Raw genomic sequence first — 110,004 nt, 5'->3', positions numbered from 1 at the left:
GCGAGGCGGAGCCTCGTCACCCACAGCAGTGGCCACTCGTCAAAGCCCCTTCAGTGGCTTTTCTTCTTCCAGGCCCCCAATCCCCATGTCCTCGCTCAGGCTTCTTGGGGTCATCTCCAAAACAAACGACTTTTCCCCAAGTCCTTGTCTGCTTGCAGGGAACCCAAACTCTGCTGAGGTTCTGTCTGGCCCTTCTGGACTTGAGTTTCCACATCTTTAAAATGGGCAAAACTTACCTCATCGAGTCGTTGAGAGATAAAGCATGTGGAAACGCAAACTGAGGCCACGTCAACATGCAAACTGTGCAGAAGCAGCAGCAGCTCAGGAAGTGGAGGAAGGAGCGGGAGCCTCTGTCCAAAGGGCACAAAGAGCCACTGACAAGTGAGGCCTGGCACGGCGAGGCTGTGTTCAATCCAAGAGAAAGGTGAAGAGGAAGACGGTGGAATGCAGGTATTGCCAAAAAGAATGATCTTAGTCTTGTGGGACTAAAGAGGTCCTTAGGAAAGTTAAGGAAGCCTAGACGATTTCTGCCAAAATGTTATAATTGGCCAAATGGCCAGACACCCAGTCAACACAGGATGAAGTCTTGGCTGGTTCTAGGAATCAGTGCATAGTTGCAATTATAACCACAGTTTGTTAAATGTGAAATAGATTCTTTCTCATAAGTTTTAATTATTTCATTTTTCAAGATGAAGTGCTCAGTATGCCTTTTGGGAGTTATTTCCTCTGAAGTATTGGTGATTTTAAGTTACCCACCCCTGTGATCTGCCATCCTAGCTGACCGTGTGGAACTCCCCCTGTCACTTCTGTCTTCCTCATTGGAAGTGACCTCCATGTGGGCTGGGTCCTAGTCACCATGAAGCTACAGCGCTCAGCATAGAGCACAGGTGGATGGATAGATGGATGGATGGACGGACGCAGAAGGAGTCCACACAAAATAAGCCTTTATTTGGGGAGGGTTGAGGGTGTCACAAGTACAGGCCATGGACGGTGCGCACGGAGCGCTTCCAGCTGTCCTTCCAACACTGAGCCTCCCTCACCTGCAATGTGTTGTCATCTTCGATCTTCTTCAGCTCCTCTTCAAATAATGCTAAATATTTCTGGGAGCAAGCAGCAGCAGGAGGCCACATGAGGAAGGGCTTCTGGACTCTGTGCCCTAGAGGAACACTGTAACCTGCTGGGAGGTAGCTTTGACCCCGCTGCAAGCACTGGCAAGAGCTCCACAAGTCATTTCTCACGTACTTTGCCCAATAGGCAGGCGTGGGTGTCTTCCTCATTTTATAGATGGGAAACTGAGGCTCACAGCCTTGCCTGGGGTCATCCAGCTAGAAGGAGGCTGAGCAGTGACTAGGACACAGGACTACCTGATTCTGGACTCTTCCCTCCTTCCTAACCACTGTCCTGGGGCCCTGGCTTCCCCGAGAGGCTGAACCCTCCAGGCCTTTAATGCCCATGGAACTCAGCAGGCAGAGGTGTTCCCTGCCTAGAGCTTGGCATGGTGGCTGGGGAAGGGCTTGCCCGGGCACTTGAGGGCTCTCCTAATACAGGGGTCAGCATATCTCTAGGCAGGACGAGGTTTCTCTCTGGGACACTCAGACCAAAGGTCCACACATCCTTAGAGTCGAGAGGTCCTGCAGGTGGCCTCTGGGTGCCACCTCCTCTTCAGGTAGGACCCCTGGGGTCTAACAGGCACTGGGTTCAAATTCTGACTCAGCCACTCTGCAGGGGCACAGACGGGACACATTTCTTTAAGGCTTAGTGTCCTCAGCAGTAACATGGGGACAATTCTGTCTTCCTCACGGGGTTGTTACAAGGAGCCAATGGGAAGCCTCCTGTCAAGTACAGAAGCTGCAGCAGGTGCAGTAACTGTCCCTTATTCTGCCCATTGCCACCGCTGCTCCCATGGCCCCTGTGCCTCTGGCTATTCTGTCTCAACTGTTCCTTGGAAAGCCTTCCTTTACCGCCGTGCCCCCCGGTCTGGGTGTGGAGTACGGGGGCTCACGTCATCAGACCCACGCTGTTACTGGAACTGGACATGACCTGCAGCTCATGTCCTGGTGCCTGAGACCATTGGCTGTCCTGAGCACTGACACTGTGCCCTGGGGCATCCTGACATGTGTCATGTGCTCCATGGGCCAAATGTCAGGATACCTGGTGACGGGAAGCCCCCTCCTGCCCAAGGCAGCCACACTGAGCTGCCCTGTGCTCCCTGGGATACACACCCCCTACCCCACCCGCATCTCTCCGCTCACCAGGTAGACAGCATCTCGGGCTTCCACGGACGCCAGGTGGCCCAGCGTGGTTTTGGTGGTCGTGATCGATGATGTTTTCTTGAGGAGAATCTTGTTTTGGATAGTGACTTCAGTGGGTTTGATTCCCGGCCATTTCCTACAAACAAATATGAGTGAAAACTCCTGCAGGCTTGTCTTCATCATTTGCAGTACCCTCTTCAACCTTGGTGGAAAATGTTAGCATTTCTTTAAATAAAATTATCATGCTTTAAACATCTTAATTAAAAGAAAAACCCTACTGAGTATTTCACGTTAAGTGTGTTCATGTTCATTATTTTTTGTATTTTCTCACTGTTTAAATCCATGTGTACAGACAGGCTTGGGTTCTGCATGGGGGTGGGAATCCCACACCTCCATGTGCTCCCCTTCTCTGGGCCTCAGCTTCCCCATCAGCCCACCGGCCTGGGGCAGTCCTGGTTCCTGGCCCACGTTTCCTATTGCGCTATAAAATCCACTGCTGACAACTGAGCTGGGCAAATTGCTGCCTTACTTCTTCTTCCAGAGTCACATTCTCACATTCTTGGGGCACAGGGGACAAGCACTTTGGTAGCCCTCATCATACATGACAGACCGCAGCATTGGTTCACAGTGCCACCAGCAATCTGAGAATGTGCCCCACGCTGGGACAGGCCTCCCTGTCTTGGGGGTCCCTTGTGGGTCCTTATCACGTGGACAAATAGCTGCTGAGCTCTCAGCATGTGCCAAGGCACTCCCAGTACAATCTCACTGAATGTTCTCCTCATGATTCCAGGTAAGGTTGGGTGCCATGCCCATTTCACAGATGAGGAGACTGAGGCTCTGGGTGTAACGGCTTTCTGAGGTTACCGGATCTGTCTGACTTCAGAGCTCCTGCCCCTGACCGTCCCACTGCACCGCCCCCAGCATGCACAGCCAAGCGTGGTATTCCTCCCAGGTCTCGGCTCTCACCTGCTCCCCCGTTCAATCAGGGGCTTCTCACTCTTTTCCTCCAGGGAGAGCCCAGCGAGCTTCCTCCGTATTAGGATCGATGTTTTCTGTTTGGGGGGCTCCATCTCTGGCAGGCAAGAGACAGGTTACTGACGGTGGCCTCACCCACAGCCTGAGATCAAGGGGTCTTCCCCCTGACCTTACATTTAGCGAAATAAGGGCTCACTCCCCTCTTCCCGACTTGGAGCCTCAGGCAGGAGACAGAGCCCTCTCCCACAGAGGGGCCGAATGCAGCTGGAGGAGGCGAGGTGTGGTCTGGGTGCCGTCCCCAACTCCACAGCCTGGGGCGTGATGCTCTGACCACACAGGCCCCCGAATATGCTTTGTAGAGCCTCCTTTGGCTTATACTGGCTCAAATAGGTCCTGAACTATGAATTTCTTCTGGAATGAACACATTTAAGGTTGTCCCTCTCATGCCTGGCTCACTGACCTGTCCTTTGATGTGGAGAGAAAGGGGCTCCGTCCATGGAATGAGAGTCAGCGGGCAGGAGTGGCCCTCTGCACCCTGGTCTGTAGGGGTGGCAGGGCCAGGCTGCTTGGCCCATAGGCTACTAGAGATACGTTCCAGTTTGTGGTTTCTTTCCATCCTTTGACATTTTTCTTTGTTTTTGTTTTGGCCACAGAGAGGTGCCGGCTCTTTCCTTTATGGCTTCTGACTTGCATCTCACACTTAGGAAAGCTGTCCCTACCCCAATATTATGAAAATATTTACTATTAGGGTTTCATTTTTTACATACAATCCTTGACCTATTTGGGATTTGCTTTTTTCATTAAAAAGGAGTTACTTTTAATAAAAACAAACAGAAATTCAACAGTCCCCTCAATGGAGAATTTGTTTGCATCCTGGTGGTGCTGGGTGAAAGCAGAGTCCCCCAGCCCCAGCCCATCACCCTGTGCCTCACCCACCCGCTGAGGCCTGGGCACAAGGCTGGTGATGCACCTACTTGCAACCTTGACATCGTCAATGGTGACCACCTCATCCAGCTGCAGCAGGAACTTCTCGGTGAAGGTGGCCAAGCTGGCTATGAAAAGTCGGCCGTACCTCCTGGTGAATTCCTGGAGGAAACAGAGGAAGCACGGTGCTGCAGGGAGGGGACCTTGCCTCCAAAGGCAGGCTGAGGCGGGGTCTGGGGATCAGCGTGTGAGACAAGACCAGGGCCACGTGTCAACTGTGTCCAAGTTAACTGGCATCTGGTCCTTGGCCAGGAAGCTTCTCCCAAGAGGTGACTTGTTTTGAAGATAGAAAAATGATTCTAAAATAGCCAGACAATTTACCCAAGAGGAAATAAAACTAGACATGGATCTTGGGACAAAAAAGTTCTCATTAGTAATTCTGTAATTAATTAATTTAGAAATTAAAAATCCAAGTTAAAACTACCAATAGTGACCATAAAACCTGCCTGCTTTCATGCTCTGCTTTGGCCAGGCTTCCAGCTGAGGGCTGTGCTCTGTGCCGTTGGTGGGCTGTCAGTTGGGGTGACCGCTGGAGGGCAGTGCACAGCAGCACCTAGACGTGGGGGTTGATGGCACTACTGACCTCCAGCTTCTCCTTGGTTGCCGCAGTCAAAGCATCCAACTCTTTCTGCCTTTTCTCTTCCACTTGACATAGAGACTTCATTTCTTGGAAATGTGCGGGGTGTCCAAGATTTGGATGGAGCTTCTGGGCATTTTCATCCTTCAAACAATCCAGAAATCAGCAAGAGTTCTGACCTGGTCTTAAGGTTGAGACCAAAAAGCCACTGGCCTATGCCCTCTGCCAATTATGGCCACGGCCAGACTGATGTGTGCTCTGGCTGGGGTGTGCAAAGGGCCGTGGATGGGCAGAGGAGTGGCAGAGAAGGCAAGACAGGAGCGTGGCTGGAGCTGACTCTGAGGGTTAGGGAGTGAGAGGGCTGAGCATCCGCCCTAGAACAATCAAGGCTTTAGCCCAATGAAATCAACAGCACTCACGTCCCATGGCTCTAAGGACCATGTGGACAATCACTGTTGATCTCAATGACCGCAGACCCAGAGAACCCAGTGGACCCACCCATTAAATCCAACAAGGAGTTTGCCGATTGCCTTCTATGAAGGAGCTGCTGGCTCAGCTCTCATTTCTCTAGTGTCTCATGTCCAGGAATCCCAAGCCCGGCCCATCTCCTTCCCTGGGACTCAGTTCTGCCAACACTCTGCCTCCATTTCTGAATCCCAGGGCCCCTGGTCCTGGAGAGGAAGGGCTGGTCCCAGGATCCCCACCTTCCTTTTCTCCAGCTGTTCCTGATACTTGCGGAACTGTCCCCGGATCTCTTCGGTGGAGGCACAACATTTTTTCCAGTGGTGCTCCTTGAAATTCTCCATCACCTGCCAACACACCTGGGGCAGCAGCTCCTCAAATCTTCTCATCTGGGCCCGTAATTCTGCAGGAATCGGGGGTGGGAGGCCGGGGAGAGAACAGAGCAGAGCCAAGCTGCCAAGGTAATCTCTCCAACAACAGCTCAAAGCAGCTTCCCAGAGAGAAAGCTTGGTCTACAATGTGGTAATAGCTATTCTCTCGAAAGGGTTCCTGTGGTCAAACCAGTACAGAAATACTGAATTAATCAAGTTCAAAGAACTTTTCTTCTATATTCTGCAGGACTTTCCAGCACTTTTAAAATGCACAGTGTCTTTCAGCAGTTCTGTCTCATCTGTTATCTCTTCAAATACTGCCTTGACCCTAGACTCCCACTCTCCCTCCGGACCTGTCAGGCTCACTCTTTCATCCATACCTCTTCACCTCTCTCCCTTGGTTCCACCTCTTTGTTTTTCTAAGTTGCATTTTGGTTATTTTCTTAGGTAGTAAAGGCACGCATAATTTTTTAATTTCAATGATTTATTTTTCCAATATAGAAGTTTGATTTGGTCCTCTTTCATATTTACTTGGTCATTTTAATAGCCTCTTGCTCCTTACTCATGTTTCCAGTTTCTTCTTTTACTTAGCTCTAATAAATACACTATTTTATATTCTGTGTCTGATACACTCAGTATCTGAAGTCTTTGCTGGCCTCATTCTGCTGCCCCATGCTCAAGGTGCCTTTTTTCTGTGTGTGTGTGTGTGTGTGTGTGTGTGTTTATGGTGAGCTCTTACTCTGGGCATTTTATTTGTGGGAATTCTTGGAGACCTGAAATGAAGGTGGGTTTCTCTGGAAAGGATCTGTAGCATCTCTACTAAACAAGCATCTGGGCATGACTAACTCAAGATCATTTTAAGCTAATGTATCAGCTGGAGGTCTTGTGAGTGATCCACAAAGACAATGTTGAGTTCAGGTTTATCTAAGTGTGACTTCAGGTTTCAAAGCCACAGAGGGCTGGCCTGTTGTTATGGATTCTCGTTGGAGTTTTTCTTCTTCTTTACCCAGAACCATGGCTTGTAATGAGACAAATTTCCTTCTAGTCACTGGCGGAGGGGGTTCATGTCTGTCTCATTCCCTTACTCTGCAGATGGGGCCCCGTGGAGTCTGTTTCAGGTGGCTGCGCCCTTTCAGACTGCCCATCTTGGGTGGTCTGGGGCTCGGTCTCTGTTCCCAGTGCCCTGAGACCATGAAAACAGAGGCTCAAGTGCTCCAGGGAGTCAGCAAAGCCCTTAGGGCGAGAGCCAGAGCTACTGCTCAGTTCACCCCTCTGAGTCCCTATTTCACTTCACCTTTGCAGCTGGCTCATCCACGCGTTTAAGAGAGCTCATCACAGAAAAGCTATATGCAGCAATTTTACACGTTTTCAGTGGGAATACTGGGCTCCCAATCTGAGGGAAACAGAAGTCTCCATTTAATGTGAACTGCCAGCCTTCCAGAGAGGGACAAAATCCTCAGTATTTCCCGAGCCCATCTGACCGTGGAGCCCTTCTTTTGAGGAAGATCACGCGGGATGGGGTCCCACAGAGTTCATCTGGGGAGATTCTGAGCTAGAGAAATGAAACGCGGTCTACAGTTTCAGTTCCAGTCGTTCTCCGACAACAGTATTGAGAGCCACTGCCGCTGATGCTCCCTGGACATGGCAGGTCCGGGAGGGGCTGACCCCCCAAAAAAGCCTTGCATGGCGGCTGTTGTCATTGTCTCCAGTTTACAGACAGGGAGGTTAAGGCTCACAGAGATGACGTGACGGTCAAGGCTACACGGCTGGGAGATGGCTGTGCCAGGTCTTGACACCAGGTCTGGGTCCCCTAATCCTCTCCCTCTCTACCCCTGCTGCGCCTCAGCCAGCACAGAGGCCCGTGATGGGCCCTCAGATTCCCTGCCTTACAAGCAGGAATAATTAGGGCTTACGACTGCATAAAACGCACGTGGACACAGAGAAATGGGGGCCTGTGCATGTGTCTCCACAGCTCCTTTTCTGTCCTGATAATAAACATATATGGTAAGATGTGTTCTACCTGCCTGCTTTCGTGTCCCTCTTCTCCAGGAGGCTGTGTCTACCAAGCTCATCACAGCCCAGCAAGGCCAGCATACAGTAGGCACTGTGGAAGGAGCCTTCAGTGATGGAACACAGAGGCACCCCATGACCCAGCAATTCCACTCCCAGTTATTCACCCAAGAGAGATGAAAACATACATCCACACGCAACACGTAATGAATGCTTGCAGCAGCAGCATTCATATCAGCCCACATGTCCGTCACTGAGTGAATAAACAGACTACTGTATATGTATACTATGGAATATGATTCAGCCACAAAAAGGGGTGAAGTCCTGACACCTGCTACAAAGTGACTGAACTTTGAACACATGCAAAGTGAAAGAAGCCAGCCTCAAAAGACCACATACTGCATGATTCCATTCATATGAAAGCCCTGATAGGAAAATCTATAGAGACAGAAAGTAGATTAGTGGTTGCTTCAGGTTGGGGAAGTGATGGAGGGACAGGGGGTTCCAAAATTCACAGTGGTGATGGCTGTACAACTCTGTGTACAACTCTGTTAAAATCTCCCAAATTGTACATTTTACATGAGCAAATTACATGGTAAGTGAATCTCTCAATAAAGCAGTAAAAAATATCTATGCAATGAGTGAAATATTTTTGATAATGCAAATTACCACATTTCTCAAGAAAAGGGAACTTTTGGGGGGGCATTGCTGTTTCTCCCCAGTTAAATCTGATTGAGATTTTTACCTAGTTCTAAGATGTCAGCTTTTCCCAGGGAGGCTCCTGTGCCTCCCCGGTGACCTCCAGGTGGCTCTGTGCCACATCCTTGGTCTGCGGGCTGCACCCACCTATGAGACAGGAGTTGTGGTACTCCTCTGCCTGGCTGTGGTACTCCAGGATCTTCCTGCCAATGTTCTCTGCGCACTGGTCGAAAGTATCGAACATGAAGTCAGGCCTGGCAACTGGGCGCTTCTCTTTGCGGTAAAAGTCCTGCAGGAGAGAGGTGACAGCTTGGGACATCCTCCACTCACTCTCCTCGCCTCCCCGCCTTCTCTACTGCTGTCCCGTGTGCCAGGATGCTCCTCCTCCCTGTCTTTCTGTCCTTGTCACCACTGCCAGTCTCCCAGGGCTATAGGAGCCAGGAGCGAGGAATGGCAACATTCTATGGATCCTTCAAGACCCAAATGGAATCTCACTTTAACAACCAGGCTGAGAGCTTTCTGTGAAGCGCCAAGCAGAGCAGGAAGCTGTGGGCCACAACTACAGATGACCCAGAGCTCTGTTCTGTAGACTCCCAGCCTGGTGGGAGGTAGAGCAGAAAGCACACAGACAGCCCTGTCGGGGTATGCTGGGCCAGGGCACTGGGCAGCTCCCACTGCAGGTCTCCTGGCCCCACCCAGCACTCTGTGGTGCCACAGGGTCTACGGCCCTCCGCTGGGAGCTGGCCTCTCAGGGACAGGGAACGGGGCCTGTTCCTCTCGGCACACCACTATCTGCCACACGGTTAGCACCCGAGAAATATTTGGTGGCTGCATAAATGGATAGATGAATGAAAGAGCTTTAATTCCTAGGATGAAAAACACCACACTGTGAGAGAGGCTGGGAAGTTGTGGGCATGGGGACTGGAATACCCTTTGCTCAGTTTCACCCACAGGGCCACTCTCAGCAGAAGACAAGAGGCAGAGGCAACTGGGCACGTGTGGCCTGCAGTTGGCAGAGGGCAGGGAGAGCCCTCACCTCCACGACGTTCAGCAGGTGCTCGTTGCTCTCCCAGAGGAGGCTCAGGATGATGCCTTTAAAATCCCTGCAACACACGCAAGACAGATCCCTGGGAGTCCTTTCTAATCACACCCAATGGTGTGGACAAAACAAATGGACAGAACATTCTGAGAACTCAGCAGCCCAGCCTGAGCTGGAGCAGGACAGCTCGTGAGGCCAAAGCATGGTCCCACCTAATATTTCTACCTGTCTAGTTTAATGCCACTTGTATGTGACAAGCTGAGTTTGGCCCCTTCCAAGCATCGTTATCCTTATTACCCCCTTGTAATTACTCACTTCTGCCCCATTGCTTACACTGATTCCTCTCCAAGAATGCTAGAAACTTTCTGTTTGGTCACATTTGTTCCTGCTCTTCCTCTTGGCTCAGTGGCAATTCCTACTGACTCGTTCCAATACTCTGAGTGGCTCTCAGCTTTGCCGCTCTCCCCACAGCTGTGGGGACTTGGGATGGATTTGTGTGACTGCCCGATTAACTTCCACCTCTCCCAGCAGACGGTAAAGTCCACCAGGACAAAAACTCTGTGTGTCTGTTTTGTTTAGTGCAAAAAGTCACTCTGAAAAGGTCATATACTGTATGAGAACATTTATAGGATATGCCTAAAGTGACGAAAGTGTAGGGATGGAAAAGAGATTAGCGGTTGCTCAGGGTTAGGGATGGTGAGGGAGTGGGGGTGGGTGGGGCTATAAAGGAGTAAAAGGGGGAGATACTGGTGATGGACCAGTTCTGCTTGTTGATTTGGTGATGGCTGCATGGATATAAACAGGTGATAACATGACAGAACTATACAAAATTGTGAGAGTCAAGGTTTTAATGCAATGTCTTTCTGTGCATAGGAAAAGGAGGTGTCTAGCTGCTGACTTGGATGAGGCTTCTGGGTCACTGGATGTAGAAGCCGCCCTTCTTTGTATAGTTCACAAAATCCCAGAGATAAGACTGTGGGGTAAAATGACTGACGAGTCGATGCTGTGAGGCTGGGCTCCCTGAGGAAGGGGTGAGGGGACTCTGTTATAAACACTGACTTTCTCTGAGTGCTTTCAATTTTCTGAAGTGGAAATTTTGCTTGTTTGCTTGAAATGTAGCCATGTTAAGTGCAACAGATTTTGTTTTAATCAATGAAATTCAAATAAAGGAAGAGAGAAATGGGGAAGGGGGAAGCATTAAAAAAATTGCAAAAACCACAAAAAACCCAGCTCCCACCCAAGGTATGCTGCCCTGTGACCACAAAATACTTGGCTTAGAAAATGTGAATTTGGGGTAAAAATATCAATCAAAACATGTATGTGAAATAGGCTCAAACTGACCTTGACCCTTATCCATCCCCTCGCCAGCCTCTCCTGCTCTGCCCCCCACTTCTTATTTTGCCCTCAGGTGAGTTAGGAGAACCCTGCCAAAGCTGCCCCCTGACAAAGATGACAGGTTAAAGTGGAGTTCAAGGAAATGGCATTGTCACTTACTCAGCCGGAGGAGGTGGCTTGTCCCCGAGCACCTGGTACTTTCTGTCCAGTCGGTTGGGCTTGGAGTACCGTGAGACGCTGTGGGACAAAGGTGGGTCAGTGCTCTGGAGGCTACAAACAAACACAGGCAGACCTGAGCCTGCGGGAGCCCCGTCCAACTCAACAGCTCTTGAGACAACCTTATCGTGGGGATGAAGCCCTAACCACTAAAATCTACACAAGGCCATCAGAGGGGCCAAGGGACAGAGGTGCTCGGGCCCAGAAATGTGTATCCTTGCTCCCCTCTGGTGAGGACTCAAAGAAAAACAGGTTGAGCCACATGGAGGGCTGTCAACTTTTCAAATAAAAATACAAGTTAAACTTAAATTTCATGTAAGCAATGGGTAATTTTTAGCATTATGGCCCATGCAGTATTTGGGACATACTTATGTTTAAAAATATGTGTTGTTCATCTGAAATTCAAATCTAACTAGGCATCCTGAATTCTTTATCTGGCAGCCCTAGCAACGTGGACTTCATAGATAACCACTGAGAGACTGAATATACAAACGGGCAATGGCTGGGCCGTATATGAATAGAGAACTCAGGCCCATAACCTGCAACAACCTGCCCAGGAAACCAACTACTTAGCTACAATGAACAACTCAGGAAACCAACCCACTGGAAGTCAGACTTGCAGGAGGACAGACTGTCATCTCTAGTGACCATCAGGAAGATAAACAAAACCTCCTGTAACAATCAACCCCAAATGGCTAGGACTTAATTAGTAACTGACCACTGCCCTAAATTTTGTCCCTGTTTCCAACAGAGAAAGCCAAATTGCACCCCTAACCAATCACATAGGACGCCGGCTGCTGGCTGGCCTGACTCCAGCTTCCTCAGGCCAGCAGCCTCCAATCAGGCACATCTGAAGCCTTCTCTTTGCTCCACTATATACCGCTCCCATTCCTTGGCTGCCTTTGAGTCTCTGTTAAAATGCAAGTGGGAGTGAGTGGTGGATTCCCTGGCGGAAGCAAGTTCTAAATAAATAGCCTTTGCTTCTCTCACTTGGTTGGTCTTTGTTTATTTCCACATTGCAGATGGCATGCCTGTTCAAAAAGGCTTTCTGGATGTATGCAAAGAAGGAATTTCTTCACTGCCACTTCCTCAAAACCAAGAATTCAACCAGGTTAACGAGGGCTCACAGCAGATCCAAAAAGTCAGCTCAGCCACGTGGCTTCTGTTATCCACCTTCTATAAAATTGGTGCCAGGGGCCAGCCAGGGCTCATACTCACTGAGGCATGAGTCTAATGACTCCCATGGGGCATAATAGGTGGAGCATATGACCAGGATGCAGAGGCCCAGGACTCCTGATGCTCCATCATCCAAGGGAAGCCATCTCCAACGTCACTCTCTCTGACCAGGACAATGTGTGGGGAGCGAGGTAGCAGGGCTCGGACCCACCAGCTGGCACCATGGAAAACCACTGAGCTCCCAGAAAGGTTCTCAGGGTGGAACACACTTATGTCCATGTGAGCCGAGTCACTCAGCAAGAATGAGCACAGGCCTGTCTAAAGCTGGTGTCAGAGCCGGCCCCTCACGGGGTCCCCTGGAGTCTCAGAGCTGTGAGCACAGGAGGTGTGCTCTGAGGACCCAGTCTGGTAAAGGGTGGCCTCTGGCCTCTGTTAGGGGAACAGGTCTGGCCTGTGCATGCAGCCCAGCATCTCTACCTCGCTGCTGACACAGCACTGGCGATGGACACGTCCTTCTTCACGGAGCATTCTCCCCAGTTCCGGTGTCTCCTCAAGGCTTTGGTGATGAGCACCCAGAACAAGAACAGAGGATCCAAGGTAAGGACAGGCCCAGTGGCACCACCAGCTTCCCCACCGCCACTGCCCTGCCTGCCCCTACCTGTCTGGGACCGATCTTTGTCACAATGCTGGGTTAAACATCTTGAGTCAGGAAATCTGAAACCAAAGGAAAGGATGTAAGCTTTTCCCCAGTGACCATGAGGACAGCTCAGGCCAGGCACTGGGCACCATCCCTGTTGGCCCAGAATGCCACGTGCCTCTGCCCTTCAGGAGCCCAGTTTCAGAGAAGGAAGCTGAGGCTCTGGAGGAAAAGCCTCTGCATGAGGTCACAGCTGTCAGGGTGGCCCACGTGGGAGCTGGCCCCGAAGGCCCAGGGCCCCCCTGTGCACCCCAGGGCCACTCACTGTAGGAGCCTCTTGACCACCTCCACAGCTGGGTCCTCAATCATGGACTTCCCCATGCGGCTTGGCTGGGTGAAGGACTCAGGGTTGACCGCATCAACCTTGGCCTCTTCTTCATGGGCTTCTGAAGACACCAGGATGTCACTCTCTACCTCTAGGTTGGTCAAGATGTCCTGTAGGCCAACGAGAAAGGCCCAATTGCATGGACCCAGTCTAGGTGCCAAGGAGGCAGGCGGGCTGGGTTCACGTTCCAGCTCCACCTTGCCCAGGGGCTGGGGCTGGAGGACAGCTGCCTGGCCTCTCTGAGCCTCTCCTTCCTCTTCAGTGAAGCAGCAGTGATCATATCTGCCTTAGAGGGCTTCCTTTCTTTCATGCATGCATGCATTCATTCATTCATTTATGCATGTGCCAGCCTTCAGAAATGTTTCCTGAGTGACTGCTTTCTGCAAGGCTCTGCCTGGATCTGCGACACAGGGTGAAGAGGCCACCTGTGACCCTTACCTGCATGGAGCTTACAGTCTAGTAAGAGAGACAGACATTTAATATGGACTTCTGCAAATAGTCAACACTGGGACCAGTGCTGTGAAGGAGAAGTTCCAGTGTCTTCTATGAGGCTGAGGGACATGGACCTGTAAGGCTGCCTGCAGATGTGCACAGGCAAGGTTTCTGACCGGTGGACAGGGGAACGAGTGAGTGTATGGACAAGTGCATGGCCACCTCCACCTCGAGCTGGACCTTAGAGAAAGGGTCTGAGGGGTGGCCCACAGCTCAGTTGAACTGTTCCCTATTTTATTCTGAGTCTTGGCTTAGTGGGGGACTGTAAGCCCCACAGGGGAAGGACTCCAGCTGGACTCCTGAGTTCCGTCCTGTCAGGTGCAGTACTGAAGGCGTGAATGAAAGCTTCGAGTCAGTGGCATGGCGGGAAGCGCCTCCCGATAGAAGGAAGGGCTGGTTCAAACCGTGGAAGTAAGAGGCAGGGCCTGAGGGCGGCCAAAGCAGAACTCGAGGGGTGCACACTTCTGCTGCCATTGGCTCAATGACACGTCCTCCTGGAAGTGGGCTGAGCACCTCTGATAGTGAGAGAGGCTGGGTGTGTGGTGACAGGCTCTGCCCTCTGGGGCACACAGTCTAGGGAGGCAGCTCTCAAAATGGAAACCTTACAGCACAGCCTGTGGGCTCATGGGGAAGTGGGATGTGCTACGGGGTCCCAGAGACCCTGGCCCAGACCAGGAGTTGAGAGAAGATCTGGGGGAAGTGACCTCTTAGGGGGGCCAGAGAAATGAAGAGGCTACAGAGGGCAGACCAAGGAGGAGGCTGTGTAGGTCCAGTTAAAGGGGCTGGATTTATCCTGAGGGCAGCCGAGTGATATGGGCAGACTGGCTGCAGCTCAGGGATGGGGTCATGGGGAGAAGTGAGAGGATGAGCACAGCCACATGGGCAAGAGACAGGGGACTTGGACAAGGCCAGGGGCAGGGTAGGGGGAAGCATTGGCTGCTCACAGATGTGGGTGGGAAGGAAGAGGCTGAGAAGTGAGGCCACTCTGAGAGCTACTGGACAAGGTGAGCCGAGGGTCCTAATGGGATGAGGAGGCGCTGCCGGGAGATGAGGGGTCTTCCCGTGCAGGGAAGTGGTCCATCTGGGATGCGAACCCAGATCTGACTTCACAGGCATCCCAGTGGGCCTGATGTCCAGCAGGGGCCTGGGAGGCCTTTCCTTAGGCTCTGCTGGTCTTTCCTGTGGGTCTCTGGGAGCCTGGACCTAACAGCCCACCCACCCTCCCCCTCATAGCCCCACCCCATTCCTTACAGTAAAGACCATCTGAGTCACGGACACCAGGTCCAGCTTGCAGTTGAGGTACTGAATCCGCTGGCTCAATTTTTCCTTCCAAGTTCCAACAAGGCCAAGGAGGTCTTCTGTGGTTACCATCTAGTGAGAACACAGAGGGGAAAAGCCAAAGGAAGCAGGCTGCGGGATGGCAGGCTGACTCCGTCTGAACCGCAGGAACAGGCTGGCTGGTGAGGACACCTCTTGGTTCCATGGTGGCCCTTCACTTGGAGGGAGGGCCCTGGGGGAGTAGGGAGCCCTGGGCCAGCTCTCTTGGGCAGCTGCACTGGGGCAGCGGCTCCTGCACTGATGGGGCAACGGGAGTTCTATTCCTTGTCCTATGGGTTAGTTCTGGGAAAATGATTTAAATTTGCTTAACTTAGTCTGCACATCTGTGTGACGGGGCACAGAATGTTCTTGGGGATCTCTTCCAGCTCTAATACTCTGCCACCTCCATAACAACAACATGTATCAAATACATGACCCCTCAGAGCAGCGATCCCCCAGACCATACCCCACGGGGGTCAGGGAAGCTCCATGAGGGCATTCACCTTCACCACACAGCTTGCATATCACTCAGCGGTCCTCGCACATTGTTCCCTGAATGGCTCGCTGACCTAGTGGGTGACCTAGGCCACGTGGCGCCTTGGCCTCTTCCCATTTCCTTCATTTCCAATGCACTCTGAGTCCCACCCAGCCCTGGGATTGGAACATGTCCCTGCTGGCACCTTGAATAGTGTCACTATTCAGTCTTGGCACCCTGCCTCATTCCTACCCGTCTCCCTGCTTTTTTGCACCCAGGAGCCAGAAAGATCTTCCTTAACGTGGCACTGAGCACACGGCCCTGGTCGTACCTTTCCCTGGTCCCTACCACCTTCACTGTGCATCTGAGGCATCGCTTCCGTCTCCTGGTCACCACTCTGCAGAAGTGCCCAACCAGCGTCCTCCATCAACACAGGATGGCCCAGCTGTTCAAGTTCATGCTCCCCACCTTGTGCCTGGAATCTGTGCAAGCCCCTAGGACCATGCCTAACACCCTGACACATCAGGAGGGGGAGGGGGCGGGGGCGGGTAGGAAGCAAGGAAATGTCGGAGAGCAAATGCTTCTGCTCTGAACAGACAGAGCTGTCCCTAAAGGGCCTGCTAAAGGGGTCACAACAGGTCAAGCCGGTTTCCCCCTGCTCCCCAGGGGATGTGTAGAAACATCTGCATGAAAACACAGAGGTCACATGGGCTCTGCCCCATGTGGGGAAGAGTATTCTCTACTCTGTGCTTTGTGGATGTTTGAACCTTTTTCAACAAGTACATGTAACTATGCAAGAAAAAGCAATAAAGATAGAAAAAGAAATGTTAGCTCTCAGTGCTAACAACACAACCTCAACTTAGTCACTGAAGTAGAAAAGACAGAAACTCTGGCTGGAACGTGCGGTTCTCGAGTGCCTGGCTGAGCTGTGGAGAAAAGATTACTGGGGTGACCAGCAGGCAAGTGGCACAGGGGACAGAGACGCGCACCAGAGGCAGAAAGATAAGCAAGTCAACAACGTGAACACCCACAGACCTGCTATGCCGATCAGGGCCTGGCAGGCACTTAGAACTTTGCTTCTCCCAGACTTTCCACCAATTTGGACATTTCATAGTTTATACATAGAAAACAGAAGTAACCAATTTATGTGCAAAGGTCAAAACAGAGGAAAAAATCAAACAAAATGTAGTTGTTCAGAGGGTAGAGTCCTACTACTGTTATTCAAACAGGGCTGTGTTCCAATAACACAGAGGGATGCCTGGTGACATCAGTGTGGAGTGAGGGCAGACTCAAGCCTCTCACTCACTGGCCTCCACACATCTGCCTGGGAGGCCCTGGGGATTGGGGGCAATGGCTGGTTTCCCTTCTCTTCCTGAATTTCATTGAATAAAACAGGCGTTAAGTAGGAAGGCTCAGAGGACCCTCTGGTGCTGGAGAAATCTTGATCACTGATATAAGTTTATTTCCAGTTTATGATTCTAGCATGATGTATCTTTACTGTTAATCACTTGGTATCTACTGAGTACTCACTGTTTTATCTCCCTTTGAGATTCGGCACATTTGAATCTTGCTTTGAAGCTGTTCCAGAGAAGAATTTAATCCATCTGTTTGCAAGTTAGATTTTGCCACCTAGGAAAACCAGAGGTTCCGAGATTAGTTTCTAGAAAACTTACTTTGATCAAGAAAATGTTCAGCAAAACATTATCCGGGAGACGGATTAAGCACTGAAAAAAATGAAATCAGGGGGAAAACGTATAACCTTATTAGAAACCAGATCAACGCAAATTTAAAGGACTTCTGTATAAGTCACCAGGAAAGCACAAAAAGCCTTAAAACGTTCATGCTCTAACCCAATAATTTTAGCTTTGGGAGATGCCCCATGGATATAACCAGAGATTCCACTGCAAGCATCTCTATCACACCATTGTGTGAAACCCACCAAATGTTCCTCCAAAATGGAATGGTTAAGTAAAAAAGGTAACACACCGAGGAGAGGGGAGCCATCAAAATGATGTTTTTGAAGAAACTTTTAATGATTATACAGTTTAAATAAAAACTGTAATAAATAGCACCCTTCCCCAATCCCCACTGCTCAGGCCCTCCCTTCAGCACCGGGAGCCCAGCTCACTTGGCTCTGCTGACCCAGTCACCTCTCCAGCCTCCCTTCTCCCCACTTTTTCTTGCTCAAGCTCTCTCTCCTTTGGGCTGCAGCCCCCGGGATTTTTTTCGTGATCTCTCTAGGACACTGCTCCCCACTTCCCTGCCTGGCTGGCTCCTACTCCTCCCTCAAGCCTTGGGAAGCACCCTTTTCCCAGCCCAGGTGAAATCCTCCCCTCTCCATCCCCACGCCCCTCACAGGGCCCTCTTCCCTTCTGGAGCCCTGATGGCCTGGCAAGGTTAAGGCCCTCATTCTGGTGTCAGGCAGACCTGGTTCACATTTTGGCTCCATCATTTAGGAACTCTGTGTTCTTGCCTCAGTCACTGAATGACTCTCTGCCTCAGTTTTTTCTGAGTCTCTAAAACGGGGATAAGAACAGTACTTGCCTCACACAGCTCTTGTGAGGACTCGTACAGCTAATCAAAATAATTCAGTTAGCAGGATGCACGGTGCATAATAACTCAGTGGATGTTAGAAGTTATTACGATCAGTCTCTGACTGCCCGGCTGGAGTGCAAGTCCCACAGGGCAGAGACCACACCAGTATTGCCAGCATCTGGGACAGTGCCTGGCATGCAAGTGTGTGTGGTAAACATTCACCAGATGAAGGATAAAGCTGTCCTACCTCACACTTGATGTTCACTTGCAGATTGGTCAGCAACCGCTGGATTTTCTCTATGAAAATAAGGTCCACAGTCAGGTTGTGGAATTTACTTTCAAACTTGTTGATGACCTCATTAGCCTGTAAAGAAAGAGAAAAAATTAAAAAGGGGGGCCATAATTTGGAACTTTTGGACTTTAGAAGCAGATGGGACAGGCTCAATTAATGTTGGAAAGGGTATGACTGGCCCATCAGGCAGTGAGCAAGGTGACCACCTTGTAACCAGGCGTCCTGGGAGCCCGGCTGGAGGTCGGGGCAGGGTCCACACACCTGGTCCAGGTATTCGCTCTCCATCTTTTCCATGTTGATCATGATTAAACTTTCAACAAACTCTATCCGGGCAGCTTCCTTCTCCAGTCGATGACACAGTGACTTGATTTCCTCAGAAGAAAAGTTGCCTCCCTCTGAAAACAACCTGAAAATAATTTGGGAGAAACAAAAGCCACTGATCAGACCTGAAACTTTCGACCCAGTCCAAACACTGTGATTGACAAGGCTTTAGATTAGAAGTACAAGATCGTGGAAAAATAAATGCAGGGAGTCGAAGGAAAGCAGCAGGGAAACCACCCAAATGTCCTTCAAGGGATGAATGGATAAATAAAATGTGCTATATCTACATAATGGAATATAATTCAGCTCTAAGAAGAAAGGAAATTCTGACACATGCTACGAGACAAATGAGAATCGAAGACATTATGCTAAGTGAAAAGGCCAGACAGTCAAAAAAACGAATATTGTGTGATTTCACCTATAGGCGGTCCCTAGAGGAGTCAGATTCGTAGAGACCAAAAACAGAATGGTGGTTCCCAGGGGCTGGAGGAGGGCGAAAGGGGCTGGAGGAGGGCGAAACAGGCAGTTAGTGTTTAAGTTAATGTTCATATAATTTCAGTTTGTGAAGATGAAAAAGTTTTGGAGATGGATGGCAGTGATGGTAGCACAATAATGCGAATGGACTTAATGCAACTGAACTTAACCCCTAAAATGGTTAAAATGAACCATTTTATGTTATGAATATTTTATCACAATTAAAGAATGAAGGGGCAAACAGGACCATGGCCACCTCTCAACAGAGGAAGCCCAGTGGCCCACAGAGGCTCCAGATGCTGACTCCCACCTGCAGTGCTTGATAAACTCAATGTTGCTGTAGCGAAGCTTGCCCAGGCTCTCCTCCAGATACTGGCGGAAGCTGCGCAGGGACAACTGGATGACGTCAACGTAGCTGAGCAGCTCCTGGTGCAGGGTGCTGCTGAGTGCGACGAGCCTGCGGGACATGGGAGCGCAGGGGGGTGACCTGGGTGCGGACAGCAGGCAACCTGGGAGGCCCGGCTGTGGGGCCACCAGAGCCACTGCCTGTCTCCTCCGGGTAGAAAAAGAGGCATCAGGAGGAAGCTTCCAATGCCAGCATGTGCAGGACACCGTGTGGAACTCTCAGGGTGCTGATCAGGGGGTACCCCTCTCCTCTGGCTGGCCCCTCACACCAAATTGGTAAAAGAACCCCCAGGTCCCACTGGATCTGCGTCCTCCTTCCAGCACACTCTCTCTTTCTAACTCCTGGCAACGTGACTCCTGTGCCCCATTCCTGGAAGAGCGCCTGCAAGTTTCCTTACACCCAAGTCCCTCCTAACGGGCTGCTTCTTGTATACCTGAGCACTGTACAGACACCCGGAAAGCTCCTCACATGAAAGGAGGCCTCCCTGGGCACACGAGAGCCTCCACCTCAAATCCCTGAAAGGCTTCCCTGGAGCCCCTTGCTCTGCCCTGAGCACATCCCCACCTAAGGCTGGGCCAGTGCTTCTCCTCTGATGGGAGAATTCTGCCCCCTCCCCATCTCCCCTCATCCCTTGTCCCAGGGCCTCTTTCTGGAAGCTCTTGCTGATTTCCCCTGATAGAAGTGATCTCTCCCACCATGAACACTTCAGGGCACATCGTTTGCACCCCTGCATTCTGATCGCATGCACCCTTTTCTCTCTCTGGCTGCTCCCCCGTCCCCAGCACCCAGGCCCTGGCCAGATGCTTTGTACAGTTGGACCTTTACTCTTGTGAAGGGGTGAAATGAAAGGAGAACGTTGCTGGGGGCCTGGAACACCTGACTCTCCTTTTATCCCCAGGAGTGGGTGGGGATGGGTAGGGGGTCACTCCTTTGAGAACGGCTACCTGGCTGGGATTCTAGGGCCACGAGGCTAGGGTGGAGACTCCCAGGGCCCTTACTTCTGGCTCTTTGTGGCGTTCAAGAAGATATGCTCCATGTCACGAATCTTGTGGCGGAAGTTTTTCCTCCTCGTGTTCTGCTCTTCTTGGAACTGGCAGAACATCACCCTCTCCTTCCTCAGCATCTCCATCACCCCCGCACAGTGGGTGTCCAGTCGCTCTTTATGAAGCAAGAGCTCAGCTGAAAAAGGATGAGGGGAGCTAAGGCCCTCCGGGACAGAGCTTTCCCGGACAGTGATGTGCCTCTCCCGGGACAGCTGCAGAGCAGGGATCATTTGGGCCAAGGTCTCTTATCCTGTCCCCGCTGCCCTCACCAGGGCTTGGCCTGGGAATGCACGCAGATCTCAGGGAGGCCATTCTGAGATGGCCCAGAGGTCTTTAACTGGAGAGGAGGCTCTGGCCAGCTGTGAACAGGGAGGTCCCTGCTGGTGGAGATGCCCTGCCTGCAGCAGAAGGGAACAAAGCCTAGGAGACAGAGAGCATCTCTCATCCCCAGAGCAGGTGGGATGGGTGGAGGGTGTTGGCAGGGCAGGGATCCAGTGAGAGGGTCTGGGAGGAAACAATCAGCACAAAGCTGGGCAGTCAGGGTTTATCCCTTTAAATCTGTGGCTACTCATTTCCAACGAACCTGAATTAAAATGGACTTTGAAGGTGGAGTAAAAAGGATTTGGCTTCAAGAGGTCCATCATAGGCCTTTAGAGCTAGCAGAGAGCCCCAGATCATCTTACCTGACTCCCCTGCTGCCTGGGTCTCAGTTCTGCCAAAAATAAATTCTGAGGTTTTGCTTCTCTGGCCTCAGTTTTCACATCAGGAGCAAGGAAAGGGGAAGAAAACCGGCCTTCAGGAACATCTTTGTTTGTATTTCTATTTAATGCACACATTTTTCAGATGAGGACAATGAGGTTCTATAAGTCAAGCAGGTCTCCCAAAGCCACAAGCATTGGGCCTCTGGACCGGTTATCTGAGTCCACCCTCTCTCACTGCTCCAGGCAATAGGAGGTTGGCCGGCATCATGTAGGGGCTGTGAACTCTCAGGGTCTATAATGAAGCTTGAAGTGTGACTTGAGCCAAAACCTGACAAAGGGTCATTGAAGGCACCAACTAAAAGTGTGTTCTCCCAAACTGTTGGAGGCTACTGCCTTAAAGAGAAATGGCAGAAATGTCTTTCAGTGTTAAAAATTATAAGCTGAAAATAATGGCTACCACTTTTGGAGACTCTGGTTTGTACCAGAGGCGTGTGATTCCTCACTGTACAACATGCCCTACAGGTTAAGAAGGGATCAGAGAGGTCAGGTAACCTGCCCAGAGTCACACAGCTAGAGAGGTTGAATCTGCTAGCTCTAATTCCTGAACAACAGGCTTGCCGCTAGAGTATAAGCCATGCAGGTGTATGTCTGACAAATATGTGAGCAGATCTGGGATCCACAAAGTTAAAACAGGACAATTTCTCCTCATTTCCTCATCTAACACATTCTTTAATAAAAAAAGAAATCGTAAGTGAGGATTCTGAATACCATCTTCCAACGTGTGATGACAACATGCTAAGTGTCATGCGGGTGCAAACCGGGACAGCTAATGAACACAGAGCCGCAGTGGCACAGACACCAGGGGCCTGGGGTACCTGCTCTGACGTTGTGGATGTCCTTTTCAATCTGCTGGGCTCTTGGCTGGTGCAGGTGCAAACGCAGCTCCAGTTCTGAATCCAGCTCATCAATCTTGGTGGCCACGATGACCCGGGTGTTGACAGCACATTGGTCAAACCACTTTTCTAAGTGTTCAAAGAAGCCAGTTCGAAGCCTGAGGAAGAGAAGTGTGAGGGTCAGCAACGGCGATCATGGAGAGACCTTTCCATACTGATACATAAAGTGCTTCCCTTTTCCACTCCTTCTTTCTTATTTTATTCCCCACTACATTGGACTATCATTCATTTAACCAGACACCCTGCTGGGGGATACTGGGTGGTTTCCAATGGTTTATTCTTACAAAAAAGGCTGCAATGAATAACCCTGTACATACGTCAAGTGTAGCATAATTTCTATGGATAAATTCCCTAAGAGGGAATTGTTGAATCAAAGCCTAAAATACATTTGTGGATCTGGTAGATACGGCCAAACTGCTTCTGTCACAAGGCAACTTGAACTCCCATCAACGATAAATAACAGTTCCTTTTTCTCTGTAGCATCAGAATGTACTGTCAAACTCTTGAATTTCATAATTTTGTCATATTATGACTGAGACTGAGCATATTTTCATGTGCTTAAGGCAATTTCTTTTTCTGTGTACTACCCATTAATATCTTTTGCCCATTAATCTAGTGTGTAGCTCTTTCTTTCCTTATTACTTTCTAGGCACTCCTTATACATATTTACATATTGAGAACATGAAGTCCTTTGACTGAGATGTGAGTTGCAAATATTCTTCCCAGTTTATTATTTTGTCCTGTTAAAAATGTACAGTGATTTTCCTGGCTATGTATTGTTAAGACGTCAGTTCTCCCCAAATGTGTCTATAGATTCAATACAATAACCATTAAAAGTTCAGCAGATGTTTATCTTCTTATGGGAACTGATGAGCTGATTTCAAACTTATATAGAAATACAAAGGGCCAAGGATAGTCAGGACAATCTTGGAGAACATCAAGGTTGGAGGGCTTTACACAACTAGACAATAAGACTTAGTGTAAAGCTATGGTAATCAATCAGGGGACATGGTGACACAAGGATAGCCACTTACAGAAATAGAAGAGGCTCAGCAAAGCCGTGGAGAGAGGAGAGTCTTCCCAAATGGCCTGGAGTTAACTGGTTATCCATACGGGAAAGAAATGAATCTGACTCCTACCTCACACATAAACAAAACCAATTCCACTTGAATTATACACCCAACTATGAAAGTTTATAACATTTGTAGTAGATAACACAGAATATTTTAATGACCTTGGGGCAAGCAAAGATTTCTTAGATAAGACAGAAAGTACACTAAACCTAATGAAAAAATTGACAACTAGGACCTTATTAAAACTAAGGATTTCTGTTCATCAAAAGTTAACTTTAAGAAAGTAAAAAAGGCAAGCACAAAGAGAGGATGAACAGTTGCCATGTATTTAACTGACAAAAAAATCATATCTAAGATAGATAACTAACTTGCATAAACTAAAAGAAAAAAGATAGGTAATCCACCAGAAAAAAATGCGCAAAAGATTGACTAGGCATTTCCGTAAAAAAATTCCTAAATGGTTAACAAATATATGACAAGATGCCCAACATCTTACTCATCAGGAAAATGCAAATTAAAACCACAATGAAACACCACTATACACATACCAGAATGGCTAAAATCAAAACCAAAAACCACTGACAATACCAAGTGTTGGTGAGGATGTGGAGCAACTGGAACTCTCATACGCTGCTGTAAATTGTTAAAAACAAAACCACTTAAAAAAGCTCTTTGGTAGTATCTCTTAGTTGTATCTCCTCAAGATGGATGCACATATAAGTCAATGTCTCAACAATTCCACTCTTAGTTATATATCTAACATATATGCACATGTTCACCAAAAGACTTGTACAAGAATGTTCAGAGCGGCATTACTGGTATGGCCCCAAATGGGAAACAACCCAAATGTGTATCAGTTGTAAAATGGATATGTAAAATGGGTCATCTTTTTTTACAATAGAATATTATACAGAAATAAAAATGAGCTATAGGCACACTCAAAAATATACATGAATCTTACAAACACAATGAAAGAAGCCTGACATAAAATAATATATCCAATATGATTCCATTTAAATAAAGTTCAAAAACAAGCATGATTATAAATCAATAAAAAATGTTAAAAAAAAAAACCCAAAACAAATAAAACAAGCAAAACTAATTCAGAAGTTAGAATATTTGTCACCCTTGGGGAAGAGAGGGCAGTGACTTGTGACAGGTATGTTACGAGGGTTCCTGGAGGGTTGGTCGTGCTCTCTTTCTTGTGGGTACTGATTACTGCGTGTGTTTCCTTTGGACAATTCTTTGAGCTATATGTACTCATGATTTCCATACCTTTTTGGTATGTATGCAATTCCTCAATATGCAAATGCAACTGGCTGAACATAGAACCATTTTTGGGGGTTAGTCCCAAGGCTAGATGGCTTTTGGTTCAAGACTCTGACATTACAGGCTCTAAATTCATATCCTGAATTTAATCACTTCCTATCTCAGAGATCTTGTCCAACTTATTAACTCTGAGCTTCAGTTTCTTCATCTGTAAAATGGGCTAATTATAGCACCCCTCTCATAGTTATTGAGAGTATTAAACCCTTTCAACAAATATTAGCTCTGGTGTTGGTCCTTGCTTTTCTTCATCCCATGGTCAATGGTGAGGGCCGGTGATAGAGGAAGGAGAAGGATGAGGTTCAAAGCAGGAGACATTTCCAAGGTGAGATGACACTGAACTGAAGGAGAACAGAGTCCCAAGGCCTGACCTTACTGATTCTGCTCCCTGACTCTGGTTACCTGTCCATGTGTAAACATGGGAGGTAGACTAACCAGGTGATCTCTAGCTAGTCAATCCTAGCTATGATACTGTAGTGTCAGGATGGCAATGCAAATGCTATCATCCGAAAGCCAAATGCAGATTTCCACATTTGTTCCAAATTCAAACATGAAGGCCCAGAAACTTGCGCGTTAGGGTAGCGTAGCTAAATGCTCAGTGGTAAAATTATTCTATATTCTTCACTGCCCTTTTTTTAAATTTTCTAATTTTCTGCACTAAATGTGTTACATAATCAGAGCAAAATACCATACTGATATATTCATATCTATGGTCTATATCTATATACTTAAAAAAAAAAAAGAAAAAGAACTCTAATACTATAGACATGCCAGAAGGGAGAACCCAGAAACACCTTGTAGGGAAAACATTATTTCTTATGTAAAAGGCCCAGGCCTGCAAAGCGCCCTGGGACAGGCAGAAGGCTCGCTCTCACAGAGGATGTCTGTGACTGCAAAAAATTCCTGGGCATTTGCTACTTTTTATTGTGTGTCTCATCTCTAGCCTCAGTTACCTACGTTTCCTTTTCCAGCTGAAACCAGTCCAATCTTTTGTTATAGTATTTCACCTTGTTAATAAAACCCAAAGAGAATGAGAATAAAAGGGGTTTTTACTTACTGTTTCTTAATTTCTAAAACTAGTCTGGACGGAATGACCACTTGTTCTAGGGCTTCGGCACTGGAAGCGTCACTGAAGAGAATGGCAGAAAGGCTGGAATGGGGTCTCTTGCTACTGTCTTCTTGTTCCAGGGGTAGGAAGACAAAGTAAGTATTCCCACTGGAGGTTGTGAAGGACTCCATGTCCTGTAGACTCTCTTCCTGGGCTTTGACCTAGGCAGAAAATAGGACTTTACACTTGACATGATCAAACAGGCTTGGTGATCCCCATCACAGGTTTCTTGACATCAGAGGTTGTAAAACTGTGGGCCAAATCTTGCCTATATTTTTTTTTTCCCAGACAGTGCTTTTAAAATTGGGAAATTCTACCTAGTGATCTGGGTTTCTGATTTCTCTTAAAAATCAGAAAATCTGACAATTCTGAGCCTACATTCCCACATGGCATCATTAGCTGGAACTGAACAATGGCTACAACGTTGTCATAGACTGAATATTGGTGTCCCTCCAAAATTCATATCCCCAATGTGTTGGTATTTGGAGGTGGGCTCTGGAAGGTCATTAGATCATGTGGGCAGAGCCCTTCCTCATAAATGGGGTTAGTGCCCTTATAAAAAAGACTGCAAAGAGCTCTTGCCCCTTCCACCATGTAAAGGACACAGCAAAAAGGCAGTTGTTTATGGACCAAGAAGCACACTGAAGCTGCCAGTGCCTGGATCTTGAGTTCCCAGCCTCCAGAACTGTGATAAAGAATGTTGTTTATAAGCCACCTGGTCTATGGCATTCTGTTACAGCAGCCTGACCGGACTAAGACAATAATCTCCACCACTTGTCACTATTTTATACTTGGTGTCCAGCCCTCTTTTCTATTACATGCCTGTGGGCGTTTGAGTTTGGGGTCCCTGTTCAAAAAGAGGTCTATATGCCAATTCTTTCACAGAAATAAAGAGAAAGTCTTTTGCAATGCCATAATTACTGTACTGTGAGTTTGAATGTGTTCTGAGGACAAGATTTACAAATTTACAAATTTACAAGATTTCCCTGCACTCTAAGGAGAGCTGCCTGCTACCCTGGATACGGATCTTTTTTGTTACACAACCAGAGAACAGGAAGAGAGAGAGAACGGAGAGGCTAAGTTGATCTACACAATAAAGAGGAGCTGGGAAACAGAGAGGACCAGGGAAGGATGAGGAAAGTTGAGGGGTGGCTTCAGAGTAGGCTGCAAGACGGGTTGTGAGGAGGGTGAGTTTTAAAAGCAATACTGTAAGATCAGAATTGGATCCCTGTGGACAAAAATAACAGGTGTGCATACATTTGGAATTCCTCATATGAACCTCAATGGAGCCTGGGCCACTGGGGACCCAGCTTGTGTTAGGGATGCACAGAGTGAGCAGAGCACAATTTCCATACGCGAGAGTGAATCCATGGCTGGCCTACCTCATCCACAGGTGAACTCTCGTAGTCTTCCTTTTCCTCCTCTTCTTCCTCCTCCTCCTCCTCCTTCTCTTGCTCCTCTTCCTGTTCATTCACCTCCTCCTCCTCTCTCTCCTCCACCTTTTCCTTCTTCTTCTCTTGCTCCTCTTGCTCCTCTTCCTCCTCTTTCCCTTCTTCTTGAACCATCACATTTTCCTGGCTCAGGGCTGGTTTTAAGGAGCTGTCTTTTTCAACCTGCATTTCTTCTAATCCTGGAATAGAGTCCTCCCTGGATTCCTCCAACTCTTCACTCAGGACAGACTTTTCCTGTGGGCTCACTACCACATCTTGAGTTGTGGAGGACTCAGTTTCTTGATCTTCTTCTGTCTCTTCTGCTGGCCTCAGGGAACTCGTCCCCCTACTTACGCTTTCCTCACCTTTGCTCCCGTCTGCTTTAGCTCTCTGTTTCCCCCTCAGTTTTCTCATTCTCTCCTGGAAGTCCTTTGCATGTGGTTCTGTTGATGACCAACCCCAAAGCACAAGAAAAGACGGGTTACCAGTGCAGGCTGATTGGGTCTCCCCAGGCCCCAGATACACAAGAACGAAGTCAGGGAGACTCAGACTTGACTTGTAAAAATGTTACCTGGTTCCCTCAATTGGAAAAAGACTTCCCCATCCAAGTTCTACAAGGAAAAAACACAGGACACTGAATGAGCAGTGCTGCCTTCCTCCAGGGTGCCACTTCTGAAGGCCTCTCTTTCCTTTTAAGGAAAAGGACCGGCCCCTTCCTCTTGACATCTGTTGCAGGCCTTGACCTCTTATTTCATGGGGGTAATCAGGGTGTTCCCAATCAGTTTTCCTTAACCCCAAGCAGGCTAGCAAAACTTTCATCACACAGAATAAAATCTTGTTCTGACACATTTTGATAGTGATCTGGGGCAAAGAATAACAAAGTATAAACTGAAGGATGCAAACAGAAGAGCGAGAATCTGCTGCACCCAGTGCTGGATGCGCACACACAGAATGAACAGGATTTACATGACCTGGGAGCTCCCTGAGAGCCCTGAGGCCTGGATTCTGAGCCCTGCAACCTCTTTAAATCTGAGAAAGAGATGATCTCTATAGGACACACTTTCAGCACTCCTTGATATCCTGACAAAGATTCTAATTCCCCACGGGTTAGAGATGCTTTCAAAATTGAGTCAAATAAGAACTAGAAGTCATCTTCCCCCCTTTGCTTCTTGGTGAGTGGCTGGGTTTTTCTGTATCCTTTCCATACCTGTTCAAAGATCTCACGGACGCAGAAGTGTCGGCTGAGGGCGGAGCTGTAGGAGTTGAGTTCCTTCAGTATGACCGCTGGGTACTCCATCACTTCCTTCATCAGGAGGCCATGGAAACTCTCATACCTGGGAGGTTGGCAGGTGAGACCACCGTCTAAGTGGGGCTGGCTGGGCATGAGAGACCTCAGCTAAGAGCCATGCCCTGGACCACATGGAGTGGGCTAGTACCTGGCGTTTAGTTCTACACAGAGCTGCCACCTCACTTCAATAATAGTCTTTGGTTTGTTTTGCTATTTTTCTGATCTCACAAAGAACATATATTCTTTGTAGAACGTTTAGAAAACACACATGAGTTCTCTGCGTGTTGTAACATGGATTCCTGTTTCCTATCCACTGTCCTAACCCAGTCCTTGAACTTTACCTACATTATTCCATCAAACCCTCCAAAACCCCAAGGCCCAGACTTTTACCTGTTTCCTAGGTAAGAAGACCAAGGTTCAGGGGGTTACTTATTTGCCTTAAAATATTCTTCTGAATCTAAGTACTGAAATCAATTTGCAGTGCAGTTTCATCTCTGTGAACTGTCCTTACGGAATTAGTTGTACAAAAGCACAAGGTTCAAGGTAGATCACAGGGACTTGTCTTTAATATTGAGAAGCTGGAACCAATCTTAAAAAGTCCATCAATGTGAGCATGGTTAAATCAGTATGAAGCATCATATCAATGAATGCTACACGTTCATTTAAAGTGAAATGTATCTGCAGTTATAGAACAATTAGCAACCTTTATTTTAAAAAGCATTATATATACATATATATGTATGTATCTCCACATACACAACATATACAAATGTCTATGTCCATTAAAAAGGAAGAGTTGGGTAGGAATGAGGGGAATTATCTATATGTTTATATAGGTTAACTTTTTTTCTTTAACAAAAAGCATGTATGCTTTGAAATTTAAGAAGGTGGGGGAGGACCCATGCTCTTGACCTTTAAACTACATGGCCTTGTAACCTCCCTCCATAGACTTTTCCAATCAAATTCCCCCTGAAAGCTTTTGGGTTGGCTGAGAGCAGAGCTGCAAATGTTCTCCAAAGTTGGAGGCAACATTTTAATCTTGAGCTTGCTAGGCACACCCCTGGGCTCCTAAGCAGGCAGCCTCTGACTTTGAATATGAATTCCAAGCCATCCCCTTCTGCGTTTTAGGGTCCGGTCTGCCCACCTGTATTTCATATTCTTCAGAAGATCTTTGGCCTTTTCCAGGTGAAACTTCAGGGTATCCTCATTGCTTTGCTGCCTCAGTTGGTCCAAGAGCTTGTCGAGGTGAGCCTCCTGGGCCTGGCAGCCGCACCCCAAACAGGAGGAAGCAGATGTGAGTTACCAGAGCTCAAAGACTGTATACGACCTGCAGAGACTCTGTCCCTGGAGCTGTGGTCCAGGTGCCCCAGGCAGGCTCAGGACTCTCTTTTCTATAAAACGGGCACCAAATGTGCCAACACCCTTACTGTCACTGCTCTGAGCGTTTGAGTTCTTCTCTCTGCCTAGAATATTCTTCTCTGTCTACTTCACATCCCTGGAGACCTCGCTTAGATGGGACTCCTCAAGGACAGGTTCCTCCACCCACCCCGCCAGGGCAGGCCCCCGCTCCACCTTCCGGAGGCTCCTAGTCCTCACTCTCCTCATCTGTTGTACTTGATGTCAGATGCTGAGTACCCCTCCACCCCAGACGGTGTGAAGGCAGGTAGGTGGGGACCAGCTCATGTCCCGTGGGGACAGGAGGACTGCCAGAGGTAGATGCTCCATGCCCCCAAGTCTGTCTGTCTCACAGACACATCTGGATCTGGGACCCATTGCACGGCCTGGACCTGACTCAGGCAGAATTCCCCTCCTCCCATCCGGTCCCATGACCAAGGTGAGCCTCAGTCTCCCATCTGCTCAAGTTTTATAGCTTGAGGTTTTACACTTGAGTCAAAGATATGCTTGGGGTTAATTTTTATATAAAAGTTAAAATATAGTATGTATAATATGGTGGGAAGTATGGATCGAAGTCCTTTTGCTCTTACATCTGAGTGCTGGCTGAGTTCACAGGCCACTGAGCAGCGCCACTGGGCACTGACAAGCTGAGTGTGGCCCTTCACTCGTCCCCTGTGGGGGCTGCCCTGGATGCTGGGGCCCCACCTGGTTCTCCTGGCTGTGCTTCTGCCTCTGCTGCTCCATCTTCTTCTCGAGCTCCAGCTCCTGCATCAACAGCATGCCCTGATGTGCCTCCCACAGCTGCACAGCCTCCTGGAAGTAGCTGAAGAGGTTTGAGCTCTGCCACTCTGCCTGCTTTGCCACGGCCTCAAAGGATTTCTGCAGTGGCAGAACGTAGAGAAGGGGCTGTAAGTGCCCACCTGCCCGGGGTGAGCAGGAGGGGCCCGCTGGTGGGGCTCCCTCGCTGGCCTGTGGAGGCCCTGAGTCTCATGGGACTGGCCATCACTGCGTGGGCACTACCCACAAGGTTGTCTTCCAGGCCCCATCTTGGCTCATGCCCCACCCCACCCCAGGACAGCATTTCTGTTTTGTCCAAGGCCATGCGCTTGTCTTGACTGACCTGAAGACCCATTTCTACACCTGTTCCATGTCCACTGAAGTCGCTGACAGGAAGAAGAGTTTGGGGCCAAGAAGGAAGAAGGAGCCACCCCAGACGTGAGCCTGGTCCCTCAGGTGGGCCACACCCACCATGGCCTGGGGTACGTTTCCTTCTCTGGAATTCCCTGACTCAGCATCTGAGCCAAACGCCACACCCTGCTGTTAAATCCTCACCTCTCCCCCTTTCATATGGGTTTTACACTCTCATGGGGTCTGGGGTTGGCAAACTATGGCTTTTGGGCTAATTGTAGCCTTGTGCCTTTTTTATTCAACCTTGGGAGCTAAGCACAGATTTTACATTTTTTTTAATGGCTGAAAAAAATCAAAATAAAATATGTAATGATGTAAAAATTATATGAAATTCAAATTTCAGTGTCAACAAAGTTTTCTTGAAATGCAGCCATCCCCATTCATTTCTGCATTGCCTAGGACCGCTTTTCTGTGACAACAGCAGAGCAAGAATTTGTGCCAGAAACCTGACAATACGCAGAGCCTAAAATATTGACTATCTGGCCCTTGACAGAAAATGTCTGCTGACCCTCTGCTCAAGACTCTGAGTATCTTGGGATGGGGGCTTATTGTTCCTCATGACCTTCGGCACCCAAACTCAGCAAGGGCTTGGGAAGCCCTCACTGCCTGGGACTGTTCGCTTGGAGTCCTGGTGGCAACAGCGGGGTGGCTGGGGAGCCAGGCTGAGCCTGAGTGCTGCTCCAGAGGGGCCGGCCGTGACCGGCGGTGGACTCACGAATGACAGGGAAGTTGTAAGCCTGAGGACTCCCACTCCTCCCACAGCCCAGCACCCCGGGCGACCCTCCCACCCCAATCCTGCTCTCCAGCTACGCACGTCCAAGACCTCCAGCTCCTCCTCCACCTTGCTCTGGAGACTTCCCACCAACTGGAAGAAGGACGGGCTCACCAGGCCCTCGGCCTCCTCCTCTGTGAAGGCTTTCCAGTCCAGCAGCTGCTGCTAGAGAGGGACAAGGCAGAGCCTGGCTCAGGGCTGGTCCTGTCCCCTGAGACTGCCTCCCACCCATCCCTGAGAACCCCGGAGGAAACCCCCAAAGCAGTGAAGATGGTCCAGCTTTCCATCCACTATGTGCAGGTGCTGGGTGCTGCCCCTGTTCACTGACTCCCCCAGAGGTGTTCTCAGTAGCCCTGTTTGGCAGGCAAGGAAACTAAGGCTCAGAGAAGTGAAGGAACTTGTTGGAGCCCACACATCTGACAAGTGGTGAGCCCAGATCTGAACTCAGAATTGTCCTACTGCAGACCCTACAAGCATAAACCACCACCCTAGACAGCCTCAGCGTTGCTCCAAACCAGACAGGGCTTCCATCTCCTGTTGGAAACTATGCCAAATGAAAAGTGAGCTCTCTATATTAATAAAGCCTTGGCTTTTGCACAGAATCTAATATAAATCAACCTCCCCCAAATTAAGAATTTCTCTCCAGTTGTATACTTCCAATGCTGCTGAACAGGAAACCAGGTGCCCTCTGTCAAGCTCAAAGTGCTCTTGGGGTACATGATGACTTCAGCACTCATCCCTTGCTTGCACCCAAAAAGTGCAGTGAGCATGGGCACAGGTGTCAGCACTCAGGGGCAAAGGGGAGGGGTGAATGAGGAGGGGGTGAGTGCCAGGGGTGTGGTCTTGGGAAGGCTCTCCAGGGCACAAGGCTCCCCTCCCAGCTCACCCTCCAGGCTTCACTCCCAAGATCTGACACCCTCTAAAGGGCTAACTGAGAGGCCTGTGACTGGCCCTAAGGCCATAGAGCAAATGGGCAGAACCCTGTGGGCTCCGGCGGCCCCCAGAGTTCTGCAAACTTGGTCTTCTCATCTCCAGATGGGGCCAGCGACACTCGCTCTGCAGGACCTTGTAGGATTCAATGAAAGTGGGTGGAGCGCAGCACCTGCACCATGCATTGTACCGGAAAGTGCTCTGTTCCCCATGAACGCTCATCTCAGAGTCCTGGAGGCAGAGCAAAAGCTCAACAGACTGAAATGTGAGGGGTGGAGCAGCAGGAGCTTCTTGGCGGCAGCAGGTGGACCCTCATGGCTTGGGGACTCCTACTGCCACAGCTGGCAGGTTAGACCATCTTCAAAATGATTAGCCTCTTCTGGGTTTTTCATCTAAACAGTTTCACCAAGGAGGCAGGGAGGGGGCATTTTGACAAAGTATGTTCTTGTGCCTCAGAAAACCAGGCACTGTAATTGAACGGGTTTGTGAGTGAACTTACTGTCTCACCCTCTAACAGGCAGGCAGGTGGAGGGTAAAGTTGGGGCTGATGGCAGTGGCAACACTATTTATAAAAGGCAAGCATGGAGATAACTCCCATGATATGACCTCCACCGAATAAATAATGTCAACTGCCACAAATGAACTCATTTACCAAACAGAAACAGACTCACAGACATAGAAAACAAACTTATGGTTACCAGTGGGGAAGTGAGAGGGGAGGGATAAATTAGGAGTTTGGGATTAACAGATACTAAATACTATATATAAAATAGACAAACAACAAGGTCCCACTGTATAGCACAGGGAACTAGATTCAATATCTTGTAATGGCCTACAATGAAAAAGAATATATATATATATAAAACCAAATCACTAGGCTATACACCAGAAACTACCATAACACTGTAAATCAACTATATGTCACTTTAAAAAACAATAATAATAATGTCAAGTGCCAAAAGTGATAGAGGGTCAAGAGTGAAGGCTGAGGTGATCTGACAGTGTAAACTTTATCTGTGGAGTCAGGGAAGGCTTCCTGGAGGAGGTCATGTTGGGGCTACTGAGGGGTGGGTGGGAAGAGCTGGGGAGGAGGGGGTCCAGGCTGCAGGAGCAGCTTCAGAATGCCCAGAGGCCAGTGAGGAAGGAAAGCAGGAGATGCAGGCTGGAGAGGGGCAGGGGTGTGCGGGGGGACACCAGGCCCCGTGTCCTTTGCTCCTCTCCTCAGACGGGCTGGGAAGGGCACCCACCTTACACTTCTGCACTTGGGCCAGGCACTCCTGCCAGGTCTTCTCGTACTGCAAGCGGATCTGCATCATGCAGTCCACATGGTAGGCATCTCCACGGGTGGAAAAAAACACGTCAGCAGCTTTTCCAGCAGGAAGTGGGGGGGAGGATAGGAGAGGAGTTTCCCATCGTTAAGGGACGTGACTTCTCCCCAGCCAAGTGCCTCGATAGTGGAGATAATTTAGACCAGGGGCTAAGGTATCTTCCTCCTCACAAAGTTCTCAATACCTACCCAAGATACGGACCTCAAATAAGGAGCCACCTTCTTCCGCTCTTGACTCAGTTTCAATGCTGGTGAAACTCTTTTTGGGGAGTTGTACCAAGTCATAAAACAGTAACCGGGTTGCAAATTAATGAGAGTTTACAGATCATGTCTGTGGTGAATTCCTTAAGAAGGGAATGGACTAGCAGAATGGTCAGAAGCTGACTGATTGATTGACTGACTGACTGACTGACTGACTGATTTTCTCCTCCTCCTCCTCCCCACTGTTTCTCGTTTTTAGTCACCTCAGTGTGACTCTTGGTGTCTAAATAAGCAAATGAAGTTTAATGTTCCCAGCAGGTAACATAAAGACTGTGTGGTGATTGTTCCTCGACAAGGGCTGGGGAGGGCAGACTGGGTGGCAGTCAGAATACTGGGGAGGGCAGATGTGCAGGGGAGCTGGGGAGCAGAAGCTCTAAAGCTGGTTTCTCCCATCCCCAGGACCACTTCCTAGGCCAGCATATCCTACTCTTCCTGTGAAGCCACTGTGATGAAGCCCCCAGGGGTCTCTGTGCTTCTGCTCCTGAACCCCTGTGACCTGCTCCCCACTCTAACCTTATCACTCCCACCTCAGAACCTTCCACTGGGTTCCCACTGCCTTCAGGATAAAGTTCAGCCTCTTACACACGGCCACGTGGCCAACATAGCCTGGCCCTTTGGCATCCTCCAGCCTCCCCTGCCACCTTCCTTCCCAAAGGCCCCAGCTCTGTCTGGTCTTTCAGCCTCCCCACATACTGGTCTTCCTGCTTGGAGTGCTCCCTTGAGCCCTGGGCTTGGCTCACTCAGACTTGCCTTACAGGTCCCAACTGGGTAATCACTTCCCTGGCAAGGTCTTTAACCAGGCTGAGTTCCCAAATACATATTCACTTGTCCACTCTGCTGTGACATCCTGCATGGTCTGACTTCATCTCTGGGCTGGAAGCACCCAAGGGGAGACCTGCCCTGCTGGTTACCAGGGCCCAGCACCATGCTTGTTCCTAGGAGGTTCCCAGTGAACAGTAACCATTGCTATTATTTGGAGTCTCAGGGTTCTTACCCTTGGTATTATAATATAATACCTTTGGAATTATAAACCTGAGAGCCCTGGGAGCAATGATGAGTACTACTAACCAAAGTACCCACGTCAAATCCAGCTGTGACACTTCATTAGCTGTGTGACCTTGGGCAGGATACTTCACCTCTCTGTGCCTCTGAGACCTCCTCTATCATAGGGCAACAATGACACCACTGACCTCACTGGGTTGCTGTGACCCTTAAAGGAGATGGAAATATTATATATCTTCCAGAGCAAGACTTGCGAACTTTTTCTATAACAGGCTAGACAGTAAATATTTCCATCTTTGAGGGCTCTGTGGTCTCTGTTGCAACCACTCATTTCCACTATTGTAAAGCAGAAGCAGCCAGAGACAGTATGAAAACAAATGAGCAGAGCTGTGTTCCAATGAAATTTATTTACTGTCAGTGGCCCATGGGCTGGAGTTTGAAGATCCTGATTATAGAGAATTTCTAAACATACCATTTATTCTTGAGCACTGAGTAAGCCAGACACTAAACTATGACTGGACGGCAGGATAGCACGTGATTCTTACATCAGCCCCACAAAGTAGGCACCTTTATTTTTGCTCTTGAGATCCCTATTTTATGGAGGAGGAATTTGAGTTCAAGAGAAGACATGAATCCCCCAAAGTCACAGAGAGGGGACAGTGCAAAGCTGGGCACCAAACCCACATCTCTCTGCCTGCAAGACCAAGTGCTTAACCTCACACGCCCAGGATCTGGCCCTCCCGCTGCCCTCTCAGGTGTCCTTGGAGCCATCCCTCTGGCTCTATGCTGTGGTCAGGGGTCAGAGTGCAGGGCTGGCATTGCTGCAGGCTGGGCAGTGACTCAGGAGGTGGTGGGAGGGAGGAGGGGGCTCTGCCAGGCAAGGTCTTAGGGCCCAATATGAACCCTCAGAGTTTACTCTTCCCTCCACACCCCAACCCTCCTTCCGCAGGAGGGATGTGCCACTCCCTCCTGAATTTGCAACAGACTCTCATATAAATGACTGGCCGACAGACTGAAGCTGCTATGAAGCTACTACCTGAACAGAGTTTCGGAGAGAACTGAGTGGGATCCCACAACCTCACTTACCGAGGTGCTTATTCAGGGAGTTGAGAGAAGAACGCCATTCCATTAGCTGAGCTTTGCTGTAATTGGGGGGCAGGAGGTCACTGGGGAAGGAAGATAGGACAAGTGAGCCATGCTTGAGTAAAACAGTCACTTGCCAAAATTGGTAGCATCTTCAAGGAACATAGGTCCAGGGTAGCATCTATGTAAATAGTGAAGAAACAAGTGACTTGTGGGGATCTCTGGGTGCCAAAAACATACATCATGAAAAGGTCTATTAATATTAATGTGCCTGTTACTTAGGAAACAAAACCAAATATTCCTACTGCAAAAAAAATCCAAATGGTTCATATCACTTGACCAAGGAAGCCACTTCAAGGAACCTAATCAGAACTAAGAACATAAGATGCATACAAAGTTTATGCATTAAGGCAGTTGCTTAACAGTCCTGTTAATAAACACCCCCAAAATCATAAGCAACCTTCAAAAATTGGGAATTGTCTAAATAAAGTACATGAATTCTCTTCTGTAGTCATTAAAAAGAGTATGACAGATTGAAAAATGATCAGTATTGTTAGCCCCTCCCACCAGGAGGTAGAGTCTACTTCTCCATCCCTGGATCTGGACTTGGCCATGTGATTTGCTTTGGCCAGTGGGATACCAGCAAACGTGACAGAAGAGGCTGGAAAGGGCTTGTGCATTCTGCTTGCCCTCTCTTGTCGTAAGGAGTTCTTCTGCTACCACCACCACCACCCCTACGCCTGGATTAACCTGGAGTAGGCTGGAGAGCAACTGGAGAGAGGCCTTAGCTATCCCAGCCTGGGCTCCAGACACAGGAGTGAAGCCATCCAAGACCATCCAGCCCCAGCTGCTGGCCCACAGAATCATGAGAAGCAAAAAATGATTGTCGCTTTAAGCCACTAAGTAAGTTTTAGGTGGTGTTTAATGGCATGGAGAGATGCATATGGCATATTATTTATTGTCCAAACCAGGATATTTCTGACAGTGAAAGGGGGATGCTATTCACGATTATGCCAGGACAAGATGTGTAACCCAGGATGGTCTTGGGCACCCCACTTACAGTGGGACAATAGAGAGCAAAAGGTAGATACAGGAGTGTGCAGGGCACAATCTCAAGTCCAAACATTGTACTAAATGCAATATGGTATTCTAGGTTGGGTTCTGGAATAGAGAAAGGACGTCACTGGAAACACTCGTAAAATCCAAAAAAGTCTGGTATTTAGTTAATAAGAATGGACCAAACTTAATTTCTTACTTTTGACAAGTGTCCAGTGGCCATGTACAAGGACAGCAGGAGGGAAACTGGATTAGGAGCACACAGGAATTCTGCATGCTATCTCTGTGACTTTTCTGTAAATCTAACATTATTCCAAAATACAAAATTTATTTTTTAAATAATTTTTAAAATACATGCACATATGCTTATTGAGTCCAGGAAAATCCATGAGGGTTCTCCTAGGACTTTGGATAACTTGCTCTTAGGGCACTGAGAGTCTTAGCAAGACCCTCCACCCCTCTGCCATCACTCCCCACAAGCCTGTAGAGGGCCTGGCATGAGCAGAAACAAGGATCCTCACTGGGTTTCTGGGGTTTCCAGGGAAAGGCCTGAAGCTGTGGGTCTGGACAGGGTGTGGGGCTGCCTGTGATCCCGTATGAGGCAGTTTCCTGGAACAGCTCCTCAGACTTGATTGGAAGGCTCCCTAGCTGCTGACAGGTGAAGGAGAACTAGGTGGTATCTACATGGTGTGCTCTGTGGGAGCGTCAAGACCTCCTTGCACAAACACCACAAACCCAAACCTTCCCTCTTGACGCTCACTGGAATTTTGTGATCAAGGCTTTGCAAATTTACCTTTAAGTTGTGCGCTTAAGCATTGTGTTTGCAATGTTTCCAGACACTGGAATTGTGTCCTGATTTCACCTTTTTATATCGCCCCACTACTGAGTCCTGTAAATGTACTCTTGCCCGTGATCTCTTAGAACTGCCCCCACCTTCCTCCAGCCCAGGTCATGTCACCCACCCAGCTCTGTGCTCTGCCTGCAAACACCACCATTACATAGTGTGTCCTAGCTGTGGCCACAAGAATCAATGAATGCATTTTTCTCCATGTCTTTGGCCCTGTCTCTCCCCTCCACTCAGACAGTAGCCAGCCTCATGTTCACCACCTATGCAAGGGATGTGGTGGGGCAGAAAAGACATCAGCCTAGAAATCTTTCTGCATTTTGTTTGCAAAAGTCTAAGTTCTCAGGAGAGCCGAGAGTGCTGGTGAGGAGAAGGCATTTGTGGGAGTGGGCTGAGATCCCTGGGGAGGAGGGGGATCCTGGGGACCATGACTATCTCCTCACCCAATAGAAAGCCACCGGGGGGAGGTGCAGACAGAGCAGGATGGACAGTGCCAGCCTGGGTCCTACTTCCTGGTGGCACCGTGGGAGCAGGTGCAAGATCCAGCTCCCTAGACAGGAATGGCTGCCTGGGTGTAAGGACACAGGGGCTCTGAGCAGTCCCTCAAGACTCCTGCGTCCAGCTGTCAGGAGGCAACAGCAGTTGCCCAGTGGCATGTGTGTGGACCAAACACTGATGACCAGACTTGGCTTTGGGTGGGATGTCCATCCTTACTGGCCAGGACCCCCAAGAAAAGACTAAATTTTGTCCAGTTTAATGAACAAGGACTCAGAGTCAGAAGTAAGTGGAGGCACAGAAAACAACAAAAGCATTTTTCCTTGTGCTGAGATTTTTATCCACCTTGCTAACTTCACACCTGCATGAAAATGTGGCTGCGCGTGGGGCAGGAGATGCCCATCCCGGGGGAGACTCTCTGGCTCAAGTCGTGTGGGGTCCTAACAGTCATTTACATCCTAGGAGAACGTGGGCTCTGTGGTGGGAAACGTGAAGAACCTGTGTCCTGGGTGGTCAGGGTGAAAGGGAATGACAAGGTACACAGGTCCCAGCACATGAAATATCTCTGCCTTGCAGGATCATGAAGGCTCCCTCCTGCTGCTGAGGGTGAATGCGACAGGCTCCCCACGCAGTGGGCTTCCAGGGTCTAGTACACTCAGTGTACCCCCACCAAACAGCTCATTGTGGGGTCAGAGCTGATGGACCCAGGTCTGAGGGAAGCATCTTCACCCTCTAACAGGTCCCCTGTCCGATGGCAGCAGCCCCCTCACCACGCTTCGGGCCTCCAGCCTCACACCCTTGCATCCACCCTCCAAACTGCAGAGCTGATGGAGCCACTCTGCTCCCCACTGCCCTGGCCTGGCTCTTCCCTCCCCGACTCTCCTATGACCTTACCCCTTGTCACTGCCTGCTTCCAAGCTTTTCAGCACAGTTGCACTAAACTTCTTTCTACAGCAAATGTGTCATGTTCCCTGTTGCCGCTGGGGCTAGAACACCCCAGAACGTGGGCCCAAGTGACCAGCCCAAAACCAGAGAACTGGGAGATGGCCTGGTCTGGAGGACACCTCAGGGGAAAGGTCAACGCTGATGACTGCACCTGCCTCTCCCATGGACCCCCGAAGCACCCCTCCCCAGCAACCTTGCCCGCTGTACCAGATGGTGCAGAGATGTTCCAGCCGCTTCTGCTGCAGGGTGCTCTGGTTCTTCAGCATGCTCTCCAGTTCCTTCTTCACAGCTGGAGGAGCCTGGATCCTCTCATTGGCCATGAACTCACTGGGTGTCCAGATACATGAGCACCATGGAGAGAGGAGGGGCAAAGTGGGTGGGTAGGAGAGAAGGGATGAGACCCATAGCAAGAACATTCAAACCCCAGCACCTTGACACCACTCCAAGACCCTTCCTCCCTGTCTAGGCCTCCGGGACACTGAGGAGAGGATGGAGGAGAGGTGGGGGAGGGACAATGGGAGAGAGAAGGATGGAGAGACTGCCAGTGAAGCTCTGGCACTAAGAGCATGGGACAAGCAGGCACAGACAGAGTAAGGGTCCTGACTGCCACCTCCAGCTCTGTGACCTTGGGCAACTCACTCCCTCTCTCTGAATCTCAGTTTCCTCTTCTGTCATGGAGCTAACGACAGCACCTTCCTCATCTGGTACTTGTGAGGACCCAGCCAGATAACTCAAGCAAAGCCCTTAGCACCATGCCTGGCCACTGGGAAATGCCCAGCGGATGTCAGCTCCTGCCATCACTGTCGGTGATTACTGACATCTGTAACATCCTTCCAGGCCCAGGCCCAGGCCCAGGTCCAAGCCAGACACTGTCAATACAGCATCTTGTTGATCATCACCAAAACCCTAGCACCAGGCCATCATGGGGCCTGCAGAAAAAGGCTCCGAATGCTCAAGCCGTTGATCAAGGTCACAGGGCAAGTCAAGTGGAGCCAGACCTTGGTACATTTTTCCTTCATCTACAGCGTCAGACTCTAGGGCTCTCCATCTGGAAATGCAGGTTTATAAATGGGCCTCCCACCCCTAGGCCTATAGCGCAGACAGACAGATGCTCTTTGGTGTCCTCACACATCGTGGTCCCAGGCAAAAGTGAGCCTTCCTTGTTGGCTAAAAGCTCCAGGACCCCTTGGTCAATATTAACAAAAGTGTCACCTGGTGGGGGAAGCTTGGCGATGAGTCCTCTCTTCACCCTCCTTCCCATGGGGGAAGCCTGCTACCACAGGGCGGGAAGCGTCCCAAACTGAGGGGTGGCCATTGGCCTCTGTCCAGCAACACTGGGTTGTGTGGAGTAGTAAAGAATGGTCACTGGACAGATAATCAGACTAATGTTTTCAATTTGCACTGTACTCAGAAAATGCTTATGAGAAAATGTGCAAGAAGAAAACGAGGTACAAATCTACACACACGGTAAGGGTCTAAAAAAGCTGGGAGAAAATATACCAAAATGTCAGCTCTGCTTCTCACTGTGGTGAGGCATTAGTGGTGGCTTTTAATTTCTTCCTTATACTTTTATCTATTTTAACTTAAAAAAAAAAACAAGAGCACTTATTATATTTACTGCCAGAAAAACAGCACTTTAAAGTAACAACAAAAGATGGGGAAGATGCAGAATGCGCCCCCTTGCCCATGCCGCCGTCTGTCCGGGCGGGCCGGGGAAAGAGCCACGGGCAGTGTGGGCGGCCACCAACCTGAAACCCCGCACCAGGTCCTCCTTCTTGAGGGCCTTCCAGGAATCGACCAGGCTCTGCCAGCGCCGGTGGCTGTCGAGCTCCTGCTGCAGCGCAGCCTCCATCAGGTTGACAAACAGCTGGGCGAGGGCCCTCCGGTTGCCCAGCAGGGCGTGGTTTATGACCTGCAGACACAGGTGGGCAGTCTGTAGATGCAGCAGGGACTCTCTGAGGTCAGAACAAGGCTTGGCTGGAGAGGGCCAGTGGGTGCTGGAGAGGGGCTCGGTGGGCTGCAGGCTGACTGCAGGGCAGCGGCAGTGTCTGACGGGGACCGTACTGGGCACGCAAGGAAGCTGCCTGAGGGTCAGCGGCTATGGACAGTGACAGGGGTCCCTCCTGAGAACTTAACTATGAACCCTGACCTGTGTATTTCAACCCAGCTACAAGGCCACATCAGATTGTTTTTAAAAAGGTGATTTTAAGTTCACTGGAGTTAACCACTTCAGTGGGTTCTCAGTGTAACTGTTTGTTTATTTATTTTTAATAAATTTGTTTGGAAAGCAGAGTGCTCGTGCTACCAGGGACCAGCCACATATGGCTGTGATGAGAACAGAGACCCAGTTACCAAATGAGGCCAGAGCTAGAACATCCTTTGGCAGCCCTCCCAGTGGTCCTCACCAGGGCGCCTTCGGCATGGCAGTGGGGACAATGCTTCACTGTGTGGTACTGTTCTGCCGCGAAGCTTCCCTCCCCACCTCCCTTAAATGAGAGCAGCCTCTCCCATGCCCCCAAGGACTGGAACAGCCAATAATGCCTCCCCACAATTCCTAAGCTGTTTAGGCAACGCCTGGGGGCAGGGGTGAGAACCGCCAAGCTCAGCAGGTAGAAATTCCAGTAACAATTTCTACTGGAACCTGAGGTTTGATGCCAGCTGTTCTTCCTAGCTGGGGGGCACTGGCAAGTATTTCCTGAACCTCCAATTCCCCAGCCATGGTGCAGAAATAACGCTATTTACAGCACAGGGAATTTATGAAGTTAAAAGAGATAAATGCACATAGAGCAAACAGCAAGTGCCAGTTGCTCTGTGTACAATAAGCACAGGAAAGTCAAACATCAGAACATAACTGGGACACTGCTAACTCTGACTCCCCCAGTGGATTAAATGGATAAAAGTCAGGAACTCTTGCTTGTCTCAAAATGAAAGCAGCCACTGCTGAGCCCTCTTAAGTCATCCTCCCAACAACTACCGGCATTTAAGTATCATTATCTCCATAATTTGGACAGGGAGTTCCACGTGCAGGGGCCGAGTGATTTCGGGAACTGCATGTCTGGGCAGTGGAGAGGGAGGTCTGTGCTCATCCCCTGTCTGTGCTTTGTCCAGGACCCCAAGGCACAGGCCTGGGCTGGAGCCCACCTGTGATTCTGAACACTGTACTCCTTCCCTGCATGCTGCGAGGAAACCTGTTCTCTGGAGAGCCTAGCTTTCTGCATGGGACGTGGAAACCCATGAAAGAAAAAGCAACTCTGAGTAGCCAAAAGTGTCCTTTCATGAACAACCTTGAACTTCTTGTTTTCTATCCCAGAGAAAGCATCTGGGAGATGCTGGGGGTGTGGACAGGGAAGCAGTGGGGACACAGCCAGGGGGCTGGCATGGTTCAGCAATAGGCACTGAGCAACAGCAGGAGGAGAGACAAGAACCACGAAAAACTAGACATGCAGAGCATGCTGAGGTCACTTATGAGTGCACACACCTCCCTGAGATGTGACAGCTGTGAAACGATGCCTCTGTCATGTATTGTCATGCAATACATATCACACTGCACGTGGCAGCTGAGACGTGGCCCAGTAGGTGCTCATAAAAGCAGCAGTGCTCAGACCGATGACTAGATTAGGTATCCCGGGATGAACATGGCAGGGAAGTATGAAGTGTACTAGAGAGATTTCCACTGAAAATACTCAACAAAGCCTCTGGTCCTGAACCTGAGTTACTTGGAGATGTTATATAGGAGAAGCCCATCGTTCCTGAGACCCCAGGCTCTAAGGTTCCCATGGGCTGGTCCCCTGCACATGAAAACCACTCACCATGGCTTCTTTATTTATCAGCCTGTACACGTCGGGCTGCATGAGGTAGGAAGTTTTCTCTATGATTTCCACATATTTCTTCAACACGCTTTTTAGCTAGAAACGACAAGGCCCCATACTGAGTGACACTCTCCTGGAGAACTAAAGGGAAACAGGTGATGCCTCGGAAACTCCACAAGTGAAAATCACCAAGAGCCCACCTGCAGGCCAACTCACTTTATCTGCCCGGGAGAACTCAAGAGAGTGCAGCGTCTCGTCCAGCTCCTTAATCTCCTGCTTCTGGAGCCGGAACTTCTCGGCCACCTGATTCCGCAGTTCCAACAGGGTCTGTGCAGAGAAGTTTGGGTCGGGTCGGGCTGGGAGGATGGGTGGCAGGGAGGGCAGGAGCGGGATGCCGGCAGGGTGGGCTCCCCCAGGAGGGGACCCCTACCTGGATGGTGTAGTCTTCAAGGTTGCTGTCGTTTTCCACCTTTTTGAAGAGACAGTTGATGTCTTCATCAGAGTTAGCCAGCTTCTTTAAAAAAAGCACTCCTGGCTCCAAAATGAGAGGCTCCATTTCCTAAAACAAGCCAGGAGGGCAAGAACTATGGTATCAGCACCTCTGGGACAGGAATGATGCCCCCCACCGATCCTGTGATGGGGAAGTGCCAACTGTGGTCCCGTCTCAAAAATAATAACTCTTACCTAGACCTAAGGAGCTAGGATTTACTAACTGTTCATAGAGCCTAGGGCAGCACCCTTTGGGGCACATGGCATGCGTGAGCCCATGTCCTCAGGCTCACTTGGTCCTCATCACCACCTGCAAAGTAGGTGCTGACATCATGCCTGGCCCATGGTTGGAGCTCAACAAATACTCATTAAAGAAGTAGCCAATGAAATAATTCCAAGAACACTTCAGACAAAGGAGCTGAGGCTCAGTTAGGTTGTGTGACCAAAGCCACAGACTCATGGTGAGAGTGGAGCTCATGTCCAGTTGGGACGCATTAGGAAAGTGATGAGCTGGCTGGGAGAGAGCCTTCTTGGTTCTTTGGGTCTACAGCCAGCTCCAGGAATCCAGGGAACTCAGGGAGAAAGTGGTGACTGCAATCCATGGCTCAGAGAGGACCCGAAAGGGCAAAAGGGAATGTTCCAGGGACAGCGTGTTTAAAGATAGGATCTCTGGAGAGGAACAGGGAGCCAAGTGAGGGCGGTGCCTAAGGGCCAGGCTGTTTGGCCCCCTGTTAGTAGGACTGAGCAGGGAGATCAAAGACTGGGCTGTAGCATCAGAGCCAGTGTCCAGTTCCCACTTGGCCCTTAGATGCCAAATCAGGCAGCACTTTCTGGGCCTCACCAGTGAAGTGGGGATTATAACAGCACCTGACATATAGGGCTGTGCTCATAATCAGCACCTGCAGCGAGCCATTTGACCATGGCTACTGGGACTCTGTCCACATGGGGGTGAGCCACTGAGGACCTGGGGGAGGGGTGGTGGGTGCAGCGCCAAGGCCGCCTTTTCCTCGGAAGGGCCCAGGAACAAAGGGAGTGAGAGGGGGAATTCTCACCATCCCAATCTGAGCGATCTCCTTCTTAAAGCTCGCCAGCGCACTTTCATAGCCCTTTCTCTTGTAGTCTCCTCGCCCTTGAAGGGTGACGGTGCTGATCCTCTCGGGAACTGAGGGAGAACAACAGAGGGGCTGAGGCTGCCCTCGGAGCACCAGGGAGAGGGCAGAGAACCCGGGAAAGGGCAGCAAGGTAGAAAGGGCCTGGGTTCAACAGATGGACCCCAGAGCAGGCCAGCAGTGTCAGAGACTTAAGGGAAAAGAAGGCAGTCTGTAGAGCTACAGGGAGTTAAGTCATGAGTGGAAGAAAGTTCCAAATGGTAGGTATAGAATAGGACCATTGTGTTTTTAAAAAAGTTTTGTGGGAGAAAATACATATATGGATGGGATTAACCAACACTTGTCAGCACTTACCATTTACCTGGTATTGTTCTAAGTCAATTACTCCTCGGGATGAAGCCAAGAGGCAAGTTCTATTATCGGCCCCATTATACACGCGAGGACATGCAGGCATGGGGGTTAAAGTACAACGGCAGTCGGAGGCTGAGCAGAGTCTGCAGGGGGCCCCCTGCTCTAGGGTCTGCTGTCCCCTGAATATACATGGGAACCTGGACACTCTGTGGTTTCATGGGTACTGGGCAGTCAGGGGGAGAAGGGGTGCTATTGTGGAGGCGGGGTTTTTACTTTCTGCTTTATCTCCTTCGTTTTTCTAGAGCGAGCATGTGTTACTTTTTCTATCACAAAGAAATGAGCCTTCATATCAGGATAAAGTCAAACTAGGGTGACGTGGTATGAAGGGAGATGATGCAGATCGGAAAATCCTCCTGTGAAATCACAGTAAGCGAGCTCCATCCCTTACCAACTGGCTTCATCAGTAAATGCCGACTGTGCAGGGAGCCCTGCCCTCCTCCCCCAGCTCCCTGCTCTGGGAGAAGGCCCAGGGGACAAGGCTGAGGAGAGAAGAGTTAGGGGAAAATGTTCAGGGACAAAGACCCGGGGGAGAGGTTCACATGAGGCTGAGCAGAGGACCACAGTGGGACCTTCAGGTGCTTCTACATTAGAGCCTCCAGGAGATGCCCACAGAGCTGTCTCTCTGGCCCAGGCCAGGCCTGCCCCCATGGCTGAACGGAGGCTCACCGATGGTGTCTGTGAGGCCCCGCACTTCTCGGGCAGCAATGGTGTTCTCACTCTCTCGTGCTTTTTCCTTCTTGGCTGTTTCCTTTTCTCTGAGGCACAAGCAGAGGAGAACAATAACTGCCCCAGCCCCCTCACACTGCCCCCCACCCCAGGGATCTCTGCACATGGTGGACTCTCCAGAGGGACTCTGGGTATTGGCAAAAGCTTCGGCCCCTCCGATTCCAGAATGTCCCGAGCCTGTGCCCTCAACACACACTGCCTCGCATCTGCTGCCAGCAAACACCACAGCCTTCAGATGAGAAGTTGGGGCCTGCCCTCGAGGAGTTTCCTTCCACTCTGGCTGTAAACCAAGTGTGAGTGGTGGGCAGGAGCCATTTTCCACACGTGGAAACTGAGGACCAGAAGGGGCATGGCCAGCCTGGGAGAGCCAGACCAGGGCTAAGCATCCAGCATGCTCCTCATTTGCTTCTTCAGCAACCCACCTTATGAGGCAGCTGGGGTAACCCCTTGTCCAGGACAGGGGAGGAGTTGGGGAAGTCACTGTACAAAGCAGAGCTGGGACTCCCAGACCCAGCATGTGATGCCAAGGTCCCTGGTCCGTGGGGTTTGGGTCGGGGAGGAGAGAGCAGGACAAACTATCTCAATAGGGTGGGCCAGAGTGGGTGAGCATGGAATAAAAATCCCTGAATGCATTGTCCACAGGGCAAGTTCTCAGCGATGCCTGCCATTCCCTGGGGCCCCGACATATGCAGCACTTTCCAGACATTTTCTTATGTATTCCTCACTGCAGACCTACCATCAAAGAAGACTACAGGGCCTGGGCTGCAGCTGATGGGATCCAGGCTGACCCTCCAGAGCTGGGTCTCTCAGCCTTGACAACCAAATGCTCCTGGACTAAGGTGGCCCCACAGGAGCCCGGATGCCCCGACTATGGGAGCTGCTAACAGCTCTGGCTTCTCGGCCACTTGCTCCGGGGACTTGGGGGCTTGGTTTATACTAGTGGTGATCTGCCCCTACCCCAGGGTTCCTCTTGCACCCACCCAGAGGTCCTGTCCTCTGTAAATGAATCCACAAGTTGACTGGTTTGGCTGGCCGAATTTTCAGGAAGGGGACGAGGCACCTCAGAGAGGTGCCGATGTTGAGTTAGTGATCCCAGTCATACTGAGGGTGGCAGGGCCTGGCAGGTTACAAACACATCCTTGTTCCTGCCACAGGGAGCTGTGCTCTGGATGTGTGTCCAGAGCAGAGCTGGCCTTGTCTGTCTATGCCAGGAAGCCAGCACAGCACAATGCCAGGGCAGCGATGGTGTTCTCACTCCCCCTCCAGGTGCCAAGGCCATGCTGACTTGCTGTTTATGTGCTGATCTGGTTTTTTTGAAATCTTAAAAGAATTTATCCCTGACTTGTTTAATATTCTTTGTTCTGACAAGACATAAAACTGTGCTGAAAACCATGTTTCTCTGGAGCAGTCCCTCAGAGTTATCTGAGAGGCTGTCTTCTGGGCTATAGTCCTCAGTTTGGCTCAAATAAAATTCTTCTGTTGCTATTTAGACTGTTTATTGATTATTTTCTTCAACACCAGCATTGGGTCAATCCCTGCTCCAACGGGGGTTAAAGGATCACAAAGGCAGATAGAGCAGGACCAACTTCCTGTCCCAGAGCCCCAGACCTGAAGGATTGACGGCTCATGCAGAGCTTGAAGAGTTGAAGGGAAGCCCAGTTCCTGCCTTACTCTCCAAAGCGCCCCGTGAGGAAGATGCAACCCCTACTTTCCTCTCCTCTCTCTCTCCGTGCGTTGTCTGAGCTCAGGGAGCTGAAATGGCATGCTCAGGAATCTCAAGTTCAACCTCTGACCTTGGAAGTTCAGAAAGAACTCCTGATCCTCCTGTCTCAATGCCCCTTGCTCCCATCTCAGGGAATGGCTCCTCTGCTGTCCACCCAAGCACTTAGGCCAGAGACCTAGGACTCAGGAAACTTCCCATCCAATCTGTACCCTGGTCTTGTGAGTTCTGCCTCCAAAATAAGTCTGGAGAGCCCTGCTGTCCCTCTCACAGTCCCACTGAGCTTACGTGGACTGCGGTGGCCTCCGCCCTGCCTCTTCTTACTGCTCCCCACATTCCGCACACCACAGCCTGAAGGTCTTAAAAGTGCAAGTCAGCTGCTCACTTCAGTAAAGTCCAAAATACTGACTGTGGCCTGCAAGCCTCTCCTAGTCTCCTGTCCCCACCTCTGCCCAGGCCTGCTGACTTCCCCAGCCTTCAGGAGCGGGCCAAGCTGGTGCTGTCTCGGAGCCTCACCCCAGGCTTCCCCTCTATCCTCTGGTCTCAGCAAGTTCCCCCTCAGACAGCTTTCCTGACTCCCATCTGGCCACCTCGTCCTCTGTGTCAGAGCCTCCCCACCTTTGCGGAGACCTGCTCACTTATTTACTATTGAGGCTTCAAGTTCCAGGAGGTTGCGATAAGCATACCCGGTGCCTCTCAGGGAAGAGGGAGGAAGAGAGGGAGAAGCAAACAATCCTGCAAAGTAGGCGTTCTGACCTCCCTCTCTCAGGGCAGTTTCCTGGGACTTCATTCCTACCTGGCACTCATGTTGTGTGAGCTCTTTTTGATTTTTGGAAACTCTGATATACCCCTAGCATGTGGAGGTGTGGCCTGGATGGCAGGTCCTACCTGTAGAGAACAGGGTTTTCGGTGACCCAGTCATTGGGTAGGCTGTGCACCCATTTCCGCTGCCGAGGAGATAACATCTCTCCTTCATAAATATCCGTCTTCTTCATCAAGGGCTTCCTGCCATCCTTTGGGGTCATGGACCGCTCCACAGCCCGTTTCCTGGTGGCTGCCAGGGAGCAGACCAGCTGCACCTGAATCCACGGAAGACCCCAGTTAGGGGGATCAGAAGTGCAGACTCCCAGCACCCTCAGGCTGGCTGTGCTGTCTTAGAAGGTCAAGTGGGAGCCTGCCAGCAGGAAGGCACTTTGAGGGAGGCCTTCAACCCCAGGGCACATCCCATGCAGAGGGGCTCTCACTCCCCATAGCAGTCATTCAGCCACTTCTAGGAGGCCATCTTTTAAGAAATCTTTAACAAGGACCAAGATGCTCATCGCAGCATTTTTTTTTATAATCACAAGGAATTGGAAAAATGGAATTGTCCAATTATAGGGGATTGGCTGAGTAAATATTGTATGTTCCCTTCAATGGAATGTTAGGAATTTATTAAAAATGAGATGAAGGGTTTTTCATGACATGAGGAAATGCTTATGATATGATATACCATAAAACATATCACTCAAGAGCATAAATTAAAATTATAACCAAAATTATACATTATGATCTCAAAATTTTAAATACATAGCAAAATGACCAGGGGAAAATATGCCAAGTATTAAGAATGGTTGCTTCCAGGGAGCAGGATCACATGAGTAATTTGATTCTTTGGTCTATTTGTACTGTTATAATTTCCAAGCCTTCTAGAGAGCATTATTCAGGGCTCAAAGTAGGAATAAAAATGCCTTTTAAATAAGCAATACATAACTTCAAAGGAAGGGTTTGAGTCTCTGTGTTTCTTTTAAGATTTCATTTTGTCTGTGCAGTTTTCTTATAGAAGATGAAATAATGCCAATAACCTACAAGGTTGTCAAGAGGGCATTACTTTAGTATATCATGGGAAGTCTTAGGTCAAAAACTAGGCAGCCACTAAACATCATGAAGCACACGAATGTGCACTGACATGGGAAAGGCCTCCAAGACACTGTGAACAGGGGAAAAGGGAGGTTTTAAAACGCTACTATAGAATCAAACCCAATTTTTAAATAGAAAAAATTAAAATGTTTTCATGTATAGGAAAAAGATCCTGGACACTCAATGGTTAATTCTAGCTATTTCAGTGTAATTTAAATTAAATTAAAATTTTAAATTTAACTTAAAAATTTAATTTTAATTTTTTAATTTTCAAGAGTAGACATTCTAATTTTGTATTCCTCCACTTTGGGAACCAATAAGAATTATTTTTAATCAAAGCAATTTCAAAGCTCTCATTTCATTAGATTCCCAGGCAAGGAAGTCTTCAGAGAGAGGGAAGTTTCCTGGAGATCAGAGGGAGGTTTGGGGAGCAGAGAGAAAGAGGAGCAGGAAAAGGGGGAACAGAAAGACAGGCTTACCTCTGCCTCAAAGATCTGCTGGTAGACTTTCCCACAGGGAATCTGGGTCACCTTCCCCACTGAGGACATCTTGGCCTCTGGCTGGACACCGCTGCAGGGAAGCCATTGTCCAGGAATCAGGTCTGGGGTTTGGTCTCTATTAGACCCGGATGGATATTGAGAAACCTCCCCACTCCTCTCCAAGGAGAAGTCCTCCCAAAGGACAAGGCTTCCCAGGCAGTCAGGTTGGGGCAGGACACACCCAGGCTAAGACCCCTCTGCTCTGGGGGGAAGCATCAGGGCCCCTTTCAGGTCTCAGGGTTTTTACATTAAAAGAAGGCGGAAGGTGAGGGGGAGGGTATAGCTCAGTGGTGTAGTGTGTGCTTAGCATGCATGAGGTCCTGGGTTGGATCCCCTGTACCTCCATTAAAAACAGACAAATAAACAAATAAACAAACTTGATTACCTACTACCCCTCACCCCCCAAAAAAATTCTATGAGAAAAGTGACATCTTCTAAAAAAAAAAAAAAAAAGAAAAAAAGAAGGCGGGAGGGAGCAAAAAAGCAAAAAAGCAAAAAGGAAATCTCAGGCAAGAATTGAACTCGAACTCACTGTGGAGGCCCGCTCTCCCAGCTGGGCCAGGAGCAAATCTGAGATTGATTTCAAGGGGGTGAAGAATAACAGTTACTGTTTTTGTGCTTCGCTCTTCAAGCTCTTCTAGAAAAAGTCAACGTACCCAAGGTGTCAGCTGGGATTTCAGTTCGTCCTTGAACCCCCAAACTGGCGCTGAACGCGGTTCAAGGACCCCCTCTGCTCCCAACGGTGGACACCTGGGTAGGGGGAAGTGGAAGGAGGGAGGGAGGGAGCGAGCAACCAGCTCTTGGTTACGCTAATTAGGCACCCACTGAATGCTGAGAAACCCAGCAGGCTTCTCTCACGCCAGCCCCCCAAGCCCACTAAGGAGCGAGGGTGGCGGCAGTCTCAGGACAAGCCCTCTAAACCCTTCCAAGTGGTGGGAAACCCTGCTCCCAAGGCCCTGCCGCACCCCTACCTGCAGAAAGCACCACTCAAGTCAGCCCGGGCTCCTCCAGCCCCAACTGCAACAGCACACACTTGGTCCCCAAGGCAACGCAGAGGGGAGGGAACTCCGCTGGCCCCGCCCTCACTTCCTTTCCGAGGAGGAGGCGGGGTTTCCCTTAGCAACGGGAGCCGCCCCTTCTCCTACGCCCCGCCCCCAGTGGAGTAGTGAAACTCCAGGACAGTTTCCCCTTGGTGCAGGGGACACCCCAGGGCTGGTAGGAACGTCCAGAGCAGCACAATGAATGTTTTGAAAACCAGTAGGAGAAAGGAGATAAAGCTCTGAGCCACTGTGGTCAAGAAAAACCATCCTATCTTCTTTGTCTTGTTAAAACCATCCTCTGCAAAAAGTAGCATTGAGTAGTGCTTGGCTGTAAATATGAAGGAGAAAGCATCTCTAAAAGAGACCGTCTCTTTCTCAGATTAAAAGAAGTTGCAGGGCTCAGAATCCAGGTTCTGAGGCTTGAATGGAATTATAATAAAAAGGCTAATTTGTATGATTCTTTGAGTTACATTCATCCAACCCACAGTGCCACATAATCCTACTAAAAATATAGCTCTAATCTACCCGCTCTCCTGCTCAGAAGGCCCTTACCAGGTCTGCAGACCCTACCAAATCCAGCCCACGGGACTCTGGTCAGTGGTGGGGCTGGGTGAGGCAAAGGCAGCTGGCACAGGGCCTGTGGCTGGAAGGGGAGAGGCCTCTCCTCTGTGGGCCTCTGAGCGAGTCGCTGCCCCTCTTTGGGCCTCTGTCTCCTCGTCTGGAAAGAGTAAGGTGATGATCCTGTGGTACAGGCCTCACAGGGTGGGGATGAGTTTCCAGGGAGGGAAGGAATGTGCTGGTGGAGTGAGCAGTGATAGTTATATGACACTGCATCCTGAGGAGACCTGTGAGGTAGATGAAGTTATCCCTACACTTTCCAGATAAGGAACAGGCTCAGGGAGGCCAGGCTGCAGGCCCAAGGCCGCACACCAGTGGGTATGGGAGCTGGACTGTTCTAGCATCAGAGCACACTGGAGGACAGAGTAGCACTGGTACCAAAAGACTCAGGTCAGATGTCTGGGATCAGTGGTTAGGGGTTCTGGGGGAAATAGGCTGAGGGGAGTATGACTTCACTGACCCTGTCCCTGAGCCTGGCAGGAGGGGGACCTGGAGATGATCCCCTAGAGAGCCCAGAAAAGGCAGCAGCAGCAGAAGGCGAGTGTGCCTGTGGCAGAGGGGCTCCAGGGTCAGAGAGGAGGGGGCTCACCCCTTTCAGCAGGAGGCCTCCAAACCAAGAGAGGAGGGACCTTCCTCCTCCAGCCCTGCCTCTTGTTGCCACAGTGCCTCAAATCCTCCGTTAGAAGTGACCAGGAGCCTGAAAGGGCTTGATTTGGGGGTGGAAAAAAGCCAGGGACCACATACGCTATAATTTGCCAAAAGCAGACCCAGAATGGTGATTAGGAGGAGCCTGGTGTTCTCAGAAGGTGAGGAGAGTGGGACCTGAGGGCCACTAAGGGTCCTAGGCTCTCAGCACCTGGCAAACCTCCTGTCATGAGAGCTTCAGCCCTCCTGTGAGCAGGGCACCATGTCCATTTTAGGAATAGGTGAACGAAGGCTCTGCATAAGATACCCATCCTGGTTTCCCAGCTAGTGAAGTCGCAGAGCCACTTGACTGCAAAGCTTAGAAGGTTTTGGTCAGGAGCTAGTCAGCCTCCCCCTCAGATGGTGCCCATGGAAGAGAAAGAGATGTCGGGTTCCTCCAAGACCCTTCTTGCCTGAGGCCTCAGTCTGCCCATCTGTCATCAGACACGATTGAGCTAAAAGGTCCCTGAGGCTCAACTCTCCTGCCCTGGCAACTAGGGAGCCTAGAGCCTGGCCTAGGTCCAAGCCCTGTATTCTGTGTGTGCCCTGCCCTCTGGAGGACTCTGGTGGCAGTGCAACAGGAGGAGGGGTAAGGATGGAGGGCTAGTTATGGACTAGGGGGCTCTTTCTGAGGGACTTTGGCTGTCTGCCTCCTAGAGGAATCAGATCAACCTCCAGAAAAGGAATATTCCTCTAGAAAAGGAGTAAGGTGAAGAGCTGGTGCACTCACAGCAGGGAGGGGAGGTGAGTGGAAATCAGAGACCCTCTGGGCCAGTCACTCCCTGCTCTGTCCCCTGCATTTTGCATTTATTGGGAGAGTTTCATAAGAGAAGTGGGAGACCCACTGAATTGGTAGGTGGGGGAAGGGGCCTGGCATCAAGGACAACTTCCTGGAGGAGGGGCTTTTTACATCCATCTCTGAGAACAGGTAGGACCTGGATGGAATTGGAGAGATGGAGGGCTTCCATGTGTGCAAAGACCCAGGACCAGCCCCAGCCTCACTCCACCCTGCCAAGGCCAGTGTCTGTGTTCTGTCCTTCCCTCTGGCCCCAGGAACCCGAAATAATGAGAGAGCCCCTGCTGCTCCAGGTGGCTGCAAATCATTACAACTTCAATCTGGGGCCTGGTTCCAGGACGTGGAGCAGCTCTGTGAGAATGAGGGGTGAGGCAAGGCAGGAGTGGGGTGAAGGCAGGTACAGACTCCACCCTCATGGCCAACTCTTCCGGGTGGTCGGCTCTGAGAGCCTGTGCACAGCTGTGGCTCCCTGGTCAGCCCCACACCTTGGTGCATGGGGACCTCTGGTGCACCTGGACTGAGTCGCTGGGCAGGCACTGGGAGGCACACCTGAGGTGTGGTGCCTGGTAGGTTCTCAGGTGCCACCCTACCCTGTAGCTACAGCCTATCCTGCCACCTGTCCTAGTCGGCCAGCAGAACATTCAAGGCCAAGGAGTAAGAGAGTGGCCAGGCTGGCAGTGGCTGAATCCTACGGCTAAGCGTGGTCTTGGGGAGTCAGAGCTCAGCTCTACAATTGCCCAGTCCTGTACCTGGACGATTCACCTCAGTTTGTTGGGACTTAGTTTCCTTCTCTGTGAAATGGGTGATGCTAAAGGATGGCTCCCGCAGCAGGGACAACTAGGCTATTGTTTGATGGGCTGAGCACTCAGCACAGGCTGAGAACACAGAGTGCAGTGGGGGCCCAGAGAGGAGGGTGGGACAGGCCCCCTGAGGTAATACCTCTCCTCTCTCCCACCACCAGGCCCCCAACACAGCACCCACTACCTGTGGAAGATTACACTCCTGAGACCAGCTCAAGTACAACCCTTCCTCAGCAGTGGGGACACAGCTAGAGCACTTGGGGTGCACCAAGCCAGCTCCTTCAGCTCTGAGGTGAAGGAGAATATTGTGAGCCTTTTCCTGGGGTCCCTCGAGGCCAGGAGAAGAGGGGGTGACCCCACCCCATCTCCCTGACAGTTCATCCCCAGCATCCATTTACCTACTGGGGAGAGGTAACCTATTGTAAATAGTAAATGCTAGATTTAAATATTACTATACTAAAATCCTGTTTCTTTTACGGCCTTCGAGTTTTGGTTTGGTTCTTTCACTTCCTACGCTAATTTAAGTGAGATAGAGACTTCTCGCATTCAGTTTTTTGTATGTGGGAGAAGGGCAGGAGGGAGATGGGCCAGCCCCTCACCCTGGGTGCAGAAGGAGACCCACCAGTACAATTCTTTTTGAGGCACAAATTCCCTAGAAAGCCCTCAGCCTTTCTGTCAGGGACACCACAGCCAATCCTCCCTGGCTGGGACCTGATGGATCACAGGTGAGCTCTGGTTTACCTGGTTTATCAGGATCAGGGTCATTTCCTGTTCAGTGGAAGACCCCCACAGTCCCCCTGCTGACCCAGGTGATTTCGGGGGCCATGTTAACCTGCGGTCCACGGTCACAGACAATATCCAGTTTACACACTCAGTCCTACTGCTGTCATCTACGTGCCCTAAAGGGGTAGCTAACCTGTGCCCCTAGAGCTTTCTGGGATGGCTGTGTTCTTTTCCATAGTCGTGTGCTTTGCTTATGCCATGGAGAGTGTGAACCTTCCCTGCTGGAGCTCTAGATGATGAGATATGGAGGGCGGGGGTAGGGGTCCAGCAGGGGAATGCCACCAAACTGATGATCTGTGCATATCCATGGACCATCAGTGCCCTCTTTAACAAGGGAAAGAGAGTTGAGTGCCTTTGAATTTATTCAGTTAGAGAACCAATTCCAGAAACCCCAGAACAATTTGAGAAAACAGTCTTTAAGATTCTGTTGCCCTAGAACCATCTTTGGTTTTGTATGTCAGGGTTCTGCAGAAAAAAAGAACATACATAACATGGACATATATGTGTGTATGCATTTATATGTATATGTGTATATATATGTATGTACTGTGTATGTATATGTACACGCACAGAGAGAGACACATATAAAGAGACTTATTTCAAGAAATTATTCTTGTTGTGGGGCTGGCAAATTTGAAGCCTACAGAATAGACCAGCAGACTAGAAACTCAAGAGGATTTTATCCTGCAATCTCAGGCGTGATTTCTTCTTCAGTAGGAAACTTCAATTTTTCCTCTTAGAGGTTTCAGCTGAGTGATTGAGACTCATCCACATTTTCAAGGGTATCATCCCCACAAGTCAACTGATTGTAGATGTATTTGATAAATAATCAGGAACGATAACCTAGCCAAATTGACAGGCAAGACCATCTCAAGCTGTAAGAATTTTTTTATATATTCTGAATATTAGTCCCATATCAGATATATGATTTGCAAATATTTTCTCCCATTCTAGGTTGTCTTTACATCTCCTGATACTGTCCTTTGATGCACAAAAGTTTATCATATTTATGAAGTCTTGATAGATTAAGTCTTATGAACTTATCTATTGTTTCTTGCTTGTGCTTTGGCTGTTATACCTAAGAATTAGCAAATCCAAGATCATAATATTTATCCTTTTGTTTTAAGAATTTATAGTTCTAGCTCTTAAATATAGATTTGCTCCATTGTGTTTATTTTTGTATATGGTATAAGGCAAGGATCCAAATTCATTCTTTTGCATGCAGATTTCCCGTTTTCCTAGCACCATTTGTTGAAAACACTGTTTTCCACATTCAGTGGTCTTGACCACTTGTTTAAATTCAACCATTTGTTTGAGAATCATGTGACCATAGATTATGGTTTCTTTCTGGACTTTCAGCCTATTCCACTGGTTTATATACCTATCTTATGCCAGAGATGCAGTCTGATTACTGTTGCTTTGTATTAAAACTTAAAATCAGGATGTGTGTGCCTTCTAACTTTGTTCACCTTTTTCAACATTGTTTGGGCTATTTGCAATTCCATTTGAATTTTAGTATCAGCTTTTCCGTTTCTGCAACAAACATTAGTTGGTATTTTACAAGGACTGCACTGGAAGTGTGGTTTACTTTAGGGAATATTGCCATTTTACCTTAAGTCTTCCAGTTCTAGTCTGCTCTCCTATCAGGGTTAGGCTGGCCACATCAAATGTGAAAGAAGTGTCTCCTCCTCTTTTATTTTTGGGGGGAGTTTGAGAAGAATGAGTTTAAATCTTCTTTAAATGCTTTGTAGAATTCACTCATGAAGCCATCTGGTCTTGTATTTGTTGTAGGTTGTGTGCATTTTTTAAAATAATTTTTAAGAATTCAATCTCTTGTTATAGGTCTATTCAGTTTCTATTTCTTCTTGAGTCAACTTGGCTAGTGTGTATGCTTGTAGGAACTTGTCCATCTCACATAGGTTATCCAACTTGTTGGAGTAAAGCTATTCACACTATACTCTTATAATCATTTTCACTCTTGCAGAGTCGGTAGTAATATCCAACTTTCAGTTCTGGTTTTAATATTGTGGTCTTTTCTCTTTTTTCTTAGTGATTCTAGATAAAAGTTTGTCAATTTTGTTGATCTTTTCACAGAACTCACTTTTGGTTTGATTGATTTTCTGTATTTTCCTGTTCTTTATCTTATCTCTGCTCTCATATTTATTATTACCCTCTTTTTGCTAGCTTTAGGTTTAGTTTACTCTTCCTTTTCTAGTCCTCAAGGTATAAAGTTATTGTTTTGGGATCTTCTTTTTGATGTAGACATTTACAACCATAAATGTCCCTATGAGTACTGCTTTTCCTGCATGCCATAGGTTTTGGTATGTTGTAGCTTTATTTTCATTTGATTCAAGGTATTTTCTAATATCCCTTGTTTTCAACTTTCACTCATTGGGTGTTTAATGGAGAATTGTTTAATTTTCCCATATTTGTGATTTTCCCCCCAATTTTCCTTCTGTCACTGTTATCTAGTTTCATTCCATTGTGGTCAGAAATGATACTTTTTATGATTTAATTTTTTAAAAATGTATTAATACTTGTTTGGGGGCCTAACACATGGTCTATCCTTGAGAATGTTCCATACGCACCTGAGAAGAATACATATTCTGCTGTTGGATGGAGGGCTACGTCTAACTGGTTTATGGTGTTGTTCGAGTTCTCTATTTCTTTACTGATTTCCGTCTGGTTTTACTATCCATTATTGAAAGAGGACTACTGAAATCGCCACTATTAGTACAGAACTGTCCATTTTTCCCTTCAACTCTGTCAGTTTTTGCTTCATGTTTTGGGAACTCTGTTGTTAGATATGTTTATGTTTATAATCATTACATCTTCTTGATAGAACACACCTTTTATCATTATGTAATGTCCTCAAGGATGAGAGAGACCTGATCCCTGCCCTTGAGGAGATCACAAGGCAGTTCAGGGAAGAGATTGGGAGACAATCATAGCAGGAGCTGAGAGGCCTGTGCTGCAGGCAGGACCTCATCTCCCTGGTGTCCTGTGTCCCTGGCGTGGTGACTGCACGTAGCAGGTACTTGGTCAGCATTGGCTGGGTACAAATGAGGAGCACTGGCTGGGAGGGCAGCACTAGCTCTCATTTAGGAAAACTGAGACTCATGCTCCTGACAGAGCTGGGACCGAAACCCAGGGCTCCTGACCTTCTGTTTAGTGGTCACGCGATCATGAGCCAGGATTGATTCCAGTATTGAATTCATGGCTGAAAGATTTATTCATCATGGCCTCATTCTTTCATTCATTCCAAGATCCTACTATGTTACTACAAGTACTTGGTAATGGTGAGTAAAATCTGAAAGGGCCTCTTTCTTCCTGGAGCTGAGAGCATAGTGAGAGGCAGACATTAATCAGATCACCATGAAGTGTAACATTACAAATAACAATGACTGATATTTACTGAGAGTTTAGGACATGTCAGGCACTGGCTTAGGAGTGTTTCTGTGTATTAACTCATTTTATCCTCAAAATAATTTTTAGTGGTGCGGGTATTACCCCTCTATATGTAAGGAAAAGAAAGCACAGACAGGTGAAGGAATTTAGCTGATGTCACACAGCTAGAAAGTGGTGATGTGGGGATCCCAATACTCTGAGTCCCAGTTTTCTTAGTTTCAAAAAGTAGAATGACAAAATTTGCAGAGATTAAGTTAAAAGAGGTACATCTGGCAAACACATCAAGCAATAGGACTGGGTTTACAGTAGATGCTTAATACTGATTACTGAATTTCAGTGGCTCTGGGACTTGTGAGCTGGGCAGGGACTTCTCTTACCTGTTGTTGAGTCCTCCTGGCACCTGCACAGGCTTCGTGAGAGACAGGCCATCAGAGACCTTATGCTTGGGCGTGAAGAATTTGCATTAAGTACTGGGCCCTCTGCACAAAGAGAGACCTTCTTGGATGGTCTAGCCAGCTTCCAGTGCCATGCACTGCATACACCAGAGGGTTCACCTGCCTCGAACTGGGGCTTTCCTGCCGCCACACCTTTGCTCTTATTTTCCCCCACCTTGAATGCCTGCCCATCTGGTCTCTGCCTCCTCAGCCAGGTAGCTTTCTCAGGAGATCACCCCTCCCACTCGGCAAGAGCATCTATACATCTCCCTTGTGACCAAGGCGCAGGTCAGTTCTGATCTGTTCCCATCCCAGTGGCCATGGGAGAGAGCTCAGTGTGTCCCACTCTGCTCTCCCACCGGACTGGAGTCTGGGATCATGGATTTCCTTGTCTCCCACCACCATATGGCCTGGAAAGGAGGAAATGACGAGGACCTTATTGGATTAAGGCTACACTTTCTCCCAGAGAAAAACTGTATCAAACAGTTCAGCTCTCCTGATATAAAAACCTGATAAAAAAAATAAAACCACCCTGGGGGGAAGGGTACAGCTCAGTGGCAGAGTGCATGCCTAGCATGCATGAGGACCTGGGTTCAATCTCTAGTACCTCCATTAAAATAAATAAATAAACCTAATTACCTCTCCCCCCAAAACAAACAAAAAACAAAAGAAAAAAAATTTACCACCTTTTTCAGTAACACAAAATTCTGCCCTGTGGTCAACTTAAGTGCATCTCAACACAGAATGCCCCAAGGCTGCCTCCTCACCAGGGATAGTGGAAATTATTACTGGGCAAAGTTTGTTCAACAAAAATTCTCTTTAGTTCTTGATCTGCTTACCAAGGGAGTGAATAGATCTGAGGTTTCATGGTTCAGCCCGGGTGCCATCCCATGAATGGCTTGGTCTGTGTGCCACCTGCGTGGACAGGGCTGTGCGTCCTGTCACACTGCAGGATGCAGCTGCAGGGGTGCCTGGGCCTTCTTGGCGGCACTCATCCTGCAATGGCCTTATCGTAATGCTGCAGGTCCATGTCAGATCTCCGAGCTCGTCAACAGAATCTGGGTAAACTCCTGGGAGCCACGATCCGGCCTTGATTTCCTGAGCATGACCAGTCTGGGGTTGTTGATCAGGGTCTGCAGCAGGAGCCACCTTGTCCTGGACCTAGCTGAGATGCAGGGACCTAGGGCAGAACCAAGGCAGGTAGACTCGAGAGGGGGCAGCTAGTCTCTGTCCTTCTCAGAGGCTGGAGGGAAAGCTGCCCAGAAGGTGTGAGGTGTGGACGAAGGAGCTGGACCAGGACTCCTGGGGACATGAAGACAACTGGAGGGATGATCTGGGTATAAGTGCTGGGAGCAGCAACACAGCCCAGACTGATGCTGATGAGACATGACTAACTGGTGGGCTTTCCAGCAGAAGTTAGAGCAGAGTAATAGGGGTGGCAGGGGTGGGGGTAGCCAGTATAGAGACTTGAGTGGGTAGGAGTTGGTGGCTGGCAGAGTTTGTGACAAGCAATGGGGAAAACTAAGCAAAATTGCATACCATCTTGAAGGGCATCTGGCCTGCAGCCTGGGATGTGGGTGGAGTCTCAAACAAATGGCTGAATGAATGACTCAGCTAGCAAACTAGAGCTCATTTCCGGGAACAAGGAAGGAGCCCAGTTAGCAGGACAAGGACACCAGGCCTCAGGGGTCCTGTAGCCAGGCTGACTGGGGGCTAAGACTCCTGATTTCCTGGGTAGAAGGGCTCCCGGGGCATGGAGTGTGGAGGAAGGGGAGCAGGGAAGGAGGAACTGGGGGCATCTCAGGGGTCCCAGGGAGGCCTCAGATACTTGTTTCCTGGTGTCCGACCCCAGTGTAGGTTCAAACAGGAGACTTACCTGCTGACTGATTTAGGTACCAGCATTTGATGGCCTGCTGCAGCCTCCTCTCCCTGTGGCCTGTGATCAGGATGTGACAAAAGCTGACGAGCACGGGGTTGGTGTGATAATGATCCACATAGAGCATGCCAATCCATGCACTGAACCCTGAAATCCAGAGGGCAAGTCAGTACGTCCCAGGATGGCCCAGCTTATGCTTTTTCTGACAAAACTGCAGTGTTACTTTGTTCCCAAATAGTGCCCGGGTTTTTGCTGAGAATCTAGAAAGTGAAGCATAAAGAGCTGGAAGGGTCACACCCTACCATCCATTTTATGGGCATTTGAAGCTCACAGGGTCTAGAAGCCTCTGTGGCTTATACGGAGAAGCCATCAGCCTCTATCGAATGAATGAGGCAATTAACCGACATGGGTCAGAAATAGAACAAAGCCAATTTTTGCTCCACAGAAACAGCTTTGATTTTGGAGCATTTCAACAAAACAGACTATTTTCTTAACTAAGTAAGTGTCCAGCTAATACCACCAGTAATTGTGAAAGATGTTCTTTCTTGAAATTTTCAGAGGCATGCGTTCATAAACTGCCTTCTAACTGTTCAAACAGAACTCTGCTATTTCTTACTGTCCCTCATTTTACCTCAAAGGCCTGTCAAACATGCAGGTATTTAGCAGCCTGAATTCCCTGTGGCCATGGGGCTGAATCTTTTTTTTTTCTTTTTTCTTTTTCTACTCATCTTTAAGATAGTCTTCTTGGGAAGATAAGCTCTAAGCATAAAAGAAGAGTATGATCGCCAGGCCTCTGGGACCCAGTGTCCAGGCAGCTTCTGCAAAGGCGCAAGCCCAGCGCTCCCCAGGTGCGGAGCCACGTACCCATGTCTGCTCCCTCATAGCCACTCTGCAGGATGGTCCTGTCGATGCGAGCAATCAGCCATGTGCCCAGGATGCAGCTGATGAGAAGTCTGGAGAGGCAGGCGCCCAGGCCCAGCAGCACGTTGTAGAAGAACAGAAAATAGTTGAAGTTGTGGAATGCTCTCCTGCAAATGGAAGCAGGTGGAGGGGCGGCACGTTTCAGTGAGAGAGAGGGTGGCTAGGCAGGTGGGCTCAGGGCCCCTGCTGACCTGTGGTCGAGTCCTACACCTCCCATCTCCTAGCTGTGTAAACTCTTGCTGTGAGCAGGAGCTGATTGTCCCCACTTAACAGCTGGAGTGAGGACTGGCTGAGAAATAGCGTGGAGGGCACTGAGCCCAGTGCAGGCTGAATGTCAGGGGGCACTGCAAAGTTTCACAGGACCCTGTGGTTTTGAGGTTTCCTGTATGATAAGAAACCTCATGTGTCTTGAATTTGTGTAAGCACATTTGACTGTCCTTTATGATTGGATTACTGCATTCTGTTGATTCTTATTTTGTGGTTGGCTTTATTCCTTTGATAACTATGTAAGTTTAAAAAGCTAAAGCTCTAGAGGGGTGGGAAGGGACAGACTGGGATTTCAAAATGTACAATGGATAAACCAGATTGTACTGTGTAGCACAGGAAAATATATGCAGGCTCTTGTGGTGGCTCACAGTGAAAGAGAATGTGACAATGAATATATGTATGTTCATGTATAACTGAAAAATTGTGCTCTACACTGGAATTTGACACAACATTGTAAAATGACTATAACTCAATAAAAAAAGTTAAAAAAATAAAATGCTAAAGCTCTAAGCTGTTCTTAGAAACAAAGAACAATACATACATGTAAATTAAAAAAAAGAATATCCAGAATAGATAAACCCAAAGAGAAGCAAAATTGATGTTTTTCTGCCTAAACAAACTAGAACTATGTAAAATAGTTCACTTTAAACTGCTTCTTTCTTGTGTTCTTGACTATTAGTTTTTTGTATGTATGTAGCAAATTTCAGATAATATTAATTAAGTTTAAAATAAATTAATTCATTTTTCAAAAAAAAAAAAGAAAGAAGAAACCTCATGTGGCTACAGCTGGGTTTGAGGTTACAGCAGAAGTGTGGCTTCCCCACTGCCTGTTGCACAGTGACCTGCCCCCAGTTAGAACTACTCCAAGTCCTGCAGGTGAAATTTCCCAAATAACCACCTGATCACGTGGTCCTCCACTGGCGATAGGATAAAGCCCAAACTCTGCATACTGAATTTCTGGGCCCTCTGTAACAGGCCTTTCTGGCACTGTCACACTGTGTCCCCACCCCATCCCTCACCATCTAAGGCCACTGCATGCTACTGTATTGGATTTTCACTCTTCTCCCAACATGACCTGCCTTTTCATGGCTTCCTCCCTGCATCTGTGCAGCAGGAGCTGCAGCCATGCTGTCGCCTCACTGCTGCTTGTAGGAATCCTACCATCCTGCCGACCTCAGCTCAGACAGCCCCCCTGCAGCTGAATGAACACTCTTCCTCTCCCCTACCCCTGCCTCTCCTTCCTTACTCAAGTTTCTCTTGTAATGCTTTCACACCTGCTGGACTCTATGGGCCCTATATGTCTGTCAGCCCCCGAGGACCAGACGGTGTGGGGCACCTCTTTACCCTCAGCGCCCGTGTCGTCTCCTTTATCAGTGAATGTCCTTCAATGACTGAACTAGAAAGGATGACCATGGGCCAGGTATGACTGTTCTAAGTTCATATCTTAATACCTTTCCTCTCAGAACACTTCTCTGAGATATGTACACTTATTTGTAAAATGAGAAAGCAGAGGTTCATAGACGTTGAGTGAGGTCACACGAGGTCACACAGTTCATAAGGGGAGGAGCCAGGATGCAGTCCCAGGCAGTTTGGCCCCAGAGCTCAGTCCTGAACCACTGCCCCTCATGTCTCAGAAAGTGCAGAGTCCACCCAGGAACCTGTCAAAGGTGAAGAGGAAGGAAAGAGACGGCTTAAGGCTGAAGCCCTGCAATGCCCTACTCCCCTCTGTGCCCTCACCTATTGTTGAGAGCCAGGGGCTTCTGCTTGTCAGTTGTTCCCATCTTTGGCTGCAAGAAGAATTTGGCGGCAATCCATACCTGCAGGATCATGAGACCCAAGACGATGGATATGGTGAGGCTGAAACACAGAGTGAGATCATCCTGAGGTGGCCTTGTCCACTCTTCCCAAGCCTTCTTGAATGCCCAGTGACAGAGAGGAGACAGATGCTGGCTGCCCTCCGGACAACAGTAGCATGAGCTCTTCCCTTTGTGCCTACAGAGCATGTTCATGCCCACTGTGCAGATGAGAAAACTGAGGCTCAGAAAGGGGAGATGACTTTCTCAAAGCTGCATTGTCAGGTCTTCTGGCTCCAGACCAGAACTCCAGTGTTTAATTATGTCCTTTTGCTGAGAAGTGGCAGCTGGGATGAGTGGTTTAACGGCATGGGAATCAAAGAACGGAACGGGGTTTTTAGAAGAGCTCATGAAGGCCACGGGAAACCGGACAGGGCAGGTGCTGCCCCTAGACTCATAGGAGGCTCTAGGTGAGTTTGGATCCAAGTAGCTCAGAGCAGGGAGGTCCCCAGAGAGCACCACACCCTGTGTCTGCGTCCCCTATCGGGGGTTGTGGTGAAATGAGGCTTTGGTTTCAGATGCCCCAGCTCCCAATCCTGCCTCCTCTCCTCCTTGGACAAATTGCTCAGCCTTTCTGTGCCTCTGTTTCCTCATCTGAAAAAAAGGAGCTAAGATAAGTCTCAACCTCGGAGGGTCCTTACGAGAAAATATGCATAGTGAATTCTCGACAGTGTTAGCATTCACTTTTACTTTCCATATGGCTAAACTGAGGCTCAGAGAGGCAACTCACAAGTCACACAGCTGATCTAAAACCTAAGCTCAGATTCCCTCTCTCCTTCCACTGTACTGTCCTTCCTCTCCGCCTCCCTGAACCTCAGTCTTCCCAGCTATTAATGGACATCCATGTATCTCCCACAGACACAATCGTGAGGACACCATTGAACAGTGAGAGTGGAAACATTCTGTAAACTGTAAGGTTCCCAGCAGAGTGAGTTGCTATTTTGGCCCATCCTTGGGCCAGAGCTGAGAGCATGGGTCTTGGGATTGGTGAGAGCCCAGCAAGGGAGGGGCATCTCAAACAGCGGCTGCGAGGGCCTACCATCTCCCAGGCCCCAGGCACTGACAGGAAGCCCGCCTACAACTCACGTCCCGATGCCCAGTCCTCGGAGCATCTTCAGGGCCTGATTGTGGATGACAGGCAGCACCAGGCTGTACATGATCACCAAGCCACACAGGCTCTGCATCACGTGGATGATGAGGTAGCCTGTGGGCCAAGGGAGCCAGTGGTCACACATGTCCATCCCTGCCATCCCCCCTCTAGCCTCCTCCCACCGTAGGTACTGGCACTTTTGCTTATGCTGTTTCTTCTGTCTGGCATGGCTGCTGACCTTCGGCTCACCCTGCCAGGTGCAGTTCAAATGCCAGCTCCTGTCTTCACTCCCTGTCCTGGGTCTGGACAGTCACCTCCTCCTCTGGGTCAACACCACCCTTAGCACATTCGCCCCATGGGCCCAGGACAGATGGTGATGAGGACCTACAGGAGCTGTGTTTCTTGCTCCTTCCCAAAGGGCCCTCGAGGAAGAGCTGGGGCTGCTTCTGCCCCGCCTGGCTTCTCCCTACCCACAGCCGGCTCTCCCCGGCTCTCCGCAGCACCCAGGGAACGTGTGCTGAACTGAGTGGTGACACTCACCCCACAGAATATAGGCTATCTGCCAGCCAGAGTACCGCGCAATGGCCACCTGAGATTTAAAAAGAAAAAAGGGTCTCAGAGGGGAGAAACCCTGATTACCTCTAATGCACGAGTCCAGCCTCCGTGTCTCATTTGAGGGTCACCCACCAACCCACGAAGGCAGGCGTCATGATTGTCCTCATTTTACAGATGAGAAAACCGAGGACTAAACAGGGACAGCGTTGATCCCGAGTCACTTAGCAGCAGAACATACTAGAACTGGGGACTCTGGACTCCCAGCCCAGGGCCCTTCCTCCCCCAGCACACTGCCCCTGTTTGAGGCGTAGGACAGCAGGCTTTGGCCTCGGAGCAGGGAGAGAGAGGCCTCTGCAGACTTACCACACTCTCCGACGAGGACGGATTATGGAATTTCAAAGGGAGAAAGTGTTTATCTCCTGCCCACAACCTCTTGATATGCTTTCTAGAGAAGAAGAGAGAGATCAGTAACACCCATGACCAGAGCTCATAAGAATATGTAAACAGAGAGGCCCGTGCAGGGAGATGGCTCAGTCCCCGTACTGGTCACAGCTTATGGCATGGGGCTAACTAGCCTTAAAAATACTTTAACACTTTTTAAAAAATTGAGATGTAATTGACATACAACATGATTATTTCAGGCATACAATATAATAATTTGATATTTGTATATATTGTGAAATGATCACAATAAGTCTTGTTAACATGTGTCACTTCAGTTATAAACATTTTTTTTTCTTGTGATGAGAACTTTGAATCTATTCTCTTAGAACTGTAAAATATACAACACACCATTTTTTAACAATAGTCACCATGCTGTACATTATAGCCCCAGGACCCCATTACTTATTTTATAACTGAAAGTTTGTACATTTTGACCCCTTCAACCATGTCATCCAGGCCATGCCTCTGGCTACCATCAATCTGTTCTTTGTATCTATGGGTTTTGTTTTTGTTTTGTTTTCTTTTGTTTAGATTCCACATATGAATGAAATCATGCAGTATTTGTCCTTCTCCATCTGACATTTCACTTAGCATAACACCTTTAAGTCCGGTCCATGTCTTCACAAATGACAAGACTTAATTCTTTTCTACGGCTGAATGGTATTCCTTTTTACACACACACACACACACACACACACATCATCTTTATCCATTCATCCATCCATGGACACTTAGGTTGCTTCCATAGCTTGGCTATTGTGAATAATGCTGTAAAGAACACTGAGGTGCATATACTTTTTGAATTAGTGTTTTCGTTTTCTTTGGATAAATGCCCAGAAGTGGAATTGCTGGATCATACGGTAGTTCTATTTTTAATTTTTTGAGGAACTTCTACACTAATTTTCCACAGTGGCTGCACCAATTTACATTCCCACCAACAGTGTATGAGGGTTCCTTTTTCTCCACATCCTCGCCCACACTTATTTCTTGTCTTTTTGATGATGGCCATTCTGACAGATATGAGGTGATATCTCACTGTGGCTTTGATTAGCATTTCCCTGAAGATTTAAAAATCAAATCCAAAACATTTTGTAAAAATAACATATAGCTACCTAATCTCAATGGTGACTAAATGTGATAATTGAGACTGTGTATGTAGCTTTTATCTTCTTTAATTTGTTCTATTTTCTTATTTTTTCTACAATGAATATCTATTGTTTCATGTAATAATATTATAAAACAGGTAAAAACAGAAAACCATTTTTAATGATAATGCCTACCTTGTAACAACGTAAAGGGAAATGAAAAAGGGGCCATGACCCCTCACAATCCTGGCACCCCAGGAAATCACTGCATGCTTTTCCACATGCCCGTCTTGGCCTGGCCCTTTGCCTACAGATTAGGTTGGCATAGTTTCGTTCACAGTCCACATTCACATCTGTGTCCTTTTTCCTTAACATCCTACCTATAGCAATTTCCAGGTTGTTTTGCATTTCATGAACACTGAATTGCGAAAACTTAGTATGAAGTAAAGAATGTGAATATCTCATTGTTAGTTTGTATAGTTATTTCATGATGAAATGATGGTATTTCTATTATGTTGGGTTAAACAAAATATATTATTAAATGATTTTCACTTCCCCCTTAGTTTTTTAATAGTGGCTATTAGAAAATACAAAATTGCATTTGTGGTTTTCATTGTGCTTCTGTTTGGCAGCACCAGAGTAGAGAGTGTTACCAGGAATATAAACACACAGACACATTTGCATGGTGCAGGGAAAATTTCTGGAAGGAGGCACAGAAACTGAATAATAATGTTTAGCTCCTGGCTTAGAGTCTGAATGGGAGGAAGACTTACTTTACACTAACATGTTTTTACCTTTTTTTTTAAAGAAGAGCTTGCGTATAGTCTGAAATAATTCTAAGAAAAATAACAACACTGGCACAGTGCTGGTGCTGTCCAGTTTGCAGGGTGCTTCCTCATCCACTATTTCCTCTGCCCCATGGTCCTGTAAAGGAGCAGGGCAGGGATCATCACTCCTGGGTGACAGGTGTAACAGGGAAGGGCCATCCTGGACAGAAATGAGGCCAGTCCACCACAGGTGCCCTCTCACCCTTGTGCCCTCAGCTGTCCTCCACCCACATCCATGCAGCCAGCTCTGCGTCACCGCAGGTCAAATGCCTCAGTGAGAATCTCCCAGCCGCTTGTAGGCTAATGAAGGAAGGAGCAGACAAATCCCTCCATCAGGTGGGGACGGGGGAGGCAGCTGTGTCCAGTCCACCCACAGAGTCCAGGGAGAAGAAAGCAGAGAGAGGGAGCAAGGCAGGGCTGGGATGGGATGGAGAGCTGGGCCCTCTTTGTGCCAGGAGAGTCTTCTCATGGATGCCATCTGCAGGAGACCTACCCTTTGGGCAGTCAGAAGGGGAGGATGTAAAGGCAGGGTTAGGATATGGAGGGGTGGGAACCAGCCATGGGCTTCCCATGAGTGAGAATTAGAGACTGAGACAGAGAGACAGGCAGAGACAATAGCAGAGAGAGATGGAGAGAAAAGGGAGGAACAGATACTGAAAATTCAACTTCTATCTGCATGCAAATGTGGGCTACATACTGAAGCCCATCCCCTCCTCCCGCACTGCTGCTCTAGAGACTGACGCACCCGGTTCCCTTGACCCAATGTCCTGTGATGTCCCCTGGAGCCAGATTCACCTGCTGGGAGCCTGGTGTGATTAGTCCTGGAGAGCAAGGCGGGTCTGACACCCAAAGAGACTCTGAAGTGTATGAGAAATGACAAGGTCAGAAGGGGTCAGACGATATAATCAGCTGCTAATAGCTTGGGTAAAGTGATTTTGTTGAGTCTCGCCTCTTTAGCAGTAAACATGGAGACAAAAGTACCCCTTAGGGTTGCGATGAAAACCAAACTAATCACAATGTCAAGCTTACAGTGGAAGCGCAAATCAATAGTTTTTTGTTGTCTGTTTTTGTTTTTTACTACTAATTTAATGTGGTTGTCCCTGGACCCTGTATATACTGCTGTTCCCAGTTTGGGCTCTGAGAGCACTGCTTGGGAATTCTGAGAAAAGACTGTCAGCTGCTTTCCTGGCTGAAGACACACAAATGACTCCCAGAACCCCCTTACCTGTAACATGCCAAGATGTGAAACAGATAGCTCACACACGTGAGAGAGGCGGGCAAAATGGTCACCACCCAGACTCCTGGAACAGAAAAGGTGATTTGCGAAGCTTCAAAAGATGCACCAGAAACTATTTTTAAAATGCAGAAACTCACAACAGAAAGGTCTGGACAAAGTCGATTGTACTTCCTTTAACACAACTTTTGTGTAAGTAAAGTTTTGCTTATATGGCTGTTTCATTTTAGTCACACAACCTTCATATCCTTTATTTCCTGCATATTTATAATTTTTTCCTTTGGTATTAGTATTTTCAATCCACAGAAGGTAATTACAGAGTGTACACATTGCAGGGAGCCTCCATCCTTGTAAAACATCATTAATACTTGAACTTCTAATCACCCCTTCTGGGGTGGGGTTACCCGTCTCCAGTAAAGAGCCATCATGTGCCAGAGTAACTGGAATCAGAGGTCTCAACTATTCATTTGTCCATCTTTCAGTATGTTTTTAACATCTCGTATCTAATTTGCTTTCCAAGTGATTCTGTGTGCTCGTGAGAGAGGGATGGAGAAAGAGGGAAGGAAGTAAAAGCTTTTGTACGAGCTGATTCTCAACAGGTGCAGAAAAAGCATTTGAGAGAATCCAACACCTTGTTATAATTAAAAACACTCCATAAAATAGAAATAGACGGGAACTTCCTCAATCTGAGAAAAAGCATCTGAAAAACCCCATAGCTCACATCATACTTAATTGGTGAAAAACTGACTGCTTCCCCCTAAGTTCAAGAACAAGAAAATCAATGTCTGCTCTCACCAATTCTATCCAACATTGTACTGGAGGGTCTAGCCAGGGCAATTAGGCAGGAAAAATGTAATCAGACTGCAAAGGAAGAAATAAAACTATCTCTATTCACCAATGACATGGTCTTATGTATAGAAAATCCTAGGGAATAAACAAATAAACAAACAAACAAAAATAAAACTAATTAATAAACAAGTTCAGCAAGTTTGCAAGGCACAAGACCAATATATAAAAATCAACTGTATTTCTGTACTCTAGGAATGAGTAATCTGAAAACGAAGTAAGAAACAATTGCATCTGCAATAGTATCACAAAGAGTAAAATACTTAAAGATAAATTTAGTAGAAGTATACAACTTGTACACTGAAAACTATAAGATTGTTGAAAGAAACTGAAGACCTAAATTAATGGGAAAAAACACACCACTTTCATATATTGGATGTTCTTTGTGAACATGGCAATATTCCCTAAATAGATCTACAGATTCAACCCAACTTCTATCAAAATTCCAATGCAATTTTTGCATAAATGCACAAGTTAATCCTAAAATTCATATAAAAATGAAGGGACCCAGAACAGGCTATACCATCCTGAAAAAGAAGAACAAAATTGCAGGACTTAACATTTCTTGATTTCAATCTTACTGTAAAGCTACAGTAATGAAGACAGAATGGTACTGCCATAAAGACAGACAAGTAGATCAATGGAATAAATTGAGAATCCAGAAGTAAACCCTCATTGTTAATGTATTTTCAACAAGACTGACAAGCCAATTTAAAGGGGAAGGAATCTGCCTTTCAACAAATGGTACTGGGGGGGGGGGTCTGATATTCACATGCAAAACAATGAAGTTAGACCCTTACCTCACACCATATACAAAAAATTAACTCAAAATGGATCATAGGCTTAAATGTAACAGCTAAAATGATAAAAAAAAAAAAAAAGTCTCAGAAGAAAATATGAGAGTACATTTTTGTGACCTTGGGTTAGGCACTGGTTCCTTAGCTATGCACAAGTGATAACAGAAAAAAAAGATATATTAGACTTCATTCGAAATAAAAATATTTGTATTTCAAAGGACATCATCAAAAAAGTGAAAAGGCAACCCACAGAAAGAAATACTTGTGAATTATATCTCTTATAAAGGATTTGTATATAGAATATATGAAGAACCCTCACAGCTCAATAACAAATAGACAAATAACCCAATTTAAAAATGGACAAAGAATTTAAATAGAGATTACTCAAAGAAGATGTACAATGGTCAATAAGTACATGAAAAGATGCTCAACATCATTAGCCATCAGGAAAATGAAAATCAAAACCACAATGAGATACTACTTCACAGTTACTAGATAGCTGCAATAGAAAAGGCAGATACTAACAAATGTGGGTGAAGATATGGAGAAATTGGACCCCTCATACATTGCTGATGGGAATACACAGTAATGCATCTACCTTTGAAAATAGTCTGGCAAATCCTCCCAAAAGTTAAACAAAGGTACCATGTGATCCAGAATTCCACTCCTAGGTATATACTGAAGATATATAAATATATGAAAAACTTATAGATGACTGTTCATAGCAGTATTATTCATATTAATCCAAAGTTGAAACAACCCAAAGTTGCAACAACCCAAAATTGCATTAACAGATAGATGGATAAATACAATGTTGTATATTCCTATTACAAAATAAAATTCCGCAATGAAAAAGAATGAAGTTCAGAGACATGCAATAACATAATTAACCTTATAAACATCTTTCTATGTGAAAGAAGCCAATCAAAAAATGCCATATATTGTCTGATTCCATTTATATAAAATGTCCAGAATAGGCAAATCCATACAGCCAGAAAATCGTGGGTATCTAGGGCTGGGAGAGTTGAGGAGAAATGGGGAGTGACTGAAAATGGTCATGATTTCTTTTTAGGGTGATGAAAATGTTCTAGATTTGATTGTGGTGATAGTTGCACCACTAGAGAATATATTAAAAAACCCACTGAACTGTACACTTTAAATGGGTGAATTGTATGATATGTGAGTTACATCTTCATTAAGGTGTTTTTGAAAGAAGGGAAAAGAAAGCTGATTTCCATTCCTTTCAAGTTTTAAATATGTCTTTATCCCAGCATCAACAGGACTAGGCAATTGCTGTACCCCAAATCTTCACCAGCACAAAGGATGCAGGTAAAGCGCCATAAGTCTCACCCCTGGGGATGCCGGGGAGACATCCTTGGGAGGAAAGGATGGGAGAAGTCTGGCCACAACAAGAGTGAGTGCAGACTTGCTTAGGCCAGCAGCAAGAACCCAACTGTACGCCTTTAATTTAATGCCTTTATCATCCCAAAGGTGAAGCATGTTCAGCCTAAGAGTCTCTCTTGACAAGAGGGTAGCTGTTCAAAGCTGGAAGAGATGGAGACAAAGTGGAAATGTTATGTTTCAATTCTTAAAGTGTCTAAACATGTGAGAAATACAACAAAGAGGAGATAAAAAATAGGTGAATATGGTTAATAGTCACTACAATCCCCCTAGACCAAGTAACTGAGGTTGGTGTTAAAAACTTTCCCAGAAGAGGTGTAGAAATGTGAATTGTCAAAAGTATGACTTAAAATGAGGATTATTAAATTAAATACTAGAATACGCTCGCTGAGTATCATAGTAAGGGACTCATCAGGCTGAACATAAATCTACAGTAAAGATGAATAAAAATGTTCAAGGGCAACAATAAAGTATGGCAATACGGAAGAAGCAGTATCCGCCTTAGTGTTCACCCAAAAGGTAACCTTCCATGCCACGTACTCGTAAGAAACTCTTCGTCAAATAATTCATGGTAGATCTATTCCCCTCTGGCTTTGATTTTACTTGCCTGTGAGTCTTAAGTGAAATATATTATCTGCATCACCTGTTTCATGGCTTAAAAAACATCTGGTAATTTATAGCCATCAAAGGGCAGAGCTACAAAGGCTTTTGGAAGCCACTTGGTACCCTTATCCAAGCCCCATTTTAATGATGAGAAAACTGAGGCATAGAGAAGGGACCTAACTCGTCCAATGACAGAATTTATCCTAGCATCTTGTGCAGGCCCTTTCTCTGCAGGGAACAGTGAAGAACTTTCCTCCCTTCATGGACAGTGAACATGTAATTGGAATATATCATTTTCAAAGAAAGCTGCTATTTTAAGGTAAAGCGACTGCTACAGACAGAATGTGTGTACCCCCCTGGCCCTCTGTCCAGCCCACCAGAAAGTTCAGGTATTAAAACCCTAATCCCTAATGTGACGATATTTAGTGGTGGAGCCTTTGGGAGGTAATTAGATGAGGAGGGTGGAGCCCTCACAATGGGATTAGTGCCCTGATGAGAAGAGACAGGAGAGAGCCTGCATCCCCTCCCTGTTCTCCAGCACTCCAAGGATACAAAGAGAAGGTGACCACCTGCAAGTCAGGAAGCAGGCCCTCCCCAGATACCAGATCTGCCAGCATCTTCAACTTCCCAGCTTCCAGAACTGTGAGAAGTAAATGTTTGCTGTTCACACCACACGGTCTATGTAATTTGTTATATAGCAGCCTGAACTAAGCAGAAACTAAATTTGAATGATGTAAATAAACTTTTCATACAATCACAAAAAGTCAAGACTTACTGTTTTATCTTTTATAAAGTAAAAGATATGATAACCTTAGTTGTTTCCACTGGCATCAAGCAAAATAGGCTATTTAAGATGAGAAAACTCTATCAAGGCATGTTCGATTCAGCCCCAAAGAGGTTTTAACAAAACAGCCTGTGTTCTGATCCCTTTTTCTTTCCAATCAACCCAGGGAGGCATAGAACAATTGTAATGCATGTCATACCAAGACTGGCAGCAATGCTTACTATAGGTGTGCACATGCCATCAGTCACAAGTCCCGCTCTGTTTCCCACACAGGTGCAGGAACAAAGGTGGCAGGCTGGTTTTACCTTTGATGACGCTAATCAGCTCTTTCACTTGCAGAAGGACTGGGGTCAGGGTCCCCGTCTGGTTCACAGAGGCAACGTAGTTCTCCAATTCACCTTCAAACACGTCCAGCTCATCTCTCACACACACAAATATGCAGAACTCAATGACAATGAACTGGGGACGCAGAGAAAATGTTTCAAGGTCTCACCGGAGTCTAGCTCAGTATATGAATAACATATGGGTTTCTCTTTGATTTCAAGGTCAAAACTCTTTGCAGCTCAAAACTCATCTGAAATAGACTCTGGACACTTGCTATCCTGAGATGAATGGGATTGTGACTTCTTTGGAGACAGGAGTCACCCTAAAATCTGTCCTTCACGTAACAGCATACAAGACAAGGCCCCACAAGGGCTCAAGGAAGTCTTCAAACAGTAACTAAATCTGAGTGAAATGTATGCCTAACTCTGAATGAGGGGTGACCTTGGGGACAATTCCAGCCACATTTCTCACTGTTGCCCTTCTTGCATCTTGGCAATGACCAAACTGAAGAAGGTCCTGGTCTCTGTATGCATGTCATGCTTGCTCCCCTCCTAACCCCCCATCATCCTGCCATCATGCCCCCATCATCACGCCATTGCGTCTAGAGTTCCTGAGGCCATTTTACTACATCAACCAAACCTTGCTAATCTCTGAAGTGGAGCTCAAATACACCCATCTTCAGGTATCTTCTTGATCTAGAGTGATTCACTAAATTTCCAGAGCACCATTACCTTTCCTTTTCTCTCTTTAGACAGCAGTTCTTCATACCATATCTTATCTCTTAGACCCTGGGCTACTCCTAGGCCAAGACTCTGCTGACTCAGTTCTCTCTTCTCTTCCAGGTCTTAGCAAAGTTCTTGGCATAGAGTAGACAACCAATAATGATTTAAGAAACACAGTAATGCCAGTTGAGTGACTCACTGCTGCAGAGGACTCTAGTTAGTTTAATGGACACATTAAAATCCATTCTCCCTTCTTTGGGCACAAGGCTGGACTACACTTCCCAGCCTCCTCTGAGTTAGATGTGGCCACATGACAACATTCTTGCCAATGGGAAGAGTGGAAGGAATGTGTTCTGGGTCCACATGGCCTTTGAAAACCTCCCATGTGCATTTCTCCACACGCTTTCCCCTTCTGCTGACTGAATGCAGGTGGTGAGGGTTCTCAGGGATGATGAAGGTGCAGGATGAAAGAAACTAGTTACAGAATAACACATGGAAGACTGCTGCCTCCCAAACCTGAACAGCCACTCAACATTGTTACTGGGACAAAAATATATATGGTATTGTCACTGAACTTTGGGAGTTTAGGTCATCATAACCTAATACGTTCACTTAAAACTTGATCACAGGATTAGTTTATACAGGTATCACCCTAGTACATTTAAAATGTGCAAAAGACAACTTGGCCACTTTTATCTCTCCATTTTGACTCTGCTTTTGACTCACACATTTTACCCCAGATAACTCTGACCATATGAAATGTTTGGATTCTGTGCTTTACTGGTTTTGTTTTCAATTTCATAGGTTTCTGCTCTAATATTTATTACATCTATTCTTTTGCTTACTTTGGATTTAATTTGTTCTCTTTTTCCTTCCAGTTTCCTAAGGTGTAAGTTTAGATAATAATTAATTTTAGATCTTTCTTCATTTCTAATAGATATGCTCAATTCTATAAATTTCCCTCTAGGCACGGTGCCTCCCACAAATTTTGGTAAGTTGTATTTTCATTTGTTCAAGTTATTTTTAATTTCCCTTAAGATTTTTTTTTGGCCCATATATTACTTAGAAGCGTGCTGTTTAATATCTACTGTTTGGGGATTTTCCAACTATCTTTCTGTTACTTATTTCTAGTTTAATTCCACTGTGGTCTGAGAGCAGACATTGTATGCTTTCTAATTTTTTAAATTTATTAAAGTGTGCTTTATGTTTCAGGATACAGTTTATTTTGGATACTCTTGAGAAGACTGTGTATTCTGCTATTGTTGGTGAAGTACTCTATGGATGTCCAAAATACCCAACTGATTGATGGCATTGATTATGGTTCAGATTTTCCTACCTCAGCACTGGTTCCCATGAGGTTTCTGTTCCATTCTGTCATGATCCTGTCCATCTCTCTAATTTTAGGGGCAAAGGTTTGCTACATGACCTCACTTCTCTTAGGGATCCAAAAAGAGTTGTTGATTCTTCAGCCTGTTCAGATTTTTACTTGTTGTTAATATGGAGTGGCAGCTTGCAAGCTCTTTACATATGGAAGTGGCAACTGGAAGTCTCCATAAATAATTTGATTATATTTATGAATAATATACACCACGTGGGTAAAAGTGTCCTTGAAATCAAAATGGTGGAGTCAAAGAACTGTACTTCTTTGATTTACAGATACTCAATTTTGACCCAGCTTTTACAGAACAACTACTATCCCAGCCCCACCCCATCCCATCTATAAAGTAGAAAAGGATTTGCTTAGATCTACTTACAAGGTAAAGGCAGATGAAAGCCAACACAGTGGTTCCAATCATTCTGCTCGGGAACTGAAAGCACGGGTCCCACTCATATATCTTGGTTTGGAACCAAGAGTTTTTTCTCTCTCTGAATGGATAAACACCAAGAGAAGACAGGTTGTGGTTGGTAAACAAAGGCTTGATTCTCCTGAAAATAACATCATATCTCCTTCTTCATCTTAGAGTTTAGTGAAGAAAAACAGCACTGATAGATTCCACAGTTTTCATACTCCCCTTGTTCTTAAGAGCAGAGACTCAGTTTAATTCAGTACAGCAATTCACCAAATAAAAGGCTATAGTTCCTGTCCTGTCTCACATCTAACAGTGACCAAGACTAAACATGCCACTTAGGTGTGACAGAGGTCGTGGTGTGGGACCTGGGAAAGGCTGGTCAGATGGAAGTGACACAGCTGGGAGGGTCCCTTTTACCCTCATTCTCTTCTCCCACCTGCCATCTGAAGGCAGTCATGGCGGCTGGTCCAGGCTGGAGCCCCAGTATCTATCTGGGACCTTGGACAGCCTTCATGATGGAAACGACTAAGTTACTGGAGTAGAAAGACAGATAATGGGTTAACAGCCATGGTAGGTAGTCTGCGGTTAGTACAGACTGCCTGCCTCCAGGATTCTTTTACATGAGAAAGAAATCTCTCTTTTATTTGCACCAGTATTATTGTGCATTTTCTGCTATATGTAGTCAAACGTAGTTCCAACCAAGGAGCTAGCCTTGCCACCATATGACCTTGATTAGACATGTCCTTTTTCTGGGGATTATCCCCTTGTACATAGTGGCAGGGGTAGGGTGACCAGAACGATCACTGAAAACCAGGTATTTTTGCCTAGCCAGAGCTCTGTCCTCTTTTAGTGGTGACAGCACCTCAGTTTTTCTCAGGGAATCTACTCTTCCCCACCACCAGTCTTGGTGGTTCAGTGAGGCGGAACCACTTCCTAGTTCTGGTGGTGAACATGTGACCCAGGTCTAACCATCAGTTTACTCCAATAACCATAGTAACTGGTTCTGGGATGGCATGTGGTCCAATGTGATCCAATGAAACACAATCGTGAGACTTTTGTTTGAATTATTAGAAAGAAAAATTCTCTTTTCTGTGAGCTTAAACCAGGAGGGTATAAGCTTAGAGGTTCTGGGGGCCAGCATGGGGAGGAAGCCTACCTAACTATGATGCTAACACAGATAAAAGTAGAGCTGAGAGAGGAGGGAAAGAGACTGAGTTCTCATGGGATCAATTAAGCCCCCATCCACCTGTGTCTGAAACTCTATAGACTTTTTAATTATGTACAGCCATAACTTTCCTTTTTCCCTTTAATCCTGTTTGAGTTGAGTTTCTGCTATTAGCAAACAAGAGATCTCAAAGAGTGCCCTTCCAGTCACCTCTGGGTCTCTGACACTGTCAGGGCTCATGTATACTGGTGCAAACACTGGGGTGGGGAAAAACCAACACAACTGTGCTTACTGCCGGGGCCGCTTCCTCAGGAGCTGCTTAACATGCTCTGCCTGGTGAGCTTCCAGGAAAGGCTTTTCCTCCTGTGAGAAAGGAGAGAGGTTTATGCTTTGGCTCACAAATTCTTGTTAGGGTTTTGGTCTCTTTGAGGGGCTATTGCCACAGAGGCCAAGATTCGAGGTAAAACTTGCTCTTCAGGGTTGAGCCATTCCCAGACACCTGTCATTTATGGAAGAGACAGTAGGGACCCATCTGTTTAGCAAGCACTTGCTTCCAAGAAATGCTAGGGGTCTGTGACTCACTGCCCACACCAGCCATGGTTTTGTGAAGTTGTTTTTTTGCTTTGAGATTTGGTGATTTCTCATCATAGTCCAAAACATTGTTTCAGGGATGAAACACCTCAATTCCCAGGTTTTTATTTTTTATGCGTAGGAATTTCTCTTGCTCATTTCTTATTTTGCAGTATTTATGTTTTCTCCAAGTGTAATGAGCTTTCTGCAATAGTCATTCTTTTTGCCCATAAACTGAATATGTAAATTTTATAGATTATGAGATGCAATCTTATACATCGCAGATGTTGGGAAGAGTACAAAAGATCTGGTTAGAACTCTGCCTGGTGAGCGACATTAGCAAGCTGGAGAAGTAGGAGGTTCCAGCCCCCATATCCCCTCAGAAACACTAGTTTTGACCACCATTCACAGAGGAGAGTATCTTTGAGGGGATCCAAGTGTCCAGCTGGGCCCAAGGGGAGTTCACCTTACAGCACTCAAGTCAAGCAAAAACCCCAAAATAGTTGCATTAAAAAGGATAAGAAAAACAGTTTCACTTCACCAACATCACTCCTCCTCCAAAGCAGTATAGCTCAGTGCATAGGGAGAAGCCCCTCTTAGCCTGCAATTTCTCCTATGAGGGAGAGTTAAAGTGAAGTAAGGGCTCAGCTTCCCGAGCCTTGTGGGTCACGCCCAGCAGGTCCATTCCTGTATCACACCACTCAGAACACTGAGGGGGTCAGCATGGCTGAACACTCTGGGGAAAGCTGGGAGCAGGGAAATGAGGCAGGGGAGTACCAGAAGGAACAGAGAAAGAGAAAGGGGCATAAAGCTTATATTAAAAAATAATGACAGAAAGCTTCCCTAATCTGGGGAGGAAAACAAACATCCAGATCCACGAAGCCCCAAGAATCCAAAACAGACTGAATACATAGAGGTCTTCATCAAGATATGTTATAATCAAAATATCAAAAGTCAATGACAAAGAGAGAACTTTGAAAGTACAAAGAGCAAAATGACTTCTTTCACACAAGGGGACCCCTTTATGGATATCAGGGAATTTCTCAGTAGAATCCTTGCAGTCCAGGAGACAGTGGGATGATATATTCAAAACACAGAAAGGAGAAACCTGTCAACAAAGAATACTCCACTTGTCAAAACTGTCCTTCAGAAAAGGAGAGACAAAGACTTTCCCAGGCAAACAAAAACTGAGGTAATTTACTACCACTAGACCTGCCTACCAAAAATGTTTAAGTGAGTTCTTCAAGTTGAAATAAAAAGATGCTAATCAGCAACATGAAAACATATGGAAGTATAAAAATCACTGATAATAGTAAGTATATAGTCAAATTCAGAATACTCTAATACTGTAATAGTGGAGCATAAATCGCTTTTACCTCTAGTATAAAATTTAAAAGACAAGAGTATGAAAAACAACTACAACTATAATGATTTGTTACTGGTTAAACAATATAAACTACTACATTATTATATATTATGTATTAATAAATTATATCTTTAACATATTAAACAATATAAATTTTTATATAATATAAAAATAAAAACATTACATATACAAAAGATTAAGGAATCAAAGCATACTTCTACAAAAAATCATCACATCACAAAGGAAGCAAGAAAGGAAGAAGGAATTACAAAAGTCAGAAGACAATGAACAAAATGGCAGTTTTAAGTCCTTATCTGTCAATAATTACTTTAAATGCAAATGTGTTAAATTCTCCAATCAAAAGACACAGAGTGGCTAAATGGATTTTTTAAAATTCCACAGATAGGCAATCTACAAGAGACACACTTTAGCTTTAAAGACACACACAGGTTGAAAGTAAAAGGATGGAAAAAGATATTTCATACAAATGGCAACCAAAATAGAGAAGTATGGCTATACAAACAAAAACAGACTTTAAGTCAAAAACTATCACAAGAAACAAATAAGGTCATTATATAATGATAAAGAGGTCAAACCATCAAAAGGCTATAAAAACTGTAAACATATGAGCATGTAACATCAGAGCACCCAAATATATAAAGTAAATATAAGCAGAAGTGAAGGAAGAAATAAACAGCAACACAATAATAGTAGGGGACTTCAACACCACACTTTCAACAACAGATAGCTAATTCAACGAAGCAGCAGCTGACTTGAGCAATACTATAGACCAAACAGACATATATAGAACATTCCATGCAACAATAGCAGAATATATATTCTTCTCAAAAGCGTTTTCCTGGATGGATCATACATTAAGCCAGAAAACGTCTTAAATTTAAGAAAACTGAAACCATATCAAGCATCTTTTCTGACCACGATGCTATAAAGCTAGACATTAGTAACAGGAGGAAAACTGGAATTCACACACAATACACTCCTGAACGACCAATGGGTCAGAGAAAAAAAATCAAAAGGGAAATCAAAAAATGTCTTGAAACAAATGAAAATAGAGAAACAACATACCAAAATTTATGGGATGCAGCAAAAAGCAGTTCTAAGAGGGAAATGTACAGCAGTAAATGCCTACATCAAGAGGCAAAAAAAAAGATCTCATACAAACCACCTAACTTTTTACCATAAGGAACCAGAAAACGAAGCACAGTGGGTGAGAGAGAGCCTCAACAAATAAACTGTCTGGGTTTGCAACTCACATCTGTGGGTCCAAGTTTCCTAATGCAGAATGGGAGAAATAACAATAGGACCTACCTCACAAGGCTGTTGTGAAAACGTAACCTGTCAGGACACACACAGTGTTTTTACCTAGTACTCACCGTCTGGAGTTCCCAGCCCAGGTGGACCCTCAGAGACTTGACAAACATGAGCAGGAAGCGGCCCAGCAGGAAGGCCAGGCACAGCAGTGAGGGCCAGTAGAACATGACGGTCTCATACTTCCCCACAAACTGCAACAGAAGCAGAGCACGGAGCACGGGCTTTAGGTGGGCAGGGCCAGGCCACCGGCAAAGGAATCCACCTGCCCCAGCCCACGGCCACCAGGGCCCACTCTCTCAGAGCTTGGAGGTTAGTAGCCAGTCCCTGGATTCCAGGCCACGATTTTTAACTAGTAAGTCATGTTAGCCCCTGAGCCTTGCTTCCCTAGCAGTGAACTGGGATGGCACTGACACACTGTCTCCAAAATGTCTTGAGGATTCTCCGGTTAGTGATCGGGACAGAGCCTAGACCAAACGCCTAGCATACAGCAATTCTTAGTGTTAGTGATTCTCAGCATGCAAGTGAGACCCTGCCCCCTCCCTCAATTCACCATGAATATTTAGAATTTCAAAAAAAAAAAAAAAAAACCCACTGGAAGACTGAAAGCTCTCCAAGACTCCAAAAAAAGTACCTATGATCTGGAAAATCTGACAGAATAATCTCATCTCTGCATCCAGAGCAGAGATGCAGAGGGAAGGCCCAGCCTCCAAGTCTCATTTTCTAATCTGACTCTCCCAGACTCTCTTTATTATACCCTTTAATCCTCCACAGTTACCAAAGCCCAGGAAAGGCTTTGGCAAGGCTCCCGTGGGCTCCTGGCCCAGGTGGCCTTCTTGTACTCCCCTCACCTGCCTAGTAACACTTCTAGGTGCAATGTGACACCCCTCTTTCATTTTACTCCTTTACCTGGGGTACAGATGAACCAGCTTCCTCTAATTCTGAGAAAGACAATGCATGGCAAAGGGAAAAGTGATTCATCTAGTCCGAGTCACCCATTTTACAGACAGAGAAACTAAGGCTATTTGAAGGTGTGGAAAGAAATGAGCTTTGGAGTCAGCCAGACCTGGTCTCACCTCCCAAATCTGCTGCTTCTCAAGAGTTATATAATATACTTGCACCTGAGTTTCCTCACCTGTAAAACAGGTTTGCTGAGAGCTTCCCTATGTTGAGGGGCCACTGTGAGCATCAGCTGAGAGAACAACTTCTGTGAATGAGGAGCTAACGAACATATGATGCTCTACAATGGAAGAATCATGAATGGCCCCAGCTCCCCCTTCTGTCCACATGAGGAAGCTAAGGCCCAGAGTGGCAAAGTCTTGTCCGAGGTCACACAGCAAGCTGGCCATGGTGATAGGACTGAACACCCTAAACACAGCTAGGCGGGGACTCACCTGCCCGTGAGGACACTGTGTGATATGAAGGACAGTGACAGCAAACCTGCAGGACAGAAATAGGGTTGAGGCCCTAGGGTCTTTCCCGGCACAGCCCCTGTGAAAATAGCCCAGATCCCATCAGCCTGGAGTTACCTCCCCCTCCTCACCCTTCTTAGGAGGGCTGGTTCCCAGGCCTCCAGAAATGAATTTTCCTACAACCCTAACTTCTGGGAATATTCTAATCATGAGCAGCCTCCTATGGAGCAGACAGAACGCTGGCCTGACCTTCTGAAGCCTCAAGTGCAGCCCCAAGGAGAGGCCACAGTGGGACCTTGGACCAGTCATTCCGCCCACCCTCCCTCAGTTCTGGGCAAGGTGCCCTCCAAGGAGAGCTCTCGGGTCACCTCCAGCCCGCTGTCCAGAGTTCAGCCACGGCCAAAGGAACTGGAGGAGGGCAGGCAGGCAGAGTCCATCTTACCAGGTGAGAGAGTAGCTGAAGCCCAGGATGGAGCTGACCAGCCGGAACTCCGAGGAAAGGCAGGCAAAGAAGGGGAAGTGGGACAGGCCGACTTCGATGCCTCCAATCAGAAGCACAAAGGCTGGCAGAGACAGGACCAGAGACACTGTGAGTTCTTCTCCTGGGCTCGGGGGAGTCCCAGGGCAGCTATGGGGCTTCATGTGACTTGCAGTCACAGACTTCAGGACTCGAGGAGGTAAGTGGACAAGCCCAGCTCAGCCCAAGAAAGAATGCAGGGAATGTCTTTCATGCATGCACACAATAGACCCTTTCTGGTACCTCTTCCATGCCAGGCACTATTGAGATGAAGACTTGGTCCCTGCCCTTGATTAGCTCACAGTGTGTTGGGCAGAAACAGACAACATAAACAAACAAAAATCACTGAGAGGTAAAGGACCATAGAGCGTCCCACATCAACACAGAAAGCAGCGATGTGCTGTGTTCTAAAACCTCTTGCAAACTGATGTGTACTTTATACACAAGACAATGATAATATTAATGCTGCCACTGACTAGCTCTGAGATGATCTAACAGGATCCAGTAAAATCTAATTGGACAAGGTGGCCTTTCCTAAGTGTCTGCTTTGAGCTGGGTCTTGGGCTAGGCACTAAGGACACAGGAGGAATGAACAAAGACTGACCATGTGTTGTCAAGGACACAGAGAAACTGAAACTCTCATATACCAATGGTGGTAATCTAATACGGAACAATAGCTTGGAAAACAGTTTGATGGTTCTTAAAAAGTATGATCTACTACATGGTCTATATAATCCAGCCATTCCCCTCAAAGGTATTTACCCAAGAAAAATAGAAATGCATAAAGGTGCATAATGCTCATAGCAGCTTTACTTGCAATAGCCAAAAACTGGAAATAAATCAAATGTCTATCACCAGGTGAATGGATAAACAAACTGTTGTTATCTCCATATGGTGGAACACTACTCAGAAATGAAAAAGCAGTGATTTCTGATACATGCTAATAGGTGTCAATCTCAAAACCGCTATTCTGTGTGAAAGAAAACAGACCTCCCTCCCGCACACAAAAAATCACAAGTTCATTCTGATGATTCCATTTATATAGTTGTCTGGGGATGGGGGGTGGTGACAGGATAGGGGTGGGAGAGAGTACAATGGGGAAAAGGTTAACTTCTTGGGTTCATTATCTTGATTGTGGTGGTGACTTACAATCCACAAAGGTCATCCCCTGATCCCAGAGAACCCCTGCCATGAGGTCTCTGAAAGCACGAATTTCCATGGCAAAATTCCTAGCAGGTATGAGGTAGCCCACGTACCTTGGGCCCACTGCGGGACCTGCAGGGGCTGGTAGCCTTCTGAGAACAAGAACATGACCTTATTGGCTGTGGCCCCAAAGGCGACTCCATAGGACCATCGGTTACTAAAAGTGCCCACGAAGTCCAGAGGTCTGTGAGTCAGAGAAGCAACGCGTGAAACCAAAAGGTGGCTCATTCCCACAGTTCACCTCCAAGTATCAACCCCACTCTGAGGGGGGATTCTTGGGCGGTGGACTATTCATTTCAGCTGACACATCCTGAGGCCCTCTGTGCTGATTCTGGGGCTAGGCATGGCTTCAAGGTACTGAAGCTCTGAGTCTAAGGGGACACAGGAAGGAAATCAGGAGCCATGACAGTAAGCGAAATAGAATGAGTCTCATCCACAAGAGACACAGGCAGTATGACTTGGGGGCCAAAACTAGAAGTATGTCCCAGACAGTGGAGGTGCCTGCCCCACCCCCTGGCCATGGTCTATGAGAGTTCTTCTTTCCAATATCCCTGAGAAGGTCTGTGTATCACTGGCTGTGCTGGTTAGATGTGATCACACCTTCCTGGCCACAGCTGACTGGACTATGGGTGATGACTGGACTTTGGATGAGCCAGTCAGATGCCTGGTCTTCTATTCTGTCTGAGGACAGGAGCCAGTTAGCTGTTAAAATTCTGTTCTGGAAAGTCATGTCAAGTTGGGTCCTTCCTGGGGCTCCTCAGGGCCAAGTTCATGTCTAGGCTTTAGTGATTGCTCATTTAGTGAACCATAAACTCCTCTGGGGTGGGAGCCTAGCACAGGACCTTGAAAAGGGTAGGTGCTCACTGTACGTTCATGGACACGCACTTTGTTGAACTGAATTAGATTCCAATCAATCCCACCTGTAGGAATTAAGTGCTACTTGAGACTCAGTTCACCCATCTTTAGAACAGAGATGACACCCCAGCTCTGCTCATATCACAGAAACACTGTGGATGGCAAATGAAGCGCGGCTTTATAAACTATGAAGTGCCACGCACATGCGAGGGGGTATTCATGAGTGAAGGGGTGAGCCAAAACTACTCAGAAAAGCAGGGGTTTGGATAAGAAGGTGACCAGAGAGCAAGCAAACTGTGCCATTATCCATTTAACTCAAAGCAGTTTAACACGATGCATATAGGGGTCTCACTTTACGAACTCCTGCACTAGGCCCTATATCCAAATGCCCAGGACAGTCTGCAGATCTTCTTTATCCACCAGCCTCAGTCTCTGTGCTTCAGCCAATGTGCTTAGACCTGGCAGTTGGGGTCTGACTGCTCTGATGGGCGGGATCCAGAACGTCTGCTACTTGGAGCTGGTATATGTGGTCCTCGGACATCGCCGTTGGCTTTTCTCTCACCCTGAAGCCCGGGTCACCCCTAGCCTCTGCCCTGACATCCTGGCTTCCCCTCCCTTCTCCAGAGCCCAAGGCTGAGATCTCAGCATGTTCATATCCATGAGTCTGCTGAGGTTATGACACTGGGGAAATCAGAGCAACAGCAACGAGACCTGGGTTAAAACTCCTGTCGCCTGGTAGCTCTGTGGCCTTGGGCAGGTTACTCAACTTCTCTGAGCCTGAGCTTACTCATCCATTACAGGAAGATAGCAACTTCTGCCATGCTGGGGTCCATCCTAGTCATGTAGGCAAAGCAAATGGCTCAGTGCCTGGGTCACAGTCAGTGTGTGACAGATGCTAACTGCATCATAACTATTATTAATTAGAAGGTGATTAGGCAGAGATATGAACAATTACAACTCAAGGGAAAATGTAAGGGGAGCAGAGACTCAGACTGGCAGAGCTGGAAGGGCCCTGAAAGCTCCCTGGCCCAGCAGGCTCTCCTGGGGCATGACACCTGCCTCCATCCCAGCAAAAAAGCTTCTTGCCACCAGAGACAGAGAACTCTCCCTGCTCCTTCCTGGGGAAGCCATGGTGCTGAGTGTGGGCAGGCCTTTCTCATAGTGAGCTGAGCCTTCTTGAAATGTCTTAAGTACATCTGGGCAGCTTTGGGTGCTGAGAGCACAATGGCTTGGAAGCCAATTTTGCACTCTGAGCTTTGGGTGGGCTAGGGCAAGGAGGGGCAGGGCTGTCCATGGTGGGGTACAGGTGCGTGGGGAGGGAACTGGGAGCTGTCCTGGCCTTACAAATGGTGTGGGCCCCATTTGTACCCCAAGCGGAAGTGATGGACCTCAGCTCAACTCACATGATCATTCCAAAGTGGTTCCCCAGAAGGTGAGAAGTGTCATCTCTCTGCCTACAGTGCTCTTGTCTTTGGAGAAGGGACAAGACCAAAATGATGAAAAGCTGTAGAAAGAGAAGATGAGTCTGTCAGAGGGATATTTATCCTCAGCCTGTCAGTGCCCTTGTTAATGGAAAGTGTAGGGGTGAGAAGAATGCTTAGAGCATCTGGGACTCAAACTCCAGACTCAGGGAGCTGGCTGAATGCACCCGTGAGCTTCCAGAATATTTTGTGTTGCCCTGAACAGACATGGGTTCAAATCTATTCTCTCCCACTTTCTGGCTGGGAGGGAGACAACTTCTCTGAACCTCAGTGTTCTCATCTGTAAAAAAGAGGTACTACCTGTCAGGTTGCAAATCCTTCTTTGCTTCTTACTCCTGTGGATTCAGTCATATTCTCATAGACTTGATGCCCCTTTCCTCACTTTCTTTTACTAGAAACTTCCTGAAAATGAACTCACTTGCTGTTCCCATTTTCTCATCTCTCACTTGTTCTTCAACCCCCTAACCTGGCTTCTACCCTCATCATGCCACAGAAGCAGTTCTGGCCAAAGTCACTAATTACCACCTTGTTGCTCAATCTGAATGTAAACTCTAAGATAACTCTGCTTGACCTCTCAGCAGCATCCACAGCACTGACCTCTTCCTCCTCTTAGAAACGCCCTCTTCGCTACTCTTCCATCAACCACGCTTTGCTGGTTTTCTTCCATTACTTCTCAGGCTCCTTTGCTGGATCATTCTTTACCCAACTACTAGATGTGAAGTTCCTCATGGTTCAGTCCAAGGACCACTCCTCTTGCTCTCCAAGCCTCTCTTTCTTGGCAATCTCATCCATGCTCATGCTTTCAGGGGCCACCAAACACACAGGAGACTCACAAACTTGAATCTGCAGCCCAGACTTGGTCCAGAATTGTACTTTCAACTACATGATTGGCAATTCTTTTGAATGTGTTGAAAGCATCTCAACTTCAGTATGTCTTAAATGGAACTCATAATTTTCCTCTCTGCCCTGTTCCTTCATCCACACCAAACTTGGAGCTCTTCTAATTTCCCTTAACAAGTGAATGGCCGGTACCACCATCCATCCAGCTGTGCAAGTGAGAAACCCAAGAGTCACCCTCAGCCTCTCCCTCTCCTCTCCTCTCTATCCAACCCATTACCAAGTCCTATTGCTTTTACCACCTGAACTCTCAAGTCAACCACCATCATCCAGGAGGAGGTAAAACTACCTCACTCGGACCCCTGCAACCATCTTCCAATTGGTCTCCCTGCCATCTCTCTTGCCTGCCTCCAACCTGATCCCCACAGTGCAACCAGAGTGATCGTTTCAACACATAAATCTGATCCCACCACCCCAAGCTGGAAACACTCGAATTACTTCCCGCTGTGTTTAAAACAAGGACAAAACTCCTTCACAAGGGGACTGGCCCTGGCCCTGCTCACCTCTCCAGATACCTCCACCTCAATTCTCCATTCCAGCTCCTCTGGCCCCCTCAGCTCCTCACCCTCCACCCCACGCTCCTTCCCCCGACAGGGCCTTTGCGTGTACTCTCCTTTCTGCCCAAAATGCTCTTTACTACATCTTCCAACAGACCTTAGCTCTGTCACCGCTTCCTCAGAAAAGCCTTTTCTTATTCCCCTAAAAGTCAGTGTCCCTGACTCTTGGGGTCTTCAAAGCTTTCTTCTGCCTGTGTTTTTGGTGCATAATGTAAAAAAACAAGTCTCTGCTGACCTATTCAGACCCCTTTGGGAGCCTGTGTATGGGAGCAGCCCAGGTCTCCTTCTATACCCTCCTTGTCCCTCCCTGCCCCTCCCCTGCCTTAACTTACTGATGGGATGAGGGAGTAATGGAGGAAGAGCTCCATGTCCACTGAACTGGTACAGGTGCCATTTAGCTGCCTGGTACTGAAAAACAGCCAAAGAACACATTCACATCATCAGTCACTGCTGCGGTCAGTGACCCTTTAGCCTTGAGGATCACTGTTAGGAATTTGGCTTGATAAATCTTTAGCCAGACTCATCAATAAAAAAAGGAAGAAGGCCCAAATCAATAAAATCAGAAATGGAAAAGGAGAAGTTACAACTGACACCACAGAAATACAAAGGATCATAAGAGACTACTATGAGCAACTATATAACGATAAAACAGACACATTCCTAGGAATGTATAATCTTCCAAGACTAAACCAGGAGGAAGTAGAATATATAAACAGACCAATTACCAGTACTGAAACTGAATCAGTAATTTTAAAACTCTCAACAAATAAAAGTCCAGGACCAGATGGCTTCATGGGTAAATTCTACCAAACGTTTAGAGAAGAGTTAACATCTATCCTTCTGAAACTATTTCAAGAAATCGCAGAGGAAGGAACACTGCCAAACTCATTCTATGAGGCCATAATCACCTTGATACCAAAAACCAGACAAAGATGTCACAAAAAAAGAAAATCAAGGGCCAATATCACTGATGAACATAGATGCAAAAATCCTCAAAAGATACTAGCATCCTAACTCCGGCAATACTTTAAAAGAGTCATAAACCATGATGAGGTGGGATTTACCCCAGGGATGCAAGGACTTTTCAATATCTGCAAATCAATCAACGTGATGCAGCACATTAACAAACTGAAGAATAAAAACCATATGACCATCTCAATAGACACAGAAAAAGCTTTGATAAAATTCAATATCCATTTAAGATTAAAAACTCTCCAGAAAGTGGGCATAGAGGGAACATACCTCAACATAATAAAACCCACTTATGAAAAATCCACAGCTAATATCGTACTCAACAGTGAAAAGCTGAAAGCATTTCCTCTAAGATCAGGAAAAAGACAAGGAGTCCCACGCTTGCCACTTTCATTCAACATAGTTTTCAAAGTCCTAGCCACAGCAATCAGAGAAGAAAAGGAAATAAAAAGAATCCAAATTGGAAAGGAAGAAGTAAAACTGCCACTGTCTGCAGATGACATGAAACTATACATAGAAAATCTTAAAGGTGCTTCCAGAAAACTACTACAGTTCATCAATGAATGTGGTAAAACTGCAGGATACAAAATTAACATACAGAAATCTGTTGTATTTCTATACACTAACAATAAGATATCAAAAAGAGAAATTAAGGAAATAATCCCATCTATCATTGCATCAAAAAAAAATAATAAAGTACCTAGGAATAAACCTACCTAAGGAGGCAAAAGACTTGTACTCTGAAAACTATTAAGACATTGATGAAATAAATTGAAGATGACACAAACAGATGAAAAGATATACCATGTTCTTGGATTGAAGAATCAATATTGTTAAAATGACCATACTACCCAAGGCAATCTACAAATTCAGTGCAATCCCTATCAAATTACCAATGGTATTTTTCACAGAAGTGGCACAAAAAAGGTTAAAATTAGTATGGAAACACAAAAGAACTTGAATAGTAAAAACAATCTTGAGAAAGAAGAACAGAGCTGGAGGAATCATGTTCCCTCTCTTCAGATTATACTACAAAGTGATAGTAATCAAAACAGTATGTTACTGGCACAAAAACAGACACACAGATCAATGGAACAGGATAGAAAGTCCAGAAATAAACCCACATACTTATGATCAATCAATCTACAACAAAGGAGGCAAAAATATACAATGGAGAAAAGACAGTCTATTCAGCAAGTGGTGCTGGAAAAACTGGACAACTACACAAAAGAGACTGAAATTAGAACATTCTCTAACACCATATACAAAAATAAACTCAAAATGGATTAAAGACCTAAAAGTAAGATCAGATACTATAAAACTCCTAGAGGAAAATATAGAACATTCTGACTTAAATTGCAGCAATATTTTTTTGGATCTGTCTCCTAGAGTAATGGAAATAAAAGTAAAAATAAACAAATGGGACCTGATTAAACTGAAACCCTTTTGCACAGCAAAGGACATCATAAACACAATGAAAAGACAACCTACAAACTGGGAGAAAATATTTGCAAATAATGTGACTGACAAGAGATTAATTTCCAAAATATACAAACAGCTAAAACAGCTCGCTTGGTCTCTCGCTCTCATGCTCTCCCTCTCTCTCTTGCTCCCCTCACTCTTGCGCTCTCTCTCTCTCTCTCTCTCTCTCTCTCTCTCTCTCTCTCTCTCTATATATATATATATATATATATATAAAGAACAACCCAATAAAAATATGGGCAGAAGACCTAAATAGACATTTCTCCAAAGAAGACATACAGATGGCCAACAGGCACATGAAAAGATGCTAATATATATGTTAATTATTAGAGAAATGCAAATCAAAACCACAATGAGGTATCACCTCACACTGGTCAGAATAGCCATCATCAAAAAGTTTACAAATAATAAATGCTGGAGAGAGTGTGTAGAAAAGGGGACCCTCTTACACTGTTGGTGGGAGTATAAATTGGTGCTGCTACTACAGAGAACAGTATGCAGGTTCCTTTAAAAACTAAAAATAGAGTTACCATATGATCCAGAAATCCCACTGGCATATATCTGAAAGGAACTCTAATTCGAAAAGACACATGCACCCCAGTGTTCATAGCAACACTGTATACAATAGCCAAGACATGGAAGCAACCTAAATGTCCATCGACAGATAAATGGATAAAGAAGATGTGATACATATATACAATGGAATCCTATTCAGCCACAAAAACGAATGAAATAATGCCATTTTCAGCAACATGGATGGACCTAGAGATTATCATATTAAGTGAAATAAGTCAGACAGAGAAAGACAAATATCGTATGGTATCACTTACATGTGGAATCTTAAAAAATGATACAAATCAATTTATTTACAAAAGAGAAATAGATTCACAGACAGAAAACAAACTTATGGTTACCACTGAGGGGGAAAGAGGAAGGAATAAATTTGGAATTTGGGATTAATAGATACATACTACAATATATAAAATAAACAACAAGGACCACAGGGAACTATATTCAATATCTTGTAATAATCTACAATGGAAAAGGATCTGAAAAAGAATAGACATACATGTATAACTGAATCACTTTGCTGAATATCTGAAACACTGTAATTCAACTGTATTTCAGTTTTTTTAAAAATGTCTTAAAAGATTAAAATTGAAACACCACAAGGTCAAAAATGACTATTAAAGTGGGAATTACTGACAATACTATCCAGAATTACTGAAGGTTAAGACACGTCGGTATTCATTTGCTGGCAATCAGCATAAGGAGGTACAACCATTCTGAGGATTAATTTTGCAATATATACCAAGAAACTTTCAAATACAGTGATTCCATTTCTAGGAATTCTACTAAAAAATTACACACTAAGGAAATAACCAGAGAGGTGTCTGAAGACATGTTATAGAATGCTAAGATTCTCACCCTTCCTTCTTGCCTCCCTTCCTCATATGTGTGTATAACATTTTAAACGTAATTTATGCTCACAGAAAACATTCAAAATGTTTACAAATGTATAAAGTAGTAACTAAAAGCCCCTTCTCCTTCCATAATTATTCATGTTTAAAACCTGTAGTTTTAAGCAAAAATGGGATTAGACTAAGCTTGATTTCTTCATTTAATCAATAAAGGAAAGGAATTTCATTTACTAAAGAAAGGCAATTTCTCACATCAGTATATACAGACCCATGGAACTCTTTTGGCCAGGTGACCCTGCCTACACAGATTCGCCCCCGGGCCTGTTACCTGCTTGGAAGGCCTGAGCCAAGACTTAGTCTGGTAGCAGCAAGAAACAGGTGAGCTCAGTGAGGGCGGGGAGCGTCACTCTCTAAATAAGGGGTCCACGGCTACAGAGTCTGGTCCCCTGGGCTATGCTTCACTCCAGCAGCCACTGCTGGGAACGGATGAAGCAGGCACTGAAGCCAACCCACGTTAGAAGGCCACAGAGACACACTTCTTAGTCTCTGAGACTCATACTGCATCCTGGACCCAGGGCTGGTGGGACAGATCTGTTGAGGGGTGAACAGCACATACAGGGCAGCAGCAGAACAGCACCCCCAAAATGAAGAAAATCCTATTTTCCACTGACGATAGCTTGGAACTGTGTTTACAATATACTGTTATGTGAAAGAAAATAGTAAGGTAATATGATCCCAAATTGTGAAATGTTGTAATCTCTGGGTAGTAGGATTTGAGGTCATTCCAAATTTTAAGAATGATTTTTTTCTGAAATTAATGAGGGTAGTGAATAGACGTATTTTGTGCAGCTGCTTAGAACAGTGCTTGACACAAAGCAGGCGGCAATCAACACAGGCTGAATGAATGCAGGGGCTGCCTTTGTAACCAGGGAAAAGACTGGATGTTGTCCCAAAGCAATAAAACGCCATTCTGAAGGGAAGTTGCCATGAATCAGCATAAAGTGAAAACATGCAAGATCTGTTCTGTATAGAGCATTAATTACAAATATTTCATTAATTAAAAGAGATTGAAAATAAGATGTGTGGGCAACTCCAAGCAGCAACATACAGCCAGTGCATCTAGAGCATAGATTATCCGCACTCCCAACTTTTTCCAACACCCCCATGCTGATCGCCTGCTGGGTGTGGTGGGGTGTCTCTGTGCTCCCACAATTCTTCTACTTCCTTTGTTCCTAACATTATCACTCTATATAAGTTAAACATATGACAATAGCTTTCATTGATGACATCTCTTTACTGTGTGTCACTATGTCCAGGGAATTTTGCTAATTTGTATTACCTTATTTAATCTTTACAAGAATCTTGTGAGGTAGATTGTATCACCTCCTTTTCCAAATGAAGAACTGAAGCCCCAGGAAAGGCAGAAGAGGCTTCCTAACTTGCCCTGGAGGAGGCGAGGCTGGCAGCCAGGCTCCCCCGCATATCACCATCCTCCCAGCCCCCGCTGCTGGCTTACATGGAGCTCCTAGCGTTCACTGACCTTCTGGGCTGTGGCTGACTCATCTCTGATCCCAAGTCCAGCCCAGCACCTGGCACAGCCAGGCTCAGGACCTGTTTGCTAACTTCCACGGGAACTTCCCTCAGGAAGCTGAGGTCCTGAGGCAGCCAGTGAGCAGAAAACATCACAAAGTCCAGGACTAGTTCAGGTCCAGCTCAGGGGGCTTAGTGAGCGGGGCACTGACCACCTTGGGAGCAGCAGAAGGGAACTTGGTTCCCACTACTGAGCGCAGTTCTCCGGGAAGGAGGCTGGGAAGGAGGAAGAGGTGTGTGTGGTGCGTGCGTGTGTGTGTATGTCTGTGTGTGTGCGTGCATATGCACGTGCGTGTGTGCCCATCCATGTGATGCTTCCAGCAACGCAGCAGCCTGTGTGCTGGGGTGTCTGATTCTGACCCAGCCCTGCCCCACCTTTGTGAATCCCATCAGTCCCCTAATACACAGCCTCCCACAACCCTGCCTTGGGGTTGGAGGCAGACATAATAGTGTGCTCAGGCTGAGCTTCGGACTTGATGTCACATTATCAGGAATTTTGCAACCCAGTTGTTAAACACTACCACTGGCAAAAAAAATTATGTAAGTGTATAATTTTGTAAGTGTATAATTAATGTGTAATTTTGTAAGTGTATAATTAATATGTAAGTGTAAAATTATGTAAGTGTATAATTAAATAAATTATGTTAAAAAGAAGGTAGTAAAGCCTCAAAACCCATCACTTCCTAATCATTTTGCTACCTTTTGCTATGATCTATGCTCTTGGGGTTATTTGCATCTGTTACATCTGCCCAATGAAGATGCTACGTTATGGTGTGTGCTACTACTGGGCCTCAGAATGTTTACACCAGGGAAATGAGCGAGCACTACAAATCAGGCTTTAATTTACTGTTCCGCTGATTGTCTAGAAAATTATAGACAAAATGTTAATGAGACAGATTAAATTTAAACGTACGTTGTAGCCGTTACATTGCGAATAGCAAAAAAAACAAAAAAGAGGAAATATTCTTTCAGAATTTAAAACTCTTACCCCATTCATCCAAAAAGTAGTTTCCGGCAATTGACAAATGAGTGGAGTTCTGACTTAGCCTTACCTCCACTGTTTCACGTTTGTCTTACTCATGAACGTAAATAAAAATATCAACCAACATTCATGGCAAAACTATGCTCACTGGTCAACTGCGAGCTGGCTGGCTACATACACAAGAGTTCCACAAAAACCAATGAAAGCATTCCGTGAGATTTAATTGGCTCTGTGGAATCTGCAAGAGTGATCATTGCATATTTTATTATTTGTAAGCTGTGTGTGATACATCTGTTCTATCAGTACAACCATGTTAAACTTACGCACACATATGCAGACTTTTTTCAGGGAGCGAGTTATTACACACATCCCGGCACTGGCAAGGTGGGACGCTGGCTCTGGCATGGTCAAGAATAATGTGGATGCCTGAGTTTGGAGACCTATGTCAGTATAAACCATGCTTTAGGGGAAAGACAAATTTAGTGGAGAGAATACAGGATGGGGCCAGTGCCTGACTCTAACCCTCTTCAAAAGCTCTGCAAATGAGGAGGCTGGATCAGATCCGTGTTTTTTAGTTTTGTGACTATGAGTCAAAAACACATTATAGTCACAACCCAGTTCAGACATGTGGGTGTGCAAAACAAAAGTTTCATGAAACAATAACCTGAACATGCACAGTGATCTCCGGTACCTTTATAATTTGATTCAATCCTATTCATCTTGTTCTCCATTCAATTTTGTAAAATGCTGGTCATAATCACGAAATTAATTTTACAACCCACTCAAGGGTCTCAGCTAGCTATGTGTAAAAAACGACAATAACTTGACAACGAGGTGATTGCTAGGGTAGAGCCTGTGCCTCCCTGAGGGTCTCTGACTCCTGACACCTGCAGTCTTTGCACTGCAGTGTTCCTGGACACCAGGCCTTGCTCTGATGGACAGACAGCAGGTGAGGACATTTGGAAACTCTTTAGCTCAGGCCCTCATTGTCTTTCTGGAACTGTCACACAGTCTCCTTGATCATCTCCCTTTATCTGTTAAAAGGATAAAGTTTCATTGGACTATTTATTGGTCTTCTCCTGATAAGAAGTTGTGAAAGGTTTTTCTTCACCTGTTAAGTAATCCGTCCAGAAAGCAAAGGTTCTGTGTTTTATCAAAATAATTTCCCGGTGCTTCATGTTATCTTAATCAGATCTTTGATTATTTAAGAGAACGGAATTATTTAATTTTAAAAGAGCTAACTTTTGCTCACAACTACGTAACCATTTCTATTTGTCAGTGATCATTCTTGCAATTCCACAGAGCCAAATAAATCTCACGGAATGCTTTTATTAAAAACTTTTATTGTCACTTTGGTTAAACAGATAACTAAGTATTGTTTCTTAGTGACCTGCGATCCTTATTTAGTCAAGTGTCTAAACCTTTTGATATTTTTGACAAACTTCCCGAAATCAAACTTTAACTAAAGTCTTCTTGACATAGAAGTCACTTTGGGATTTTCCAGAGAGCCCTTGGAACATCTCAAAAGATCTTTCTCCTTAAAAACAGAGAGACAGAGGCTTATTGACATGTTAAATTACATGGGAAGCACGTCAAATAAGAAGTAATACTAGGCTTTCTTCATGCTGTATTCGTATAGGTATATAAGCGTTCCGGAAATTGCATAAATTCCTAAAATTCTGATGTCTGGTATAATCAGTCATAATTCTAGTTATATAATTCTTAAAATGTCTGTTACAGAAATAACCAAATTTCTTTGTCAATTGCATTATAATGAACCTTAATCAGATCTTTAACCACGGCCATTTTAAGTCTTTTGTCATTCACAGAAGATAGGGTTTTACTCTGATGTTTTTACAAAAGTGTTTGCAAGTGTGCTTCATATTCAAGGAGATTCATGGAAAGGACTCTGGCAAGCACAGGCTTCTGATTACTCTAAGATCATAAAACTGAACTGGGTCTAAGAATTTCCAGAACTGATGGAAAAACTGGATTCAAGCAGAACAAGAATCAGTAACAGACTGGATGAACTGATGGGGATGATGATAATTTTTATGACTTTTTGTCTGAAACATTGCTGGTTCTTTAATGTTTTTTTTTTCAGGTTAATTACTTTAATGTTAATATTAAGGAAACTTTTTCCTCTTAAGCTACCTAGGAGTTAGAGCAATTTGGCAAAATATACCTTTGTGAATAAAGATGAAACAGTTACTTTTTCTCCTGACCTGATCCCTCCAGAATTTTGAAGCTTAGTGAATGTTCTTTATGGCATTATATTTATTTACATAAGTTAATAAGAATCTGTTCTCCTTGTAACAGGATACAGTTGGAAACATTGAAAGCTTTGGCTGGAATGTCAGATTTGAGAAAATGCATAGAATCAATATGATAAGACAACTTTAAGTAAATAAGGTTGACTTTATAGAGACAATAGAGTCCCTTGGAAAAACAGCCTGGTACCTTGCTTACAGGATTCCTGACAGCCTTACCAGGTGAGAAAGGAAGGTCACTTCCTGGCAGGTACAGGAGCCTCAGGATATTTGGGGGACCTCAAGAAGAGAGGAACTAACTTAAATCTCTAAGTATTACAGGCAAAATGTGATGGAAAGTCTTTGGCTTGGCTTCCTGGGCTCAAGACGCTTTTAAAAGTTCAGTCTGTGATTCCTTATGAAAAGTTCCAGTAAAGAAGATTTAAAAGAGCCTATAACGTCAATTGCTATTCTTGTTAAACCTATGTAAATAATTGGGTCAAGTTCATTGAAACTAGACTATTTTGTGAACAAATTAGTTTTCTTTTGGCTATCTTTGATAGAAATGGGGTGATTTTAGAAAAATTATGTTTCAGTAGAAACTATAATACACACTTCTAGATATTAGATTCTAGTTCTGTTAATTGTCTTCGATGTTTCGTTTTTTCACCTGTAAACTGGACTGCATCCTGAGTTTCAGTTTCCTCAAGTATCTGGCTATAAATCTCCAAACTAATGTTTCCCATTTTCTCCCATCTTTTCGACTTGGAATCACTAAGAACAAAAGCTGCTGCCTTTTTCCCCGAAACCCTGCAAACTGAACGTGAATGGCTTGATGTAAACTTCAGAGAAGTCATCACACCAGCTCTCACTGAGACAATAGTTGTGCCTATTGCTTTGTGGGCCACTCAGAAAGTGTACCTGAACACCTGATGACATCATCAGAGACATTCAATCTGCAAAAGATGTTTTTGACCCTAACACCTAGAAATTTTCTTGACCAGCTGCCTTCTGGGCTCACACACTGGTTAAGAGTCTGCTCCAACTATTAAGCTTTGGTGTTCTGTTTCCATAGAAATGCCTCTTATGAAATACCTGATTGCCTGCACCACACAGGCCTACCTCTGGGAACCCGCCTGTGAGACCACCTCCTAAAACAAGACACAGCTCTTTAACTGAACCAACCGAGTCTCAGTACTGAGACAGGTTCAGTCAGACGAAGCAAGTTGTTAGCTCAGCTTCTGGACTGTGAAACTGTTTGAGACGCTTCAAAGGTGGGATGAAGGAAGGCAGAATCTGTTACCCTAAGATGCGCCTCTTCAGCATAAGGATTATTTTAAGATGGTTGTTTTTAAGAAACTGTAGGCAGAGGAGAAGCTTTGAAAATTGAGCAGAAGTTCCCCTTTTGTAGGAGACATTTACAGGTACAGGGGAAATCTCCACTTGTAAATCTACATTTGGGATCTTCTTTACTGTACCAAAAATGGTAGATAAGGTAGACAAGGTAAGATGACCCCATCTCTAGAAACTCTTACCAATGCAGAAAACAATGACTTAAATCTGCATAACGACCTTACCTTTGTTTACTGTACTTTTCCTGTAACCTCCTATAACTGACTCCCCACCCCCAACATCTTCTTTTGTCTTTAGCTGAAGGTGCTATTTAAGGTGACAGCTTCAGCCATTTTGGGGGGGCTACTCAGTTTTCCTGGGTACCTCCCATGTACACAGGAGGTGTACATGTTATTAAACTTCTGTTTGTTTTTCTCCTGCTAATCTTTTTATCACAGGGGTGTTTCAGTCAAGAATCTAGAAGGGTAGAGGCAAAATTATTTTTCCACCCCCAACAATCACATCTATCTAAACAGATAACACTAGGACACCAGAAAGTGATGGTTCTATTTTGGAGTAGCCTTTTAAGCTCTGGGATCATTTAAGATGAAGTGTTCAAGTTTAAATGGTTGAGTAACACTGACATCTGGACACCCTCAAAGTCCTTTCACATTCTCCTCTCGTATTTACAAACCTGTGGGTTAGGTAGGACAGGGGTTATTACACCTGATTAACAGATGAGGAAACTGAGGCTTTAAGATTTGCTAGAAACTACAGGGTCAGGATTCAAACCCAGGTCCTCTAACACCATGTCTGAGTCCTACCCACTCCACTCCAAACTGAAGACGAACAGAAATATTTTCAGTGACTCGGGAGCCAACCCATAGTTCCTTCCTCTGTGTCAGCTGCCCACAAATTAGCTAAACTATGCTTTCCTCCCAATTCCACGAATCACCAACAGTAAAGAAGATAGTTGCCAGGTTTCTCAGAAAACTAAAAACAGAACTACCATATGACCCAGCAATTCTACTCCTGGGTATGTATCTGAAAAAAACAAATACAGTAACTCAAAAAGATACATGCACCCCAATATTCATAGCAGTGTTACAATTGCCAAGATAAGGAAGCAACCTAAGGGTCCATCAACAGATGATCAGATAATGGAATGTATGGACTGGAACTAAGCCACAAAAAAGAACGAAATTTTACCACTTACAACAACATAGATGGACTTGGAGGGCTTTACGCTGAGTGAAACAAGTCAGACAGAGAAAGTCAAACACTTATATGTGGAATCTAAAAATACAAAAAATTGGTGAATATAACAAAAAGGAAGCAGACTCACAGACATAGAGAACAAACTAGTGGTTACCAGTGGGGAGAGGGAAGGGGCAAGACAGGGGTAGGGGAGTAGGAGGTACAAAGTATTAGGCGTAAAATAAGCCACAAGGACATATTGTACAGCACAGGGAATGCAGCCAATATTCTATAATAACTATAAATGGAGTGTAACCTTTAAAAATTTTGAATCACTACACTGTACACCTATAACTAGTATTGTACATCAATGATACTTCAGTTAAAATTGTTTTTAATTTTTAAAAATTAAAAAAAAATAGAAGACAGCTGGCAGGAACACGTGGTTGTCCAGCATGACTTGTCTTAAGCCTGACTCTGACTCACCTTGCGTTTGGGAAAAGCATCTTGCTGGAAAAGCACGCGCTGCCTGCAGCCCCGGTGGGCAGCCTGCTTCTCTGGATTGTTCTTTGGGCTTCTCTGGCCTCTTGGTGATGACTGCTTCTGATATTCTGATGTTCTGGCCAGTTCTCTTCACAGCACCTAAAAAAAAAACTCAGGGAGAAGGCAAACATCCAGTCAAATATTTACCAGAGAAAAGACAGCAAGCGGGTGGCTTTCTTCCTTGTTTGGGAACACTGCTGGCTATTCTGCTCTCCCGCCCTTCTCTGGCTTCCTCACGCAGAAGCAGGAGCTGCCCCCCTCCCTCCTCCCTCCGGGACCCCTTCTGTCTCCTCCAGCCCCTGCTGGCTGTGGCCACTGGCTCCTTGAGCTACTGGAGCTCCGCCCAGCAGTCGAGGCCCCTTCAGCTAGCTGTAAAAATGATTACAGGCAATAAAGTAGGACTCTGCCTCAAGGAAATAAATTAGGAAACCAGGACCACTGGCTTCAGGTGTCTCCTTGGAAACAAGGCCATTTGCAGGGAGAAGGGGCTGGAGACAAGTTCAAAACCAAACCCCACCCACGTGGCAGAGCTGGCTAGCTGTCCACCAGGAATTCCTGCTCCCGGGTCATAAAGTGAGGCTGATGCTGGCAAGGATCTGCCCAGCCGGGGGCCGTGCTCCCCAGCCCAGCAGGAAGTCTCAGAACAAAAAAACAGGACCAAAGCTCACCAATGGAATGTGAGCAGAGGTGGCGTGAATTACTTCCGGGCCAAGACAGTTAAGACGCAAGTGTGTCTTTTCTGGCTTCTTTTTCCCCACCTACTGGTTTAGGACTCAAAGGCCCTAAAGGAAATGGGATGGAAGAAACCTGGGTCTCTGAGCCACCACGTAGAGGAAGCTGTCCTCTACACCAACTGTTCGTGAGCAAGAAACAAAGGTCTATTGTGATAAGCCAGCAATGTGCCGGCTTATTTGCTGCAGCCACTACAGTGTTGCCCTGGCTAACGCAGCACAGAATGTGGAGGAATTGTAAGCATCAGGGTCCAAGTCCTTAATTTTAAGGATAAGAAGATAGAGGTTTAAGGAAGGGAAGTGTACTAACAGGACTGGCCAAGCCTCAGAGCTGTGCCAAGGGCATGAGCATCCATGCTGGCACCACGTGACTCTGCCCCCGAGCACAGCTGACCGGATAGAGGCTGACTGCCTGACCCAAGAGCAGACAGCCACACACCACATCGATCTGTCACCTAGGATGGACACTCTGCCCCACAGGCCATCCCTTTCTGGAGTCTGACCTTGAGACATAGAACAAGAGCTGAGCATGCGTCAGGGGGACCAAGAACCAAGTAACACCCAGAGAGATGCAGGAACCTAAGGAATCATCAAGTCCTGATCAGGGCAGAGCATGCCTCTTGCTGCTGAGAAGGTGTTAAGATTTCCCAGTTACCAGAATGGCCCATGGATTCTAAATGGCCACCCTGTTTCCAAATGATCTTCCAGGGCCAAATGGGAATGGGACCCCAGGTGTCCTTGTCTGTCAATTCCCTGCATCCATCAGCTCCCAGGCCAGCTCATGGCACCACCACACTCTCATCGCCCATGAGTTCTCTGTGGCTCCTCCCCTCCTCTCACTGCATTCACTCTGTCTCTGGGTAGTTCTTACCTAACCTTCATCTGTGTGTCAGAGAGTTTGTTCCTCTTTACCCTTGTGCCAGCTTGGAGCTGCTGTTAAGAATGGTGAAGCCACAACATGGAAAGAGCCTGGGTCCCTGAATCAATACTCGAGGAGACTAGGAATAGCCATTTAAGAGCTTACATAAATAAGGAACAAACTTCTATTATATTAGAGCCATTATACACTTCAGGGTTTGTTTGTTAACAGCAGCTAGTTCTTATTCTATCAATACAACATCCTTTCCATCCACAGGGCTCCTGCCCCAGCTCCAGCCCTCACCACCTCCTGCCTGGACCATCACAAGGGCTCTCTAATGGCCTTTCAGCCTCCAGTGTCCACACTCAGTGCAGAGATGCATCTCCCTAAAACACAGCTCAGATTTGCCGACCATCCTCCTGTGGTCTGCACTCCCAACTCTGGCTTTCCAAACCCTCCAAGAAGTGGCTTCGACCCTCTTTTCCAGCCTCATCTCCAGTGGTTTCCTGCACATCTATATTCTTTTCAAAGTTGCTAAACATGGCCTTTCATGCTACTCCGGCTCTTTACAGAGCAAGGAACAGAGATCCACTCAAGTCGCCTTGAGTTAAAGGGGTTTCCTTCTACTCCCCAGCAAGGGCTGGGGCCCAGCCTGGGAAGGTTCTGGAAACTGAGACCGCTCTTGGGAAAGGTCCCTCCCCATCCCCATGGCCAAGGGATCTCTCTCGTCTTTCTCTTTTTTGGCCTTTTTCTTCAATCTTTCCTCTCTCTGGCTCAGCCCCTTTGCTTCCTTAGGGTTTCTGCTCTCTCAGGGCTTCAACTCACCACCCTCCTGACCCTAGCTCATGGTATCCTTTCTAGCTCTCTCCCAGGGATCCCCCAGTCCTAATGCTGAGACAAGAGACCTGCCCAGTTCATCTTCCCCGGGTGGGTCTCAGCCAGTCCACGCCTTCCTGTCTTTGGCTCAGTCATACACCCTTGTATCAGCTTGCTGGGGCCGCTGGAACAAAGTACCACAAACTGGGTGCTGAACCAGAACTTTATCTTCTCACAGTTCTGGAAGCTAGAAGTCCAAGATCAAGGTGTCCGTAGGTATGGTGTCTCCTGAGGCCTCTCTCCTTGGCGTGCAGACAGCTGCCCTCCCACTATGTCCTCACAAGGCCCTTGCTCTGTGTGCGGGCATCCTGGTGTCTCTCTCTCTCTGTGTCCTAATCGCCTCTTCTTATGAGGACACCAGTCAAACTGGATTAGGGCCCACCCTAATGGCCTCACTGTAATTTAACTACCTCTTAAAGGCCCCGCCTCCAAATAAAGTCACATTCTAAGGTATTGGGGGTTAGGGCCTCAACCTATAAATTGGCGGGGGGCACAATTCAATCCATAACACCCCTGGTCTAATCCACTCCGATGGAGCAGGAGGGGGTCATGGAGGTGGTGAACAGGCACCATAACTGACAATTCAGGCCACTTGTGTTCACCCACCTCGACCCCTCAATCCTGCATAGACAGCCCCTCCCACCTCTGCTTCTCACCACCAGTTTTGTTCATTAACCCCACCTCAAGCACAACATCCCACCTGCAGTGTCTCCTGATCACCACGGTGTAATCTTATTGGCTTGTCCTGCATTTCTTTCATGGTGCACATTTAGGCCTTCTTTATTTGTTCCTTTAGCACATATCTATGGAGAATCATTCTGGGGCAGCGGTTCAGAATGTGGACTCTGGGGCCAACGCCACCATTTACTACCTGTGTGATGCTGGCCACGTGACACTGTTAACCCCTTTGATCCTTGGTTTTATCTGAGATAAGCTATACCTACTTCATGGCATACAGGATGAAATAGGCTAATATAAATAGCGCAGGATGATGCCTGACACACAGTAAGCACTCAGTGAACATTAGCAATTACAGGGGACCTATTCTGTGCCGGGCACTGACTGGGATGGGGAGCACACAGTCACATCCCAGTTCACCATGTCCACGTCCCAGTGCCCTTACTGGATCACAGCAGCTTGGAAACCATGACTAGATCTGATGCAACATGACAACTGGGATACAGGTGAGGCCCCATTGATGCTTGTTCTCAAAATTGAAAATGATGAAAGAGAAATACAAGGATCAGTCCAACAAAACTCTCTTACTGGACCCCTAGGAACAAAGAAGCCCCGTCAGTGTGTCCCCCTGAAAGCAGCCCCCTCCTTCACAGAAGGAGCAGTTAGTTTTTGGTGCATCCCCATCACACCATCCACAGAAAGAACTGCAAAGCTCTTCTCCTTCGGCCACATGCAGATGCCATCACTCCCGGGATCACCCATCTGCCAGGGGCTTCCTGGCTCCACCACCCAGGTTTCAAACACATGCTTTAAATTCTTGGGTTCTCATGGTGGTTTCCCTCACAATTCTACAATTCCTCTCTCATACCATTAAGGAAGAGTTATTGAAAAGGCCACCAATGGCCCTGGGGTGTTGAGAAGGCAGCCACGTCACAGTGGGAGAAAAGCTAAGACTCTTGTTCTAAATGCTTATGCTCAGCAGTTTCATCCATGGTAATTAAGGACCCATTTCTAAGTGGCCACCATGCTCCAGACAAGGCCCCTTGAACCTGGAGACAACCCTGTGTGAGACACTTCACTTCCCTCTCTCACGCTTTCTCATTTCAGTGTCGAATCTAAACGGAGAACTTGACATGTATTTGTAGATCATTTCAACATTTGATTTCTGTCTGCCATTCTAACCTATGCAAGCCTTTTTTGAATATTGCTTCTTCTAGCCAATGCTTTGAGGCATTTGAATACTTTTGCTGAGTTCATCCAGGTTATTTACAAAAGCATTAAAGAGAACAGAGCCCTATAGCACTCCACCAGAGACCTCTTTCTAGGAGCCATGCAACGGTGCTACAGTTGACAGAAAGTGAGGAAGAGATGACTGAGTATACCAGAATCCAGGTTAGGAAGACTTACTCTATTTGAGCCCTGCATTTGGCAGGGTCCAGAGTTCTGGAGGCAGGACAGAAGGAAATTCAGCAGTGCATCACAAAGGCCATGCTTGTCTCCCAAGTGCTGACCGCTTATCACAGGACAGCCTCGATTTCTTCTATAGACACTGGGCTTAATTATTTAATTTAGAAACAAGGAACCCAGAAGACTCAGTGCAATTTCTTCCTTAAGTAATATGGTTGGCTTTCTGGAACAGGTATGACCCTTGACTAAGGACAGTATTTCTTATTTAGAAAAAAAATGAAACTATCCTATATTCCCATCCTGTCCCCCTTCTGTCACAAACAGCTTTGGCTCCCCCTGCTGGCAGAATAAAAACAAACTCCTTTGTTGGGCAAATATTCCGCAACTTTTATGATCTGGCCCCAGTTTATCTTCCCAGGCTAGTCAACTCTGGAAAAGTCCACAGGAGATCTTGACTCACCTCTCAAGTGCCATCCACCTCCCCTCCTCCCCCATTCATTCAGATCACAAGATTTACAAAGTACCTGTGTGCCAAGAAGTATGGTAGTCCCTGAGGACAGATACCCTAGAGATACACCTTGTGCCCTCTTCCCAAGTTGGTCAAGATCCTGTCCTAAGCACAGTGTCCTCCCTGGGGAGGTTTTGGTGCTTTGCAACTTATCACAGGTGGAGTGCAGAGAAAGAGGGAAGAGATGACTGCAGCAGGAGGCAGGCTGGACAAACTGCTGGGACGGGGCTGAACAGGTACAGAGAAGAGTGGCAGACCAGACCCTGCAAAGGCCATTTCTGGAGCACTAGGAGGGGGACCCATTTTAACCAGAGGCCAGCCATGCACAGGAAAGGGGTCCTGGCCTGGGACACCCCCTGAGAAGGACTCTGACTTTGAGCAAGTCTCTTCCTGCCCTGGGCTGCTGTCACCCCCTCTGTAAAGTGAGGCTGTCAGAGGTGGTCTCTAAAGACCTTGCTCCCGACCTGACCCAGCTCAGATGTCACCTCTGCAAAGCTTTCCCTGATCTTCTCACGGACCCCATTACTTCAGGCAGACTCACACCTCTGAGCATTTGGTGATCTGCTGTATGCATTTCTGTCCTCTCTCCTCCAAACTGAGGGCTCCTTATCCCAGCACTTCTGCTCATCTGAATGATTAGGAAATACTATATATATTGAACTAATGAATAGGAAGTCATTTTTAGCTCCCTGCATTGTCCACAAGGTGGCAGTCTGCACAGGTGGCTGCTACACAAACCTTCCATTTTGGTGGAAGCTCTGGGAAAAGATGCCTGAGGAAAGAAAGGAGAACCATGAAGGACTCTCCTCAAAGACTTACCCTCTGGCTCATCAATGCGTAGGTACTGTCCCTCTCTCTCCACCTTTAAAGTGCCAGTCTCAGACAGCAATGCAGGCCTGAGCTACCAGGGCCAAGTCTGGATCCCAGGCTTCTCGGCTGGCTGGGCAAGCCTGCGATCCAGCCCTCGCTGCCCTCTCTGGCCGGGCCTCCTGGGCCTCTGCACCCCTCCACTGGCACTGCAGCTGCGCAGGGCCATCTTCTTGCTCCTGCTGTGCCGTGTTCTTGCTGGGCTTCCTGGCTTCAGACACACTGTGCCCTCTCTCTACTGTCCTTCCAGGTAGAATCTGTTGGTTCTTCAAGACCCATTTGAGTATTGGCAAGGATGTGAAGAAAAGGGAACCCTCAAACACTGTTGGTGGGAATGCAAATTGGTGCAGCCACTGTGGAAAACAGTATAGAAGTTTCTCAAAGAACTAACAATAGAACTACAGATGACACAGCAATTCCACTCCTGGGTATATATCTGAAAAAAAAATACACTAATTCAAAAAGATACATGCATCCCAATGTTCACAGTGACATTATTTACAATTGCCAAGATATGGAAGCAACCTAAGTGTCCACCAACAGATGACTGGATAAAGGAAATGTGGCATATACATAAAATGGAATACTACTCAGCCAGAAAAAGGAATGAAATGTTGCCATTTGCAGCAACATAGATGGATTTGGAGGGTATTATGCTAAGTGCAACAAGTCAGACAGAGAAAGACAAATACTTTATGACATCACTTATATGTGGAATCTTTAAAAATACAACAAACTGGTGAATATAACAAAAAGAAGCAGACTCACACATGTAGAGAGCAAACTAGCAGTGACCAGTGGGGAGAGGGGCAATATAGGGTGGGCAAGTAAGAGGTACAAACTACTAGGTATAAAATAAACTACAAGGATATATTGTACAACACAGGGAAGACAGTCAATAGTTCATAATAACTATAAATGGAGTGTAACCTTTAAAAATTGTATATAGATTTTAAAAAGACCCAATTGAGAAAGCACCTTTTCCAGAAAGCCTCCTTGACTCTCCCACCCCTCCCCCCAGCACTCTTCTGTAGTTCTGCTTACTGCACTGAAATTGCTTCCTATCTGCTTCCTTTTTAAGTGCCTGGCTTGCTCATCTATAGCTCTCCTCCTCCTTGCACTGGCCTGGGGTAGGCTGGCCCTCTGAGAGCTTGTTGAATAAAGAATGAAGCAACGAATCTATGAATTAGGGATGTGCTGTAGTAAGATGAATGGAGAGCCTGCCTCTTCCTAACAGGGGAGTCATTTGAGAATGAGAAAAACACCTTATTTTCACGTTGACTCTGGTTCAGGAAGGGACCAAGTGCTCCTTAGCACAATAAAGGCACATTATTCCTTTGAAAGGAGGAGGGCAAAAGGCCTGTTAAAAGAGGAAAACGCTTTCCTCATGTGAGACTGGGCTGCATTGCCTTCTGAGAGTGAATCTTCCCTCTGGCAAGGTGACTTCTCCTCCAATTATTTATAAGGACACTGATGGCAGCTATTTTACTCTGCTGGCAGAAAAGGGAAGTTCCAGGGGCTTCTTGCCTCCTATAACAGCCCTTTTTACCCCACTGTCACAGAACAATGTTGGGATTCTGCCAGTTGCCAAGTGTGTCTAGTCAGTTCCGGACCTGGAGAAGTAACCACAAGGTGGGTTCACTGTGACTGGAACATGGGCCCTGACCGCCCTGAGCCCTCACCCTGACCGTGGGCTCCAGTGGACCACTCTAGTAAGCCCACTCCAGGTCCCTCTGGAGGCAGCTTAGAGGAAGATTTCTAGAATTGTTATAGAGTACTTCTTCAAGGGGCATGGCCTCCCCTTCCAACAAGGGGCTCCATGTCTGGGTGAAGTCTGAACCTGGATAAGAGACCACGGCTCTCTTCTGTGGTGACTCAAATCAGCTTTTGGACATGAAACCCGGAGTTTCTCCTGTTGCATAGCACAAGAAACATTTTAGTAGGAGGCCCATCTATTTCATTCCTAGGGACACGGTGACAATTAGCCAAGGCCAAAGATCCCTGCACCTGCTACGTCTCTGGCGGTTATGTCCTTGCACCTGGCCTCTGCCCTCCCAGGATCCCATCATCCCCAGTGGATTCAAGGAGCCCGTGTCGATGGTGGCATCTCTCCTCATTTCATTTTCAGCAATGTCAGTATGTCATTTTCAGCAATACCGACAGAGGAGAGCCACCACAGAGCCTGTCCAGGATACTGCTGAATTTCCCTATGTTGTAGGGAAAGGAAAGTCCTCTGGGCCCCCTTGGGGAATGGAGTGGGTGGGTGGGTGTGCAGGTTGTCAATAATAAATCTTTCCCAATACTTTCCATAAGCCTTTCAATTCCTTCCTTTATAACATGCTAGGGAAGATGGTCATCACCGAGTCTCAGCTTCACTCAAACAGCTAAGTAAACTACAGCTATTCACGACTGCACAAACCAACACCTTAAACCCATAATCTCAGGTCAGGCACTTGTATCAATAAATTCAAGTCTACTGAATTTATTCAACTGGCCTTCCTGGTCTAACACCCTTGGAATCTACTCCTGCATATATTCCCTAAGATGCTGCAATGTAATTTCGCAAAACCTGGCCACTTTTCCCGTGCAGAAGCTGCACCTCCCCGGATCAGACTGGGGAGTCTGCCTGTCCTGCTTGAGCCTGTGGAGCTCTGGTGACAACAGCGAGTCTGGTGGCCACAAGGAGTGGTTAGGCTAGGTCTTGAGGAGAAAAGGCATCCCTTGCAAGGTCACTGTCCTGGGTGACTGTACAGCAGGATCCTGAAGCAAGGTGAAGTGAGTATTCCCACACATAACTGGCAAGCGGCTTCCACTGGCAGGGGAGGCTTAGAACAACTCAGAGGCTCAAGACTCAGCCTCACTTGGGGCCGCCCTGACATCCGCATTCTAACTCTCAGGTTCCCACTCCTTCCTAACCGACAGCCTAACTTTCACAAGAGAGATTGACAGGCTGTAAATTCAATGCATACTGTAATTATGCAGCCCACACTATTACATTAGATGTCATTTTCAGCAATACTGACCCTGCAGCTGTAAGAAACAAATTTATTATTTTAGTAAATAATTTATATAATTATTGGCGCTTATGTCTAGTTAAGGTCTCTGGTTCTCTGATCATGATCCATCTTTGAGGGTTGTTTCCTGGGACCATTCCTGGTAACTGATAGATCACTCAGGGTCTAATCAGGTTAAAAAAAAAAGGAATTTCACATAAAGAATTGCTGACTGGGTAACTTGGTGGTAGCAACTGCAGGAAGCAGCTACCACTATCAGGGCTAGAAAAACAAAGGGAAAGGCTGGAATTATTTACACTTTGTAGCCTATAGGATGAGCCCTTGGAGCTGAAACTCAGACCTCTTCCGTGGGTGGCTGCTTGCCTGGTGTCTCTGAGCTGGGAGAAGGGGTCCCATGGGGCTGGGCATGCAGCTCTGGATGGGCCTGACCTCCTCCATCCCATCGGCACCATGTGAGCCCCGGCATCTCCACTCAGCTCTCAGCCTCCCAGCAGCTGCTCTCTGCCGGGCCTCCAGGGCTCACCCTGCACTTGAGCAGCTCAGGATCAGCCAAAGGTTGAAGGGGAAATTCCACACACACTTCCGTCGTTCCCCCTCTGTGGTTCCTCCCTCTTTTATATCTGCCTCCCCTCAAAATCCAGGTGCCTGAGCCCTGAATTCTGATCTCTGCCTCTTCTGTCCAGCAGACCTGCCATCGGCTTGGGCTCCACCTCTCCGCACTGTGGCCTGGAAAACCTCCCCAGCAAGAGTGCTGGGGTAGATGCGGGACTCACATTGCATGCTCCTCGCTCAAGGAGCACAGCCCCATGTTGGAAAATACCATCCAGTGCCTGCACACAGAAGTTTTATTTATTTGTCCAGGTTTTATCATTGTTTACAGCAGGAGGGCAAGCCCTCCATCATTTTACTCTGGCTGCTCAGCATCTGACACCCCTCTGCATCATGCTGTGTCCTCCCTTACACAGTACTGAATTGAAACCTGTGCCTGTACAACTCCCACCCCTCACTCGCGGGGCTTCCTTCTGGAAACCCACCTCTCCTTCTACCCAGGATTGGCCCAGCAGAGGCCTGGAGACAGGCATTCCACACTCCCTCAGCCTAGATGGGGGCCTTCCATGCATGGCCTGACCGTTATGCTTGAGATTCAAAGGTACAGCTTGTTTATGGAGACCTCTCTGCTCACACGAGCTCCTTTCCTCTGCACCAGGAGCACCTAGAGGGCAGAGGATGCCTGTGGTTCATGTCTACGTTCACAGGAGGAGTGAACAGACTGGGACATTCACACCCACATCAGCAGCTGCTGGGCATGTGTGCGTCCACCTAAGTGGGGCATGAGCCAGCCTGCCCTGGGAGCCCCGGGGAGCAGAGGAGGTAGACATTCACACTATGGGAGCTCACATTTGCCACTGGGAAAATTCATCTCCACTTTTCCCCATAATCCTATGAGCCCACAGGTGTTGCCCATGGTGTTAACCGGCACTCAGAGAACCTGAGTTCACTGGGCTATGGGCTTGCAGGGGATTTTTTAAAAGAAATGGATTCCAGGCAACTTCAAAGCTTTGGAATGTTTTCTCTGCCCAGATACCACAGGTTCAGTGCTGGGAAATAAGTCT

The 110,004-nt window shown here is 46.9% G+C and overlaps 2 protein-coding genes across 5 annotated transcripts; both read right to left on the bottom strand.

Annotated features, from left to right (window-relative positions):
• Positions 1–927: 927 nt before the first annotated feature.
• CCDC180 (coiled-coil domain containing 180) lies at positions 928–52,908 on the bottom strand. The gene is made up of 38 exons (XM_064490325.1): positions 50,882–52,908; positions 50,290–50,380; positions 48,803–48,993; positions 46,135–46,223; positions 45,001–45,110; positions 43,890–44,018; positions 43,676–43,786; positions 43,460–43,555; positions 41,399–41,562; positions 39,858–39,977; positions 36,314–36,393; positions 33,885–33,973; positions 31,750–31,872; positions 30,453–30,626; positions 29,497–29,612; positions 28,272–28,398; positions 27,636–27,675; positions 27,017–27,507; positions 25,584–25,795; positions 22,050–22,225; positions 20,429–20,609; positions 19,335–19,481; positions 18,491–18,635; positions 18,185–18,301; positions 16,933–17,031; positions 14,862–14,981; positions 13,059–13,228; positions 12,755–12,810; positions 12,574–12,652; positions 10,864–10,941; positions 9,367–9,433; positions 8,478–8,619; positions 5,493–5,653; positions 4,795–4,932; positions 4,202–4,313; positions 3,219–3,324; positions 2,253–2,388; positions 928–1,100 (listed from the first exon to the last, which is right to left on the bottom strand). Exons 2-38 carry the CDS (start codon positions 50,356–50,358, stop codon positions 969–971), a joined length of 4,893 nt encoding a protein of 1,630 aa, XP_064346395.1. The 5' UTR covers positions 50,359–50,380; positions 50,882–52,908; the 3' UTR covers positions 928–968.
• A 2,789-nt stretch (positions 52,909–55,697) lies between these two features.
• Positions 55,698–100,309, bottom strand: LOC116152686 (stimulated by retinoic acid gene 6 protein-like). Of its 4 annotated transcripts, none has more exons than XR_010382740.1 (19): positions 99,395–99,805; positions 88,016–88,091; positions 86,152–86,252; positions 83,947–84,077; positions 82,616–82,736; positions 82,156–82,201; positions 80,827–80,955; positions 77,789–77,859; positions 76,296–76,407; positions 73,801–73,954; positions 69,056–69,131; positions 65,838–65,919; positions 65,460–65,508; positions 64,916–65,033; positions 63,714–63,833; positions 61,653–61,816; positions 60,789–60,935; positions 59,752–60,092; positions 55,698–58,957 (listed from the first exon to the last, which is right to left on the bottom strand). XR_010382740.1 is itself a non-coding variant. In XM_064490327.1 (19 exons), the coding sequence occupies exons 2-19, from the start codon at positions 99,412–99,414 to the stop codon at positions 59,944–59,946; spliced, it is 1,866 nt and encodes a 621-aa protein (XP_064346397.1). In that variant the 5' UTR covers positions 99,415–99,550; positions 99,973–100,309; the 3' UTR covers positions 59,593–59,943. The 4 variants fall into 4 exon arrangements, 2 of the variants coding, with proteins under 2 accessions (XP_064346397.1, XP_064346396.1); XM_064490327.1 differs by lacking the exon at positions 55,698–58,957 and adding an exon at positions 99,973–100,309 and having other exon boundaries at positions 59,593–60,092; positions 99,395–99,550; XM_064490326.1 differs by lacking the exon at positions 55,698–58,957 and having other exon boundaries at positions 59,593–60,092.
• Positions 100,310–110,004: the final 9,695 nt, after the last annotated feature.

Source organism: Camelus dromedarius, chromosome 10 (assembly GCF_036321535.1).
Source record: "Camelus dromedarius isolate mCamDro1 chromosome 10, mCamDro1.pat, whole genome shotgun sequence".
In the NCBI taxonomy this organism is placed as follows: domain Eukaryota; kingdom Metazoa; phylum Chordata; class Mammalia; order Artiodactyla; family Camelidae; genus Camelus; species Camelus dromedarius.
This window is presented reverse-complemented; position numbering and strand designations above follow the sequence as displayed.

Excerpts from the sequence above, each read along its gene's own strand:
- CCDC180 (XM_064490325.1), bottom strand. The coding sequence starts at position 50,358 with ATGTCCTCAGTGGGGAAGGTGACCCAGATTCCCTGTGGGAAAGTCTAC. Across the intron at positions 45,111-46,134 it reads GGGCCTCACAGACACCATCG|TTCCCGAGAGGATCAGCACC; the intron begins GTGAGCCTCCGT and ends GTTCTCCCTCAG. Across the intron at positions 31,873-33,884 it reads CCCAAGTGCAGAAGTGTAAG|CAGCAGCTGCTGGACTGGAA; the intron begins GTGGGTGCCCTT and ends GTCCCTCTCTAG.
- LOC116152686 (XM_064490326.1), bottom strand. The coding sequence starts at position 99,582 with ATGTTTGCCTTCTCCCTGAGTTTTTTTTTTAGGTGCTGTGAAGAGAAC. Across the intron at positions 65,034-65,459 it reads GATAGCCTATATTCTGTGGG|GCTACCTCATCATCCACGTG; the intron begins GTGAGTGTCACC and ends CTTGGCCCACAG. Across the intron at positions 63,834-64,915 it reads CGAGGACTGGGCATCGGGAC|CCTCACCATATCCATCGTCT; the intron begins GTGAGTTGTAGG and ends TCTGTGTTTCAG.